This window comes from Lineus longissimus, chromosome 12 (assembly GCF_910592395.1).
Source record: "Lineus longissimus chromosome 12, tnLinLong1.2, whole genome shotgun sequence".
NCBI lineage: Eukaryota > Metazoa > Nemertea > Pilidiophora > Heteronemertea > Lineidae > Lineus > Lineus longissimus.
In genome coordinates, this window is record NC_088319.1 from 8,959,954 (window position 1) to 9,104,132 (window position 144,179).

General features: G+C 41.4%; 2 protein-coding genes, 10 non-coding genes and 9 pseudogenes across 14 annotated transcripts; all 21 read right to left on the minus strand.

Annotated features, from left to right (window-relative positions):
• Window positions 1-15,301: 15,301 nt before the first annotated feature.
• LOC135496524 (uncharacterized) lies at window positions 15,302-17,113 on the minus strand. Its single transcript, XM_064785885.1, has one exon. It carries the CDS (start codon window positions 17,111-17,113, stop codon window positions 15,302-15,304), a length of 1,812 nt encoding a protein of 603 aa, XP_064641955.1.
• Window positions 17,114-27,496: 10,383 nt separating this feature from the next.
• LOC135497488 (U5 spliceosomal RNA) lies at window positions 27,497-27,612 on the minus strand. The gene has a single exon (XR_010448892.1). It is a non-coding gene; the product is annotated as a U5 spliceosomal RNA (small nuclear RNA).
• Window positions 27,613-29,241: 1,629 nt separating this feature from the next.
• On the minus strand, window positions 29,242-29,359 carry LOC135497486 (U5 spliceosomal RNA). The gene has a single exon (XR_010448891.1). It is a non-coding gene; the product is annotated as a U5 spliceosomal RNA (small nuclear RNA).
• A 341-nt stretch (window positions 29,360-29,700) lies between these two features.
• LOC135497526 (5S ribosomal RNA) lies at window positions 29,701-29,819 on the minus strand (annotated as a pseudogene).
• A 2,088-nt stretch (window positions 29,820-31,907) lies between these two features.
• Window positions 31,908-32,025, minus strand: LOC135497485 (U5 spliceosomal RNA). The gene has a single exon (XR_010448890.1). It is a non-coding gene; the product is annotated as a U5 spliceosomal RNA (small nuclear RNA).
• Window positions 32,026-32,368: 343 nt separating this feature from the next.
• Window positions 32,369-32,487, minus strand: LOC135497525 (5S ribosomal RNA; annotated as a pseudogene).
• A 2,061-nt stretch (window positions 32,488-34,548) lies between these two features.
• On the minus strand, window positions 34,549-34,666 carry LOC135497478 (U5 spliceosomal RNA). Its single transcript, XR_010448883.1, has one exon. It is a non-coding gene; the product is annotated as a U5 spliceosomal RNA (small nuclear RNA).
• A 341-nt stretch (window positions 34,667-35,007) lies between these two features.
• LOC135497528 (5S ribosomal RNA) lies at window positions 35,008-35,126 on the minus strand (annotated as a pseudogene).
• Window positions 35,127-37,187: 2,061 nt separating this feature from the next.
• On the minus strand, window positions 37,188-37,305 carry LOC135497479 (U5 spliceosomal RNA). The gene has a single exon (XR_010448884.1). It is a non-coding gene; the product is annotated as a U5 spliceosomal RNA (small nuclear RNA).
• A 341-nt stretch (window positions 37,306-37,646) lies between these two features.
• On the minus strand, window positions 37,647-37,765 carry LOC135497529 (5S ribosomal RNA; annotated as a pseudogene).
• A 2,090-nt stretch (window positions 37,766-39,855) lies between these two features.
• Window positions 39,856-39,973, minus strand: LOC135497480 (U5 spliceosomal RNA). Its single transcript, XR_010448885.1, has one exon. It is a non-coding gene; the product is annotated as a U5 spliceosomal RNA (small nuclear RNA).
• Window positions 39,974-40,314: 341 nt separating this feature from the next.
• Window positions 40,315-40,433, minus strand: LOC135497530 (5S ribosomal RNA; annotated as a pseudogene).
• A 2,090-nt stretch (window positions 40,434-42,523) lies between these two features.
• On the minus strand, window positions 42,524-42,641 carry LOC135497481 (U5 spliceosomal RNA). The gene has a single exon (XR_010448886.1). It is a non-coding gene; the product is annotated as a U5 spliceosomal RNA (small nuclear RNA).
• A 341-nt stretch (window positions 42,642-42,982) lies between these two features.
• On the minus strand, window positions 42,983-43,101 carry LOC135497531 (5S ribosomal RNA; annotated as a pseudogene).
• Window positions 43,102-45,190: 2,089 nt separating this feature from the next.
• LOC135497482 (U5 spliceosomal RNA) lies at window positions 45,191-45,308 on the minus strand. Its single transcript, XR_010448887.1, has one exon. It is a non-coding gene; the product is annotated as a U5 spliceosomal RNA (small nuclear RNA).
• Window positions 45,309-45,649: 341 nt separating this feature from the next.
• On the minus strand, window positions 45,650-45,768 carry LOC135497532 (5S ribosomal RNA; annotated as a pseudogene).
• A 2,089-nt stretch (window positions 45,769-47,857) lies between these two features.
• Window positions 47,858-47,975, minus strand: LOC135497483 (U5 spliceosomal RNA). The gene has a single exon (XR_010448888.1). It is a non-coding gene; the product is annotated as a U5 spliceosomal RNA (small nuclear RNA).
• A 340-nt stretch (window positions 47,976-48,315) lies between these two features.
• Window positions 48,316-48,434, minus strand: LOC135497533 (5S ribosomal RNA; annotated as a pseudogene).
• A 2,090-nt stretch (window positions 48,435-50,524) lies between these two features.
• Window positions 50,525-50,642, minus strand: LOC135497484 (U5 spliceosomal RNA). The gene has a single exon (XR_010448889.1). It is a non-coding gene; the product is annotated as a U5 spliceosomal RNA (small nuclear RNA).
• A 340-nt stretch (window positions 50,643-50,982) lies between these two features.
• LOC135497534 (5S ribosomal RNA) lies at window positions 50,983-51,101 on the minus strand (annotated as a pseudogene).
• Window positions 51,102-74,819: 23,718 nt separating this feature from the next.
• Window positions 74,820-99,671, minus strand: LOC135497071 (type-1 angiotensin II receptor-associated protein-like). Of its 3 annotated transcripts, none has more exons than XM_064786765.1 (7): window positions 99,572-99,671; window positions 92,284-92,318; window positions 90,357-90,471; window positions 83,181-83,280; window positions 79,766-79,799; window positions 78,978-79,093; window positions 74,820-75,296 (listed from the first exon to the last, which is right to left on the minus strand). In XM_064786765.1, the coding sequence occupies exons 1-7, from the start codon at window positions 99,596-99,598 to the stop codon at window positions 75,178-75,180; spliced, it is 546 nt and encodes a 181-aa protein (XP_064642835.1). In that variant the 5' UTR covers window positions 99,599-99,671; the 3' UTR covers window positions 74,820-75,177. The 3 variants fall into 3 exon arrangements, with proteins under 3 accessions (XP_064642835.1, XP_064642834.1, XP_064642833.1); XM_064786764.1 differs by lacking the exon at window positions 83,181-83,280 and adding an exon at window positions 86,131-86,236; XM_064786763.1 differs by lacking the exon at window positions 83,181-83,280 and adding an exon at window positions 89,863-89,971.
• Between the last annotated feature and the right edge of the window lie 44,508 nt (window positions 99,672-144,179).

The window sequence follows — 144,179 nt, forward strand, 5'->3', positions numbered from 1 at the left end:
TAACAGGTCTGCGCGTCCAGTCGGATCCTGCTACAGCACATCAGCTCCTAACAACACTTCATCTTCGATGTCCGCAATGAGTAGCGTTTTCTCCATTCTCAAAGGTCCCAACATTAATTCAAATACGGCTTCACCATGATGGGGAATTTTCCCCCCATCAGCATTGGTCATTATTATCTTACTACTGGTGCGTACCATTTTCGATCGTGTGTCAGAAGGTATTCGTTCAAAAACCTTGTGAGAGACGATAGTCCTGGTAGCCCCAGTGTCAACGGTAAACAATACATCAGCTTCTTGAACTGATCCCCGAACATAAACACCATCAAATTTTGGCCTTTGACGTCTGAAAACTAGAATCTCTTCAACATGATCAGATTCCACTGTTACTGGACTAACAACTGTAGTATCGCAATCCTCAGCGCTTGGTGGAGGAGATAGGCCTCTGCTCTCGTCTCCACCCTCGCCCAAGGCATCCGAACTAGAGATATCTTTATTTACAACATTTGGACGCTCAAGTGGGCTTGTCTCCACCCCTTTTGGTCTAGGGTTTTCCATACTATCTAAGTGCGAAGCAGGGGAACCCCCAGGTGCCTCCACTGCAGTCATCCAATCAATCTTGTCTCTAACCCCTATACCCTCAGGTGGGCCTTGCGCCACCACTTTTGGTATTGGGCTTTCACTTAAACTACATGTACTAATAAGATCAACATTGTTATGAAAGTTGGGCCTGATTTCGAACACTTTATCATTTGAACTAGTGTCTGCAGTAGTCCCGACTGTCCCACGACCCTCAGGCACGGTCTCACCTAGTTAATACCGACGGTGGTTGCCCCACTCTGAAACCTGGAGCAGTGGCTGACAGGCTACTTGGCATGCCTGCAATCCCTGGTCCATATTCAGAGTTTCCTGGGTACACAAGATTAGTAGTGCCATTTGACCCATTTCTTTGAGAGTTCACCTGATTAATTGCCCCTGGCCTCAAAACCTGACTTGGTAGATTTGCAATCATCTGGTGGTACTGCTCACAAAATCGCGCTGTGTGCCCCATGAGTCCACAAGTATAGCAAGGTACCAAAGTGGACCTGGTCCCCTGATGCCCGGAACCATTATTATCGTAATCTTGGTTTTTATAATTACTATTCTGCCGAATATCTTGGCTGCCATTCTGGCGATAGTTTTTTCTTCCACCTCCCCCCTTGGACTTTTCTTGATTCTGACTATGGAATCGAGAATCAGATTGACCTCCACTTGGAGTCCCCACACCCTTTTCAAATATGGTGCCACCGATCTTACTTACAACTTTATCCAATGCTAATTCTACCTGAGAGACCAGTCCAGAGCGATCAGGCTGACTTTGTGATTGAGTCTGGGGTGCTGTCTGAGGTAAAGGTTTGCTGGTTATAGATGTACTCCCCTTAACTTCATTCTGATTGCGGGTTACCCTACGAACAGGTGCATCCTCATTATTTTCCCTTGTCTGCTCATCCCCTGACTCGTCTGTACTTTCCGTGTCGGGCCTTACCATGTCAAGCCTTCTAGCGGCGCGGCGCGAGCGTTTGCCTTCAGATTCTGTAGATGTACTGGAGCGACGGGTTTCAATGAAGTTAACCACATCAGCAACAGCCACGTCAATATCTGCGGGGGACTTAACAAATTCAACTTGTACTTTTACTTCTTCATCTTGCAGACCATCAAAGAAGCGCCTGAGGAGGTCCTCACGGCGAGTCTTGAGGTCTCTACCTGAGTGGGCCTTATCGTACAACCGCTTGAGTTCCGCTGCATAACCCTCTATGCTCTCTCCTGGCTTTTGGTTTCGGTTCGCGAATTGTAACCCATACGTCTTGGAAGACTCAACTTTCCTAAACCTATGGCCCAGTTCTTTCACTAACAAACCAAAGTTCCCCCTCACGATTTCACTAAGTTGTCCAAAAACAAAGTCTCCCGCTTTGCCTTGAAGCTTTGGCAAAATCTCATCTACTTTATCTTCATCGGACCACTTCATTCTATTTGCTATGTCGTTAAATCGGTTGATCCAAACCTCCCATTGCTCAGTGCCAGTGAACGATGGAATTTTGGGTCTTTTAAGACGCAAAGATTCCCTATTACTAGAAGATTTCGCGATGGAAGTGGAGGAGACAACACCACTGAGAGTCTTAGTTGAACTATGGTCAGAGGCAGAACTTTCATCATCAGAGTCATCAACATTTACTGCATGTAATGTCTTTGAGTCAGACTTTGAAATTGTGCTGTGATCACTCTCAAGCTGAAGTCTAGTCAGATGGGCATCTAATACCGTCTTCGAAATGGAGTCCAACTTTTTCTCAACCTCAGTAAACCCAGCCTTCATTCCAAGAGATATGGCCTTGGTAACTGCCAATGTCTCATCCCCTTTAATAACACTATCTTGTGTAAGTTTGTATGTCAGTTTGGTTACATCTCGCACTTCAGTAACATTGTGACCAAGTTTATTCTGACCCTCACTCAAATCATGACTGAGTTCAGCCTGATGAGTCATAATTTCTACTTTGTCCTGCTTCCTATAGGCCCTGTGTTCTTTGTTAGCTTGCTGTATCTCCCTAAGTAATTCAGAATTGGCCTGCATTAATCCTCCCTGCACCACCATCAACTGTTCAAACCTTTGATCCTGCTTACTCTGCTGATCGATCTGGCGAGTTATTGCGCCACAAAGGTTGGTTAATAAACCTTGGAATACCTCCATTCCATTACCCACTGGTAGGCCTACAGAGTGATCATTGTCACTTACGTCAGATGAGCCTGTCCCAACTTCTGGGAGGTCTAGGCCTAGATTTGCATCGACGTCACCTGCACCAGTAGGCCTATTCGGCTCCTGATTACTTTTGACCGGTACAGAGACAGTGCCTTGATCACAAATGACAGTGTCCAATACAGCCAATTCAGGCCCCGCTAGCGTTTCATTCTCTTGCCTAGAAGTATCTGCAGTTTCTGAATTCTGTTTCTCAGTCTCACTGACCATTTCTATTGTCTCAACATCAACAAAATCTTCACAATCACTCTCAAGTATTTCCTTGTTTTCCCCTGCAATTTTATTTGTTCGCCTTCCCCTCGCCATTGTTACTCTGAGTTCACTCTCACAAGATCTCAAGATAAAAAAATCAAAAGATCCCACCGCTGTCACCAAAATGTTACGAATAACCAACTCAACTGAACCCAGAAGGCGAATAAACAATCAACTTTACTTCTTTATTAGATGTCAACAATTATTATATACTGTTCTGGGGGGGTGATTTGGGGAAGATGCCATGATCAATATGCAGATGAGGGTGAAAAGGTAATTCATAATCTTAATATGCAGTTGTTTAATATTTGAAAGGCTCTCTTACCTGGCGAGGTACGCCTTGTTCGTGATGTCACTCCCAAGTTGGGCTTTTTGTTATTTTGTTTGTTTTGGGCCTTGTTTGTTAAGTCCTCTGGGCTTTTTCAACCCTATCATTTCCCCTCTTGACAGTGCCATCAAGCCGCTCGGCATCCCCGTCAGGAGTCGTCGGCCTACTACCTGCGAACCTTTCAAAATTAAATTGACATTGGTTGGAGAATCTAAGTCTATACTCAACGGCCTGAAAAGGTCTCTCACCTCGTCATCCGTGCTCTCCTCTACACTGTCCTTTGCTTCTTTGAGGCGGTTTGCCACCTCTGTGGGCGTGTCCCAAACTGACTGTTCTCCTCTCCTCCTAGCCTTCACCACACCTCGCCATTCTCCATCTCTAGCTGCCTCCTTCCCTGTTTCGTCACTATTCTCTTTCTCACCATCATCGACACTCTCTCCCATTTCCTCAGACCTGCCAGCTGCACTACTCTCACTCTCGTCGCGTAACTCCTTCTCACCATCTTCGACCCTTCCTTCCTTGTTCTCTGACCCGTCTACCACACTTTCGCTCTTCTCTCCTTCATACTTCTCTCCCTGCTCAACTCTCTGCACTACACTTCGTACTCTTTCTTCCGTGTCGTCTTCCTTCTCATTCTCCTTTTCGTCTGCTCTATACCCAAACTGCTCTGTACATTCATAACGATTGTGACCTTTTCTCCTGCAGCGAAAGCACGTGGCATCTCCCCTAAGCTCGTCTTCTTGGCCTCTATACCAAGTCCGAAATCTGTTACCCTTTATATAAATGACCTTCGGGACCTTAGCCCCCACATTCATAACAACTGTCACTGTGCCACTCTCCACCGTGTTGTACTCCCTCAACATCTCTCTCTTTGCTGCTTTCACCAAGCCATACTTCTGTAATGTCTCTCTTACCCATCCAATATCACACTCTCCCGGGTAATTATGCACCTTCACATACCTACTCGTGTGGAACCTTTTGATCTCAAAGTCAGCTGCCTTTTCAAGCCAAAATCCTACACCATCAATGTCCAAAACCGCTGGGACCTCATCCATTTGCGGGTCCCCCTTTTGAAACCTAACACTAAAGTGTCCTTGACCAGCTTTCAACACTGTTTTGATGCTTCCTATGGAGATCCCATTCTCAATTAGCGCCTTTACAATCATATGTTGTTTTATTTCTCCATCATCATGGTTCGTTCTGTTGTCTACTGATACCAAGCTTCGTTTAATGACGTCAACTACCTCTGCCTCATAGGGCACATCGTGTTGCTGCTGGGCCACGGTGCCGGCATACGATGATGCTTCCCCAAAGTTGCGAAATTAAAGTCCCCCCTAGTATAAATTTTTCTCCCCTAAATTTCCTCAAATACTCCTTCAAGTTTTGGATAAACATAATAGCTTCACTATGATCATTACGATTTTGTGTTGGCACGTAAACAGAAAGTACATGTGTACCAGACTTCAAACCCACATGTGGCACCCTCCCCTCCAAGCCCCCTGGAACTACGAACTCCCTTTCCACCGCAGTCTTGGTTATAATAGCTGTGCCAGCGTGAGCCTGGCCACTGCTGTAAAAATGAAGTCCATAGTTCCGAATTGTCCGGCACCACATGCACTTCCTGTAAACATGCCACATCACACTTGAGTCTTACAATTTTGTTTAAAACACTTATTCTCTTTTCATACAAACCATTCACATTCATTGTTACTACATTAGATGCCATGATCAATATGCAGATGAGGGTGAAAAGGTAATTCATAATCTTAATATGCAGTTGTTTAATATTTGAAAGGCTCTCTTACCTGGCGAGGTACGCCTTGTTCGTGATGTCACTCCCAAGTTGGGCTTTTTGTTATTTTGTTTGTTTTGGGCCTTGTTTGTTAAGTCCTCTGGGCTTTTTTCAACCCTATCATTTCCCCTCTTGACAGTGCCATCAAGCCGCTCGGCATCCCCGTCAGGAGTCGTCGGCCTACTACCTGCGAACCTTTCAAAATTAAATTGACATTGGTTGGAGAATCTAAGTCTATACTCAACGGCCTGAAAAGGTCTCTCACCTCGTCATCCGTGCTCTCCTCTACACTGTCCTTTGCTTCTTTGAGGCGGTTTGCCACCTCTGTGGGCGTGTCCCAAACTGACTGTTCTCCTCTCCTCCTAGCCTTCACCACACCTCGCCATTCTCCATCTCTAGCTGCCTCCTTCCCTGTTTCGTCACTATTCTCTTTCTCACCATCATCGACACTCTCTCCCATTTCCTCAGACCTGCCAGCTGCACTACTCTCACTCTCGTCGCGTAACTCCTTCTCACCATCTTCGACCCTTCCTTCCTTGTTCTCTGACCCGTCTACCACACTTTCGCTCTTCTCTCCTTCATACTTCTCTCCCTGCTCAACTCTCTGCACTACACTTCGTACTCTTTCTTCCGCGTCGTCTTCCTTCTCATTCTCCTTTTCGTCTGCTCTATACCCAAACTGCTCTGTACATTCATAACGATAGTGACCTTTTCTCCTGCAGCGAAAGCACGTGGCATCTCCCCTAAGCTCGTCTTCTTGGCCTCTATACCAAGTCCGAAATCTGTTACCCTTTATATAAATGACCTTTGGGACCTTAGCCCCCACATTCATAACAACTGTCACCGTGCCACTCTCCACCATGTTGTACTCCCTCAACATCTCTCTCTTTGCTGCTTTCACCAAGCCATACTTCTGTAATGTCTCTCTTACCCATCCAATATCACACTCTCCCGGGTAATTATGCACCTTCACATACCTACTCGTGTGGAACCTTTTGATCTCAAAGTCAGCTGCCTTTTCAAGCCAAAATCCTACACCATCAATGTCCAAAACCGCTGAGACCTCATCCATTTGCGGGTCCCCCTTTTGAAACCTAACACTAAAGTGTCCTTGACCAGCTTTCAACACTGTTTTGATGCTTCCTATGGAGATCCCATTCTCAATTAGCGCCTTTACAATCATATGTTGTTTTATTTCTCCATCATCACGGTTCGTTCTGTTGTCTACTGATACCAAGCTTCGTTTAATGACGTCAACTACCTCTGCCTCATAGGGCACATCGTGTTGCTGCTGGGCCACGTCGTCGGCATACGACGATGCCATGGCTGAATGCTAAGGTCTATGTACAGTGTATATGTAAGGGTGCGGTCGAAGTAAAAGCAAAGTATACAAGTGCGGTCAACACAAAGGATCGAACACAAAGGATTCCCTCAACGAATAAGGACGAAATTCCAACGAGATTTCCACGAAAATCCAATGAATAAATGAATATGGCACGTACGTGCTGCTCCCCGGTCCTTCTTTACGATATTCTTGTAGCAAAGATGAGAACTGATACTAAACTTTTATGCTAGCCAATGGGCCGAGAAGCGGACTCCTGGTCAACACAGTTGAGGTAGGTGGTTCAGATCGAACAGAACCCTCTGGGGTAGTACTAGGTTCTGGGTCATGTTCAGATGAATCAGGCACATCACCACTTGGAGTCATTGGTTCAGGTGTTTGACTGTGAGGTGAATCAGGCTGGGGTACATCACCACTGGTACTTTGTTTCGGCGTCTGAGGTGGACCAGGCAGGGGCACATCACCACTGGTACTTGGTTCTGGTGAGATCAATTCACCACTGGTTGGTGCAATTGCTGGGAGAGAGATAAACTGTTTATCACATAGTGCTGACAAATTTTCTAACTCCTTTGGGTCACCTAGTTTTTTAAATTTTACGAATTTCCTTACAAGTCTTTTGATACTGGCATTCAGCGAAATCTCCTGTAGGGCTGGTAACTGGGTCTTCAAGTGTCTCTCTGTCTCTACTAAGCTGCTGTTGCCTGATGTAACATAAACATGGAGAATATGGCCATTTTTCAGATCAGTAGTGGATGGAAGTAATGGGAATTTCTCAAGCAGGAGCCTTTTTCCAATACCAGGTGCTGCCTCTGGATTCACTAATCTTCTTTTCTTCGTTGGAGGCATATTCCTGAAAATAAAAAATGTAATTCAATAAGAAACAGTCTAGTTTTATTGAAAAGGGCTGGGAAAATGCATGAATCAGCTAAGCGCGTGGCAGCTGTCAAGTTCTGTGTTTGTAAACAAACCCCTGCAGCCAATCAGATGGCACTATTAGGTCACGTGACCGAAGTTTGCCCAACAAACCGGCTGAAGACCGTTGGAGAGTGCTTCCAACATCCACAAACATCAAAATAAATATTACAATAAAAATAACTCGAATGGCGTTTAAAGACCGTTTCAGAACCATCTGAAGTAATATATTCATCTTGCAATAGACATGAAAGAGTTTAATCGAGCAAGTTTGATCGGCGATTTTTATAGATTTTCGGGCCGCCATGATGGATTCGCGGTATGACATGGTGACGTTCTGACTCTTATTAAACACTTATGAAACATAGATCATGACCAAACTTCGTCAGTTTCGAGTTTATGTATAGTATTATATGGCTACCTACCTTATAATAGTGGACGATCTTGATAAATAGTGTTTGAGTGCATTCGAACTTGAGGAATTTTTTCAAAGTGCAAGCAAATTGAGAAATTGTGATAATGAAAAAATTCGAAAACGAGGTAAAAGAGGAAGCTTTTAATGACGTCATATCAAGAAATCACCGGGAAATCCCTTGCGCAAAGCCAATCAAACGCCGACTTTTAAGGATAGCCCCAGTCCGCATGACGCAGCCGCCATGCAGCAGGTGCACCTGGATAACATGGCGGCCGCAAATCGCTGGTTTTGTCACATACCTACATAGGCATTTTCCATAACTGTCTTAGACATTTCTCCACAAATATATTGGGACATAGGCAGTTTTGCCTGTGGTAATCATCATAACCATAGAACCAACACACAACATATCAGCAGATTTGCACTGTTACAAGGACTTAATGCATTATTTGAGTGGAAGATTGTTGTAATAATTGTGGCAAACCTGTGGTAGGACATTTTTCATGGACTGCAAGTCGTTGTACTTGCGTGCCTTGATTGGTAGGGGACCATCAAATAACCTTACCCATAAAAATGGATTTTGGTGAATGGTGACTCTCTGAGGCAGGTCTCCCCACTCAGACTCTGCTGATAATTCTCTCTAATGCTCTCAAGTCGTGTAGCCTACTGTTGCATCGCCAGTTTTCTTACCAGGCCAGATACCAGGCCAGATACTATAGCATACAATAACTATAACATACTTGCCTGGACGATGGCCTCCGCGTTTGCCACCCTGCCATGATCCACGACTACCACGGCGAATGACAAAATTTACTGCAGCATCAGGTTTAGCAGATCCTCCGATGGCTCCACCTATGTTCAGGTCTTTCACAGGTGAAAATTGCTCGCTTCAGCAGCCCTACATATAATAATAATAATAATAATTTATTATTTTTTATAGCGCCACTTAAAAATTAATTGCCAGTAGCGCTTTACAAAAGTACATTCATACAGTAATAATAGGAAAGACATTTAAAACATGATTAAAACAATTACAGGACAGTTTAAAACATAGTTAAAACAATCAGTGATAAAAGGCTTCCTTAAACAAATATGTCTTGATGCATTGTTTAAAACTTTTAAAACATACAATCTGCCTAAGATGTGTGGGCAATGCATTCCAAAGCCGCGGAGCAGAGACCCCAAAAGCTCTATCACCAGCAGTGACTTTTTTGGAACGTTTCCACGCCAGGGCAGGAGCCGAGTGAGCTCTGGTTCCCTGCCTAAGACGCTGGAGTGGAAGCTGAAGATAGTTGGGGCCGGTGCCCTGCACGGCTTTGAAAGCGAAGGTTAAAATTTTGAACTTAATACGTTGTTGAACGGGGAGCCAATGAAGGTCATATAAAACAGGCGTGATGTGATCATATTTTCTAGTACCCGTCAAGAGTCTGGCTGCTTGGTTTTGAAGTTTCTGGAGGCGGTTAATTTCACAGAGAGGGAGACCATAGTACAATGAGTTACCAAAATCGAGTCTAGATGTAATAAAAGCATGTACAAGATTACCTAAAAGGTCTTCAGGTAGATATTTCTTGACTGACGCAATCTTGCGCAGGTAAAAGAACCCGGACGATACAACCTGTGATATTTGTTTGTGAAAAGTAAGGTTATTGTCAAAAAGCACCCCGAGATTGCGCGCCGACTCGCTTGAACGAATTTCTGCATCACCGATTTGGGTACATACCCTGACAGCCCCATCTAACGTAAGATCTGGTTCCCGTAGTAATGTGACGGGGCACAATTAACAGTGTCCATTATCATCCAACATTTATGTTCAAATCATATCATCTTATATATAGTTAGTTTTATACCAGTTAAATGAGACTTCATTTAACTCAATGTCATATATTATACTTAGGTTAGTTAGTTCACTTTTTACCATAACGTGTCAGGATATTGTTCTCACAAACAACCATCCCAACAGGACACAAGGTATAAGGAAGCTATCATATATTCTAAAACTTCTAAGAAACTCCGGATTGGTACCAGTTGGTGACAGGTTTGGAGTGGTGCGTGGGCGTTTTAAGCCTATGAGATGATCAGCAAGAGGGAGAGTCTGGCACAGGAAGTTAACTTTTCCTGTCTCTGCCAGTTACAGTTTCTGGGAAATTGTGGAGTCATTCTCACATGGTCCTAAGATAGTCCGGGAGCCATGGGGTTGAACGTGGAAATGCTGGATGAAGTTTTTTTCTTTGCTGTTTTCAATAGTATAGGGGGTCCTCATCAAGATTCAAGAGGGTGCCCGATAATATCCCTTGAGCAATTTTCAAAATATGCAAATTAGGTCCGCCATTACTGAAATTCCATTTATTGGCTATAACTCAAACATTATTAATGATAACATCATAAAAATTGTGTCGGCACCCATGTTTTCAGGGTATACGAACAAGATAAGTCCATCACTACTCTATTTTAACGCCTTACAGTCGACTAATGACGTTAATTATGCTAATTAGGTCCGCGCGCCATTACTGAAATTCCGTTAATTGGCTATAACTCAAACATAATTAATGATATCATCATAAAAATTGTGTCGGCACCCATGTTTTCAGGGTATACGAACAAGATAAGGCCATCACTACTCTATTTTAACGCCTTACAGTCGACTAATGACGTTAATTATGCTCATTAGGTCCGCCATTACTGATATTTTGATTTTCGGAATATCTCAGGAAATATGTAAGCAGATGTCAAAAACAAGTGTCCAATCATAGGTTATCTAGGCCTGTCTTTCAAGTAAGACTGTAACAGTATCGATTGCATGTGTTGCTGAACATTAAGGTACCGGTATGCATAAATAAGATGCCGTTGTGGCAAATGGTAAGACTACTTTACTCTAGCGCATACTATGGGGTAACATGCACAAAAGATAGTGCACTCCGAGCCATGACTGTTCACGCAACTACACCTTTTTGAACTACAAGGGTTCTTGCTCTTACAACCACAACGGATCACCTCCATTATGTAATCAGGGGCGAGTTTAACATCATCTGGAATGGCAGTTGGTGTTAATGACTTGTTGCTGGTATCCTTCTTCCATCCGAAGTCCTCTGGGTTTAGTTCGGGTAAATCATTTGTATCAAGGGTTCGCCACAGGATTGCTTGATAGTGGACTCTCTTCACATTCCCTTTAAATGCCTCTCTTGTAGGTGGAAGCGTAGACAGGTTTGGTGTGGATGTATGCCCCTTGCCATTCTTTTTCCCCCATACATATAGCCTGGTTTGTGACATGTCCTTTGTGTCCTTCACACCATAACAGGCAGACATGAAAGCGGTAGCTTGGTCCATGACGTCAGTAAAGGATGCATCTACAATCCCAATGGTGTTCAGCTTATATCCAGCCCTCAGGGATTTGACAACAGAACCCTTTCCTACTCCAAAACAACATGCCACAGTGTCACAACCGGAAATAGCATGTGCAGGAAGGAGCTGCTTCACGATGTCGCGATGCTTTTCTACTGTCCGTTGTATATCTACTACTGCCCTGCCTTTACTAGGTGATTCCATCCTCATTGGTAGCTTCAGCTTTGCTTCCTCATAGTGGTGGACCAGAAGAACAAACACATCTGTGTCGTCTGCTACCACTGCAAGTCTCCTGGCTTCACTTGCGCACTTCAACGCTTGTTGCACAATAATGATATCGGCTTCTTCGTGATATGTCTCCAGATCATATCTAATGCTGATTTCTTCCTTCTTGATTTCAGTGGGGCACGGGTCTTCTCCAGTGACAACTAACTTGTGTTTCTCAGTGCTCCGATTGTGAAACAATCTGTCTGCAGTAAGATCACTACAGATGATTTTAATCAACTGCTTTTTGTTTTCAACATTTGACAAGATAACCTTCTGGGCAGGTAGTCTTGTCAACAAATAGCGATGTGCACGGCTGACACCAGTCTCCCTGCCATCCCTTGTGACAGATTTTATACTGTAGTCATCGTATCTATCAAAATCAGATAGACATCACTGTTCACCAGGTATGAAGCAACTCGCTTTTTAACGTTGGTGACATAATCTTCCACAATACCATCTGCCAGCCAATGAATTGTCCATAAAAGCGCTGAGCCATCTATAACGGTTACATCTGCATCTCCGGCATTCCTGCTGGACACCTCCACTTGAAGGGAGTTCTTCAGTGCTGATTTGCCTTTTGCAATACGCATCCCGTCTTTCTTGAACATTGACATTGAGGTTGGCACTGGAGCAAGTTCATATGAAAGAACATCCTTTATGTGTAAGTCACGGTCACTTGCCAGCAAGGCAATAACCCTAGCATATATTGCATTGAGATCATATGCTTTTGTGTCGGCAACCTGTTTAGACTTGTCCACTACGGCCATAGTTGTAACCTTTTTTGATATGGTGTTATAGAAGCCACTGGGCAAGTCCTTCTCAAAGTTTGCAAGCATCGTTTCTCCAATGGACACTGCATCGTGCACATTCACTGCAGGTATAGCCACCCTTCCACTGGCAATGTTCACTATTCCATCGGGATGTTCTTTCGGGTCTAATGGATCGATGTACGCGTCCAACTTTTGACGGATTCCAGTCCTGTCTTTGCCATCAGATTAAATTCGAGCTTTTCCCTCTTCTTTGTGGTAGAGCTGACTGATGTGTGATGTCTCACCCTCCTCCATCTCGTCCAGGTTGGATAGACCCTGATAACCTAGGAATGGACACTTATTTGATGAGATTATACTGCATATTTCCCACAATATTGCCAAAAAACTGAAATTTGGTAATGGCCGACCACACTTGCACAATTTGCATGCGTTCAAAACGTTTGATTACTGCAATGATGGGCTTATTATGTTCGTAGACCCTGATAACCTGGGTATAGACACCAATTTCGTTATGGTATGATGCATATCAATTGAGATATAGTCAATTAACGGAATTTCAGTAATGGCGGACCTAATTTGCATATTTTGAAAATTGCTCAAGAGATATCACCGGGCACCCTCTTGAATCATGATGAGCATCCCCTAGACTAGTGAAAACAGCAAAGAAAAAAACTTCATCCGGCATTTCCAGGTTCAGGTAAATATCAGCCTTTGGCTCCCGGACTAAGATATTTAGTTGGGGAACAAGGGCCAAACATCACTTGCGTCTTGATCTCTTGCGATGCAAGACCGTTGTTTAAAGAGAACTCATCATTAGATTAGATCAGATTTATGGAATTTTGTGAGATCATTCAGGAGATTCCAGTATGCTCTTATGTAGACCAGGAGCAAGAGAAAGATTGGTTCAGGAGAATTTACATGTCATTGTAAAGGTAGGTGAATTGAGTTACTTCATCTTAATTCCGATTTGTTCTATTATATTATGTCTTTCAGTGCTTTGCCCAAGTATGGTCAAGATCTCCAGGCCCCATATCTCACTGCAACTCTCTTAAATTCACTCCATTTCTGATGCACCTGTTTTTATTTTACAATTGCTTAAAGGCGTAAATTTCATTACCGTATGAGTGTGACGGCATGGTGCTATGAAAATGATCCAAGATCACTGAATAGGATTTAAGTTGTGATTTCTTGTGACCCTTTCATTGATGATAATTACTCTCAGAGGCATGCATGTTCACACATTTTACTGTCGAGGGAGAGCTTGTTTATCAGATGTTTCGGGAAGAAATGAGATAACTTTATTGTGTATTTTATCTATGAGCTAATTCACGTTAGTAAGATAAATATGTAACATTTAGGACTTAATGACTTGAAGCCAGTTTGGTTATCAAAGTAGTGATATTCCGTTGGTTATCTTTTTGTAGGAATAGAGGACCGTGTGATTGGTCAAAGGAAATAGACTGTGGAAAGGAGTATCCCACGTCTATGGTGAGTTTATTTCAGGAATTGTTCACACAATCTGAATATGGGCTCATTATCTTACAAACTGATATTTGAGATGGCTTAGTATTAATTTCTAGGAAAGTTATGATTGTAATAATGATGCGATTATTATGATTTAAAGGTACTAAATGATTCGTGATTTGGATGCATTGATTCATGAGCCCATGAGGAAACTATGTTTAAGCATTGTTTAAGTCTTGTCTTGTGTTTAGATCAATAACTGATTGGAAGTGGAATTGACATTAATTATGACTTGATATCAATGTTCATTATGTTCTAAGGTTATTTGTGCTGTGTAACTTTGACAGTGTTGAGTCACCAAGTAATTGATTTGAGATAGTTATGTAGTAGAGTTTGCATAAGGTCTTAATTTTAATGTTTTACTCACAATCTGTGTTTTGTATTACAGGGATCGTAAGGTGACCTGTCATTGCCCTTTTCTTTCTTTTCTTTTTGTTCGGTTCTTTTGGTTGCGTGTGTAAACGTGTATATAACATGTTCCAGAATATGCTAGTTGAATAAATATACCATATCCGGAAAGAATCTAGCCTTACTTTAATACTGCTTGGCTATAGTAACCTCTCCTTCACTTCACAGCATTGTACACCTGATGCCAGCTGGTCCCGAATCAGTGACTCGCGCAAATCACCATAATTACAGTCTCCTAAGCTCAGTCACAAACTGATCTATTGTCTCATCACCACGTTGTACACGGCCTTTGAAGACATGCCATTCAAATGTCTAATTTTTCACGGGGTTACAGTGTGCGTGAAACTTCTCCATCTCTTTCTCTAGCTTCACTTCATCATCATCCACGTCCCACGTGAACGTGTTGCATACGGATAGGCCTTCTAACCCAATTTGGTTCAACAGCAGCATGACCTTTCAGTGATCCGGCTTGTCGTCAAGCCCCGCCGCGACAAGAAATATCTCAAATTCTTGCCGAAAATGCTTCCATTGCTCGCTGACATTACCTTTCAACTGCAGTTTATTTGGCTTTCTAAAAGCACTCGAATTCATGGCGAATTTGGATTATTTTCTGACACCATATAACATACAACAACACACAAGATGGATTCCATAACAAAGGCACTTAATTCTTGGAGCTGTAGGGGAGTGGGGGGCACAATGAGACACAAAAAATTATTTATGCCATAGAGCCTTGGTGGATAGAAGGCTACTGCTCTAACTTCTATCCTGGGAATCTACTGCCCTCCTTATACATACCGGGACATAAAAGAATGGGGAAATCAAATACCATGTGGCATTAGAGCACTTTGAAAAAAACATTTTTTGTCTCATTGTACCTCAGGGGTATGGGGCACTTTGAGACGATGGGTGGGGCACAATGGGACACCAGTTATATATACATGTTCAAAGAAGATTTTTCATGGGGCTCAATGCTATGAAGTGGAAAATTAATAAAGTAATGATGGAAATTGAACAAGTCTATATCAGAACAGGCTGAGAAATTGCTTTTATTGAATCAAATTATATCGTAAATCGACCAATTAGCAGGAACCTTTCAACTAGCACAATGGGCCAAATGAACTGGTGTTTGGGGCAACAGGTATTTCATGAATCTGTCAACGGAGGTCAATGTAGCCCAAACTGGACTTCAAATGAGTATTGAGAAAGTTGCCTCTTAGTACTGCCAAACCATGTTGGTCGTGGCAAAATCATCTTAATGACATCCTCATTGGCTATTTCTATTTTAGGGACAGGGGGCATTACAAACTTTCCAACCATTTTTTGGCTTCGTTTGAGAAAGCTTATCTCATAATCCCCAGATTTATCTTTTTCTCTAAGAACCTTTCCTATGTAATGGACTTTCTTCTTCTTTTCTGTTGTGTATTCGGTAAGCACATAGTCTCCTTCAGTGGCTTCACCTTCGAAATCATCAGCAGGATTGAACACCTGGATAACATCCTCATCATTGTCATCAGTGTCCTGAAGGATTGACTCTTCATCTTTGTCTGTGTCTGATGAAGATTCAGAATTAACAACATTTTGTTCATCATGCGGTCTCCGTTTTGCAGGGGGCTGCTTCTTCTGGGTCTTTTTCCTCTTCTGAGAACTGCCTGTAGCTGTCTTCTTTAAAGCTATGGCTGTCCTTTCTGGGGTGTCAGTGGCAATTATGCGTTTTCCTTTGGTTCTACCCTTGGACTTTTCCTTTCTCATCGGAGCTTTTGGAAAACCTCTGAAGGATCCTGGGGATAGACATCTTTGAACACTAGGAGTTGATGACATGGAGGTACCTTGCTCAGGTTCGATTTCTTTAGCTGGAGTCTTGGAGGTGCTTGTATGAGGTTGGGCTTCTTCGGCGGGAGTTGGAAGCTCTTCTTCATCAGATGTGGCTTCAGGTAGTGGTCTGTCAGTGACTGCACAGCCGAGGAAATCTGCCTCTGTAAAGTCAGCTTCATCAAAAGGGTAAATACCACTCTTGCGGAATCCAGCAGTTATGTTGGAAGGAGTCATGGCCTTTTCATGAGCAATGCCAACACAATAGGCAATTTCATAGATCGAGATTGGTTTTCCTGGATTTTGCATCATCCAAGAATCCATGGCTTGGCTGCAGTAGGTTTTAAAGGGTTTGAAAATCCCAACATCAAGTGGCTGCATTTTATTGCTGCTGTGAGGTGGGAGGGTGAGAATAGTAACACCATTCTCCTTAGCTTTATCAATAACCTGAAGTGACAAATGGCTTTCATGATTGTCATAAATTAGCAAAGACGGATTGTCCTTAGAGCTGTTTGTATGATGGATATAATGATCCATTACCTCAGAGAATAACTCCGAGTTCATCCGACCAGACTTATTGGCCAGTCCAAGGGTCCCTGTGGGGGCATCGTGGCGCATGTGCTCATTAAAATGCACACGGGGGAAAATCATTGCTGGTGGGATGGAGTTTCCTGAAGCACTAACTGTGCAGCATGTAGTTGTCAAGTCCCTGGTGCACTTGCTGACTTGTTTGACGCCTTTCTCTGCAAATATCTTTGATGGGTTGTGGACCGTAGTAGTTCCTGTCTCATCAAGATTGAAGATGCGTGTGCTTTCAGCAAACTTGGGTTCTCTTTGCATGATTGCCTTCAGATTGCTGAAGAAGACTGCAACATTATGAGGATTGAATGATGTTGCCCTTGAGAGACTACAGCCTTCTGGAGAGCGTAGAGAGAGGCGTGGGTGCCTTTTCATAAAGCCCTTGTACCACTCGATTCCAGCAGCCTCTTCATTTGCCCACTTTGGTGGACAAGGTATGGTATTAACCTTGGCCATTTCGAATGCAAGACGCCTACATTCAAGGCTGGTGAGCCCATAGAACATCCTCGAGGCTGTCACAAGGTACTCCGCTAGCGAATTCTCTTGCTCTTCACTGAAGATCTTTCGGCAGTCGTAATATGGCCTCATTCTGATCATTTCCTCAGGATGTTCTTTTTTGTTCTTGACATACCTAAAATGGAAAATAGGTAACCTTGGCATTGGGTTCCCTCCGCTACATAGCAGCAGCAACAAGTGATTGATATTTTAAAAGCCTGACCTAGGCCTTATTTAGCAAATCTTTTGCTTTAAAAAGTCAGCTTTAATCCATCACCCCACACACACACGATAGCCTAGCCTAGCCCTTCTGCTACATTTCGTACCTAGCCAATGTCTGAAATGAAACTTTCATTTGATCAGCTGCTTTTCTCAGGCTCAAACCATTCTCCACAAGTGCAACAGCTTCCCTCATTGTGTCCTCCTCGAAGGTTCCTCTTGTGGTTTTTCTCGGGCGGTTCCTCATACTTATTATTAGGCTACAAAACAAAAATATACCAATCAATGTAATTGCTCCATTCCTAGGCCAAATTACCTAACTAACTAACTCACTAACTAACTATATTTTTTTTAGAGATATTTGGCCATTCCGAAACAATTTTAAACATGCTAATTAATAATTAATTTACATTGGGTTACATTGAGACAGCCTGGGGCACAATGAGACAGTGTATCAATGTGCTCCAAAGCCAACTGTCTCAATGTACCCCAACCACATGTTTACATGCAACATGGCCGTGCACAAAAATACATGCCAACACTAGCAAAACTTTGTTCTGCCTTTGTGGAGATTACCTTCAGGCTTTTAGCCAATATGAAAAACTCTGCCTAGGCCTTATGATTTATTTTGGATTTTGGTCGACATGTGTGGCGAAAATTTTACTTTGGGGTGAACATAATTGACTACTTAGAAGCATGTCATGTCCAAATGCAGTGCTGAAGAGGAGAGGTCAGGTGGTTCTCCCTTTACACTGTAAATGGCAGCACTCTCTTCCCTCTAGTTGTGGTAGTTATAGCAGGTGTCTCATTGTGCCCCTTGTCTCACTGTGCCACTCCCCCACGTGTAACGAGCAGAATGACCTAATACCGGCAGTTTTCTATTCAATTTGACACACACAATAGCCAGCAAAGTTACTGCCAACTTAGGGATCACGTCCAAAGTCCGCACGCGAATATTCGCTGCGCGAATCAGGGCGAAAATTCGCCTGGTCGAATATCGCCACACTCGTTCGCCTCCAAATCGCTCCCTGCTTCGGCGATTCTATTATGATCAGGCGAAAATTCAGACTGAATAAAAATCGCAGGCGAAAATAATAATCGCGCCTAATTCGCTCTCACCAACCATCGGAACGAAGGGAATATTAGAGGCCTATATGTGTTGTAGTATGCGTTTTCCGACATCAGCTGATAGCAGACCGAACAAAAACACAAACTGGAATTCCCGGTCAACCTGACTGCAGTAATCATATACATCACATCTATCCACGAGGAGCTACACAAATTTGGCACAGAGGTTTGAGGTTCTTAGTATTATGGTATGTATTCCGAAGGATTGTGACGGAATGTACCGAATCATACAGCTAATCATAGTTAGGCTTATGTTTCCGAGTCTCAGCCAACCAATCAAGATCGTTGTAGTATCCGGTTATCCTAAACAGCGTCCACCAGCGCCCACCAGCGTTCACCAGGTTTTAAAGTCGGGTATAAAGTCATCAAAATAAAATTTTGTGGCCAAAACGTAATATGTACACCATACAAAATACATTTCCTGAAGATTTCATGCTTATTTCGTTTATGACCATCAGATTTTACTTTGATGGCTTTAATGTATGTATGTATGTGTTTAAACCTGGTGGACGCTGTCTAGTATGACCCGATTTGTTTACGTGACTGCACTTTTCCGCCAATAAAACAAGACGAAAGTCGTTGCAAAATCGTTCCGAATATCGGACAAGCATGCAAGAGCCACCAATTTCGTAAAATCGCTCCATTATCGCCTGGAGCGATTTTTGGGGCGAAATCGAAGAATTGGCGCGATTGTGGGCGAATTTCGCATCTGACATTCCGGCGATTTCATATTATCGTCTCACATTCGCCGGTCGATTTTCGGACAGATTTCGCAGGCGAAATACTGTAGGGTGAATTTCGCCGGCGAATATCGCGTGCGGACTTTGGACGTGATCCCTTATATCAGGGTCTTAACTATTTGATGAATGATATCCTTCCCGTTTTATGAGTAAAAAGGCTCAATGTTTACAAGTCAAAATGCAAGTTCACCCCGCTTGACGAAAATGGCGGGATTTCCTCTTATGACGTCACTACCTGTCAGATGAACAATAGGGGGCACTGTTTTATGAGAGTTGTGTATAGGCATGGCACTGGGGTGGCAGTTACCGCATGGCTGTCGATTTTGCCTTGAGTTGATGGCATCAATATTCGTCCTGGCAGTTGTCCCCGAGTCATGTGTGAGTGCTGAAGTTATACTCTTATGACCAGCAATTATGGCCTCATACTTGCAGCCCTCAGCAACAGCAGCAGCTAGAGTGATACTGCTGATGGTTTTGCCCTAGAGAAAGTTCTGATAGTCCAAGATCGGTGTGCTAGCAGTTATCAATTCTATAATCCTCTCCTCTAATTCACATTTCGTGTCAAAACCACACTCGTTAGCTAAGGCACATGTCCTATTAACAAAGTCATCGAGGGTTTCATCCTTCTTTTGCAGATAGTTCCGTAGCTGGAGCCTCTTCACTCGAGGATTGACTGCTATGCGTAGCTGATCTTGAAGAAGTGCCCAAAGATTGCCTGGATCTTTCTTATGACCTGATAATCCACTGGCATTCAGATGCCGCAGGCCTTCATCGTCCACGCCCCTTAAAACCTTTAGAGCTTGCTTCAGTTTGTCTGTTATCTCTTCATCTTCCAAGAATATCTCCATATTCTGTCAAAATAACTTGAAAGATTCTGACTGGTCCGATTTGGACCAGTCCATTTGTGGTATCTTCCCACTAATGTCTTGAATAATGTTGTATTTACTTATAACGTACTTAGGTCTCTAAATGATACAGGTCAGCGGTTCTGGTTCACTGTTGATCAGCCACAGTAGTTCCGCCGGAATCGTTCTGGTATTTATAGTAAGCCTTGCCAGTGCAGTATTGATGTACAGCGGCAGCGCTATGCCTTGGGATTCATCGATTCGGCAGATCACCAAGTGGCCGTGCGTGCTTTCGAAGGGCGTTTACCAGCAGGCATGTGCTCATATATCGTATAATACTTGATTATCGTGTTCTACAGTTTATATTTGATAGCTTTACCGCTGCCACCATGTTGTATTATGGATTTTCGATGAGGTAAACTAACATCTAGTGGTACTTTATTGTTGATACTAAATATTACAGAACGGCCATCTTTCCAACCCCCAGTCACATGACGGATATCACAACAGGCACTTTAATGTTATTAGTGTGACGATGTATGAGATAACTGACTTTGGCATGAACATTTTAAGATTATATTACCCAAGAGGCCCTGAAATTGCATGCATGTCGCCCGTTGTCTGTATTCTGTTTCAAACACAGTGGCACGTTTCTTAACCACTATAGCAATGAACTTTAGACTTTGTGCAAAGGACCCCCCAGGTCAGGTGACCTCTAACACTGAATTTCAGTCTGATCGGATTCTTGACTTGGAAACCTAAAAACTATGATATCTCTCTTATAAGTGACTCGTTTTTGTTAACATCTTTATGGTTGGTTCTCCAAGCAAGGATACATCACATATCATATGGGTTTTTGATTAAACCTAATTTTCAAGGTCACAGAGGTCAAATGGGGTAAATTGGCCATTTGAGTGTAACAATGGCACGTTTCTTAACCACTTATGCTATGAACTTGAAACTAAGTACACATGATCTCCTATGTCGGATAACTTCTGACGCCGAAATTAGGTTCGATCTGATTTTTGACTCGGCCGCCAGGGGCCAAAACTCAAAAGGTAGAAAGTGCAATATCGTGCTTATAAGTGACTTGTTTTCAATAATATTTTTATGGTAGGAGCAAGGATACTTCACATGTCATACTGACTTTGATTTAACTATACATGTAGCATGTTTCTTAACCAGGATGAATTCCTAACCACCAAATATCTATACGGTGAGCACAATGGCCCTTGGCCATTTCATTTAGAAGAGGTATCGGGCTCTAGCAGGACTGCCTGGAGTTTACTGTATTCATGATGATAGTTTTTTCTGTGGTTTCGGAGACACTGATGAATTGCGTTTCCGATGGGAACCCACCCATCAAGAATGAACCTTCTAGGTCAAGTGGTTAAGAAATGTGTCACTCTTTTGTCAAAAGTCAATGACTGATGACACGGTATCATATAAGCTCCCCTGGAAAGGTGGGCTAAAAATGTGGAGCTGACCGAGTTTTATGTTTTGAAAAGAAACTAACTTATGCTATGAAGCACTTTATTTGATAAAAGACAATCATTGCTGTTTAAAAATCATGTTGCATATGCTTAAGAAAAATGTTGCATATGAAAAATGAAGATTGCAGTCATTTATCTTGTAACGATGTTGCATATGCTTTAGAAAGACGAAGATTGCAATCATTTATCTTGTGACAAAGGTTTTGCGACTGATATAGTGAAAAATTGATAAGTTTTTCCAACAACCCATCATCTATGTAACAGAAATATATGGCTGGCAAGGGTTGCATTACCAAAAGTACGGTCAAAACGCATTTGAAACTATGCATCTGGACTTCTAATGCCTGCATTTCACATGGGGATGAATGGGGTAACCCATGACTAGGTGGTGGAAAATAGTAAATTTAGCAAATTTCATGGTTTTTCATGATTCTCGTATCCTACATTCATTTCTGTCTTTTTTATTAAAATAAATGAATCAAAACAATCCAGACTATTGATGTTTTTGTTTATTTTATATATCTTTATCAATATCCCACCAAGACATTGCTGTGCCTAACTTTAAAGATGTGTTCAGAAAGGACCTCACTGCTGCAAGTGGAGGCGTCTGTCTTCAACTGTCCGACAACCTCATCGGCGAACGTCTCGACCATCTAGAACAACCAGACCTTGAACTCCTCTGGGTTAAAGTAACGCACCAAACGGACCACTTAATCATCGGCGTGGGCTACAGAAACCCTGTTCTTCCGGTCGCCTACTGGGACAAACTTCTCGCAAAAGTCTCAAATGTTGTCGGTATATATGGGCAACAGAAGATTATGCTTGTTGGAGACCTTAACCAAGACTTACTCAACAACAACCCGTGTCACCTCTCCCGCTTGATCGACCCTCTCAATATGCACCAACTAGTCAACGAACCAACTCACTACACCTCCCATAGTGAGTCCCTGATTGACCCAATAATAGTAGGACAGCCGGACATTTTCTCAGATGTAAACGTCCTTCCTCAGGGATTGAGTAACCATTGTCCCGTCGTAGTTGACATACTGAAAACAATCCCAAAATTCGCTTTCAAACGACCGATCTGGCAGATCAGCAAAGCAAACTGGAACAACCTCAAACACGAAGTGTCTCACGTTGACTGGGACGACCAGCTAAACACAGCCAACCTCAACACTGCGATAGAAACTTTACAACTATTCTACTTGAAGCAAGCAAAAGACACATCCCTTACAAACGGATCAAATTCTCCTCAACCGGCAAAAAATGGATAACGGCTGAAATCAAACTGGAAATGGACAAAAGAAATGCGCTTTTTATGAATGCAAAAGAAACCGGAGCTCTACTCGACTATAACACCTTCAAAAAACAACGCAACCACGTCATATCATTAATCAAGAAGGCAAAAAGTACCCACCTATCATCGATAGCTGACAAGTTGAAGAATGGCAAGAACGACAAGGATTGAGTAACCATTGGTACAAGGATGGAAACTTGCCAAAAGTGTCTGCGGTCTAGGTAAAGAAAACAAAACCCCATCCCTGAACGTCAACGGCATATCCATTGACGACTCTACAACCAAAGCCAATATCCTAAACTCACACTTTGCCGACATATGTAATGTCGATGAATCGAATATACCAACGCAAGAAGATCTCCCTAACATTACGAATGACGAGCTAAACCACATCATCATCTCTGAACAGGACCTCGCTGATCAAATTTCCTTGATGGACACGAACAAAGCCACCGGCCCTGACGGCATCAGCCCACGCATTGTCCACTCATTGAAACTGCAGTTGACTAAACCACTCCATATTCTATTCAACCGATCTCTAGATGAAAACACTTTCCCAGATCAATGGAAAAAAGCAAACATTACTCCAATCTTCAAAAAAGGCGACAGGCACGACAAAAGCAACTATAGACCAATATCTCTTCTCAGCGTCATTGGCAAACTATTTGAAAAATTAGTCCACAAACATGTCTACAATCATACCCGCTCTCTCATCTCAAAAAATCAGGGTTCCTGGCAAATCACTCTGCAGTCACCCAGCTCCTTGAAATCAACCACCATATTCTCACGGACCTTGATGATAGAAAAGAAGTATTCTGTCTTTTTTGCGACATAGCCAAGGCATTTGACAAAACTACCCACAAGGGCATCGTATCCAAGCTTCACCAATTTGGCATTCGGGGAAAACTCCTATCCTGGTTCACAAGCTACCTACAAAACAGACAGCAAATGGTAGTGATCGATGGAAAAACCTCAGAGTGGCTACAGATCCATGCCGGTGTCCCCCAGGGATCAGTCCTCGGCCCCCTCGTGTTCCTGATTTACATAAATGACGTAACGGAAGAAACCGATGGCAGTACGAAACTCTTTGCCGACGACACATCACACATAGTATCATCAGTAGACCTCCCAGCATGCACACCAGAAATCCAACAGGACATAAACAATATATCTGCATGGGCTACCAAATGGGCCATAACATACAACCCCACGAAAACAGTTTATATGGTCACGAGCAGACGAATATTACCATCAGAAATCCGCTGTCACCTTAACAACACAGAAATTGAAAAAGTTCATAACCATAAACATCTCGGATTGATATTCAACGACAAAGCATCCTGGGACGACCACATCCAATCGATCGTATCGACTGCAAACCGCAGACTTGGCGTACTTCAAAACCTACAAATTAGATAAACAAACACTGTTAATCCTCTACAAGACCTTTGTCAGAAGTAAACTCGAGTACGCAGATGCAGTCTGGGACGGTCTACCACAGCACCTAGCCGCCAAAATCGAGAAGACACAAGCAAATGCAATGCGTCATTGCATCACAGGACTAACCGTCAGCTCTCACCACCGCGATCTTTATAGAGAAACGGGTTTACTACCACTCGAAAAGTGCAGAAAATTCAACCGACTTGTGATGTTCTACAAAATCCTGACGGGGCTTGCTCCTCCGTACCTCAAAGATTTCATCCCAGAGTTAGCAGCCAATAGACACAATCACAACACTCGCACAACAGCAAACAACGCCATAACCCCTTTTCAGTGCCGCACAAACAGTCTATACTCAAGCTATTTCCCCTCTACAATCCGCGACTGGAATGCTTTAAATATAACAGTTCGTAACAAGCCAACCCTTAGTTCTTTCTAATCCTCTTTATCAAAACTTCCGGAATTCTCTAGCAAACCCTCTCCTTCCTGGCTTCACATCGGCCCTCGCCCACTTAACATCATTCTTGCACGCATAAGAAATAAATATAGCGGACTCAACGCAGACCTTTTTCTAAACCACGTTTCTGATCACCCCACATGCCCTCTTTGTCGCATGGATGTCCCGAAAACTACTTCACACTTTCTACTTATATGTCCCAACTACGATAACCCGCGTCATTCTCTAATAGCAAATACCCTCCAAATAATACAACGCCACAATATAACTATGACTTCAAACATCCTGCTCAACGGACACCTCACCCTCTTGGACAGCGAAAATTCTATTCAGTAATAAAATCTACATTAAACTTCATTGCAGCAACTAACCGCTTTCCAAACTTAATGCCTCAATAAACAAATCTAAGATCAGCCCGAAACCCATCGCCCCCACCCGCACCGCACCGCACACATGCACTCGATATTAGTGAGCTTTCGCAGCCGCCCGGTTGGGTCCTAGGACGGCGTTTATATATTTTTCGGGTAAACTCACACAATCGATAAACGTGGTCGTGGGGCCCAGACGGGTTGAAAAGTTCTCGTTCCTTTTCCGCAACTCGATTACTTCTGCCTTCTTCCAGGCTACGTGGGGTTACCACGATTTGATTACAAGGACGTAGTCAAAGCCGAAACATTTCTAAAGCTTTCTCCAATCTAACTGTTTATTCACGCAAAGGCATCAGTATTGAATACAAATTTTCTAACTGCATGCAATTACAAAATTATAAATCTATTTCTGTACCCACGTTCCATAATAATTCTCTCTGTATAATTCTGTAAAATTCTGTTAAGTTACCACATTTTGTAGGGGTTTAAGCCTTTGGCTTTTGTCTGCAAAATAGCCTTTTTCTATGTATCATTCTATTAGCTAGTAAATAAATCACCCATTTGTGAAAAATATCCCATAAGTATTTCTTGAAGAAAAAGGTGTTTTGAAAAAAGTGAACTGGAAAAGACCAAACAATTGGCTTTCGTTCCTGTAGTCCATTCCACAATTTAGAGCTGCCCAGTGTAATGAGTAATAGGATAATGCGATCTACGAATATCTATGATTTTGCGTAGAAAAAAGGGCCAAAATCAATGAGGGAAAACACAAGTTTTTTCCCATTAAAGTTGCCTTAATTCCATTACAAAACCGAGTAATCTAGCACCCATTATCCTATTTCTACAACCTGTACTGTCTGTAAGAAGTAACATAACTGGAATGCCATAACTGGAATGAGTGAAATTTAATAAATCTTTTTAATCTAAATAATGAGTGATAGAAACCAAAAGGTTCACTGTCCTACTTGTGATAAATACGTTTCATACAGCAATATGGCAGCTCACAGGAAGACTAAGAGACATTTAGATAAACATATGAGTAAGTTAGGGGTACAAGTACAGCCTCCTCTTCCTCTTCCCTAAAGGTGTAGATAAGAAGCTTGCCTTTGAGACTGATGAGCTTGATGGCATAAAGGAAGTGGAAGGAATTGAAGTAGTAAAGGAGTTTGGTAAGCCTGTGGTTACTATTAAAGTTGATACTGGGAGAGAACCTAAACAGGTGTATGAATACAGAGATAACTTAGAGGAGGTCCTTTTTCAACTCCATGATTACCACCACAAAATAAGCATATCAGTGTTCACCCAGTTCAATCGACCTTTGGTCGCAGAGCAGAGCTTGAATCGGCCGCAGATCAGAGCTTGAATTGGCAAGGTGGCAATGTCACACACCCAATTCAGTCTCCAATGGGAAGCATAATTTCAAGTAATCAGGCAATCTATTCAGTAACCAACCAGCTTAACTACATTAACACACAGATTGAAGAGAGGTACTTTCAAGGATCTGGCTTGTCTCTTAACATAATAGAGTCCTGTGACATGACAATATGTTCTTACAAGAGGTGCAAAGGTGGTCATTACATTAGATTACCAATTACAGTCATCGCATTAGATTTAACACTCAAGCTGTAATCAATGTAATGTCACAGGAACAGGGAAATGATCAGAAGTGTTTGCTCTGGAGTCTACTGGCTGCTAGATATGTCAAGGAACATAAAATAGAACTTCAAGAAGATGCGGAGCTTACTATTGAAATGTTAGAAAAGATGTATGAAAATAATATTAAGATAAATTCCTTTCCTGTTTGTACTCAAAAGGATATCCCTAAAATCGAGAGTGACAAAAAATCTTAAGATCAATGTGTTCAAGTTACAGAATGAAGCTGCTAAAAACATACGTGATGGCTCACCTCTGCTCTTGACTTCGTTTTGTTCCCGCATCGCCGCCACAGTTGCTAGCCAAAGAAAACGAGGCTGGGCCTGTCGGTGACGTCATCACAGACGGACCAATGACGTCACTAAGAGAATATCATCCCAGTTGACCGCAAGTTGTCTCTTCGGGAAATAATCTTAGGCCTATGAACAAACATTTAATAGTCGGTCTACGAACAAACTTTTAATACTCGCCAAGGCAAATCATTCTTCAGTGTGCGACTAAATTCTCTATTGGGCGGTGATGACGGTGGTTGTTGGGAGGGGGCAGCTTATCAGTTTATACCTTTGAGGTATGAGGTTGATTGGATTGGAGTCACTTTGGCATTAACTACCCTGCGATGGCAGGGCTGCAAAAATGTCTATAGACTCTGTCGTGTTCACATGGTCACATCCTGTCTTCGTGTCTTCGGCGACCCTTAAGATGGGTCCGGCCCAGGTGGAGTTGGTGAGTTGGCGCCGCACGATTGGAAAATATTAATAATCATTGTTGTAATTCGGTCAATAAACGTCGTTTTAACGAGTAATAAACGGACAAGACAAGTTAACGCAAAGCCGAGTTCGACATTATATTCTTCCAACGTGATAACGCGACAGACTCATTAGAGTGTTCCTCTCTACGGAAATCTTTAGTAAAAGGCGAAAAATGTATGCGTGGAATCGAAGAGAAACCAAAGTGATGTTGTCCAGCCCGAGTTGGCTAGAGCTTGCCAAGTTCTTCATGTGTTTGATTTTGGAAAATGGGATGCCGAGTAGTTCTTGAGTCTGTAGACAAAAGAAATGTATTGCAAAATATCTGTAATGATCTGATGAACATATCATTCAGCTCGTCGTCAGTTATCGCCAAATCCATGTAGGACATTCCAATTGTGGATCATCGAGAAAAAGTCAAGGAAATACAAAAAATGACCACGCTTACGTTATCTAGCCTTGACTTTGGATCACCAATATGGCAATTAATAGGCCTAATTAATAGACCTCACCGAGTGATTGTGAGAAGAGTAAAAAATCCAAATCAACTCACTATATCACCATTAATTCATCGACCATCGGGTCAACTTGAAAATTACCAACCATGAAAACCACGATTGACCAGAGATTGCGAGCGGTTGAGAGAAAGTTTAAAACATCGGTGCGAATAGTCGGCGTCCTCGATAGACAGATTGACAGACTCCAAGCCCGATACAAGAGAGCCTACAACAGCAAGACCAAGGCCGTGTTCAACAGCTTTCGTCTTCAACTTTCAACTCTAGAAGGTGTGCGTCAAGTGTTTTACCTCTATGCATGCGAAAGAGCCGCCGAGAAGAGTCGACTAGAAAAAGAAATGCAAGAGGAGCTTAGGAGCAAAACAGTAGAATGAGTCTTTATAATAATTAAAACGGTTCTTTTCAGAACCAATCAAAATATAGTAAAATGAGATAATTCTGTGCAATCAGTTTGCTTCGATGTTAAAAGAAGGGGCGAAAGTCTCCCTTGAAATAGTCCCTGGTCGGCAGGACTACAGTCACACTGTGGCTTTATTAAACCAGCCGTATCCGTATTTCAATTAAAATATTACACAAAAGTGCATGGGCTGTGAATAACAGCGTCCTGCATCCACCACTTCCTTGAGACTAATCCCCGACACGGCCGTTTCGGCGTGCTGTTCAAGAGACCGCTTCATTATGTATCTCTGAAATGCGAGGTCTGAGACAATTGTGCTTGGTGCGTGGTTGGACTGATCGTCTAGGCTTTTCGCAATTCAAATTTGGTGATCACAGCCATTCAAGTTCACGAGAACTTTCCATGGAACCTGGGGTTTTTATCGGGACAAAAAGATGCGCCGGCGCCAACAAATGCCCATTACTGAAGGGGGCGAAGAAGTTTGATACTGCGGCACCGGCTGTTGGGCCTGAGGGTATGTACCAGTAATTGCATTCGCATAATGCAGGCCTAAAAGTGGAGAAGGCTCACCTCTGCTCTTGACTTCGTTTTGTTCCCGCATCGCCGCCACCGTTGCTCGCCAAAGAAAACAAGGCTGGGCCTGTTGGTGACGTCATCACAGACGGACCAATGACGTCTCTGAGTGAATATCATCGCAGTTGACCGCAAGTTGTCTCTTCGGGAAATAATCTTAGGCCTACGAACAAACCTTATTTAGTCGGTCTACGAACAAACTTTTAATACTCGCCAAGGCAAATCATTCTTCAGTGTGCGACTAAATTCTCTATTGGGCGGTGATGACGGTGGTGGTGGGGAGGGGGGCAGCTTATCAGTTTATACCTTTGAGGTATGAGGTTGGTTGGATTGGAGTCACTTTGGCATTAACTATCCTGCGATGGCAGGGCTGCAAAAATGTCTATAGACTCATTAGAGTGTTCCTCTCTACAGAAATCTTTAGTAAAAGGCGAACAATTTATGCGTGGAATCGAAGACAAACCGGACTGATGTTGTCCAACCCGAGTTGGCTAGAGCTTGCCAAGTTCTTCATTATGTGTTTGATTTTGGAAAATGGGATGCCGAGTAGTTCTTGAGTCTGTAGACAAAAGAAATGTATTGCAAAATATCTGTAATGATCTGATGAACATATCATTCAGCTCGTCGTCAGTTATCGCCTCATCCATGTAGGACATTCCAATTGCGGATCATCGAGAAAAAGTGAAGGAAATACAAAAAATGACCACGCTTACGTTATCAAGCCTTGACTTTTGACCTTTGGTCAGTTCCAGCCGTCCCAACCGTGCAGTGATATTGGAAGAATTATGAGAAAAAAATAACGAAAAAAATGAAAGTTACAACACGTGGTATACCGAGGTGGTCACCCATCCATGTACTAACCACGCTCGACGTTGCTGGGCTTCGGTGATCGGACGAGAACCGGTGTTTTCAACATGATATGGTCGTAGTCATCAGAGGCCGACTTTTTGGGCTAGTTATAACAGTAGGCCAGCGACATAATTACAAACTGCATACATTTAATTTCTGTTGACATGTTATATTGTGACAGGTTGGTCTCTTTGGAAATATTTTGTGGTTCTGAAAAGAACCGTTTGGTGTAACTAGCAATCACTGTCGTACTCATCGTCTTGAAGTAGAATCTCGTCGCCCAACAGCTCGCATCTCAACTCTGTCATCTTGTTTGCAGTGAGTTCGGCAAATTTGTAATATGCGGCCCTGACACCCTCAAGGGTTACAAGCTGGAGTCGCCTGTTGTAGCGCATCGAGCGGTGACCCTCCTCGTTAGCATGGTTGTACCGGAGTGTTATGTCTTGAAGCTTTCTGTCTATCATCACGATCTGGTCGCATGCCTCATAAAACTTTTCTTCAAGTTGGTGGAGTTGCGCTGACTTGGTTGAGTTTTCCATGTTTTCTTTGGTATCGGTTTGATATGTTCCGATGTTCACAGGTTGAATAGTGAACTGGGACGGGTTATCTCGTCCAATTTATACTTGTGCGGTCGCGTATCACCCGGCAACGTAATTGCCATGTCAACTCGAGTTGACATTACTCATTCAGCCGAACTTGATTGATACATCTCACCCGCCAAGCAATATCGCCTTGATTGTAATCAAATAATTGTGTAGGCCTGGGCTCAATGTATCTGAGGAGTGAGTTAAAATCGCCAATATGGCAATTAATAGGCCTAATTGGCACTTTTTCTCACCGAGTGATTGTGAGTAGAGTATAAAATGCAAATCAACTCACTATATCACCATTAATTCATCGACCATCGGGTCAACTTGAAAATTACCAACCATGAAAACCACGATTGACCAGAGATTGCGAGCGGTTGAGAGAAAGTTTAAAACATCGGTGCGACAAGTCGGCGTCCTCGATAAACAGATTGACAGACTCCAAGCCCGCTACAAGAGAGCCTACAACAGCAAGACCAAGGCCGTGTTCAACAGCTTTCGTCTTCAACTTTCAACTCTAGAAGGTGTGCGTCAAGTGTTTTACCTCTATGCATGCGAAAGAGCCGCCGAGAAGAGTCGACTAGAAAAAGAAATGCAAGAGGAGCTTAGGAGCAAAACAGTAGAATGAGTCTTTATAATAATTAAAACGGTTCTTTTCAGAACCAATCAAAATACATGTATAGTAAAATGAGATAATTCTGTGCAATTAGTTTGCTTCGATGTTAAAAGAAGGGGCGAAAGTCTCCCTTGAAATAGTCCCTGATCGGCAGGACTACAGTCACACTGTGGCTTTATTAAACCAGCCGTATCCGTATTTCAATTAAAATATTACACAAAAGTGCATGGGCTGTGAATAACAACGTCCTGCATCCACCACTTCCTTGAGACTAATCCCCGACACGGCCGTTTCGGCGTGCTGTTCAAGAGACCGTTTTATTATGTATCTCTGAAATGCGAGGTCTGAGACAATTGTGCTTGGTGCGTGGTTGGACTGATCGTCTAGGCTTTTCGCAATTCAAATTTGGTGATCACAGCCATTCAAGTTCACGAGAACTTTCCATGGAACCTGGGGTTTTTATCGGGACAAAAAGATGCACCGACGCCAACAAATGCCCATTACTGAAGGGGGCGAAGAAGTTTGATACTGCGGCACCGGCTGTTGGGCCTGAGGGTATGTACCAGTAATTGCACTCGCATAATGCAGGCCTAAAAGTGGAGAAGGCTCACCTCTGCTCTTGACTTCGTTTTGTTCCCACATCGCCGCCACCGTTGCTCGCCAAAGAAAACGAGGCTGGGCCTGTTGGTGACGTCATCACATACGGACCAATGACGTCACTAAGTGAATATCATCGCAGTTGACCGCAAGTTGTCTCTTCGGGAAATAATCTTAGGCCTACGAACAAACCTTATATAGTCGGTCTACGAACAAACTTTTAATACTCGCCAAGGCAAATCATTCTTCAGTGTGCGACTAAATTCTCTATTGGGCGGTGATGACGGTGGTGGTGGGGAGGGGGGCAGCTTATCAGTTTATACCTTTGAGGTATGAGGTTGGTTGGGTTGGAGTCACTTTGGCATTAACTACCCTGCGATGGCAGGACTGCAAAAATGTCTATAGACTCATTAGAGTGTTCCTCTCTACAGAAATCTTTAGTAAAAGGCGAACAATTTATGCGTGGAATCGAAGACAAACCGGACTGATGTTGTCCAACCCGAGTTGGCTAGAGCTTGCCAAGTTCTTCATTATGTGTTTGATTTTTGAAAAAAGGGATGCCGAGTAGTTCTTGAGTCTGTAGACAAAAGAAATGTATTGCAAAATATCTGTAATGATCTGATGAACATATCATTCAGCTCGTCATCAGTTATCGCCTCCTCCATGTAGGACATTCCAATTGCGGATCATCGAGAAAAAGTGAAGGAAATACAAAAAATGACCACGCTTACGTTATCAAGCCTTGACTTTTGACCTTTGGTCAGTTCCAGCCGTCCCAACCGTGCAGTGATATTGGAAGAATTATGAGAAAAAAATTAACGAAAAAAATGAAGTTTACAACACGTGGTATACCGAGGTGGTCACCCATCCATGTACTAACCACGCTCGACGTTGCTGGGCTTCGGTGATCGGACGAGAACCGGTGTTTTCAACATGATATGGTCGTAGACATCAGAGGCCGACTTTTTGAGCTAGTTATAACAGTAGGCCAGCGACATAATTACAAACTGCATACATTTAATTTCTGTTGACATGTTATATTGTGACAGGTTGGTCTCTTTGGAAATATTTTGTGGTTCTGAAAAGAACCGTTTGGTGTAACTAGCAATCACTGTCGTACTCATCGTCTTGAAGTAGAATCTCGTCGCCGAACAGCTCGAATCTCAACTTTGTCATCTTGTTTGCAGTGAGTTCGGCAAATTTGTAATAGGCGGCCCTGACACCCTCAAGGGTTACAAGCTGGAGTCGCCTGTTGTAGCGCATCGAGCGGTGACCCTCCTCGTTAGCATGGTTGTACCAGAGTGTTATGTCTTGAAGCTTTCTGTCTATCATCACGATCTGGTCGCATGCCTTATAAAACTTTTCTTCAAGTTGGTGGAGTTGCGCTGACTTGGTTGAGTTTTCCATGTTTTCTTTGGTATCACAGGTTGAATAGTGAACTGGGACGGGTTATCTCGTCCAATTTATACTTGTGCGGTCGCGTGTCACCCGACAACGTAATTGCCATGTCAACTCGAGTTGACATTACTCATTCAGCCGAACTTGATTGATACATCTCACCCGCCAAGCAATAATATCGCCTTGATTGTAATCAAATAATTGTGTAGGCCTGGGCTCAATGTATCTGAGGAGTGAGTTAAAATCGCCAATATGGCAATTAATAGGCCTAATTGGCACTTTTTCTCACGAGTGATTGTGAGTAAAGTATAAAATCCAAATCATTTCACTATATCACCATTAATTCATCGACCATCGGATCAACTTGAAAATTACCAACCATGAAAACCACGATTGACCAGAGATTGCGAGCGGTCGAGAGAAAGTTTAAAACATCGGTGCGACAAGTCGGCGTCCTCGATAAACAGATTGACAGACTCCAAGCCCGCTACAAGAGAGCTTACAACAGCAAGACCAAGGCCGTGTTCAACAGCTTTCGTCTTCAACTTTCAACTCTAGAAGGTGTGCGTCAAGTGTTTTACCTCTATGCATGCGAAAGAGCCGCCGAGAAGAGTCGACTAGAAAAAGAAATGCAAGAGGAGCTTAGGAGCAAAACAGTAGAATGAGTCTTTATAATAATTAAAACGGTTCTTTTCAGAACCAATCAAAATATAGTAAAATGAGATAATTCTGTGCAATTAGTTTGCTTCGATGTTAAAAGAAGGGGCGAAAGTCTCCCTTGAAATAGTCCCTGATCGGCAGGACTACAGTCACACTGTGGCTTTATTAAACCAGCCGTATCCGTATTTCAATTAAAATATTACACAAAAGTACATGGGCTGTGAATAACAACGTCCTGCATCCACCACTTCCTTGAGACTAATCCCCGACACGGCCGTTTCGGCGTGCTGTTCAAGAGACCGCTTTATTACGTATCTCTGAAATGCGAGGTCTGAGACAATTGTGCTTGGTGCGTGGTTGGACTGATCGTCTAGGCTTCTCGCAATTCAAATTTGGTGATCACAGCCATTCAAGTTCACGAGAACTTTCCATGCAATCTGGGGTTTTTATCGGGACAAAAAGATGCACCGACGCCAACAATACCCATTACTGAAGGGGGCGAAGAAGTTTGATACTGCGGCACCGGCTGTTGGGCCTGAGGGTATGCACCAGTAATTGCGTTCGCATAATGCAGGCCTAAAAGTGGAGAAGGCTCACCTCTGCTCTTGACTTCGTTTTGTTCCCGCATCGCCGCCACCGTTGCTCGCCAAAGAAAACGAGGCTGGGCCTGTTGGTGACGTCATCACAGACGGACCAATGACGTCACTAAGTGAATATCATCGCAGTTGACCGCAAGTTGTCTCTTCGGGAAATAATCTTAGGCCTACGAACAAACCTTATATAGTCGGTCTTCGAACAAACTTTTAATACTCGCCAAGGCAAATCATTCTTCAGTGTGCGACTAAATTCTCTATTGGGCGGTGATGACGGTGGTGGTGGGGAGGGGGGCAGCTTATCAGTTTATACCTTTGAGGTATGAGGTTGGTTGGATTGGAGTCACTTTGGCATTAACTACCCTGCGATGGCAGGGCTGCAAAAATGTCTATAGACTCATTAGAGTGTTCCTCTCTACAGAAATCTTTAGTAAAAGGCGAACAATTTATGCGTGGAATCGAAGACAAACCGGACTGATGTTGTCCAACCCGAGTTGGCTAGAGCTTGCCAAGTTCTTCATTATGTGTTTGATTTTGGAAAATGGGATGCCGAGTAGTTCTTGAGTCTGTAGACAAAAGAAATGTATTGCAAAATATCTGTAATGATCTGATGAACATATCATTCAGCTCGTCGTCAGTTATCGCCTCATCCATGTAGGACATTCCAATTGCGGATCATCGAGAAAAAGTGAAGGAAATACAAAAAATGACCACGCTTACGTTATCAAGCCTTGACTTTTGACCTTTGGTCAGTTCCAGCCGTCCCAACCGTGCAGTGATATTGGAAGAATTATGAGAAAAAAATAACGAAAAAAATGAAAGTTACAACACGTGGTATACCGAGGTGGTCACCCATCCATGTACTAACCACGCTCGACGTTGCTGGGCTTCGGTGATCGGACGAGAACCGGTGTTTTCAACATGATATGGTCGTAGTCATCAGAGGCCGACTTTTTGGGTCAGTTATAACAGTAGGCCAGCGACATAATTACAAACTGCATACATTTAATTTCTGTTGACATGTTATATTGTGACAGGTTGGTCTCTTTGGAAATATTTTGTGGTTCTGAAAAGAACCGTTTGGTGTAACTAGCAATCACTGTCGTACTCATCGTCTTGAAGTAGAATCTCGTCGCCGAACAGCTCGCATCTCAACTCTGTCATCTTGTTTGCAGTGAGTTCGGCAAATTTGTAATAGGCGGCCCTGACACCCTCAAGGGTTACAAGCTGGAGTCGCCTGTTGTAGCGCATCGAGCGGTGACCCTCCTCGTTAGCATGGTTGTACCAGAGTGTTATGTCTTGAAGCTTTCTGTCTATCATCACGATCTGGTCGCATGCCTTATAAAACTTTTCTTCAAGTTGGTGGAGTTGCGCTGACTTGGTTGAGTTTTCCATGTTTTCTTTGGTATCACAGGTTGAATAGTGAACTGGGACGGGTTATCTCGTCCAATTTATACTTGTGCGGTCGCGTGTCACCCGACAACGTAATTGCCATGTCAACTCGAGTTGACATTACTCATTCAGCCGAACTTGATTGATACATCTCACCCGCCAAGCAATAATATCGCCTTGATTGTAATCAAATAATTGTGTAGGCCTGGGCTCAATGTATCTGAGGAGTGAGTTAAAATCGCCAATATGGCAATTAATAGGCCTAATTGGCACTTTTTCTCACGAGTGATTGTGAGTAAAGTATAAAATCCAAATCATTTCACTATATCACCATTAATTCATCGACCATCGGATCAACTTGAAAATTACCAACCATGAAAACCACGATTGACCAGAGATTGCGAGCGGTCGAGAGAAAGTTTAAAACATCGGTGCGACAAGTCGGCGTCCTCGATAAACAGATTGACAGACTCCAAGCCCGCTACAAGAGAGCCTACAACAGCAAGACCAAGGCCGTGTTCAACAGCTTTCGTCTTCAACTTTCAACTCTAGAAGGTGTGCGTCAAGTGTTTTACCTCTATGCATGCGAAAGAGCCGCCGAGAAGAGTCGACTAGAAAAAGAAATGCAAGAGGAGCTTAGGAGCAAAACAGTAGAATGAGTCTTTATAATAATTAAAACGGTTCTTTTCAGAACCAATCAAAATATAGTAAAATGAGATAATTCTGTGCAATTAGTTTGCTTCGATGTTAAAAGAAGGGGCGAAAGTCTCCCTTGAAATAGTCCCTGATCGGCAGGACTACAGTCACACTGTGGCTTTATTAAACCAGCCGTATCCGTATTTCAATTAAAATATTACACAAAAGTACATGGGCTGTGAATAACAACGTCCTGCATCCACCACTTCCTTGAGACTAATCCCCGACACGGTCGTTTCGGCGTGCTGTTCAAGAGACCGCTTTATTACGTATCTCTGAAATGCGAGGTCTGAGACAATTGTGCTTGGTGCGTGGTTGGACTGATCGTCTAGGCTTCTCGCAATTCAAATTTGGTGATCACAGCCATTCAAGTTCACGAGAACTTTCCATGCAATCTGGGGTTTTTATCGGGACAAAAAGATGCACCGACGCCAACAATACCCATTACTGAAGGGGGCGAAGAAGTTTGATACTGCGGCACCGGCTGTTGGGCCTGAGGGTATGCACCAGTAATTGCGTTCGCATAATGCAGGCCTAAAAGTGGAGAAGGCTCACCTCTGCTCTTGACTTCGTTTTGTTCCCGCATCGCCGCCACCGTTGCTCGCCAAAGAAAACGAGGCTGGGCCTGTTGGTGACGTCATCACAGACGGACCAATGACGTCACTAAGTGAATATCATCGCAGTTGACCGCAAGTTGTCTCTTCGGGAAATAATCTTAGGCCTACGAACAAACCTTATATAGTCGGTCTACGAACAAACTTTTAATACTCGCCAAGGCAAATCATTCTTCAGTGTGCGACTAAATTCTCTATTGGGCGGTGATGACGGTGGTGGTGGGGAGGGGGGCAGCTTATCAGTTTATACCTTTGAGGTATGAGGTTGGTTGGATTGGAGTCACTTTGGCATTAACTACCCTGCGATGGCAGGGCTGCAAAAATGTCTATAGACTCATTAGAGTGTTCCTCTCTACAGAAATCTTTAGTAAAAGGCGAACAATTTATGCGTGGAATCGAAGACAAACCGGACTGATGTTGTCCAACCCGAGTTGGCTAGAGCTTGCCAAGTTCTTCATTATGTGTTTGATTTTGGAAAATGGGATGCCGAGTAGTTCTTGAGTCTGTAGACAAAAGAAATGTATTGCAAAATATCTGTAATGATCTGATGAACATATCATTCAGCTCGTCGTCAGTTATCGCCTCATCCATGTAGGACATTCCAATTGCGGATCATCGAGAAAAAGTGAAGGAAATACAAAAAATGACCACGCTTACGTTATCAAGCCTTGACTTTTGACCTTTGGTCAGTTCCAGCCGTCCCAACCGTGCAGTGATATTGGAAGAATTATGAGAAAAAAATAACGAAAAAAATGAAAGTTACAACACGTGGTATACCGAGGTGGTCACCCATCCATGTACTAACCACGCTCGACGTTGCTGGGCTTCGGTGATCGGACGAGAACCGGTGTTTTCAACATGATATGGTCGTAGTCATCAGAGGCCGACTTTTTGGGTCAGTTATAACAGTAGGCCAGCGACATAATTACAAACTGCATACATTTAATTTCTGTTGACATGTTATATTGTGACAGGTTGGTCTCTTTGGAAATATTTTGTGGTTCTGAAAAGAACCGTTTGGTGTAACTAGCAATCACTGTCGTACTCATCGTCTTGAAGTAGAATCTCGTCGCCGAACAGCTCGCATCTCAACTCTGTCATCTTGTTTGCAGTGAGTTCGGCAAATTTGTAATAGGCGGCCCTGACACCCTCAAGGGTTACAAGCTGGAGTCGCCTGTTGTAGCGCATCGAGCGGTGACCCTCCTCGTTAGCATGGTTGTACCGGAGTGTTATGTCTTGAAGCTTTCTGTCTATCATCACGATCTGGTCGCATGCCTTATAAAACTTTTCTTCAAGTTGGTGGAGTTGCGCTGACTTGGTTGAGTTTTCCATGTTTTCTTTGGTGTCGGTTTGATATGTTCCGATGTTCACAGGTTGAATAGTGAATTGGGACGGGTTATCTCGTCCAATTTATACTTGTGCGGTCGCGTGTCACCCGGCAACGTAATTGCCATGTCAACTCGAGTTGACATTTAATACTCATTCAGCTGAACTTGATTGATACATCTCACCCGCCAAGCAATAATATCGCCTTGATTGTAATCAAATAATTGTGTAGGCCTGGGCTCAATGTATCTGAGGAGTGAGTTAAAATCACCAATATGGCAATTAATAGGCCTAATTGGCACTTTTTCTCACCGAGTGATTGTGAGTAGAGTATAAAATCCAAATCAACTCACTATATCACCATTAATTCATCGACCATCGGATCAACTTGAAAATTACCAACCATGAAAACCACGATTGACCAGAGATTGCGAGCGGTCGAGAGAAAGTTTAAAACATCGGTGCGACAAGTCGGCGTCCTCGATAAACAGATTGACAGACTCCAAGCCCGCTACAAGAGAGCCTACAACAGCAAGACCAAGGCCGTGTTCAACAGCTTTTGTCTTCAACTTTCAACTCTAGAAGGTGTGCGTCAAGTGTTTTACCTCTATGCATGCGAAAGAGCCGCCGAGAAGAGTCGACTAGAAAAAGAAATGCAAGAGGAGCTTAGGAGCAAAACAGTAGAATGAGTCTTTATAATAATTAAAACGGTTCTTTTCAGAACCAATCAAAAATATAGTAAAATGAGATAATTCTGTGCAATTAGTTTGCTTCGATGTTAAAAGAAGGGGCGAAAGTCTCCCTTGAAATAGTCCCTGATCGGCAGGACTACAGTCACACTGTGGCTTTATTAAACCAGCCGTATCCGTATTTCAATTAAAATATTACACAAAAGTGCATGGGCTGTGAATAACAACGTCCTGCATCCACCACTTCCTTGAGACTAATCCCCGACACGGCCGTTTCGGCGTGCTGTTCAAGAGACCGTTTTATTATGTATCTCTGAAATGCGAGGTCTGAGACAATTGTGCTTGGTGCGTGGTTGGACTGATCGTCTAGGCTTCTCGCAATTCAAATTTGGTGATCACAGCCATTCAAGTTCACGAGAACTTTCCATGCAATCTGGGGTTTTTATCGGGACAAAAAGATGCACCGACGCCAACAAATGCCCATTACTGAGGGGGGCGAAGAAGTTTGATACTGCGGCACCGGCTGTTGGGCCTGAGGGTATGCACCAGTAATTGCGTTCGCATAATGCAGGCCTAAAAGTGGAGAAGGCTCACCTCTGCTCTTGACTTCGTTTTGTTCCCGCATCGCCGCCACCGTTGCTCGCCAAAGAAAACGAGGCTGGGCCTGTTGGTGACGTCATCACAGACGGACCAATGACGTCACTAAGTGAATATCATCGCAGTTGACCGCAAGTTGTCTCTTCGGGAAATAATCTTAGGCCTACGAACAAACCTTATATAGTCGGTCTACGAACAAACTTTTAATACTCGCCAAGGCAAATCATTCTTCAGTGTGCGACTAAATTCTCTATTGGGCGGTGATGACGGTGGTGGTGGGGAGGGGGGCAGCTTATCAGTTTATACCTTTGAGGTATGAGGTTGGTTGGATTGGAGTCACTTTGGCATTAACTACCCTGCGATGGCAGGGCTGCAAAAATGTCTATAGACTCATTAGAGTGTTCCTCTCTACAGAAATCTTTAGTAAAAGGCGAACAATTTATGCGTGGAATCGAAGACAAACCGGACTGATGTTGTCCAACCCGAGTTGGCTAGAGCTTGCCAAGTTCTTCATTATGTGTTTGATTTTGGAAAATGGGATGCCGAGTAGTTCTTGAGTCTGTAGACAAAAGAAATGTATTGCAAAATATCTGTAATGATCTGATGAACATATCATTCAGCTCGTCGTCAGTTATCGCCTCATCCATGTAGGACATTCCAATTGCGGATCATCGAGAAAAAGTGAAGGAAATACAAAAAATGACCACGCTTACGTTATCAAGCCTTGACTTTTGACCTTTGGTCAGTTCCAGCCGTCCCAACCGTGCAGTGATATTGGAAGAATTATGAGAAAAAAATAACGAAAAAAATGAAAGTTACAACACGTGGTATACCGAGGTGGTCACCCATCCATGTACTAACCACGCTCGACGTTGCTGGGCTTCGGTGATCGGACGAGAACCGGTGTTTTCAACATGATATGGTCGTAGTCATCAGAGGCCGACTTTTTGGGCTAGTTATAACAGTAGGCCAGCGACATAATTACAAACTGCATACATTTAATTTCTGTTGACATGTTATATTGTGACAGGTTGGTCTCTTTGGAAATATTTTGTGGTTCTGAAAAGAACCGTTTGGTGTAACTAGCAATCACTGTCGTACTCATCGTCTTGAAGTAGAATCTCGTCGCCGAACAGCTCGCATCTCAACTCTGTCATCTTGTTTGCAGTGAGTTCGGCAAATTTGTAATAGGCGGCCCTGACACCCTCAAGGGTTACAAGCTGGAGTCGCCTGTTGTAGCGCATCGAGCGGTGACCCTCCTCGTTAGCATGGTTGTACCGGAGTGTTATGTCTTGAAGCTTTCTGTCTATCATCACGATCTGGTCGCATGCCTTATAAAACTTTTCTTCAAGTTGGTGGAGTTGCGCTGACTTGGTTGAGTTTTCCATGTTTTCTTTGGTGTCGGTTTGATATGTTCCGATGTTCACAGGTTGAATAGTGAATTGGGACGGGTTATCTCGTCCAATTTATACTTGTGCGGTCGCGTGTCACCCGGCAACGTAATTGCCATGTCAACTCGAGTTGACATTTAATACTCATTCAGCTGAACTTGATTGATACATCTCACCCGCCAAGCAATAATATCGCCTTGATTGTAATCAAATAATTGTGTAGGCCTGGGCTCAATGTATCTGAGGAGTGAGTTAAAATCACCAATATGGCAATTAATAGGCCTAATTGGCACTTTTTCTCACCGAGTGATTGTGAGTAGAGTATAAAATCCAAATCAACTCACTATATCACCATTAATTCATCGACCATCGGATCAACTTGAAAATTACCAACCATGAAAACCACGATTGACCAGAGATTGCGAGCGGTCGAGAGAAAGTTTAAAACATCGGTGCGACAAGTCGGCGTCCTCGATAAACAGATTGACAGACTCCAAGCCCGCTACAAGAGAGCCTACAACAGCAAGACCAAGGCCGTGTTCAACAGCTTTCGTCTTCAACTTTCAACTCTAGAAGGTGTGCGTCAAGTGTTTTACCTCTATGCATGCGAAAGAGCCGCCGAGAAGAGTCGACTAGAAAAAGAAATGCAAGAGGAGCTTAGGAGCAAAACAGTAGAATGAGTCTTTATAATAATTAAAACGGTTCTTTTCAGAACCAATCAAAAATATAGTAAAATGAGATAATTCTGTGCAATTAGTTTGCTTCGATGTTAAAAGAAGGGGCGAAAGTCTCCCTTGAAATAGTCCCTGATCGGCAGGACTACAGTCACACTGTGGCTTTATTAAACCAGCCGTATCCGTATTTCAATTAAAATATTACACAAAAGTGCATGGGCTGTGAATAACAACGTCCTGCATCCACCACTTCCTTGAGACTAATCCCCGACACGGCCGTTTCGGCGTGCTGTTCAAGAGACCGTTTTATTATGTATCTCTGAAATGCGAGGTCTGAGACAATTGTGCTTGGTGCGTGGTTGGACTGATCGTCTAGGCTTCTCGCAATTCAAATTTGGTGATCACAGCCATTCAAGTTCACGAGAACTTTCCATGCAATCTGGGGTTTTTATCGGGACAAAAAGATGCACCGACGCCAACAAATGCCCATTACTGAGGGGGGCGAAGAAGTTTGATACTGCGGCACCGGCTGTTGGGCCTGAGGGTATGTACCAGTAATTGCATTCGCATAATGCAGGCCTAAAAGTGAAGAAGGCTCACCTCTGCTCTTGACTTCGTTTTGTTCCCGCATCGCCGCCACCGTTGCTCGCCAAAGAAAACGAGGCTGGGCCTGTTGGTGACGTCATCACAGACGGACCAATGACGTCACTAAGTGAATATCATCGCAGTTGACCGCAAGTTGTCTCTTCGGGAAATAATCTTAGGCCTACGAACAAACCTTATATAGTCGGTCTACGAACAAACTTTTAATACTCGCCAAGGCAAATCATTCTTCAGTGTGCGACTAAATTCTCTATTGGGCGGTGATGACGGTGGTGGTGGGGAGGGGGGCAGCTTATCAGTTTATACCTTTGAGGTATGAGGTTGGTTGGATTGGAGTCACTTTGGCATTAACTACCCTGCGATGGCAGGGCTGCAAAAATGTCTATAGACTCATTAGAGTGTTCCTCTCTACAGAAATCTTTAGTAAAAGGCGAACAATTTATGCGTGGAATCGAAGACAAACCGGACTGATGTTGTCCAACCCGAGTTGGCTAGAGCTTGCCAAGTTCTTCATTATGTGTTTGATTTTGGAAAATGGGATGCCGAGTAGTTCTTGAGTCTGTAGACAAAAGAAATGTATTGCAAAATATCTGTAATGATCTGATGAACATATCATTCAGCTCGTCGTCAGTTATCGCCTCATCCATGTAGGACATTCCAATTGCGGATCATCGAGAAAAAGTGAAGGAAATACAAAAAATGACCACGCTTACGTTATCAAGCCTTGACTTTTGACCTTTGGTCAGTTCCAGCCGTCCCAACCGTGCAGTGATATTGGAAGAATTATGAGAAAAAAATAACGAAAAAAATGAAAGTTACAACACGTGGTATACCGAGGTGGTCACCCATCCATGTACTAACCACGCTCGACGTTGCTGGGCTTCGGTGATCGGACGAGAACCGGTGTTTTCAACATGATATGGTCGTAGTCATCAGAGGCCGACTTTTTGGGCTAGTTATAACAGTAGGCCAGCGACATAATTACAAACTGCATACATTTAATTTCTGTTGACATGTTATATTGTGACAGGTTGGTCTCTTTGGAAATATTTTGTGGTTCTGAAAAGAACCGTTTGGTGTAACTAGCAATCACTGTCGTACTCATCGTCTTGAAGTAGAATCTCGTCGCCGAACAGCTCGCATCTCAACTCTGTCATCTTGTTTGCAGTGAGTTCGGCAAATTTGTAATAGGCGGCCCTGACACCCTCAAGGGTTACAAGCTGGAGTCGCCTGTTGTAGCGCATCGAGCGGTGACCCTCCTCGTTAGCATGGTTGTACCGGAGTGTTATGTCTTGAAGCTTTCTGTCTATCATCACGATCTGGTCGCATGCCTTATAAAACTTTTCTTCAAGTTGGTGGAGTTGCGCTGACTTGGTTGAGTTTTCCATGTTTTCTTTGGTGTCGGTTTGATATGTTCCGATGTTCACAGGTTGAATAGTGAATTGGGACGGGTTATCTCGTCCAATTTATACTTGTGCGGTCGCGTGTCACCCGGCAACGTAATTGCCATGTCAACTCGAGTTGACATTTAATACTCATTCAGCTGAACTTGATTGATACATCTCACCCGCCAAGCAATAATATCGCCTTGATTGTAATCAAATAATTGTGTAGGCCTGGGCTCAATGTATCTGAGGAGTGAGTTAAAATCACCAATATGGCAATTAATAGGCCTAATTGGCACTTTTTCTCACCGAGTGATTGTGAGTAGAGTATAAAATCCAAATCAACTCACTATATCACCATTAATTCATCGACCATCGGATCAACTTGAAAATTACCAACCATGAAAACCACGATTGACCAGAGATTGCGAGCGGTCGAGAGAAAGTTTAAAACATCGGTGCGACAAGTCGGCGTCCTCGATAAACAGATTGACAGACTCCAAGCCCGCTACAAGAGAGCCTACAACAGCAAGACCAAGGCCGTGTTCAACAGCTTTCGTCTTCAACTTTCAACTCTAGAAGGTGTGCGTCAAGTGTTTTACCTCTATGCATGCGAAAGAGCCGCCGAGAAGAGTCGACTAGAAAAAGAAATGCAAGAGGAGCTTAGGAGCAAAACAGTAGAATGAGTCTTTATAATAATTAAAACGGTTCTTTTCAGAACCAATCAAAATATAGTAAAATGAGATAATTCTGTGCAATTAGTTTGCTTCGATGTTAAAAGAAGGGGCGAAAGTCTCCCTTGAAATAGTCCCTGATCGGCAGGACTACAGTCACACTGTGGCTTTATTAAACCAGCCGTATCCGTATTTCAATTAAAATATTACACAAAAGTGCATGGGCTGTGAATAACAACGTCCTGCATCCACCACTTCCTTGAGACTAATCCCCGACACGGCCGTTTCGGCGTGCTGTTCAAGAGACCGTTTTATTATGTATCTCTGAAATGCGAGGTCTGAGACAATTGTGCTTGGTGCGTGGTTGGACTGATCGTCTAGGCTTCTCGCAATTCAAATTTGGTGATCACAGCCATTCAAGTTCACGAGAACTTTCCATGCAATCTGGGGTTTTTATCGGGACAAAAAGATGCACCGACGCCAACAAATGCCCATTACTGAAGGGGGCGAAGAAGTTTGATACTGCGGCACCGGCTGTTGGGCCTGAGGGTATGTACCAGTAATTGCGTTCGCATAATGCAGGCCTAAAAGTGGAGAAGGCTCACCTCTGCTCTTGACTTCGTTTTGTTCCCGCATCGCCGCCACCGTTGCTCGCCAAAGAAAACGAGGCTGGGCCTGTTGGTGACGTCATCACAGACGGACCAATGACGTCACTAAGTGAATATCATCGCAGTTGACCGCAAGTTGTCTCTTCGGGAAATAATCTTAGGCCTACGAACAAACCTTATATAGTCGGTCTACGAACAAACTTTTAATACTCGCCAAGGCAAATCATTCTTCAGTGTGCGACTAAATTCTCTATTGGGCGGTGATGACGGTGGTGGTGGGGAGGGGGGCAGCTTATCAGTTTATACCTTTGAGGTATGAGGTTGGTTGGATTGGAGTCACTTTGGCATTAACTACCCTGCGATGGCAGGGCTGCAAAAATGTCTATAGACTCATTAGAGTGTTCCTCTCTACAGAAATCTTTAGTAAAAGGCGAACAATTTATGCGTGGAATCGAAGACAAACCGGACTGATGTTGTCCAACCCGAGTTGGCTAGAGCTTGCCAAGTTCTTCATTATGTGTTTGATTTTGGAAAATGGGATGCCGAGTAGTTCTTGAGTCTGTAGACAAAAGAAATGTATTGCAAAATATCTGTAATGATCTGATGAACATATCATTCAGCTCGTCGTCAGTTATCGCCTCATCCATGTAGGACATTCCAATTGCGGATCATCGAGAAAAAGTGAAGGAAATACAAAAAATGACCACGCTTACGTTATCAAGCCTTGACTTTTGACCTTTGGTCAGTTCCAGCCGTCCCAACCGTGCAGTGATATTGGAAGAATTATGAGAAAAAAATAACGAAAAAAATGAAAGTTACAACACGTGGTATACCGAGGTGGTCACCCATCCATGTACTAACCACGCTCGACGTTGCTGGGCTTCGGTGATCGGACGAGAACCGGTGTTTTCAACATGATATGGTCGTAGTCATCAGAGGCCGACTTTTTGGGCTAGTTATAACAGTAGGCCAGCGACATAATTACAAACTGCATACATTTAATTTCTGTTGACATGTTATATTGTGACAGGTTGGTCTCTTTGGAAATATTTTGTGGTTCTGAAAAGAACCGTTTGGTGTAACTAGCAATCACTGTCGTACTCATCGTCTTGAAGTAGAATCTCGTCGCCGAACAGCTCGCATCTCAACTCTGTCATCTTGTTTGCAGTGAGTTCGGCAAATTTGTAATAGGCGGCCCTGACACCCTCAAGGGTTACAAGCTGGAGTCGCCTGTTGTAGCGCATCGAGCGGTGACCCTCCTCGTTAGCATGGTTGTACCGGAGTGTTATGTCTTGAAGCTTTCTGTCTATCATCACGATCTGGTCGCATGCCTTATAAAACTTTTCTTCAAGTTGGTGGAGTTGCGCTGACTTGGTTGAGTTTTCCATGTTTTCTTTGGTGTCGGTTTGATATGTTCCGATGTTCACAGGTTGAATAGTGAATTGGGACGGGTTATCTCGTCCAATTTATACTTGTGCGGTCGCGTGTCACCCGGCAACGTAATTGCCATGTCAACTCGAGTTGACATTTAATACTCATTCAGCTGAACTTGATTGATACATCTCACCCGCCAAGCAATAATATCGCCTTGATTGTAATCAAATAATTGTGTAGGCCTGGGCTCAATGTATCTGAGGAGTGAGTTAAAATCACCAATATGGCAATTAATAGGCCTAATTGGCACTTTTTCTCACCGAGTGATTGTGAGTAGAGTATAAAATCCAAATCAACTCACTATATCACCATTAATTCATCGACCATCGGATCAACTTGAAAATTACCAACCATGAAAACCACGATTGACCAGAGATTGCGAGCGGTCGAGAGAAAGTTTAAAACATCGGTGCGACAAGTCGGCGTCCTCGATAAACAGATTGACAGACTCCAAGCCCGCTACAAGAGAGCCTACAACAGCAAGACCAAGGCCGTGTTCAACAGCTTTCGTCTTCAACTTTCAACTCTAGAAGGTGTGCGTCAAGTGTTTTACCTCTATGCATGCGAAAGAGCCGCCGAGAAGAGTCGACTAGAAAAAGAAATGCAAGAGGAGCTTAGGAGCAAAACAGTAGAATGAGTCTTTATAATAATTAAAACGGTTCTTTTCAGAACCAATCAAAATATAGTAAAATGAGATAATTCTGTGCAATTAGTTTGCTTCGATGTTAAAAGAAGGGGCGAAAGTCTCCCTTGAAATAGTCCCTGATCGGCAGGACTACAGTCACACTGTGGCTTTATTAAACCAGCCGTATCCGTATTTCAATTAAAATATTACACAAAAGTGCATGGGCTGTGAATAACAACGTCCTGCATCCACCACTTCCTTGAGACTAATCCCCGACACGGCCGTTTCGGCGTGCTGTTCAAGAGACCGTTTTATTATGTATCTCTGAAATGCGAGGTCTGAGACAATTGTGCTTGGTGCGTGGTTGGACTGATCGTCTAGGCTTCTCGCAATTCAAATTTGGTGATCACAGCCATTCAAGTTCACGAGAACTTTCCATGCAATCTGGGGTTTTTATCGGGACAAAAAGATGCACCGACGCCAACAAATACCCATTACTGAAGGGGGCGAAGAAGTTTGATACTGCGGCACCGGCTGTTGGGCCTGAGGGTATGTACCAGTAATTGCGTTCGCATAATGCAGGCCTAAAAGTGGAGAAGGCTCACCTCTGCTCTTGACTTCGTTTTGTTCCCGCATCGCCGCCACCGTTGCTCGCCAAAGAAAACGAGGCTGGGCCTGTTGGTGACGTCATCACAGACGGACCAATGACGTCACTAAGTGAATATCATCGCAGTTGACCGCAAGTTGTCTCTTCGGGAAATAATCTTAGGCCTACGAACAAACCTTATATAGTCGGTCTACGAACAAACTTTTAATACTCGCCAAGGCAAATCATTCTTCAGTGTGCGACTAAATTCTCTATTGGGCGGTGATGACGGTGGTGGTGGGGAGGGGGGCAGCTTATCAGTTTATACCTTTGAGGTATGAGGTTGGTTGGATTGGAGTCACTTTGGCATTAACTACCCTGCGATGGCAGGGCTGCAAAAATGTCTATAGACTCATTAGAGTGTTCCTCTCTACAGAAATCTTTAGTAAAAGGCGAACAATTTATGCGTGGAATCGAAGACAAACCGGACTGATGTTGTCCAACCCGAGTTGGCTAGAGCTTGCCAAGTTCTTCATTATGTGTTTGATTTTGGAAAATGGGATGCCGAGTAGTTCTTGAGTCTGTAGACAAAAGAAATGTATTGCAAAATATCTGTAATGATCTGATGAACATATCATTCAGCTCGTCGTCAGTTATCGCCTCATCCATGTAGGACATTCCAATGCGGATCATCGAGAAAAAGTGAAGGAAATACAAAAAATGACCACGCTTACGTTATCAAGCCTTGACTTTTGACCTTTGGTCAGTTCCAGCCGTCCCAACCGTGCAGTGATATTGGAAGAATTATGAGAAAAAAATAACGAAAAAAATGAAAGTTACAACACGTGGTATACCGAGGTGGTCACCCATCCATGTACTAACCACGCTCGACGTTGCTGGGCTTCGGTGATCGGACGAGAACCGGTGTTTTCAACATGATATGGTCGTAGTCATCAGAGGCCGACTTTTTGGGCTAGTTATAACAGTAGGCCAGCGACATAATTACAAACTGCATACATTTAATTTCTGTTGACATGTTATATTGTGACAGGTTGGTCTCTTTGGAAATATTTTGTGGTTCTGAAAAGAACCGTTTGGTGTAACTAGCAATCACTGTCGTACTCATCGTCTTGAAGTAGAATCTCGTCGCCGAACAGCTCGCATCTCAACTCTGTCATCTTGTTTGCAGTGAGTTTGGCAAATTTGTAATAGGCGGCCCTGACACCCTCAAGGGTTACAAGCTGGAGTCGCCTGTTGTAGCGCATCGAGCGGTGACCCTCCTCGTTAGCATGGTTGTACCGGAGTGTTATGTCTTGAAGCTTTCTGTCTATCATCACGATCTGGTCGCATGCCTTATAAAACTTTTCTTCAAGTTGGTGGAGTTGCGCTGACTTGGTTGAGTTTTCCATGTTTTCTTTGGTGTCGGTTTGATATGTTCCGATGTTCACAGGTTGAATAGTGAATTGGGACGGGTTATCTCGTCCAATTTATACTTGTGCGGTCGCGTGTCACCCGGCAACGTAATTGCCATGTCAACTCGAGTTGACATTTAATACTCATTCAGCTGAACTTGATTGATACATCTCACCCGCCAAGCAATAATATCGCCTTGATTGTAATCAAATAATTGTGTAGGCCTGGGCTCAATGTATCTGAGGAGTGAGTTAAAATCACCAATATGGCAATTAATAGGCCTAATTGGCACTTTTTCTCACCGAGTGATTGTGAGTAGAGTATAAAATCCAAATCAACTCACTATATCACCATTAATTCATCGACCATCGGATCAACTTGAAAATTACCAACCATGAAAACCACGATTGACCAGAGATTGCGAGCGGTCGAGAGAAAGTTTAAAACATCGGTGCGACAAGTCGGCGTCCTCGATAAACGGATTGACAGACTCCAAGCCCGCTACAAGAGAGCCTACAACAGCAAGACCAAGGCCGTGTTCAACAGCTTTCGTCTTCAACTTTCAACTCTAGAAGGTGTGCGTCAAGTGTTTTACCTCTATGCATGCGAAAGAGCCGCCGAGAAGAGTCGACTAGAAAAAGAAATGCAAGAGGAGCTTAGGAGCAAAACAGTAGAATGAGTCTTTATAATAATTAAAACGGTTCTTTTCAGAACCAATCAAAAATATAGTAAAATGAGATAATTCTGTGCAATTAGTTTGCTTCGATGTTAAAAGAAGGGGCGAAAGTCTCCCTTGAAATAGTCCCTGATCGGCAGGACTACAGTCACACTGTGGCTTTATTAAACCAGCCGTATCCGTATTTCAATTAAAATATTACACAAAAGTGCATGGGCTGTGAATAACAACGTCCTGCATCCACCACTTCCTTGAGACTAATCCCCGACACGGCCGTTTCGGCGTGCTGTTCAAGAGACCGTTTTATTATGTATCTCTGAAATGCGAGGTCTGAGACAATTGTGCTTGGTGCGTGGTTGGACTGATCGTCTAGGCTTCTCGCAATTCAAATTTGGTGATCACAGCCATTCAAGTTCACGAGAACTTTCCATGCAATCTGGGGTTTTTATCGGGACAAAAAGATGCACCGACGCCAACAAATGCCCTTTACTGAAGGGGGCGAAGAAGTTTGATACTGCGGCACCGGCTGTTGGGCCTGAGGGTATGTACCAGTAATTGCATTCGCATAATGCAGGCCTAAAAGTGGAGAAGGCTCACCTCTGCTCTTGACTTCGTTTTGTTCCCGCATCGCCGCCACCGTTGCTCGCCAAAGAAAACGAGGCTGGGCCTGTTGGTGACGTCATCACAGACGGACCAATGACGTCACTAAGTGAATATCATCGCAGTTGACCGCAAGTTGTCTCTTCGGGAAATAATCTTAGGCCTACGAACAAACCTTATATAGTCGGTCTACGAACAAACTTTTAATACTCGCCAAGGCAAATCATTCTTCAGTGTGCGACTAAATTCTCTATTGGGCGGTGATGACGGTGGTGGTGGGGAGGGGGGCAGCTTATCAGTTTATACCTTTGAGGTATGAGGTTGGTTGGATTGGAGTCACTTTGGCATTAACTACCCTGCGATGGCAGGGCTGCAAAAATGTCTATAGACTCATTAGAGTGTTCCTCTCTACAGAAATCTTTAGTAAAAGGCGAACAATTTATGCGTGGAATCGAAGACAAACCGGACTGATGTTGTCCAACCCGAGTTGGCTAGAGCTTGCCAAGTTCTTCATTATGTGTTTGATTTTGGAAAATGGGATGCCGAGTAGTTCTTGAGTCTGTAGACAAAAGAAATGTATTGCAAAATATCTGTAATGATCTGATGAACATATCATTCAGCTCGTCGTCAGTTATCGCCTCATCCATGTAGGACATTCCAATGCGGATCATCGAGAAAAAGTGAAGGAAATACAAAAAATGACCACGCTTACGTTTTCAAGCCTTGACTTTTGACCTTTGGTCAGTTCCAGCCGTCCCAACCGTGCAGTGATATTGGAAGAATTATGAGAAAAAAATAACGAAAAAAATGAAAGTTACAACACGTGGTATACCGAGGTGGTCACCCATCCATGTACTAACCACGCTCGACGTTGCTGGGCTTCGGTGATCGGACGAGAACCGGTGTTTTCAACATGATATGGTCGTAGTCATCAGAGGCCGACTTTTTGGGCTAGTTATAACAGTAGGCCAGCGACATAATTACAAACTGCATACATTTAATTTCTGTTGACATGTTATATTGTGACAGGTTGGTCTCTTTGGAAATATTTTGTGGTTCTGAAAAGAACCGTTTGGTGTAACTAGCAATCACTGTCGTACTCATCGTCTTGAAGTAGAATCTCGTCGCCGAACAGCTCGCATCTCAACTCTGTCATCTTGTTTGCAGTGAGTTTGGCAAATTTGTAATAGGCGGCCCTGACACCCTCAAGGGTTACAAGCTGGAGTCGCCTGTTGTAGCGCATCGAGCGGTGACCCTCCTCGTTAGCATGGTTGTACCGGAGTGTTATGTCTTGAAGCTTTCTGTCTATCATCACGATCTGGTCGCATGCCTTATAAAACCTTTCTTCAAGTTGGTGGAGTTGCGCTGACTTGGTTGAGTTTTCCATGTTTTCTTTGGTGTCGGTTTGATATGTTCCGATGTTCACAGGTGAATAGTGAACTGGGACGGGTTATCTCGTCCAATTTATACTTGTGCGGTCGCGTGTCACCCGGCAACGTAATTGCCATGTCAACTCGAGTTGACATGGCAATCAGCCGAAATTGATTGATACATCTCACCCGCCAAGCAATAATATTGCCTTTATTGTAATCAAATAATTGTGTAGGCCTGGGCTCAATGTATCTGAGGAATGAGTTAAAATCACCAATATGGCAATTAATAGGCCTAATTGGCACTTTTTCTCACCGAGTGATTGTGAGTAGAGTATAAAATCCAAATCAACTCACTTATCACCATTAATTCATCGACCATCGGGTCAACTTGAAAATTACCAACCATGAAAACCACGATTGACCAGAGATTGCGAGCGGTTGAGAGAAAGTTGAAAACATCGGTGCGACAAGTCGGCGTCCTCGATAAACAGATTGACAGACTCCAAGCCCGATACAAGAGAGCCTACAACAGCAAGACCAATGCCGTGTTCAACAGTTTTCGTCTTCAACTTTCAACTCTAGAAGGTGTGCGTCAAGTGTTTTACCTCTATGCATGCGAAAGAGCCGCCGAGAAGAGTCGACTAGAAAAAGAAATGCAAGAGGAGCTTAGGAGCAAAACAGTAGAATGAGTCTTTATAATAATTAAAACGGTTCTTTTCAGAACCAATCAAAATAGTAAAATGAGATAATTCTGTGCAATTAGTTTGCTTCGATGTTAAAAGAAGGGGCGAAAGTATCCCTTGAAATAGCCCCTGATCGGCAGGACTACAGTCACACTGTGACTTTATTAAACCAGCCGTATCCGTATTTCAATTAAAATATTACACAAAAGTGCATGGGCTGTGAATAACAACGTCCTGCATCCACCACTTCCTTGAGACTAATCCCCGACACGGCCGTTTCGGCGTGCTGTTCAAGAGACCGTTTTATTATGTATCTCTGAAATGCGAGGTCTGAGACAATTGTGCTTGGTGCGTGGTTGGACTGATCGTCTTGGCTTCTTGCAATTCAAATTTGGTGATCACAGCCATTCAAGTTCACGAGAACTTTCCATGGAACCTGGGGTTTTTATCGGGACAAAAAGATGCACCAACGCCAACAAATGCCCATTACTGAAGAGGGCGAAGAAGTTTGATACTGCGGCACCGGCTGTTGGGCCTGAGGGTATGTACCAGTAATTGCATTCGCATGATGCAGGCCTAAAAGTTGAGAAGGCTCACCTCTGCTCTTGACTTCGTTTTGTTCCCGCATCGCCGCCACCGTTGCTCGCCAAAGAAAACGAGACTGGGCCTGTTGGTGACGTCATCACAGACGGACCAATGACGTCACTAAGTGAATATCATCGCAGTTGACCGCAAGTTGTCTCTTCGGGAAATAATCTTAGGCCTACGAACAAACCTTATATAGTCGGTCTACGAACAAACTTTTAATACTCGCCAAGGCAAATCATTCTTCAGTGTGCGACTAAATTCTCTATTGGACGGTGATGGCGGTGGTGGTGGGGAGGGGGGCAGCTTATCAGTTTATACCTTTATCTTCAGTAAAAGGCGAAAGATTTATGCGTTGAATCGATGAGAAACCAGAGTGATGTTGTCTTGGCCGCGTCGGCTAGAGCTTGCAGTAATTGGATAATGCAATATACGAATATCTACTATTTGTCTTCGAAAAAAGGGCCAAAATCAATATGGGAAAACACTTGTGTTTTTCCATTAATTCCAATACAAAACCGAATAATCTAGCATCCTTATTCTATCACTTACACTTAGTGTGATGATGTAACATAACTAAAAAGATTAACTAGAAAGTGCAGAGTTAGATTTAATAAATCTTTTTAATCTAAATAATGAGTGATAAATATGTTTCATACAGCAATATGGCAGCCCACAGGGAGACTAAGAGACATTTAGATAAACAGATGAGTAAGTTAGGGGTACAAGTACAACCTCCTCTTCCACCACTAATCCCTAAAGGTGTGGATAAGAAGCTTGCCTTTGAGACTGATGAGCTTGATGGTATAGAGAAAGTGGAAGGAATTGAAGTAGTAAAGGAGTTTGGTAAGCCTGTGGTTATCACCACAAAATAAGCATATCAGTGTTCGCCCAGTTCAATCGACCTTTTGTCGCAGAGCAGAGCTTGAATCGGCAAGGTGATACAGTTACCCACCCAATTCAATCTCCAATGGAAAGCATAATTTCAAGGAATCAGGCAATCTATGCAGTTACCAACCAGCTTAACTACATTGATACACAGACTGAAGATAGGTACTTTCAAGGGTCTGGCTTGTCTCTCAACATAATAGAGTCCTGTGACATGACAATATGTTCTTACTCTACATTGATGCTAATAACCTTTACAGGTGGGCTATGATGGAACCTCAACCTTATGGTAGTTTTAATATGACAGATATTGATTCAACAGATGATAACCTCTATCTAAGATGGATTATGTCGATACCTAAGCAGAGTGATGTAGGTTATTTCTTTGAGGTAGACTTGGGTTATCCACAAAACATCAAATTCAGGTCAAGGAATTTTCCATTCTGTCCTGAATCTCTCTTCATTGAAGATGTTGAACTCAGCCCTTACCAGAGGGAGTTACTGGGTGATGAGAAAAGATGAAATGTAGAGAAACTGATACTGACACAAAAGGATAAGAACAATTACATAAGCTGCGCTTAGATCTACACCACGAAATATTGGTGGACCAATTGCACGTACACCACCACATTGCCGCGACAAATTGGTTTGGCAATCCATTGCCGATACAAATTGATGGTCCAAATTCGCCCGGCTTGTTAAAAGCTCGGCTTTGTCGTGGTGTACGCGCTAATGGATCGGCAATTAGCTAGTTAGATGGTTCGGCGACAGGCGGCGCTTTCGAAATGGCGCTTTCTGCTTATTGTTTGCGCGCCGTCTGTTGCCGGATTTTATAATTAGCTGCAGCGCTGGTGTACGCGCTTGGTGGATTTTCGATGGTGCGGCATTGGTTCGCGAACCAAGATTGGTGGTCCATTTTCAGGTGGTGTACGTGCGGCTATAGTGCATTACAGGATGCTACAGTTTTACCTCGAGCACGGAATGGTACTTGAGGAGGTTCATTCAATGATAAGGTTCAGGCAGTCTAAGTGGTTGGCGTCCTACATTGACTTCAACACTAAAAGAAGGATGGATTCTAAGACTGATTTCGAGAAAGATTATTTCAAGTTAATGAATACTGCTTTCTATGGCAAGACATGTGAGAACATAAGGAACAGGATGGAGATTGAGTTGGTAACAGATGGTAAAAGAGCCAGGAGTGTAATGGTTATCCCAGGTTTTCATCAATATGCATATTTGACGAACAGAATGCTGCTATTAGCATGAAAAAAACATCAATGAAATTTAACAAATCAATTTACGTAGGTGCTACAGTCTTGGAATTAGCCAAATTATTGATGTATGAATTCTACTATGAGGTGCTTCAACCATATTTTGGTGAGAAGAACCTGGAACTACTGTATCTTGATAGAGATTCCTTTGTACTTAAAATGAATACTGTTAATTTAATTAAGGACCTCAAAGAGTTAAAGGGTCACTTTGACTTCAGTAATTACCCAAAAGATCATCCTCTCTACGACACTAACAAGAAGAAGGTGCCAGGTCATTTTAAGGATGAGCTAGGAGGAGAAGAGATGACTGAATTTATTGCACTTAGACGTAAGATGTATGCTTACAGAATCAAGACTATGACTTCGTCAAGAGAACATGACAATGTCTCAGGAGCGAAGCTCGAAGGCTCAACCAAAGAAATTAAAGGGTATTGGAAAGAATGTAGCGACGAGAGATATTGCATTCGATGATTCTTTTGATTGTCTGGAGAATAGTAAGTCATTTGACTTAAGTTAGTCATTAAGTAAGTCATTTGACATAAGCCGCATGACTGTTCAACAGTCAACGTCCAACGACAATCCCACTTTACAAATACAGTAGAACCTCCCTCTGCGGACACCTCTGCCAGGCGGACACCTCTACATAACGGACACGTCCGGCCAGTCCCGATTTTTTCTAAGTCATTTCCAATAACAAAAACCTCTGTACGGCGGACACCTCTCTATTCCGAATTGCGGACAGGGCGATAGCCAATTTTTGGTCCAATTCCCTCCCAATTACGGACAGTAGGCAAAAACAATGGCTTCCCGCTTGCGCTTGGAGAGTCAAGTAGGCCCGACAGGTGTGATATTCGCGCAATTAATCAACGTAATTACCCCATGGCATTGTGTTTTTGTATCCTAATTAAGCCGCGGCATTGGCATTGTGTTTTTGTATCCTAATTAAGCCGTGGCATTTGTTTACTCATCTTTTCAACTAATCACATAGGCCTTTTGTGTCTACGGACACTCATAAATCCACGCGGTTTTGTCAGTGTTGCGGCGAATATGCGTTAGTAGAGAAATTAGAAAAAAATAATTATTTATCAAAGGTGGCTGATGGACAGAAATTATGGTGTTTTTTGACACATTATCACATGTCGAGGAGATTTTGCAATAAAAGGGGCACCTTTTACTAGAGAGATTATTCACGCTCTGAGTTCCAAAGTAGCTCACGTCATTCAACGCAACATCACAAGCAAATACCGATCAGCCAACAGGTTTAAAGTTTCTACGCTAGATGTCGACACAGAGAAAACCAAGACCTGCAAGGCGGGAACTTCAAATCCACCTATCGGACGATTTGGCATAACCTCTCTATTGCGGACACCTCTCTATTGCGGACACCTGGGCCCAGTCCCATGGGTGTCCGCAATAGAGAGGTTGTACTGTAGTAATATTAATTCATATCAAATACCTTAAAAACCTTTTATTTGATTTTAAAAGCAGTTATTGAGTAAACGGACACCACCCAAAATATCCACGAAATAAACGGACAAATGACCACAATAACAACTTTTCTCAAAAATACAAATTTAACTAGGCTATGCAAAATAATAAGACTTGTAGTGACAGATTTCAAGTAGTAAATCGACGAAGAAAAAAACCCACCTTTTCTCAAAAACCGTCTAGTGATTTATACCAAATAAATCTGACGGGAGACAAAACTAGATACAAATTCAACTAAGCTATGCAAAATAATAAGACATGTAGTGACAGATTTCAAGGAGTAAATCGACGAAGAAAAAAAAGAGAGGCAAAAATAGAAAGAGAGGACTTGAATTGCTCTTCTAACCATGGCCGGGTCCTAACGATAATGTCCACCTCCTGCTGAATTCTTCATAAGGACCCGTTGGGAACACTGTTTTCAAAGAGGTGGGGGTCCTGTTGAAGGTGTTGGCGCTTAATAAACTGATAATCTGGTAGGATTTCACATTTAATTCATTTATGAAATGAATAATACAGGTGACTTAAAAAAATTCGATTTCTGCATGTCATTTTTAAGAAAATGGTGTGCAGTCATCCGTGGGCGTATGGGTGATATTAAGACATCAATGGAAATGGTCAAGCTCCTACTTTATCATATATGAAATGAAATATCCATGGTGTTTATACTTATCACATAAAAGCTGTTTGGTTCAGGATTACCTTTTTATTGATCCACCCTGTAGATGGCACTTGCAGTACGGGCGCTAATTTAAGTGAGGGTTTTATTGAGTACGCATTTTAGCGACATTTATTAATTTGCTAGTACCGGGTAGACGGAATGAAAAGGTAACCGTTTAAGGGTTTAGGTTGTGCCCTTAGGCACCTTCTCCATAGAGCTATACCCTATACTACACTATACGCGAACAATGGCTTCACAAAGGGTGCATGACCATGAAACTATTGTTCGCGTATAGTATAGTATAGGGTATAGCTCTATGGAATAGGTGCCTTAGGCACCTATTCCATAGAGCTATACCCTATACCCTATTCCATAGAGCTATACCCTATACTATACTATACGCGAACAATAGTTTCATGGTCATGCACCCTTTGTGAAGCCATTGTTCGCGTATAGTGTAGTATACCGTATACCTCTATGGAATAGGTGCCTTATGCAAAATAAGAAACCTGTTGCTTATGCTTGCCGAGCATTGATTGGAACCGAGACCAGATATGCGCCGGATCGAGAAAGTTCAATCAGTGCACATATGGCCGTCATACAATCGTGCATAGTGACCACAAGCCTTTGGAATCAATAGTTAAGAAGCCCTTAACTAGAGCCCCCAAGCGTCTTCAAGGGATGATTCTGAGGACCCAGAAGTGTGACTATGAAATCGTCTATTTGAAGGGCAAAGATATGCTCTCCAGGTCATATTTGCCCAATTGAGAGAAAAGTCATGTTGGTAAAAAGTTCAAGCATATCAATATGACCAAGTTTCTGCCTATCCGTTCTGAGAGACTTTCAGAGATCCGTTGTGAGACCGCGGATCCAGCCCCCCCAAGGCCTGAAGGAGATAGTGCTACACTGATGGCCAGAGCGTAGGGAAGACCTACTGCAAAGGTTGTGCCGTTCTTACACATTCGCGATGAGATAACAGTACAAAGTGGAATCTTGTTCAGAGGAGAAGGTGTGGTTATTCCTAAGCTGAGTAGTGCGTTTAAAAAGCTAGTTCACTCCTTGCATCTTTGAGTGGAGTATTGTCTTAGAACGGCCAGAGAGTGTCTTTACTGGCCAGGCATGACTGGAGAACTGAAGGAGATCATAATGCTTTGTGACACTTGTCGTGAGTTAAAAGGGTCTTGCCAGACCAAAGAAACTGAACAGTAATAAAAACATGGTTACAGTCGATTACTACAATAACTTTTGGAGATTAATAGGCTTAGAAGTTCAACTAGCCTCACTTCACTCGATTTGGTTTTCCAGGGACAATAAGTGATAATGGTGGACAGTCGATTCTCAGGAGTTTGAAAACTTTGCTGTAAAGTGGAACATCAGAAGATAAGCCCAAGACACAGCAGAGCAATGAAGTTGAGGCGGCAGTGAAAGCTGCTAAGAAAACCTTGCGCAAAGCAAAACACTCTGGTACTGACCAGTATCTTGCTGTTCTTGAAAATCGTAACACTCCAACTCAAGGACTTGACACTAGCCCAGTGCAGAGGCTTCTCAGTCGTCTTACCAGAATCCTGTTGCCTGTGACTGCAAAATTGTTGCAACCTGTGAATCCCGAGTTACAGTCCAAGATGAAGGTGGGTCAGAAGCATCAGGCTTATTACTACGACAAGACAGCCAATGACTTACCATCGTTGACAGAAGGACACACTATCAGGATGAAACCCGTCCGTAAAGGACTGGAAAAAGAGAACCGTTGTTTCAAAACGAGGAATAAATTCATATGTGGTTGAAACGGAGACAGGAACATTTCGTAGGAATCGTGTGAATCTAAGGAAAACACCCGAAGGACCAATTTCACATCAGTTCGAGGAAACTCTTGAAAACACTGGTTTGGAAATAGTGCCAGAAGCAGAACTACCATCACGATCTGACCAAGTCGAATCCGAAAATGTTGTGCCATTTGTCCCCAGACGCTCTAGTAGACAAATAAGACCACCGCCGTGATTCAATGATTATGTTGAGAAGTGAAGTGCTGGTAACCAGTGAGAACGTCTGTGAATGTTTACTTTATAGTGTTGTGAAAATCTGGTTTTGCGGTTGTGACTAAAGACAGTATTTGAATTGTGCAAAATCACATATATCCGCACGTCATATTGTTCGTGTTCCAATTATGACAATTTTCACATTTGAATATTCACTAGTATGTTTTACTCAGACATTTGTGTGAGACGGCAGTTCTGAGTTTGGTACTTCCCACGTCATTTTGCATCACTATGCCTGTTAATCAACATCATCTCCGTCTGATTAAGAAACCCAAACTTAAAGGTCATATATCAAGGTTTTTTGCCATTTTCTGCTGTAAGACGATTTCAAAAGTGTACCTAACACTTTATACAATACAGAAAACCAAATGCAATTAGCTCCATCCATTTTGAAGATATAGCCAATTATGTGTTTGACAACTTGATTACCTGATCAGGCTAGCAACTGGCTTGTTAGAGCCAGGCGGCGGGTTCAGCAAAAGTTGTGATGTAGATCAGGTCATCTGTACATGTCATGCAATCATAAAAGCAGGAGGGCCTTAATTAATTATGCACACCTGGAAGTAATGTGTTTCATTCACTATGGTGTATTGTGTGGCTCCGAATTGTGTCAAGGCTAGCACAAAGAACAATCGAATGACGGATGGGACCCATTTTCATGAATTTCCAAAGCCAGTTGAACGAGAGAGGAGGAAGCTGTGGATTCGGAAGTGCAAACGTTTGGAGTGTTGGAAGCCTGGGCCTTCGGCCAAACTTTGCAGTGATCACTTTATCGATACGGATTATCACATGAAGCCGGATATCTGCATCTAACTGAATATTAAATGCCACTTGTTAAAAACAGCTGTTCCATCTGTATTCGTTTTGACCAACCCCACTTACATGCGACAGCCTCCAAAGGAACGTTCGTTAGCCAAAAAACGTAAACATCAAGAAGTGAGTTGAACACTATTTCATGATTTATACACTGCTGATGCACACAACACTCATACTACCCAAATGGCACATGTCATCCACTGTACAGTGGCTACACAACCATGTCAATTGCATTTAATGCCCGAGGCTGCTGAGGTCGGTTGTTACACATAATGTGTAGGCCCTGTTGGGGCCTGTGATACCGCATAGTGTCTTCTTGTGTTCCAGCCATAGCAAGGTGACAGCGAGGTGACAGCGACACAGGTCAGTGTCAGTGACAGCCACTGTCAATGACAGATTATTGTCATCTGACATCTAGGCCTATCTAACGTTGCACGGCATTATATCGTCACGTCAAGATGATTGTGCATAATACCGTCACTTTTCAATAGTAGTTCAGCGTCATGACATAACTGGCGATACAACACTGACGAGGCGAAACAATATTGTGCAACATTAGTCTGTTCAAAAATCATACATGTTATGCATCTGCAACCGTCTATCAATGTCTTCTTTGCTATATCGGCAGGTCTGCCATGCAAATTGATTAACCACAAATTCTAATCACTTTCGTCCGAATGATCACTCTCATTATGATCTAGTGATATCAATGGCTCGAACATGTACGGCTCAACGTTTAAATATCCTTCTGTATCGACCAAAACATCCTCAAATTCACTGCTCTCACTCTCTGAACTGTATGCGGAAGCCATCTTGCTTTGTTCTGACTGACCTGACCTACGTCATCAAAAAATCCCTAGCGGCCACATGTGGAACTAATCTAAAGTTGTGTGTGGTGGGAAATTCAAATAGTTTCAAATTGAAAATTGAAATAACTAAATAATGACTTTATTATTAGAATTTTTTTAATGTCTGGGATCTTGTTTTTTTAACCCTCAACATATTTCATGAGTATCAAGCATATTTTCAAACCTTGATATATGACCTTTAATAACCTCACGTACGGTAAATATTTCTTATCTCAAAAGCACACACCGTATTTGGTTAGTCCGTTTTTAGCTCACCTCTTAGCAGAGGTGAGCTTATCCCATACCGTGGCGTCCGTCGTCGTCGTCGTCGTCGTCGTCCGTCGTCGTCCGTCGTCCGTTAGCAGGGCACGTTTCGTAACTGTTAGAGCTATTGAGTTGAAACTTGGTACACATGTACCCTTATGTAATGACACCTTGGAGACCAAGTTTCGGTCCGATTCGTTTCATGGTTTGGCCACCAGGGGGCCAAACGTTAAAAGTGAAAATATGCAATATCTCCCTTGATAGTAGTCGGGAAATTTTGAAAAAAATATGGTAGGTACTTCTAGCAAAGGTGCATCATATATCCTCCGGGTTTTTGATTTGACCTCCTTTTCAAGGTCACAGAGGTCAAAGTTTGCTGATTCACTGAACAGTAGCATGTTTCCTATCTATTTTAGCTAGAAGGTTTTAAACCAGTGTGGACATGTATCTGGGGATTCTCTATTCCACCCCTAAAATTTCGGCCGTTCGGCCATCAAATATGGCCGCCAGGCAGCCATCTTGAAAAATAAACACAGTACTATTACTCCGAAACTAATGATCGGATTGCAACCAAATTTGATCTGGATGTATATCTATGTACTCTCTACTAAATCCTTGATTTTTTATCAAATGTGAAAGCCAATATGGGTGCCAGGCGGGCATCTTGAAAAATTCTTAGTTTTGCCACCCGGGGGCCAAATTTAATGTCCAAAGTTAAAATGTTTGATTGCTCGTTTAATAGTGGTCTGATTTTCATAACATTTTTATGGTAGGTACTCCTAGCAAACATACATTTCATAAATGTGGGTTTTTGATTTGACCTACTTCTCAAGGTCACAGAGGTCAAATAATCTACTAAAAATTGTTTTCCACAATGCAAGATCAGTCCATGGAAATTTCAAAGATCTGAAACTTGACCCAAACATCAAAGCCGCCTCTATTATTGCATTTGCAGAATCCAGATTAAAAGCATCTGATCCAGACATAAGCTACTCATTACCAAACCACCAACTGCTGCGTAATGACCAAACAACTACAAAAGACCTAAGACCTCCACATGGACTGATGATGTACATTAGTACAAATTACGAAATAATAGAAGTAAAAAATCATAACCATGGAAATTCCTTTGAAGCCCTTTCAGTTTGCATTCATCCCCCAAATCATCACTCAGTCATCCATATCATTGCAATATATGCAGCGCCTTCATCTACGTTCCAAAATCTTGTGTATGGTCTACAAGACTGCCTTTCATCTTATGAACCGAATGAACAATACATTGTTATGGGTGATTTTAACATGAAATCAATAGGTGAAGGTGAAAACTATAATGCAAAGTTAGAAACCTTTATGTTTCAAGCATATAACTTCAGACAAAACGTGTCCAAAAACACCACCAGCTATCAGTCCAAATTGGCCCTTGTATTCACCAATCCTACTCCATCTGCCACTATTGACTTGGTCGATATAATAGACAATTACTGGTCAGATCACAAAATTGTCTACTCTGCTTTGTCATACCTGTAGTCACCTCAATTAAATTCAACTTACGCATTATTTTATCTCTCATGTAATTTCATTGTAAAACATTACTTCATTTCTTTCTTACATTTAAAACCATGCTAATGCTTCATCCATCTTCCCTTCACAAGAGGTGAGCACAATGGCCCTGGCCATTTCATTCCTAGTTTATCTTACCCTGGTTGCCACAATAAAATCTATCTTCAGTGTTTCATTTTGTCTTTGAAAATAAATTATTATATTATTCAATTTGTATTTGAACTGTGTAATTTATAGATGTATATAGACAGTGTAGTAATCGTGTGCTTATATATACATTTACATGTACATGCATGTGCAGAAACATCCAAAATAAATTTCTCATCTCGAGAGGAACTATTGGTCAACATTTACATCTACATGTATATGATACGAAGCAACTTAAAGGTCCAGTGATATATCTAAGATTACAGAAATTAATTGTTATAAATCATATATTGAACTATACCATATTGAAAATTGAAGAAGTCGCGCATAATAGGTTTAAAATATCAGTCGTAAGCCTGGCTTCTCCTGGGTTATCTTCCCACATGAAATCACGGATTACCGAAGCCAGACGAGCTGTTTCAATGTCCACGTGAGGAGTCTTAATGTTGTTTGCTGTTATGTGCTGTACCGAGGGTTGGGGAATTTGAAGACAGTCTGCAATGTTACTGATGTTGTTTGATGTTGACGACATCCTTCCACCCAGGGAGAGCCGGCTTGCAAAGAAAATTAATACATTGTTATGATTTAAAGACCGATTTAAGAAATTTAGGAAACGTCTTTTTAATATTACATCTATGGAGGGACGCATCATGATAGTGGCTTAGGCTATGTGTCATAGGATGTAAACCTAACACTCTACGAACTGCCTTCCGCCAGGCAGTATAAAAAAATTTCAATCGTCCTGTCATTCAAGTCCCAAATGACACAACCATACAAAGACAAGCAGTAAGTGTTAAACAATATCTTGCAATTTAGTTTCGAATTTGCAAAAATGAAATTTTGACAGCAAGACATTGACTCAGCGATTCAATTTGGACACAGTCCTGGTTACCTCGAAATTCCTTGCATCAGGGTCAATAAGGTGGCCTAAATGGACGGCCGACCCCTTCGCAACCATGCGTGCACCTTTTAAAGCTCTTGTAGGCGGACCATCAGCAAAGTTAATACAATTAGGCCTGAAGTACAAGAGATGACACTTAGTGGCATTAAAAAGGACTAGATATTCTTCGGAATAAATGGAAGCGACGTTTAGCTGGGTTCCAAGTGAGAATTTGATTGGACACAATATTATGATATCATCAGCATACCCAAAGGCACCGGCAACAATTGTCCCAACAAAGCACTCCTGACCAGAGTCTTTGAGGTGCTCTAGTTGAAAACAAAGCGGGAGACAGTAAACCCCCTCGCTTCACTCCGTTTGCCACTGTGAAGAAATCCGACTTATAGTCGAGGCACCTTATTCGCATTTTCTGTTTGATGTCTAGCAAGGCTGTAACCCTGGCTAATGTTGGACAAACCTTCCTTTTTATCAGAAGACAGAAGAGACGTGTATCTTCCAATCAATCGAATGCTTGAGAAGCGTCAAGCAGCATCGCATACACCCGAGACCCACCATTGAGATAATATTTGATTGATTTATTAACAACATAATGTGCAACTGGTGGTGGAAACGCCCTTCTTATGATCAAACTGCATATCGAAGGACTGAAGTCGTTCCTTAGCTTTAGAAAGAATGACGGTTTCCAAAAGCTTGGAAATAATGCTGTTGAGTTCAATGGTCATGTAATTTGAGGAATCGTTTAGAGATAACTTGGCATTTTTAGGAATAGGAATACTTGTACTAATTGTAATAATGTCGGGTGGAACTTGTCCGTGCCGTAGCATAGCAGTGAACAGAACGGATAGCAAAGTATGGAGCCTGTGGCGCCATGCTTTGTACGACTGGTTGATAGCCCGAGCAAACCGTCATTCTAGTTAAAATTTAGTAACCTACACAGGAAGCAATCGCGTCCACTGTTGTAAAATGTTGCTGATTACATGTCATTGAACTATTAGCACATGAGCATTTGGATGAAACAAGGCAGTCTATGTCATGAAGAGTAGTAATCATTAACTGTCCATCAAAGGAAACTGAGTCATACAAAGTTGTATATTTCTGGCAAAAAGGTCACCAATAGCAGCTTTACTGGTAATTCCGTCGACCATGTTTGGAAGTTTCTGAGATGATTCATTAATTTTTCGGACCTCTGACCAGAAATCGGCTTTGTTTTTGTTTAGAAGAGAATCGGCTATTTTGTTAGCTTTGCGCTTTTCTGAATTATTTTTTGCTTGCTTGACTGCTAAATGATATTGCGCCTGCGTCCGACGCCTGATTTCGGCAACGAGCCCTTTCCGCGGAGTTCGGTTGGTTTTCCATGGGTTGTGCCAGAAAATAGCTTTACGTTTGTACTCTGCCATATCCTCATCTACCCAGGAATACAACAGTCTTTGGTGTGGGCTGAAGATTTCGGTAGATGGCGCTGACCTGCCTGAATGCAAGCAAGTACGATATTGTCATAGCTCATTGATGGAATGATCATGGTTCGTGTGCAGCGCAGGTTTGTGCACGCCCCTGAATTGCAGTAAGCAGATTGTGGAGACTGTTCTTGCATTGTAACAAGTCATTTTAGTTAGCTCTATACCAATTACTTTTGGTTTCCTCAGGTTGCCGTAATTCTGCCGGTCTCGCACCATCAATCTCGTCTTGCCGATCTGTGTCTGTGTGTGACCGACACTGGATAGTGATCAGATAGATCATTTCCATCATTTCCATCATACAGCGACACATAGCGATCAGTATGAGACAGAACGTTCTCACTGACAATAAATTGATCCAAAACGGACCTCTGACCATCAATTTGCTTTCAAATGTGAATGGCACATCAGCAACAGGGAGCGATAGGCTGTTAACTAGATTTTCTGTCTCAAGGAAGGCTCTAAGGCATCCTGTGTTTTGGAAATTTATCCGAGTGTCGGTGTTAAGGTCACTACCACCCAGGATGATTTGATCGACTCCGAACAAAAGTGCAGTACTCGCTACCTCATCTTAATTTGCCCTATGTTACGGAAGGTTTGCCGGGATAAAGTCGCATGGCGTGTAAACATTAACCACAAGTATACTAAAAACAGTAGTGAACTGAAATCTAACGGCACATATGCGTGTGCTTTCAGTCACAGGTGTGGCTTCTCATAATAAGGACTTTCTCCAAAGGATTGAACAACCACCATGCGGTCGACCTATTAACAAGGTCGAGTCATCAATGCTAGAGACACCATGCGAGTTATTGCCAGGAATGCTCTCCTGGAGGCGGCTAAGATTGTCATTTAGGAGTCACGTTTCTTGAATGAGACAGATATCATGTACTTTATGTAGGTCAGCAATATAGTCTAGTCTATCCCAATCCTTGCGAGTTGTATGTAAAGACGGATAACACCATTTAGAGGCCACAAACTGAGTACCTGCGAAAAGGGTCTTAACTTAAACAATGTTGAAGGTGAACTCGATTCCATACTTTGAAAATAAGTATACCCAACATTCTCACAACGTAATTTGCATGAAATCTATCGTTTTATGGCGTTTTTTGGAAAATTTTGACAAAGAAATCGTTTTGGACAACTCCTCCATAACTTCAGCATCACCACCACACGACCATTAGTACAACTGATAAGGAGTTCCAAAGAACGGCACACGTTACAGGGTGGTCCAGAAAAAACGCAACCAGATACTTTCACAACCGCGGGGGGGGGGGGGGGTTAAGACCTTTTAGCGGATGGGGAATCCCTCTAGGAGAGGAGTAAATTGAACTAAGTAAGGTGGATTAAATGTTAGGTAATAAAACTGACATGAGATAATCTCATACCTCAAGTGTGAGATTCCGTAAATATGATTGGCTGATACACGTCACGTGACCGTGTGTCTCCCTCGCAAAGCCTCGAAAGACATTGCATCCCGGCGGGGCGACATTCGTCATGTTACCCTCCGTGGCGGGCAGTATTTATATAATGGCGACATTTGAAACTGAGTAAAGGTCGTGTTAGCATGGCCAGGCCTCAGCACACCACCGAGATGTTTGTAACCTACAACAGAAGTGCCTTTCGTTTTTCTGCATTAAACCTGGCCAAAGGGACTCCAACCTTGCTTCAAAAAAACGTCTCTACAACAAAAACTACTGAACAGAATCGGTCGATCTTGATATCAATTGAATATCCTTCAGGAAAGATTCCCCATCCACTGGTATCAATGGTTTTGACCCACTGGTAGTGGAAGTAACCGGTTACGTTTTTCTGGACCACTCTGTATAATGCGAACAGGGTAATCATGTCTCCCTCTGCGGCGCGACTTGTGTGAGCGATGCAACTGTTTACGGCTCGTTGGGAGGCCATGCCCTTACGAAAAAGAACTCAGATTCAGCATTCACAATGGTGAAATCAGAGTTTACCTTGCTCGCTATGGTGAATGTAGATTTTACCATGCTCATTATGGTGAAATATTTCACCGTCCCAATTCACCACGTTGAAGTGCTGTCAGTTTAATACCACGGTGAATTGCGGATTTACCATGGTGAAAATGAGACACATTTCTCTCAAGGGAAAAAATGCCTTCGGCACAACAAAAGGAACTAGAGGCACCGCGTTTGCTGGCAAACGCTAGTATATCCGCACTTTGGTGAAATCAGGTTGCTGGTAGTGTTATGGAATGAAATAGAATAGAATAGTAAAGAAGGAAGCTGATGATTGGAGTGGCTTTTATTGTTGTTTTGGGTAGTCTATTTCTATAGCGAGAATGTCTAGGTGAACTCGTTCAGAATGTAGAGAGGTCACAAGATATTTCCAAGATATACAACGAAAAGGCCGCAAGTCGGCCATCTTGAATGCAAAATCAGTTATTATCGAACTTGACCTTGATATTCATCCCATACACGTGCACACCAAATATGAACTGTCTAAGTGAACTCGTTCAGAATATAGAGAGGTCACAAGGCATTATCAAGTTTTACAACAAAATGGCCGCCAGTCGGCCATCTTCAATGCGAACTCAGCCATTATTGAACTTAACCTTGATATTCACCCCATACACCTGCACACCAAATATGAACTGTCTAAGTGAACTCGTTCAGAATATAGAGAGGTCACAAGACATTATCAAGTTTTACATAAAATGGCCGCCAGTCGGCAAACTTGAATGCGAAATCAGCCATTATTAAACTTGACCTTGATATTCACCCCATACACCTGCCCACCAAATATGAACTGTCTAAGTGAACTCGTTCAGAATATAGAGAGGTCACAAGGCATTATCAAGTTTTACATAAAATGGCCGCCAGTCGGCAAACTTGAATGCGAAATCAGCCATTATCGAAGTTTGCCTTATTATTCACCCCATACATGAGCACACCAAATATGAAATGTCTAGGTGAACTCGTTCAGAATGTAGAGAGGTCACAAGGCAATTCTAAGTTTTACAACAAAAAGGCCGCTAGTCGGCCACCTTGAGTGCGAAATCAGCCATTATCAAACTTGGCCTTGATATTCACCAAATACACATGCACACCAAATATGAAATGTCTAGATGAACTCGTTCAGAATGTAAAGAGGTCACAAGGCATTTCCAAGTTTTGCAACAAAATGGCCACTAGTCGGCCATCTTGAATGCAAAATCAGCCATTATCGAACTTGACCTTGATATTTACACCATACACGTGTACACTAAATATGAAATGTCTAGGTGAACTCGTTCAGAATGTAGAGAGGTCACAAGGCATTTCCAAGTTTTACAACAAAATGGCCGACAGTCGGCCATCTTGAGTGCGAAATCAGCCTTTATGAAACTTGGCCTTGATATTCATCTGATACACGTGCACACCAAATATGAAATGTCAAGGCGAACTCGTTCAGAATGTAGAGGTCACAAGGCATTTGCAAGTTTTACAACAAAATGGCGGACAGTCGGCCATCTTGAGTGCGAAATCAGCCCTTATCGAACTTGGCCATGATATTCACCCGATACACGTGCACACCAAATATGAAATGTCTAGGCGAACTCGTTCAGAATGTAGAGAGGTCACAAGAGTGTGACATACAGACGGACGGACGGCCCGACGTTCAGCCCGACAATCCTGATAAAAACATTATATCCTAACTTTATCCGAACTTTCTCCGAAAGTGCGGATATAACAACGATGGGAGTGGAATCAAATATCGGCTCTTCACCTAAACTAATAAGCCCATGACTTAAGACTATGTGTCGCGGACTCTTGCCTGAACTACTGTATATGAACATTTTGATAACTCTATGCCCAAAATGCGACTTGATACCCATTTCGATCACAAATTTGTCAGTCTAGATGGACAAAAAACAACAATCAAATTTCAAAGCAAGTATTATTTTTTTCAACTGAAAGATTGATTTATAAATTATTTTCACCTATTCAAGTAATTTACAGATTGTGCTCCCTCACAATGAATAAAAGACATGATACAAATAACTTGGGACAATTCCCAGTAATATACACGAATAAGTCAAAAGTCACATACTGTTCACGAAAATATAAGGTCCATAAAGTATGTTTTCGTGGGGAACAATGTTAGAGGCTAAATACGATCATGGTAATTTTTTTCTCCTGAAGAGAAAGCCTTTGAAAAAGCCATCGACCAGACAAATTCTTGATGGAAATCGGTATTTTTTTCATTTCCGTCATGTATTTCTTCCGTTATTGTCCATACATTTTATGAACCCATTCCTCTTCTGCCACAACAATAGGGCCGTTTAGACGGCAGGCGAAAAAAAACACATTCGAACCGGATCCGGATGTGATCCGATCGAACCACATTCAGGTCTAAAAAATTGCGCGCATTTAGATGATCAGCGCAATCCAGTTTCATCTAGACGCATTTCTGTAGATGTGGAACTCTTCAATATATACCTGTTGCTTGTGGAGGTGTTAAAAATATGTTAGTGCGCATGCGCCCAGGTAAAATGAATCCGAATTCGGTATCCATTTGGAACGACGCTTTTGATCCGGATGCATCTAGATTAAAACTACCTCGATCGATGTTTTTTTAAAATCCAAATAGGACCACATTGATCCGGATCATTTTGCATTTAGACGAGAAAAATTTAGACCACATTCACATTCAATCGGATCGCATGTGGCTTTTTTCCTGTCGTCTAAACGGCCCTGATACCCACATTGATTTTTGTTCGGCAGAGCTTTATTTTTGCACTCTATAAAGGTGTTTCACTGCAATTTATATTCGCAAACATATTTACGTGAACAGTAAGTAATACATTAGAATGTTATATATTTGGACCTAAATACCAGCCACCCTTTAACAATATCAATAATATACACCTACCTCACTGTATCTATTTCAAAACCAGCAAGTTTTAAATGATTAAGCATAGAACTGACAAGTCTTTCTTGAATTTGACACCGTATGGTCAAGCACACATGGTCATGAATTTGTACAGTCTAGCTCATAATGATATCGGCACCTATTTAATACAATATCTCCTTAAACAGTGCACCGTTTCCAATGTGATTCTAAGCATATTGTCAGAACCTCATTGGCTGTGAATGTGTGAGATGTAATCAGCCATTTGAAAAAGCTGGACTAAATTCTTATTTATTCCAAACTTTCGAGAGAGAAACATTTCTTAAATTAATGAAATGGCCAGGGCCATTGTACTCACCTCCCTCCCCGACATGTTATTGTTTTTGGCCACCTGATGAATCGAACCAGACCAAAATTAAGTCAGCAAGGTTACCAAATTCATGTCAATAGCTGTAGTTGTTATGAAACGTGCCATCATCAGCCAATTTTTACTATTTGACCTCCGAGACCTTGGGGACAAATCAAAATCTTGCGTGATATGTCATGTATCATCATTACAAGTTGGGCAATTTTGCGCCACGCATAGGTATAGATCGACCTTAACAGCGATTGGAATGAAATTAAAATTTACAAAATGAATTGCAAATACAAATGGAATCTTTTAAAATAGAATAGTATTCCTGTCTCAAATAGATTTTCGCAAAAAAATTCACGACACCTGTTATTCTGCTAACAACCTAATTAGACATACTGGATACCAAAACAAGTGCATAATAGCCAAAGCTAATGTTGCTAATATATGCTATATTTTGACGAACGAGCACGTTTGCGAAAATGCCCACACTGATTAAGCATGTATTGAGGCATGGACCTTTGAACCAAATATCGAAGTTGAACAAAGTGCAATAGATAGGCAATATCTATAGGACACCTCTTCCACTTAACACCTCTCGATCACCGAAAGGAAGTTGATGAAGAACCAGTTGTCCACTTACAGTCAGGAATAGGAAATTAAAGATGTGTGCCTTGCCGCAATGCTGAATATTAGATTGCACCGAAGATCAATTGGGCCGCTGCCTCATCCCACCCATCTATCGCACAGTAGTATGAAATGAATTAAGGAACCTGCTTTTGAGTTATGCCCAATTCTTACTCCGATGCAGGACCATTTGCAGCCAACACTAGACTATTTCTTGTCATCAGTGTGAAAATGGACGCCGATGGTCATGCGTTTGATTATAAATTTGACTTCATGGTGTGTAATACCGATTTATGTCCACAATAGTGGCCTTGTAGTGACAAAATCACAAGGCGGCAATGTTGAAAAGAAACGTTTTCCAAATCACGAAAAGGCAAGTGGCCATTGTGCTCATCAGATCAAACTTTGGTTGAGAAATGTGCAATAGTTAACCAAAATGTAAAATTTACGTCTTTTGACCTCCGTGAGCATGAAAAGTAGGTCAAATCAAAAACCCACGTTTGTTATGCATCCCAATTGGAAGTAAACTTATAGTCAAAAGTTTATGGACAATGATTTTCCTCAATTTTCTCGAAAACCACTGGGTCAAAAATTGCCAGGGTACTACCGATGTGTAGAGAAATTCTTAGGCTATAAGATGAGGCTAAATATAGCGACAGGTGTAATGATGTAATGATTCTGCGAGGTCATTTGTATGGACTACCCCTAAACAACTTTTTTATTAATCAATTTTTTTCTGGTATTCTTTCACCAGAAGAAACACGTTGTTGTAAAATACAGTTTAAAACACTAAATCCTTAGATTGGCGAAAAACATTGATGAAAGCTAGAGTATTCCTGAGGTCACGTGATTGTACAAGAAACTTTAGACTCGGCTGAGCAACAACAATACTGACTTCAGCTCGAGAGAGAGCTGGAGTCATAAAAACCCAGAGAAAAATGGTTCATAAAAAAGTTTATTTGGGGGTGTCGATACAAATTACATCACAGCATCATTACATCATAATACCCGTCGGCAAAGTTAACCTCATCTTATAGCCTATGAATTTCTCTACACATCAGTAGTACCCAGGCAATTTTTGACCATGTGGTTTTTGGGAAAATTGAGGAAAACTGGTGTCCATAAACTTTTGACCATGAGAGTACATGTGATAAAATTATGAGGTGATACAGTCATTAACAGTCATTAAGACAAGAATCACATTGGACAGAAATTTGCTTTCAGAGGTCATCTGACCTAGGGGGTCATACATTTAAAGTATCAAGCCCATAGTCCTCGGAGTTGCTTGTTGTCCTGTACAAAGCTCCATTTTTGGTCCAATGATGAAGTCATCAGCAAAAGTTCTAACCCTTCCATCTCCTACACCCACCATTTGTGGTCCAATGATGAAGACATTAACACACATTCTAACCCATCTATCTCCTACACCCACCATTTGTGGTCCAATGAAGAAGACATTAACAAACATTCTAACCCATCTATCTCCTACACCCACCATTTGTGGTCCAATGAAGAAGACATCAACACACATTCTAACCCATCTATCTCCTACACCCACCATTTGTGGTCCAATGATGAAGACATTAACACACATTCTAACCCATCTATCTCCTACACCCACCATTTGTGGTCCAATGATGAAGACATTAACACACATTCTAACCCATCTATCTCCTACACCCACCATTTGTGGTCCAATGATGAAGACATCAACACACATCCTAACCCCTCTATCTCCTACACCCACCATTCCTGGTCCAATGATGAAGACATTAACAAAATTCTAACCCATCCATCTCCTACACCCACCACTGGAAAAACTTAGGAATTGGGTTTCTCTGGTCAGGCAGGCATACGCTATCCCACACCACAATAAAATAATTAATTTGTACCCTGCATGTTGAATAAAAATCACTCAGCTCCTGGACTGATCTGGTTGAGGGGATATTCTGAGGGACCTGATAGGGGCATTGTTTATGGCTGTTGTGTTAGCCAGAGCTATCACTTGAAAATGAAAGAAATGAGCCGTATTTGGTCAAGGACCTTGAGTTACACACCTTTTTACAAATCTGTCATGTGCTGGATCTAAGGACACCTAAACACATCAACGCACTCTGCTGACAGTTGAATAAACAGTGTAAAGAAAAGGCCAGGGGCCATTGTGCTCACCGTATAGAATTCATGCTGGTTAAGAAACATGCTATACTATATAGCCAATATAGTATAAAGCCAAATGGAAATTTTATGATATTTAACCTAGTCTGTGACCTTGAAAAGTAGGTCAAGTCAAAAACCCATATGACATATAATACCGCATGGTGGTTAGATGTACCCATGATATCCGATTGGTGGCACTCAGGCAAGTAGTTAAGCAATAATCCTATTTCTAAGGTTTGCAGATTTGGCCCCCTGGACTTGCCAAGCTGTTAATAAGACCAAACCGAACTTTTGTCCTTGGATCACCCGACTATAGGGTACTGTACATGTTTACCAAATGTGAGATCAATGGTCACTACAGTTAAGAAACGTGCCCTAGTTAAGGCCTTACAACCAATTTAAGCCATTTGACCTCTGCGACCTTGAAAAGTAGATCAAATCAAAAATCCATACGATATGTGATGTATCCTTGCTTAGAGTACCTCCCATAAAAATATTATCGAAAAACAAGTCCCTAATAAACAAGATATTGCACTTTTTACCTTTTTAGTTTTAGCCCCCTGGTGGCCAAAGCAAGACTCAGATTGAACTGAAATTTAGCTGATGTATCAAGCCATAACTATGACCTTTACTTCTGAACTATCATCCAACCACATTTCATGATGAAACTTCCTTAGAAAGTGTACCTAAAGGCAGTAAATTGTTTCAGCTTATCACACAGTGAGACTTCAGGGACAAAATTACAACTTAAAAAATATAAGCACATTTAAATCATTGTTTTAACAAGAATTTACAACTTGGATTGACAGATCGAATACACACTTAAATGATATCTAGGGAACAACAGATAGCGAGGACATCCCCAGCCCACACCAGAGAGTGCAGTTCTAAACCTTTTGCCAATATTACCAATGGTCTCATTCAACACAAGGGTTCACCTTTGACAAGCACGACTGTTTATACATGACTGTACCAGCTAGCACGAGTCCAATCCATGTGTCAAGTTCCGACTTGTGCCATCAGGGTATTGAGTTCTCAGAAGACCCACAGTGAAGTTTATCATATAGTCTCATACAGCACAGAATGACCTCGCTTTCAGTTGTGCACTGCTCAGAAGATGCAACACACTACTGACATTACTGATGCTCAGCTTCAGACTAACCTGACTTCTCACAACAGCGAGCATAAAACATTTATATGACTAAGAGTATATATTTGACCTGTCAGCTATTATATTAAAGTGTCCAATTCATTAATACATGTACCTGTACCATACCTCTTTGGCTGGGACACTTGGCAGTAAATACTCTGACATGCACCAGGAGGACGCCGCCACTCATCAAAGGGAAAGTAAGTAAAAGCCATTGGGCTGCTACTCTATCACTCCCGGTATGGTTCACTTCTGACAATCTACGATTCAAGTCACTGTACTTTATACTTGTCAAACGATTATCTGATTTTGTTTGATAACATAAAAATGGGGAATATATTTTGATCCTTGATGATGAAAATACATGTGGTAATGATATAGTTAAATTCTACAATATATCAGGCATAATTTAGCTAAATTTTAAATGGAATTGATTTTTTCATAATTATGGTCATCAACTATTACAATTTGCACTATTTTGTCTTCAAAGAAATACTTCTGATATTCGCACATGGTGTTGGAATGTTAAAAACATTCTTAGACTAACTCCACACAGCAGGAGGACTACTTAAAAACAAGTAGTAAGATGGAAGCAAATAGCAATGCCACCTTGCAAGTGAGAAACAACATGCAGAAGAACAGGTTCATGCTACCTACTTATGAAACAGAGACACACTATCATATTAAAAGGGCACCATGCCTGCAGAAGTTGCTACAAAAATTTGGAAATTATCTAATTTGCAGAGATTAGAATGAGAAAAGCTGGTTATTTGGCAGCGGTACCCTTGACAGAGAAGTCCTATATGTAGATTCGGCAGGATCACATAATACAAATGGACACGAAACCATGAAACTCATGATAAAATGGATCAACACCAGCTCTTGCTTTTATGGCTGCTCGTATGGTTTCTCAAAGCTCTGGTGGGGTTCTGCTGTCTCAACACTGTTATTTCCTGAAGACTGACGATCAATATTCTCGTAGCCTGGACCTCCACTGCTGCTGCCGCCTGTAAAGGAAAAGAATATAAAGACAACACTGAAAATTCAAATATTGTTCATATCATAGAACTGGAGCAGAAAGGCATAATGAAATGGCCAGGGCCATTGTGCTCACCTCATGTGGAGGAAAGATGGATAAAGAGCATGGTGTTGTGTCATGTAGTGTTAGGTTTGATGTAGGTCCAAGCAATTACAATTTCCCCAAAATGGCCAATTTACAGTACATTCGACCTCTGTGACCTTGAAAAGTAGGTCAAATCAAAGAAGACCCGGGTGACACATTGAATGGTTGTTAGAATTAGATGTACCTATGATATAAAATTGGTGCCAATCGGGCAAGTAATACTAGGAATAATGGCATTTTGAAGAATTTAGGATTTGGCCCCCTCCCTGGAGGCCAAACGGCAAATCAGATCGCACCAAACTTCGGTACCTGAGACCACCTGACCAAGGGGTACATGTGTACTTAATTTGTGATCAATAGTCATTGCAGTTAAGAAACGTGCCATAGTTACGGCCTGACGGCCAATTTACGCCATTTGACCTCTGTGACCTTGACAAGAAGGTCGTATTAAAAACCTGTGTGACATATACTGTATGGTGGTTAGATGTACCCATGATATCAAATTGGTGGCAATCGGGCAAGAAGTTAAGGAATAATCACATTTTTAAGGTTTTTGGATTTTGCCCCCTGGTGGTCAAGTGGTGAATCATATTGGACCAAACTTCGGTCCCTGAGATTACCTGACTAAGGGGTAAATGTGCACCAAATTTGGGATCAATAGTCATTGCAGTTTAGAAACGTGCCATCGTTACATCCTAACGGCCAATTTACACTATTTGACCTCTGTGACCTTGAAAAGGAGGGCAAATCAAAAACCCGGAGGATATATGATGCACCTTTGCTAGAAGTAACTACCATATTTTTTTCAAAATTTCCCGACTACTATTAGGGGAGATATTGCATATTTTCACTTTTAACGTTTGGCCCCCTGGTGGCCAAACCATGAAACGAATCGGACCGAAACTTGGTCTCCAAGGTGTCATTACATAAGGGTACATGTGTACCAAGTTTCAACTCAATAGCTCTAACAGTTACGAAACGTGCCCTGCTAACGGACGACGGACGACGACGACGACGACGACGGACGACGGACGCCACGGTATGGGATAAGCTCACCTCTGCTAAGAGGTGAGCTAAAAAGGAGGATAAGCATTATTCATTTTATCCTTTTCTTCATTAAGAAACATACCATATTTACATCATTTGACCTCTGTGACTTTGAAATTTGGTCAAATCAAAAACATTTAAGATATATGATGTATCCTTGCTAGGAGTACCTACCATAAAAATATCATCGAAAACAAGTCGCTAATAAGCGAGATATTGCACTTTTACCTTTTTTAGTTTTGGCCCCCTGGTAGCCAAGTCAATAATCGGATCAGACCAAAATTAGGTGTCAGCGGTTATATGACGTAGGGAGTTATATGTATGAAATTGCAAGTTCAAAGCTGAAGCGGTTAAGAAACATGCCATAGTTACACTCAAACGGCTAATTTACGCCATTTGACCTCTGTGACCTTGAAAATTAGGTCAAATCAAAAACCCGTATGATATTAGATGTATCCTTGCTAGGAGAACCTACAATACACATTTTATCGAAAACAAGTCATTCATAAGAGAGATCTCACACTTTTTAGGTTTCCACTTCTTGCCCCCTAGGGGCCAAGTAAAGAATCGGATCTGACTGAAATTCATTGTTAGAGGTCACCTGACCTGGAGGGTCCAGTGTACAAAGTTTCAAGTTCATAGCTCCAGTGGTTAAGAATTGTTCCACTGTTTTTGAAACAGGATACAGACGACGATGACGACAGACGACGGTCACAGCGGTGTTATATAGAACCCTCTACAGTGAGCCAAAAAGACCGTGTCGGAACTGGGGTTTGAACCGCTTATCAATGAATAACATGGCAATCACTCCATCGAGATGTCTACATATAAGATTTGAACAGTCTGTGACAAATAGTAGCGAAACATGCAAGTGAAATTAAACCTTTGTCCTTGGAAACTAGGTCAAGGTTGAAATGTTTTAGCCCTATGTTAACCTTGCTCATATCAATCATTAACATTTGAAGACCACAGAGTGAAGGTTTCTTGATATATGACTCATGTAGCCTCTCTCATGAAATCACATGCGCCAAGACACATAAGATCAATCAGAATAATATAAATTTTTAAGTAAATCAAGAACAGCACTCAGACAATTAGTTTAAGCTTGCATCAAATTTTTACTATTCCTGTGAGCAAGCAAATGTTGAAGTCTATCACTATCAGCAGTCGCCAAAGAGAACACTCCTAACATGTGGAAAAACATTGGGCCACTAATGACATGTAGGTCTTGTTTATTGTTACAGAAGCATTAATAACGTTTTAAGGGAACCTACATTTTAGAGTCTTGGCCAAATGAAAAAGCCATGGGCCATTGTGCTCACCGTAAAGATATTTGGTGGTTAGGAACTGATGCTGGTTTAACGAACATGCTACATGTATAATATATAGGTCAAATCGAAATTGGAATGACATGTGATTTATCCTGGCTTTGAGTACCTACAATAAAAGTATTATCTAAAAACAAGTCACTAATAAGCAAGATATTGCACTTTCTACCTTTTCAGTTTTGGCCCTCTGGTGGCAAAGTTGAGAATCAGGTCAAACCGAATTTCAGCGTCAGAAGTTATCTGACATAGGGGATTATGTGTACCAAATTTCAAATTCATAGATATAGTGGTTTAGCAATGTGCCATTGTTACACTCAAATGGCCAATTTGCGCCATTTGACCTATGTGACCTTGAAAATGAGGTAAAATAAAAAACACGTATGATATGTGATGTATCCTTGCTAGGAGAACTTTCCATAAATTTTTTTGCGAAAACGAGTTGCTTATAAGCGAGATATCGCACTTTTTAGATTTTAACTTTTGGTCCCCTGGTGGCCAAGTCGAGAATCAGGTTAGACTGAAAGTCAGGGTCACCTGACCTGGGTTGGTCATGCGCACAAAGTTTCAAGTTCATAGCCCTAGCGGCTAAGAAATGTGCCACTGTTTTTGAAACAGGATACAGACGATGACAACGACAGACAGGTATTGTATGGACTCCCCTATGGTGAGCCAAAAAGAATAGATTCTGCCACAAAGAACTATCTACCCTCAAAAGGACTTGCATATGAACCTTAGAATAAGTGTATATGAATTTTTTGGCACAAACTGTTCACTTGTTCAGCAGATTTAGCTTGAGCTCCACCTTTTTGACGTGCTTGTTTCTGTTCATTTTTTTCCAATCAATTCCGAACCGACTACAGAGAAAAAAAATTGGGGGGATGGGAATGCAGTCTTTACATTCCCCGAGATCCTCTGAATGTAGAGTGGTTTTTGACATCCTTACAAACAACGAAGTACAAAGGTCCGAGGTGTCATTGACTCCTCTATGATTTTATTCATGGGATTGATAAATTGGCCTGCATACTGAGTGGAAAAAGGAATCAGAAAATCTTCAAAACCTTTGATTAAATGCATTTACATGTACTTCGTACTTCATCATTTATATAGAGGGTTACGAAAACCTGCCTAATGATCAACTTGCATATGTTTAGTTTTGGATGAAACCAGGATACTCCAACAATTATACACACCTAATCCAGGAATGCCAGGTATTCCAAAGTCTCCATAGCTGCCTCCTCGCTCCTGGTATATCCGGTAGACAATGAAACTCGTGAAAGGCTTTAGAAGCAAATTCACTATACTCATACTGAACAATATGTTAAGAAAACATAATATAAGCTACCGATAGATTTTTGTCAATACTCTATCAGCCATTTCTCTCCAGCCTTTGCTTCAATGCCAAAACAGTGCTTGTAATCCCAAGATCTCGAAAATAGTCAGAAATACCCCAAAACCCCCACTCAACACCTTAAAACACAGATCAAGACAAATCTAGCAATAAAGAAAACAGAGCAGAAATACTCTTATATCATTTCTAAGGCAAATCCAGTGCATTAGGTGTCATATTCAATTAATCAGCAATCATAAATGTGATTTTGGCTTTGGTCATATGACATTTTAAGAAAAATTCTGACCAAAACATCCAGAAAGTAACCAACGCAAGTGCCTTGTCTTTGTTGGCCCTTTGGTATATAATATGTGACCCACCACGACAAAATGAGTCGCATGTCGCACAGAAGATGAGCCTAAAATGACACCAGGACATAATAGAAGAAATTGATATGCTCCGATTTTACAAAAGGCAGACAATGGTGAAATGAACAACCAGTCTGTCTCAACCTGTCAAGCTCAGAGCGACATGCGACCTGTTTTGTCATGGCGGGTCACATATTAATAAGTTGTATTTAAAACACAGAACCACTTTAATAGGCTGAGTGAATCAGAGATAGGCTCAATCAAGAACATGAAAATAGGATACCCAAGAGAGAATCTGTACTCATTCCTCATGTCAGCTGAAAGAGAAAAATGATAGATTATAAAATTGGCAGTGTACAATAGAATCATAAATATTTCCATAACTATTAACCCCAGACAAAAATCTTTAAGCTCAGCGTGATAAGTTTTCTAGTTTAGATCTCGCACATAACTTGCTATTGGTACATCTTACTTTACCAAAGATAATGCCCAAATTTGGAAAGTACAGAAGAGACAAAAACACATTTTAAAGAATGACCATGCTAAATGTGTGTTCATTATTACTATGCTCACACCCAGAGTGGGTTTTAAACATGAGTAAGCTCTCAGTTCAAGATGGTGGGTACAGTGACGTAAAAACAAAAGAAATGGCCAGGGCCATTGTGCTCACCTCCCTCACGGACAGTTTATTATGTACAATAAAAATTTACCAATGATCATGCCCTTTGTTTTTCGATAATTTTTGCCCCTTGGTGGCCAAACCAGGATTCGAACCAGACCGAAGGCTGCAAGGTTTCATAACAGTTGGCTACATATGTACCAAGTTTCAAGTCGATAGCTTCAATAGTTACAAACTGGCCTTGCTAATGGACGGGGATGGGAGATGGACGCTGACGCTGTGCCATAAGATAAGCTCATCTCTCCTCTCAGAGAGGTAAGCTTAAAATATGTTGGGAAAATTTCATTTCATTTGAGTTTTTGTGTTTAATGCTAATCTAGGGCTCTTTGAAGTTTGGTTTTTGGTAATAAATCAAGGATATGACCCAACTGCCACCTAGACCCAACAATGGGTCTTCTTCTAATTGTTTTCTAAATGTTTCTGCCAAGTAATATATGTTTTCAATGATAATTAACCAAAGGTACATTCCTTAGAATCATTTCAAGATAATTTACAATTTTTGAAAATTAGTAAGAAAAATTTGTCCCTTGCACGGAGTGACCAGAAGATTTTGACCCCCAATGGGTTAATTTATTTTACCAGGGACATTTCCAGCTATTAGCTTATATTGTTATCATTGTTTACTGAAAGTTTCACACCTGTATTCAATGAAATACATTTTCGACAATTTTTGAAGTGAAAAAAGGTTTAAAGTTCCACCGAATGACCCCAAGTTTTAGACCCGGGGATGAAAAGTGAAGTTATTTTCAGTGTTTTTCCTAAAAAGTATGAGGCCAGAGTGTACGGTACATGCACAATAAAAAAATATATGGGTGCGAAAGGGTTGAAGCCCAGGAATAAGCGTAATTGCGTCTATAAACATCAGTTGGCGCAAAAGGGTTCAAGGTGTTATTATGCGTTAACTTGGGACTTATCAGAAACAATAAAATTTGGCAAACTTAAGGGAATCCTATAGAGTAACGAAATAATGCCCCTTAATGTTGTCAGGGGCATAAAAATAGATGTTAATATTATGTCTTTTAGGTCATTGGCCTTTAGGTTATTCGCAAATGAAACTGGAAACAGATTTGCGGGGCACCACTCTACCCAAGCAATGCAATCTGAGATACTTTTAAGAAGACATTGCAATCAGCCAGTCCAACCGGAGGTGGGATGATAAGGGGTTAGGTGAGAAAGTTTGTTCATGGTTCCAGGGATGCCTGAAGAAGGGAGAGGGTGGATGTTCTGAAGGAATTCCTTTGAATTTCAAAATGTCTGGCAAAAGTTTTGGACAACCTAAAATATGCTAAATCATCAATAGTGAAATGACCAGAGGCAATGTGCTCACCTGTTCTCAATAAAACAAATGCGGATACAATTATAGATACGCAGAGTTTGACCTCTGTGACCATGGAAATTTGGCCAAGGTCAATATGATTCTAGCACAATATTAAGCTTGTATAGATCAATGACAGTCATTTGAATATCACATATTGAAAGTTTCTTGACATATGACCCACATTGGGTTTTATGACCTTGACCTACTTACACCTGAAAAGTAGGTCACACTGACCCAAATCTACATCAATATGAAGAGATGTCTAATACTAGGTGTCTACATGTCAAATTTGAATACTCTTTGTCAGAAAGTGAGGAAAAATAGCACCATTGGTGAAATTTTAGAGTTTGTCCTCTGTGACCTTGAAAAAATTGTCAAGTGATATGTGATGTAGCCTTATCTGATACACTGACCATAAAATGTCCTCACTCTCTACTACCACTGGCTACAAAATGGCAAAAAGAGATTTGGAAGATGGTTGCCTGGAGACCAGAAATTACACCACTATTAGCCAGATGCCACAGTATTATAAAAGCTCCCTAACATGGGACTGAAACTGTTAAGGCCAAATCTTTGGTTATTTGAGAAAAGGACTGTGAAAAGGAAAGACTGTAAGGAATTTTAAAAAGTGCTGGTTATTTGGGGAAGATGAGGCTCAGTGAGCACATTGAAACAGGAACAGGAAACTGGAATGATGTTGTTCTGCATTACAAAGACAAGAGTTTTAGTTGTGAGCAGATGCAGTGGCCAAAAGGGGATGCCAGGATCATGTTTTGGGGAAATTCTGCATACGGCTGGGTGATAAGGCAGAAGCTGGTCCAAGGAGATTGGCACACGCAACATTATTTATACTACATACAGCATCCAAAGTTTGTTCATGATACTATTCCTTTCACATCACCTTTCATAAAATTCCATACACGGTAGAGCAAAATAATATTGCCACAACAAACTAACTTCACCCTACCCTCTTTTAATATTTTCGCCTCACTTTATCACAAAGCAACAATTCAGCAGAAGGGGCAGTTGGCAATCAAATACTATTTGCTCCATAGCTGACAGATCTGCTTGTTTTTAACTCTTTCACTGCCAGCCCTATTTTAAAGTTTTCCCCCCATCTTGTCAGCATTTTTGCCATTTTTACCACTTTTTTGTAGCAGGAGCTGGGGGCCCTCTTTGGCGCCCTCGACCATGCCCTCGGCCACGTGCAGCTTGATTCCCACCTGCAGCAGACGGTGCCCCCTGCCCACCATCACCTGAGTCATTGTCACAACTACTTATATCATTACCCCCAACTGCCTGGTCATTATCATCAGCAGAATCAGGCTGATCACGCAAATTGATCTCAAATTGGTCTATCTTCACCAATTCACCTGACTCGAAATACCCACTTCCTGGGGACAAGATTGAACCGAATGCTTCCAAGAACACTTCCAAAGACATAGCGGGAGGTTTAAATCAACGTAGAATCAATAGTTTGGTTTACTTTTTGATGGGTAGATGGAAACACCGAGATAACGTTTTGAAACGTTATTGGCAATTTAGCGACCTATTTTCAATAACGTTTTAAAACGTTATTGGCAGTGAAAGAGTTAAAAGGCAGATGTATGTTAGAAGGAGAACTCTGTCAAGCCGGAAATCGACTTTGATCCCTTTGCAATTTTCATGGAATAGACACATGAAGAGACTCTGTGGCCTTACTATTTTGGAGTATATTTTCAAATCTCTGATTGGCAAAAGGCTGGTGAACGCCAATCATTACTATGTCAAGTATTATACCCAAAACTTGCAGAAGAAGAAACTGAAATGGCATAAAAAAACAAAGTGATAACATAAGACACAGGTACAATAAACTGCGGTAAATGTTCTAATCTAGATATATACTACAAGCAATGAAATAAAATGCACAGTTGAATAAAGTCATGAATGTCATTTCCCTCTCTTAAAGGCTGAAGCCATTGGTTTACTTCCGTGGTCGTTCCCATAACAAGAGGCACTCAGCTGAAAAACAGGGGAGCAATGTACAAGACATTGTAAGTACCTGGTCAGTCTCTTTCAACCTCAATTTTGTTTTACATGTACATACTGATATGCCTATATCACAATCTCAAGTTTCACGTGATGGTGGGCAGTGGGTGACGGCACCCTTCTTTCTTTCAACTGACTTAGAGCGGCATGTTTTTGCGGTGGTCTGTGTTAAGCTTCATATTTTTCCGTTTTTGATGCAGTTGACCTTTTGAATATATACACACACGGTCTCGGGGGTTTCCAAGCCAAACAGCATCACTCGTGTGTAGTCTGATACCTCAGAAATCCGGCACTCGAGTGGTTTTGTATGCCACAATATGCCATTTAAACGAAGATATTTCCCCGATTCAACATCATCGCCACCATTTGGATGTATCCTGGAGCAGTCCACAACAGAGCAAGGACGGAGCGCACTCGAGGAGACATCATTGCATCCCTTTGGGTGAAAAAAATGAGGTAACGTCTAACGTCATTATAACAATGCGTCAAAAACGTCTGGCATAACGTAAAGGAAGAAAAAGCTTACGTCACCTAAAACCGTTGCTTCGGATATAGGTTTTGTGCATGTAAATACACTTCAATCCATTGTAAGTGCAATTCAAGGGAAGTAGTCGAGTTTCGGCTCCAACTCTGTCTCAACAATGCGAGTCCATACTCGCACGTGTGCTTTTTGGTATTTTTATCTCATGGCTGGACTGACCGCCGCTTGAGTCATATTCCCCCCGTCGTTTTTTTGTCTTTGAACATGCAATCAATGGCATTGTGGCTATCATAGATTATCAGTTGTGCCTGGTTGTAGGCTACACCTGCAACAAACTTGGCCGATTTTGTGGGATATTTTTGTTTGAATCTGCATAAAACATGAGTTTGTTCCCTGGGTTTCATTGACCTCGGGCATGAGATAAAAAGCTTACCCGTGCCTTCATTATGTCCAGCACTCGGACTAAGTTTGGACATGGTAAGGGCTGCGTTAGGCAAGGAGTTATTAAGGGCACAGCAAAATAGTTGCTGACAATCGCTGGCCCAGTGTACGGGGAGACACTGGAAGGGAATATAAAGCTAACCTGTGCCTTGGTTGTGTCTGGCCCTTGGACTAACTTTGGACACGGTAAAATTTGTACCGAAACCCTCGTCAACGAAGAATAGTGAAGCAATGGAGTTGGCAAGGTCAAGAGACGGTTATCGCAATGCACGGTGATAACTGATGACGTTATGGGGATTCCCCATTGTAGCGGGTTATTCAAAAAACATACGGAATTAGCCGCAGGTGCCCGTTTTCAGCTTTTTAAAAGGCTACGGCGTACTCCGTAGGTGCCCCCATATGGGGTAACAGTACAGTGGGGATCATACACAAGCAGCCTTCTCCACAGGCCGTTTTCACAGGGGCGGCCCGCCCCGTTGAAATTAAATATGGACATATATCGCCCCGTTGAAAATCGCACCGCCCCGATCAAAAATCAGCCACCCTGTTAGAAAAACACATTTATTTACTTCCTTGACATCTGCCTACGATCCCGTTTCCATCCAGCCACTTAACTTGCAATTATTTTTTTTTTTTAATTTTCATTTATCGAAGCACCTATTCCGCTGACCGGGAGTTCAAGACATGTAAGAGCGCTAATGGTGCACATTGTTCGGTGGTAAGTCAATCATGTTTTTTAGGCAGGTTTTCTTCACACACTACTCACTCTTGGGTTTCAGAACGGGTCACGTTCGCGGACTAACTACTACGGCGGCAACAAACAAACTTCTTGCGAATTACACACTTCAATATCTGCGGACGAATCGGCATTATAGCAGTGCTCGTATACAAAAAAACCCTGAGAAAAATCAGTACAATACGCTGGGAAGGGTGGCTGTTTCAATTATTTTACACACCTTGTATAGTTTATGTTCAGATTAGCGGTATAATACAATAAACACATTCCTAACATTTGGATTCTTCAATCTACATCGATTTTATGCTGTTACACATTCTGCTGAAGTGTTTTTGTGTATTTATTATGAAATGAAACGAACCTGCAGCAGGGGATTCGCAACTCAACAAAGAGCCTTCTGTAACTCAAGCTTAAAAGCAGATTTCACACAGCTAGCAATTCAGCCTACTGTTTACCTACTTAAACTTGCGCATCTGAGAGCATCAAAGTTTCAAAACTTTCCCTCAAAGGGCCCCCCCCCCCCATCCAGCTGCGCTGGATCCGCCCCTGATTGGATTGGGTCGAAATCCCAGGATTGTAATTCTTGATTAACCGGAATCAAAATTTCTTCACAGTCCTTCAAATGAAAATTTAGGTCCCTTGCATCTGGTGTCTATGCCAGGGCAGGTTAAAGACCCCACCAAGTGAGAAACATGAGTAGCTTGAGTGGTCTCCACCTTTTGCCGAAGTTGGAGTCACCAGGCCAATAAACCCAACTGGTTCCAAAGTGGCATGCAAAAATGCTCATCCCGCCTTGGAGGAGGAAAACTCCTTAGAGAAAATCACCTCCAAGTGCAGAGCGAACACTGAAGAAGAAGAAGAAAAACAAGTAAGCATAAAAAGAAAGAAAAGAGACAGCAAAACAAACGTGCGACACCAAAAAAGCCCATATAACAACACCAGATGGAAGCTGTTTTAACTTTTACCAGTGACATCTGTTGAACCATTCTCAAAGCGCCGCTGCCCCATAGGCTGATAAATGCCCATAAACACGACATCCAAACCAATGGATAGAGTTTGCATTAAAAAGAACTGAAACAGACCAGACATGGGAATGATAAGTTAGAACAGATGACAACAAATGCTGACCCTCTACCAAGTCCGAAGTGAAAGAGAGGTGCTTGATATCAGCAGCATTCTTCGCATGTTAAAGCTGGTTTTTTAACTGCCAGTCCATTTATTGAACAATCGAATCTGAATTGCAATTCAAAGATGTTTAACAAGCATTATATCATGAGGCCAAAGGGCCTGACGCTCAGCTGAAATACACGGTACAATGCACAAAAAAACGGCCAGGGGCCATTGTGCTCATCGTCGAGATATTTGATGGTAAGGAATTCATCCTGGCTAAGAAACATTCTACATGTATAGTATATACAGGTCAAACCAAAGTCGGTATGACATGTGATGCATCGTTGCTTGGAGTACCTACCATAAAAATATCAACGAATACAAGTCACTGATAAGCGAGATATTGCACTTTTTAGGTTTTTTAGTTTTGGCCTCCTGGTGGCCAAGTTGAGAATCAGATCAAAATTCGCTGTCCAGGATTATATGACGTAGGGAGTCATGTGTACCAAATTTCAAGTTCATAGCTTGAGCGGTTAAGAAACGTGCCATAGTTACATTCAAACAGCCAATTTCCGCCATTTGACCTCTGTGACCATGAAAAGAAGGTCAAATCAAAAACCCATATGATATGTGATGTAACCTTGCTAGGAGAACCAACAATGAAAATTTTATCAAAAACGAGTCACTCATAAGAGATATCATACTTTTTAGGTTTCCACTTCTAATCCCGTGGTGGTCAAGTCAAGAATCAGATCGGACTGAAATTCATTGTCAGTGGTCACCTGAGCTGGGGGGTGGAAAAATGGAAAGTACCTGGTAGGTCTCTTTCAACCTCAATTCTGGTAACATATTGATATGCCTATATCACTCATATACACCAAATAAAAAGGCTCTCGTTCAAGTAATGACAAAACGTGCCACATATTAGTGGAATTTAAGAGCTTGAGCCCTATGACCTTGAAGAGTAGGTCAAATCGAAAACGAGTGTCATATGTAATGGAGACTTATTAGATTCACCAACCATTTAGTAACTCTGGCTATAAGGTTTTAAAATGGCAAAATATGATTTCCAATATGGCCGCCTGCCAAAATAAAGAAACTAATATACATGTACAAGTGAAGGTGGAAAAAAAATTGAAATAAATATTTTTGCCCTGAACATGCTGAAGTGGGATCAAACCCACAACCTTCGGCGTTACAAGAGCGGGAAATTCAAATCAAGTTAAAACTAGGTCAACACCACCTGGTAGTATCAATCAAAACTATTCCAAATTTATATCAAAACCTACTTGCATGCAGACTTCCTCAACTTTTTTTCAAGCCTCTATCTATTGGAATACAACGACAAAAGAATTCTATGTAATACATGTATATGCCTTTAGCCCCCTTGGTGATAAAAATTTAAATCAAAACAAGCTTAATTTTTTGTCAGGGGCATTTCCTTGGCTGTTCTTCCTCATGGCCTGATTTGAAGTGCCTAAGTCTAATGGTTACAAAACGTGCGCCATGTTGACGGATGAAAGGACAGACACCATTCTGAACAATTATTTTACCAGCTCTGCTGACTTTCGTCAGCTGAGCCAAAAACCTACACTTTCCACTTTTCCACCAGAACTTCGTCTACCTCTGGATTCATTCTGCAGAGTTGTGACCAAAGCAGGTGGTGAACACTCAGTCCGTGTCTGAAGTGTGAACATTCTACACTGGCGACCAACAATAGATTTTCATCGCTTGGCCACTGGTAAAATTGCATAAAATGACAAAGATCCTGTGAAGAACACTAGCTGATATGGTGGTGTTATTTATTGACAGATTTACTTCAGATGCAAATGACCACTGCAAAAGAAAGTAAAGCCACCATGAGGAGGTGCAATCACCTGCATAGGGTCAGTAGGATGTGGGCCTTGCTGTGTTATATATAAAACCATGAGAAAAAGCATCAAAATCCACTGTGAACACTTAAGCTAGGTGCACACAGAGCTTGTGACTGCGTGATCGCAGCTGCAAGCCGTATCCCCAAAGTCATGCGACGACGCAATCCTCTAGACTGTTGCGATCATGTGTGACATCGACGACGCCAAATCATCACCAATGTTTCATCTCGCTCCTCGTTCCATTCTTCAACCATGTCTGTGGGCGCTGCCACTTGAAATCATGTGGTGTAACAGCAACGATTTGATTGGTCGAGAGGTAATAGATTGTCGGCAAATTCTATCAACGCGCAGGCGAGCGGTGCAAACTACTCGCGCAGCCTTGCGTCCTATGGCTGCGGCGAATACGGCTCCGACAAATATCAAATCATTTTGATCCTTGCGATTCCGACTGTGCCCCGGGACGCAAGAATAAAATGGCTGCGGTCTCCAGTGCACACAGACATTTGCGTCCTCGCAAAGAGCCTTGCGGCTGCAATCACGCGGGCACTAAGCTCTGTGTGCACCTAGCTTTAGAATGGAAGGTGAAAACAGGTACATGTACATTAGAAACTGTTTTTGTCCCTCAAGTCCTTGCTTTGAAATTAAACTTACCACAGCTTGTTCTATCAGTGCATGCTATTTGCTGGTGTACATATTTCGGGGATAAGGTTACAAGAAATTTCTTAGAATTACTAAGAATGTACATTTCATTTTTTTTCATTTTCATTGGTTTCCGAAGGACCACCCAACCCAACTCCTGCTGACCTCATCTCAGGCAAAACCTTCAAAGAAAAGCAACAAACCAGACCAGAACTATTCATGATTTTGATTCAAATATTTACACAATTTGATAGTATAATTGTTAAAATTTTCATTTTTAAATGAAAAGACCAGGGGCCATTGTGCTCACCGGATCAAACTCAGGTTGGGAAATGTGCTCCAGTTACAACCAAATGTAAAATTTACGTCATTTACCTTCACGACCTCGAAAATTAGGTCAAATCAAAAATTCTGGTATGTCATGCATCCCAATTAGAAGTACATGTGATAAACTTTGGAGATGATACAGTCATTAGCTCAGGGCTGATTGCACTTTTTGTGTTTTCAGTTTCAGCCTCCTAGTGGCAAAGTGGCCGATAATCAGATTGGAGGGAAATTTGTTGTCAGAGGTCATCTGACCTAGGGAGTCCTGCACACAAAGTTTCAACCCCACAGGCTTGGCAGTTAAAAAACATGCCAAACACGGCCAATTTACCCCATTTGACCTCTATGACCTTGAAAAGAAGGTCAAATCAAATATCCAGGTATCATATGATGTATCCTAATTAGAAGCACCCGAGATAAACATTTTGAGATAATCCAGTCAATTGGACTTTTGTGTTTTAAGTTTCGGCCCCTTATTCGCCATGTTCATAGCCCTAACGCTAAAGAAACGTGCCACTATTTTTGAAATAGGATACAACGACGGACACTGCGCTGTTGTATGGACTCACCGTACCAGTTAATAGAAGTTTAGGAGCATCATTTTACTCATCATACCCATCAAGGGTAACGTTGTGTATATTGAAACATTTTCAATGCATCAAAGTCATGAATGGTCTGTAACATAAGTGCATGCTATACCAAGCATCTGTCAGATGGATGCTCCACTTATCTCCGATCTCTTGGTCTTACCAGTAACTGACAGGTCGGCAACATTTTCAAAATGTTTGTGGCCTCGAGGCTGGTAAATTCCCATAAATATAATATCTTGCAAAATAGTGAATATTTGAAGGACAAACAACTGAAATAAAGAATAACAGGTGACCCTTGGTTTGTGTCATTTCGTTCCTTTTAGTACAATTGGCACCACAGCATCAACAAGTCCAAATCAAGCAAACTATCATAGGTCAGGTCAGTAGACCAACTTCTCAACCAATTCTTACATCACTTTCAACATCAAAGAGTATCATGGCAGCAGTGTACACTGTAAGCACATCGAAAAAAGCAACAAGTGCTACTGAATGAGTACTCACAAGTGCTCGTAACACTTTCCATGACAAGTGCACATGACGCCCTTTCCCCAGACTACACAATGTAGAATTCCACTTTCAATAAGGCAGAATACTGATCTTGAAAATAAATCAAATTACTGATTTTTACTAGTAAGTTTATTTATCTATACTTACCATGAATATTGCTTCTGAATTCTCTTGGTTGATTATACCATAGGCACCAAACGCCAGAGTGAAAAGATTCATGTAAATATATGCAGTCGGAAGATAGCCCTCGGTCATTGATGCCCTTAAACAACAAATGAAAGTAAGCACTGAAGATCAAATACTAATGTCACCATTGTATCATTCCCCAGATTTATGATGTCGGGCCGCCAAAATCACGACGTTGTCCGCAGCATGCAATGGAAATGGCTTCTCACGAGGACCCATGAAAATTTTGGGACACTTTTTTAGAGAGCGCGAACAAGTATCTATCTTGGAGAAATCTCATCCAAAATCAGGGTGCTACATTAAGGTTTCCTTAATTTATTAATGACGTGAATGAATACCATAAAGGTTGCTGTTGTTTTCGTTTGGTTAAGCCTTTTATCAATGTGACGAAAGAACAGACACTCCTTAAACGGTTGCTGGTAATTTCAAACTATGATATCTGCAGTGCGGTACCACTAATCAGGCTGTGCTTGCATACAGTGATGCTCAATTGATAAGTCTTTGTATATCTAAATTAAACAATGCATTGGTGGCTTATATGGTAGAGAGGAGCCTTCGACTAAGGCAACACCAATGGTCCAAAAATCATGGAAATTGCGACGTCCTGATGCTGTCTGACGTCATAAATGTGGCGAATGGCGCAATGATGATATTAGATAAACAAGTTTAATTCAAGAAAAATAGCCTAAGCCATTTTTACTCAAGCAAGTGCATAACGAACTGTTCCATTCGATTGAAGAAAAAAAATATGCAACTGCAATTTTTTCCCAATTTTGCTGCACCAGAACAATGGAACTTACTAAATCAAATATTAAATCCTTTTTGTATTGTCTGGGACACAAGCCAAGCCAAGCAAGCAAGGAGTGTCGTCCAAGCCTTCCTAAAACTTGGTCTATACAAGGATGATTAAATTTTGGGATATTCGATATTTTAACATTTAGATATTTGATATTTAGTTGGAACCATTTTTCGACATTCCAAAGGAATATTGATTTCATATATGTATTGGCGGTTGGCCTGTCCAATCATATATACCAAGTTCCAACGGCACTTTACTTAGACGATACCCATAATGTATTTTAATACTCATTCTCCAAAGCAGACATAATATCAAAGCATATTTTCTCAGCTAATATTAGCCTCCATTGCATGTGTGTTGCATATATGATACACAAATGAACCCATCAACAATGCTCGAACAAATACCGTAAATGTGCGATTAACTAAACATATTGGAGGCTGTTGTAATTTAACTCTGTTTAAATTTACTATGGTGAATATAAATATCTGTTTTGAGCCGATTAAAAGTGTTCATGTGTCAAAAATTCGATGTCAGAGGTTATCAATATCATACATAGAGGGTCATGTGCAACAATTTCAAAGTTGTGAGCTTTAGCGGTTAAGAAACGTGCCATTGTTACACTCAAATGGCCAATTTTAGCCATTTGACCTCTTTGACCTTGAAAAGTATGTCAAGTCAACACTCATACAACTTGGAATGTATCCTTGCTTGGAGTACCTACCATAAATATATTATTGAAAACAAGTCACTGATAAAGGAAATATTGCACTTTTGACTTTTTCAGTTTTGGCCCCCTTGTGGCCAAGTCGAGAATCATATTGGACCGAAATTTGGTGTCAGAAGTTATCTGACATAGAGGGTCATGTGTACCAAGTATTAAGTTGTTAGCGTTAGCGGTTAAGAAATGTGTCATTGATTTTGAAATGGGATACGGACGACAGACACTTCGATATTGTATAGACTCCCCTACGGTGAGCCAATAGGTTTACCACTTGGACAAATGGAATTTGACACTGCCGATGGTGCCATTTTCATGTGCAGTAGCTCTCCAAGATGTACAAGCTGATAAACCGAGGCTGAACTTACCATACTGTCAGTACAAAATGGACCACCAGAATGACCTGAAAATGGAAGGGAATACAAATCAGTAAAAGTTGACATGGAAATGGCGATCATGGTAAGGAAACAACAAGGCCAACAGGGAGGCAAGGAGTTCAGCTTCACCGGTGTGACATGACTGCTTCGAGCCACCTGGTTCATTCCCCAGGAAGGGCGGACATTACATCACTTTATTTCACAATGACGCCATAGATATACATCAAGTCAACCACTTTCTTAAGCTGGATCAATTAATGATACACATTTGAAGATGACACAATGTTTCTTGAGATAGGTATTAGAATTATATAACCTCGACTTCTTTACCCCTGAAAAGTAGGTCACATTGACCTGAATCTTTGTGAACATGAAGAGATGACCAATAGGTGTCTACATATCAAATTTGAAGAGTCTGGGACAAATAATGACAAATGAAACGGCCAGGGGCCATTGTGCTCACCGTATACATCTTTTAGTAGGCAGGATCATGCTTAGTTTAGAGGTGAATCAGGTGAACACAATCAGGCATGAAGACTTTTTTTAGATGTGTATTGATGTCAAGTAATAAGACAGGGCAGTATATATAAGTTTATGATCCAACCAATAATTGTCTATGACATCAACAAGATCAATATCGTGTGATTGCTAAGAGTCCCTGCAATAAAAAATTCATCGAAAAAAAGTCATTAATAAGCAAGATATTGCACGTCCTACATTTTCAGTTTTGACCCCCTGGTGGCCAAATCAAGAATCAGATGAGGCCAAAATTCGATGTCAGAGATTATCTGATGTAGGGGGTTACATGTACCAACTTTCAAGTCCATAGCTTCAGCAGTTAAGAAACGTGCCATAGTTACACTCTAATGGCCAATTTACGCCATTTGACCTCTGTGACCTAGAAAAGGAGGTCAAATCCAAAAATCGTAGGACATGTGGTGTATCCTTGCTAGAAGTCCCTGCCATAAAAATTTTATCGAAAACAATTCACTCAAATAAGCAAGATATTGCACTTCTTCCTTTTTCCATTATGGCCCCCTGGTGGCCGAATAAAGAATCAGATCAGGCCAAAATTCGGCATCAAAGGTTATCTGATGTAGGGGGTTATATGCACCAAGTTTCAAGTTCATAGCTTTACTGGTTAAGAAACGTGCCATAGTTTACACTCCAACGGCCAATTTACGCCATATGACCTCTGCGACCTTGAAAAGTAGGTCAAATTGAAAACCCGTAAGACATGTGATGTATTCTTCCTAAGAGTACCTACCATAAAAATTTTATCGAAAACAAGTCACTTAATATAAGCGAGATATCACACTTTTTAGATATCCACTTTTGGCCCCCTGGTGGCAAAGTTGAGAATCAGATCAAACTGAAATTCAGCACCAGAGGCTATGTGATATAGGGGGTTATATGTACCAAGTTTCAAGTTCATAGCTTTAGTGGTTAAGAAACGTGCCATAGTTTACACTCTAACGGCCAATTTAAGCCATATGACCTCTGTGAACTTGAAAAGTAGGTCAAATTAAAAACCCGTATAATATAAGATGAATATTTGCTATGAGTACCTACAACACAAGTTTCATCGAAAACAAGTCACTAATAAGCGAGATATCACACTTTTTAGATATCAACATTTGGCCCCCTGGTGGCCAAGTTGAGAATCAGATTGGACCGAAATTCAGTGTCAGAGGTCACCTGACCTAGGGGGTGCTGTGTACAAAGTTTTAAGTTCATAGCCCTAGCGGTTAAGAAACGTGCCACTGTTTTTTAAATAGGATACGACGACGGACGACGACGACGGACGATGGACACTGCGGTATTACATAAGACTCCCCTACGGTGAGCCAAAAATCAAGAAAATGTAAGATACAAGTCAGAAAAGACAAAAGGGAAAAGATAAAAAATAATAAAATAAAAAAATATTTTTGGCCGTCCCTGACCGGGGTTTGAACTCACAACCTTTGGATTGCCACAACACGAAAAACACAAAACATGCAATTTCGGCCATATCTGTGTCTGCGTTGTGACCTCTGTGACCTCGACAAGTAGGTCAAATTAAAAACCCATATGATATATGATGTATCCTTGCTATGAGTACCTACCACAAAAGTTTTATCGAAAACAAGTCATCAATCAGCGAATAATCACACTTTTAGATATCCACATTCAGCCCCCTGGTGGCCAAGTTGAGAATCAGATCAGACCGAAATTCAGCACCAGAGGTTATCTGGTATAGGGGGTTATATGTACTAAGTTTCAAGTTCATAGCTGTGGAGGTTGAAAAACGTGCCATAGTTACACTGAAACAGCCAATTTACGCCATTTGACCTCTGTGACCTTGAAAAGTAGATCAAATTAAAAACCCGTATGATATATGATGTATCCTTGCTATGAGTACCTACCACAAAAATTTCATTCCAAACAAGTCATTAATAAGCGAGATATCACACTTTTTAGATATCTACATTCAGCCCCCTGGTGGCCAAATTAAGAATCAGATCGGACCGAAATTTAGTGTCACAGGTCATCTGACCAAGGGAGTCCTGTGTACAAAGTTACAAGTTCATAGGCTTAGCGGTTAAGAAACGTGCCACTGTTTTTGAAACAGGATACGACGACGACGACGGACGACGACGACGACAGACGACGACGGACGACGGACACTGCGGTATTGTAAAGACTCCCCTACGGTGAGCCAAAAAGTGTCAGTATCAGTGAAATCTTTGAGTTTGACCTCTGTGACCATGGAATTTAGGTCAAGGTCAAAATATTTCCTGCACAACATTAAGCTTGTTAAGATTAATCAATGGCATTCATTTGAAGATCACACAAAGAAGGTTTGTTATATGTGACCCATTAAGAATTTTATGACATCATTGACCTACTTATACCTGAAAAGTAGGTCACACTGACCTAAATCTTTGTCAACATGTACAAATGCTTGATAAGTGTCTAAATATCAATGCGACTGTAATTGAAACACCTCTCACAAGGTGCGATTTGAAAAAAACGGCTTTTGCAAACTCTATTTTGAATATACGACCACCCACTGCCGTGCGATCAAAATCACAAAACGTGATGACGGTACGTTTTAGACAATGGGAGACAGCTAAAATGTGGAATCGGGAATGATTGCATCCTTGCGTTGCCAGTTGGCAGATTCCACATTTTAGCAATCTCCTATTGTCTAAAATGTACCGTTGCCACTTCCGGGCCAACTTCTCAAGTGTCGTATTGGGAAGCCCTATCATTTCCTACAAGTCAAATCCAACATGGCCGCCGACAGGGTGGTGGACGCTGATTCATTTTAGACAACAACTCGCTAATCTACTATCTAGCACACAAATGTCATGAAACGTTCAGGAAATGTGGAAAATGTTCTGTTTATTTCGTTTATAACCATTAGATTTTATTTAAATGACTTTATCACTCACACAACGTAGTGAGTGTAATGGTTATGTATGTATACACTGTATATAAAAGTGTAAACAAAATTCATATATATATCCATCATGTCCATCGAATCTGAAAAAAATTGTGCAGACCCATGACAATTCTGGTTCCGGTACAGTTTTGTCGCATTCCATATGGGCCGTGCGTTGGCCGATCCTGCATTCATGACGCACCGCACCCACAGTTACCACGTCGGACGTGAATCCCATTGTTTCCTTCATCGTGACGCAATTATTTCATGACGTCATGAGCCATTGACCATTATTCACACCAGCGCCACTGAAGTGCGGGTGTGGGACATCATGTATTTAAAAATCGTCTGCTAGGACATACAGTTGTGTGAGTTAACTAGAGCTTGCCCCTTACATATTAACTCACACAACGTAGTGAGTCACTCAGTGAGTGTAATGGTTACGTATACACTGTATGTAAAGTGTAAACAAAGTGCATATCCATCAAGTCCATGGAATCTGAAAAAATTTGTGCAGACCCATGACAATTCTGCCATTCTGGTTCCGGTACGGTTTGTCGCATTCCATATGGGCCGTGTGTTGGCCGATCCTGCATTCATGACGCACCGCACCCACAGTTACCATGTCGGACGTGAATCCCATTGTTTCCTTCCTCGTGTAGCAATTATTTCTTGACGTCTTGAGCAATTGACCATTCACACAAGTAGATTTATTCACACCGCCGCCACTGAAGTGCGGGTGTGGGACATCATGTATTTAATGAAATGGCCAGGGCCATTGTGCTCACCTCATGTTGAGGAAAGATGGATAAAGAGCATGGTATTGTGTCATGTAGTGTTAGGTTTGATGTAGGGCCAAGCAATTACAGTTTCCCCAAAATGGCCAATTTACAGTACATTCGACCTCTGTGACCTTGAAAAGTAGGTCAAATCAAAGAAGACCCGAGTGACACATTGAATGGTTGTTAGAATTAGATGTACCTATGATATAAAATTGGTGCCAATCGGGCAAGTCATTACTAGGAATAATGGCATTTTGAAGAATTTAGGATTTGGCCCCCTCCCTGGAGGCCAAACGGCAAATCAGATCGCACCAAACTTCGGTACCTGAGATCACCTGACCAAGCGGTACATGTGTACTTAATTTGTGATCAATAGTCATTGCAGTTAAGAAACGTGCCATAGTTACGACCCGACGGCGAATTTACGCCATTTGACCTCTGTGACCTTGACAAGAAGGTCAAATTAAAAACCTGTGTGACATATACTGTATGGTGGTTAGATGTACCTATGATATAAAATTGGTGGCAATCGGGCAAGAAGTTAAGGAATAATCACATTTTTAAGGTTTTTGGATTTTGCCCCCTGGTGGTCAAGTGGTGAATCATATTGGACCAAACTTCGGTCCCTGAGATCACCTGACTAAGGGGTAAATGTGTACCAAATTTGGTATCAATAGTCGTTGCAGTTTAGAAACGTGCCATCGTTACATCCTAACGGCCAATTTACACCATTTGACCTCTGTGACCTTGAAAATGAGGTCAAATCAAAAACCCGGAGGATATATGATGCACCTTTGCTAGAAGTACCTACCATATTTTTTTCAAAATTTCCCCACTACTATTAAGGGAGATATTGCATATTTTCACTTTTAACGTTTGGCCCCAAACCATGAAACGAATCGGACCGAAACTTGGTCTCCAAGGTGTCATTACATAAGGGTACATGTGTACCAAGTTTCAACTCAATAGCTCTAACAGTTACGAAACGTGCCCTGCTAGTGCTAACGGACGACGGACGACGACGACGACGACGGACCACGGACGCCACGGTATGGGATAAGCTCACCTCTGCTAAGAGGTGAGCTAAAAATCGTCTGCTAGGACATACAGTTGTGTGAGTTCACTAGAGCTTGCTCTTTACATATCAACTCACACAGCAGGAGTGAGTCTAATGGCTACGTGAATGTATGTAAACAAAATTCATTTCTAATCCAGATGTCCATGAATCTGGAGCGTCTGGAGCAACGGAGAGGGAAAATGGAAGGGGAGGGGCTTCCCACAATGCACTGGCTAAAACACATCGGAAGGATGGGGGTTTCGGGGGCTCTCCCATAACAACAGTTGTGCGAGTTCACCAGAGCTTGCACTTAATAGGGAGCTCTTAAGCGAGCTTTATGGTTAAGGGTCGAATGTGTGTGTGTATACCGTCAACGAAAAAAACTTGACCCGGTTGACCGGAACCAGAAAACCTCTGCACCCAGGTGACATTTTTGCACGCGAATCGTATACGCTAATGCACAGCAATTTACCTGGGGAGAGATTTTCTTTTTCCAAACAATTCAGCGGGACGCTACGATGTTTACGCAGAGAAGCCACTGTTCGGTTGAAGATTTCGTCAAAACAGGGCCGAATCAAAGTGTAACGATACCCTGGGGCGAATCGAAATGCATTAAACAACAAGCTGCATCGCTGCCAGAGATTATTTTTCTCTTTCCGCGACGAAATCGTGCTTTGAACTGGCAAAATTCCGCAAAAGATTTTCCGTAATCCGTCTGCTAACTTTTCCGTAGTTTCAAGCGCACCAACATGATCGGTCCGGGGCTGCCCGTTTCGAAGACGATTTCGTCAATATCATGGGGTGTGACAATATGTCAACGGTCTGGTTCCATTAATAATGCAATAATCTTGAAAGTACATTGGTCTCAATGTCTATTTCCCCGTTTCCATGTCAAAATCCTACCGTGAAACCTGAAACCACTCGTCCACAACACTGGCCATTTTAATTTTCCGTAGAAAGCGCATGCGCACTTAACTCAAACGCACGCGCTACCCTCAGGTCTCACAAGCCGGTGCGGAGGCCAGGCCTACCTGCCTCCAAAAATGACGCGACGTCATTTCATGCATACCCCTGTTCCAGCGGCTGTAGACTTGGCAGTACGTTACTCTCACACAAACCAATACATTTCTGAATAGCATGTCTCTTGTATTGTAGAATACATCTGACCAAGTTTGACCAAGTGATCAGGTGTTAATCTTGAAGTTATAAGGCATAGAGGTGAATTTTTTTCAAATTTGCGTTATACAGGGTGTCTCATGCATTGTGCTACATCAGTCTATGCATGACTGTATGTCTAGGCGACGTTGGTCTTTTTGAATTAGAATATAAATCTTAATTACACTTGGGTTTTGGGATCATTACGCTTATCTCTGGGCAAAAATACCTATCCTTCTCCTGTTGTGTTTAGTTTCCCACATTCTCCCCACTTATTTTCTATACTGCGACAGCGTCTATTGGGTCAACTGCCATGATGGCATCATCCTAACTATATCCCCCCTCTCCCACCCACCAACTACTCGCCATCAATCATTGACATTGTGTGCTAGCCAACTGCTTCTTCGGTAAACTGCCATGATGGCATCATCCTAACTATATAACCCCCCCCCCCCCACCGAGTCTTCTCGCTCACCAGCCCTATTAACGAAGAGCTCCCTATCAAGGCCTGAGCCTTCCTCATATTACATATCATATCATTCATAGGCCTATCAAACTTGCTTTAACCTGGTGAACATTATTAAGGATGACCCCGAAGTCGGCTTAGGCCATCAGACGTGTTTTGAGTGTGCACATTTGATTTCTTTTAACGCGGATTCGTCTTCATCAAAAAGGTCGATTATTAGTTCCATGGACGGATGGATCAGCTGACCATCTGGTCCATGATGACGTCCATCCTCCATGTATCATCAATCATGATATGCCTTCAAACATCAATTCTGTGTTAAACAACGGAGAAAAGAGTAGCTGAATACGGGATAGACAGATTCCTTAGCCTGAAAAGAGAAGGACCGTTACCTTTAAAGATGTCTGTGGCGCTAACATGATGGAAATATCTGATCACAACACTCGTATGTGAAACACAAAATTTTGAGAGCTGGCAAAATTACAACTTCCGGGTTTGTTGTGGTCGTCGGTTTATCTTTTCCATACACGCCGCTCTAACTTTCAATATGTCTGCGCCCATGAAATAATTTCTTTCTTTTCTTTTTGTCGGAAAACCGCTTAAATCACAGTAGATCATTGTATTTTAACTAAATTGGTTTACTCTCCTAATATGAGGAAGGCTCAGGCCTTGATAGGGAGCTCTTCGTTAATAGGGCTGGTGAGCGAGAAGACTCGGGTGGTGGTGGTGGGGGTGGTGGTGGTGGTGGTGGGGGGGGGGGTATATAGTTAGGATGATGCCATCATGACAGTTGACCGAAGAAGCAGTTGGCTAGTACACAATGTCAATGATTGATGGTGAGTAGTTGGTGGGTGGGAGAGGGGGGATATAGTTAGGATGATGCCATCATGGCAGTTGACCCAATAGACGCTGTCGCAGTATAGAAAATAAGTGGGGAGAATGTGGGAAACTAAACACAACAGGAGAAGGATAGGTATTTTTGCCCGGAGATAAGCATAATGATCCCAAGACCCAAGTGTAATTAAGATTTATATTCTAATTCAAAAACACCTTAGCCGACCCCCCCCGTCCTGAATAGTTTGAGGTCTCACTAGCCAGTGGTGATCAGGTGTTAATCTTGAAGTTATAAGGCATAGAGGTGAAATTTTTCAAATTTGCGTTATACATATGTATATACAGGGTGTCTCATGCATTGTGCTACATCAGTCTATGCATGACTGTAAGTCTAGACGACGTTGAAACTTGGTCAGATGTATTCTTCAAGAGACAAGCTATTCAGAAATGTATAGGTTTGTGTGAGAGTAAGGTACTGTCAAGTCTACAGCCGCTGGAACAGGGGTATGCATGAAATGACGTCGCGTCATTTTTGGAGGCAAGTAGGCCTGGCCTCCGCACCGGCTAGTGAGACCTGAGGTCAGCGCGTGCGTTTGAGTTAGTGCGCATGCGCTTTCTGAAAATAGAAATGGCTTGTGTTGTGGACGAGTGGTTTCAGGTTTCAAGGTAGGATTTTGTCATAGAAACGGAGAAATAGACATTGAGACCAATGTACTTTCAAGATTATTGCATTATTAATGGAACCAGACCGTCGACATATTGTCACACCCCATGATATTGACGAAATCGTCGTCGAAACGGGCAGCCCCGGACCGATCATGTTGGTGCGCTTGAAACTACGGAAAAGTTAGCAGACGGAAAATCTTTTGCGGAATTTTGCCAGTTCAAAGCACGATTTCGTCGCGGAAAGAGAAAAGTAATCTCTGGCAGCGATGCAGCTTGTTGTTTAATGCATTTCGATTCGCCCCAGGGTATCGTTACACTTTGATTCGGCCCTGTTTTGACGAAATCTTCAACCGAACAGCGGCTTCTCTGCGTAAACATCGTAGCGTCCCGCTGAATTGTTTGGAAAAAGAAAATCTCTCCCCAGGTAAATTGCTGTGCATTAGCGTATACGATTCGCGTGCAAAAATGTCACCTGGGTGCAGAGGTTTTCTGGTTCCGGTCAACCGGGTCAAGTTTTTTTCGTTGACGGTATACACACACACATTCGACCCTTAACCATAAAGCTCGCTTTAGAGCTCCCTACAATGTAAGGTTACAATGCTAGTATTCATAACAGTTAAAAGAGTCTCGGTGTTTTATTGTTATTGCATATTGTGATTTTATCTGTGACCTCGTATTAATTTTGTCGTGAGCATTTCAATTTGAGCATATCGATTGTTGGACGTCACAATTTGTATTATTGTCGGACTTAATGTACAACTTTAGGCCATGCCCTTGTTGATAGACAAATGATTGTCTCCAAATAATATGGATTCGAGGTCTTACATGGCCAGGACAGGTCCACTTCAGAACGTGTTTACAATTCCCATTCATCATGCATGCCTGAATCACGGCCCAAAAAAGGTCTTCGGTTGACTAAAGAAGTGCTAGTTCTACATTGCTGCTTGGATATAACCATCACCTCAAACCGTGGCAATCCGAAGCCATCAGCTGTGATCCGCCGTCAATTACCCTCAAATTTAGGAATCACCCTCAGATTTTCGGAGTCCGCAATCCTCACCTGTTCCACGGAAAGCAAACAATAGCCCCAGCAGGCGAAACAAAACACCAATTTGTCAAATTGAACATCAGAGGGACCAACCTTTTTGAGGCCTAGCAGGGAATGCGCTACCTGCTCACCATATCGCCAATGACAATTTAAGCACTTGGATCTGACGATCATAGTTCGTTGCCTGGCGAAAAATAGTTAGGAACATTCATTCATTCACACCATGTACCTCATATGTTTCTCCATGTGAGCACAGTGTCCCTGGGACATTTCATTCAGAGATTTAGGACTTTGCAAGTCCAAAGAGTACTCAGCTACAAACTGAATGTATAGTTCATTTGTAAATGACATGTTCGCATCGTTTGGGGTCCTAGAGGGCAAACTCCTTTTCAGATTTTGGTGTCACATCAAGGTCAAAACCAAACTTTTTTTCATTTTAGTCCATACAATTACTTGCTGTTTTGGTATGCATTTGTTTGTATCATCTGCTCTGTAAAGTTTATTTCTCGGCCAAACTTGATGAAATGTTTAGGTTATTTTATTTGTTTGCGTCCATCTACTCATGTGCAAAGCCAAAGAGAGATATCCAGAAACAAAATTTGGCCTATCCGCGGGACCCTCCAAATGACCGTTAGACTTTGCTGAAGAATTTTGGCTCACCGTTGGGGAGTCTAAACAATGTCTATCATCGTCGGTATCCTGTTTCAAAATCATTGGCACGTTTCTTTACCTCTAGAGCTATAAACTTGAAACTTTGTACACAGGACGAAGGTGACCTCAGGTGACCTCCGACACTGAATTTCTGTCTGATCTGATTCTTGACTTGGCCATCAGGGGGCCAAAACGGAAATCCTAAAAAGGGTGATATCTCTCTTATTAGTCACTTACTTTTGATCAAAACTTTATTGTGGGTACTTCCTGCAAGGATACATCACATATCATAGAGGATTTTGATTTGACCTGTTTTTCAAGGTCACAGAGGTCCAATGGCATAAATTGGCCATTTGAGTGTAAAATTGAGTGAACTTTAAAGAAACAGGCATGTGAGTTTTCCGGAAATCTGGCCTTTTTTCCTGCAATAAAAACTGGGGGGGGGGGTGTGGTCCCATCCAGAGCGCACCTTTCTACATCCTTTCATCAGCCCCAAAGTCATTTTCCTAATTGCCCACTAACTGACGAAATGGGAAACCTGCTCTCTTTTTCCAACGGCCATGCCGTAGTCTACACTTCAAAACAAAAATCAATAATTTATTTGCTATCCACATAATGTATTCATGTCTCTACCACCCATCTTCCTGATTGGTCAAACAACTCGAGCCATGTCCAGTGATGAATGAAATAGTAACGTCACAGTGACCATATTTGGCACAGCCTCTGAAATCACGCGCTTGGCAGGTCCAACTCGCCAATTTCTGTCAGTAATCATCACACGTGACTTCATTGTCATGCAAAACCATTGCCATGCTCCGATTTATGCTGGTTAACGCATCCTTAAAAGATGTGGAATCGTCTGTGAAGAACAAGTTTCGAGAGGAGATCGAATGTTCTTCTCGGGGGGGAAAACTCTAAAATGTGTTGTGGGAGAATTCTTGGCAAAGCTCAACCAAGCCGGACGTTTTTACTTTACATTGCACTGTGCAATGAAACGGTCTCATACCGAAGTATTGGCAAGAAGGTGTGCTTCGAACTCTGCCTAAAATAGCATCTAGAGGTTGGGGTATTTAAAAAAAATTCTGTGCGAGGGATGTTCTCCTCGCACTGCTGGTACAGGCTTTGCCCAAACCATGTGGACAAAACAATTACAAATGGACTATAAATATCTTCCATTTTTCATTTCAGTGTAAAGAATGCTTAGTCTAGGAAGTATCAGGTGTCTGATGAGAAAACCATCGAAGATTTCATCTCCTCTGAAACAAATATGGCTGCCATCCAGCTCCATTGAATGTCACCAGGGTTAGTAGCCAGACAACAATTCATTCCAGAGTGAAAATTCAATAGATAGGCAGATATCAACTACAATCCACAAAAAGAAGTTGTAGTTTGATCTTATTTATTTGTACATCCAAGTTCAATTAAACTACATGTAGAACTCTGTTACAAAGGAGTTTTGGGACATGGACCTTGCATGTTAGGAATTAATACAATCGATGTTATTCGTACATTTATTGAGAGATAACTTGAGTTATCATGTTTTCATTTCTTTGAAAGTCGATGCATAGACCTATGGCATCTGAACATTAGGTCACATTTTTGGCTCACCGTAGGGAAGTCTATACAATACCGCAGTGTCCGTCGTCCGTCGTCGTCGTCGTCGTCGTCGTCCGTCGTATCCTAGTTCAAAAACAGTGGCACGTTTTTAACTGCTAGGCCTATGAACTTCAAACTTTGTACACATGACCCCCTAGGTCAGATGACCCGTGACACTAAATTTCTGTCTGATCTGATTCTCTACTTGGCCACCAGGGGGCCAAATGTGGATATCTAAAAAGTGTGATATCTCGCTTATTAGTGACTTGTTTTCGATAAAACTTTTGTGGTAGGTACTCATAGCAAGGATACATCATATATCTTACAGGTTTTTAATTTGATCTACTTTTCAAGGTCGCAGAGGTCAAATGGCGTGAATTGGCCGTTTGAGTGTAACTATGGCACGTTTCTCAACTACCAAAGCTATGAGCTTGAAACTTGGTACATATAACCCCCTATATCAGATAACCTCTGGTGCTGAATTTCAGCCTGATCTGATTCTTGACTTTGCCACCAGGGGGCCAAAACAGAAAAAGTAAGAAGTGCAATAGCCTGCTTATTAGCAAATTGTTTTTGATGAAATTTTTATGGCAGGGACCCCTAGCAAGGTTACCTCAGATGTTGCACGATTTTTCGGATTTGACCTACTTTTTAAGGTCGCAGAGGTCAAATGGCGTAAATTTGCCGTTTGAGTGTAACTATGGCACGTTTCTCAACCGCAACAGTTATGAACTTGAAACTTTGAACAAATGACCCCCTAGGTCAGTTGACCTTTTACACTGAATTTTGGTTCGGTCTGATTATTGACTTGGCCACCAGGGGGCCCAAACTCAAAACTCAAAAAGTGTGATTTCTCGCTTATTACTGATTTGTTTTTGATAAAAGTTTCATGGTAGGTACTTCTAGCAAGGATACATCACATATCTTACGGGTTTTTGATTTGACCCACCTTTCAAGTTCACAGAGGTCAAAGTTGAAAACTTTACCGTTCTTGGTACGTTTTGTCGTTGTTCAATGTAAAGAGTTTTAATTTTGTGTAATGATGCATCTAAGAAGCCACGATTTGTATGCCAAGTTTCAGCCAGATCGGAATTCAAATATGGCCGAAATTGCATGTTTTGTGGGTTTTTCCTCGTATTGTGGCAATCCAAAGGTTGTAAGTTCAAACCCCGGTCAAGGACAGCCAAAAATGTTTTTATTTTTCATCTTTTCCTTTTTTCTTTTCTGAGTTCTATCTTACATTTTCTTCATTTTTTGATTTATTTGGTGCCATAGATTTAATTAGGCGGCCATCTTGGAAATCGTTTTTTGCCGATTGCTGTAGTGTAATGAGTGATGAAATTGTTATGGTCAGGTGGATGTGTCTACATCACATATCACCCTGGTTTGTTATTTGACCTACCTGTCAGGGTCACTGAGGTCAAAGTTAAAAATGAAGACAACAATTTTTGGCTACATACTGTAGCACTTTCTGTAACTGTCTACTAAAAATACTTACGGTGAGCAGAATGGCCCTTGGCCGTTTCATTTCATTTGTTGGATTACGAATCCGCCTGGGGTCATTTCCGGAAAGTGGAAAAAAATGAAAGTCCCAACGACCGTTTTTGACACACAGAGAGAAATGAAAAAATAATTTTCCCGGCGACCAATTTCTACCAATTTGTATTTTTTAGATCCCCTTGTATGATCTTAGACTAAAATTTATAAAAAAAACAAGCATGTTTTTTGGCTCACCATAGGGGAGTCTATCAACAGCGCAGTGTCCGTCGTCCATCGTCATCTGTATCCTGTTTCTAAAACAGTGGCACTTTTCTTAACCGCTAAAGCTATGAACTTGAAACTTTGTACACAGGACCCCCAGGTCAGGTGACCGTTGACAATGAATTTGGAATTTGGTACACATGACTCCCTACATCATATAACATCGGACACTGAATTTCACTTCAATCTGACTCTCGACTTGGCCACCTGGGGCAAAAGCTAAAAAAGGTAAAAAGTGCAATATCTCGCTTATTAGTGAGTCATCTTCAAATTCAATAAAATCTTAATGGTAGGTTCTCCTAGCAAAGATACATCACATATCATCCGGGTTTTTAATTTGACCTAATTTTCAAGGTCACAGAGGTCAAATTGCATAAATTGGCTGTTTGAGTTCAACTAGGGCACATTTCTTAACCGCTTAAGTGATGAACTTGAAATTTCGTACACATGACTCCCTACGCCATATAAATTATAACCTCCAACACCAAATTTCGGTCCAATATGATTCTTGACTTGGTCACCAGGGAGCCAAAACTGAAAAGGTCAAAAGTGCAATAACTCGTTTATTAATGACTTGTTTTCAATGGTATTTTAAAATATTTTTATGGTAGGTACTTAAGCAACGATACATCACATGTCATATCGATTTTGATTTGACCTATATACATGTAGCATGTTTCTTAACCAGGATGAATTCAGAACAACCAAATATCTATACGGTGAGCACAATGGCCCTAAGACTTTTCATTTGAATCAAGGTAAAAAAGAGATTTTGCACCAATGATGTCATCAATGGCAGATCTGCTCTAAAATTCGGGTCATTTCCCTTGAAATCAATCCGAAGTTACAGATAAGACCAATGGCTCTACCCGGCCCATTGCTAATGATTTTGATTCCATTTCAGCAAAATATCACAACCTCCAGACTCCAGTTGGGCCAGTCGGCCCAGTGACATTATCACAGATACCAAAACTACAATCCTTAGGATCCTGTCCATCGAAACCGTGGCATTCTCCATCCCTCGGATACATGAATCATCTACAAGCCTCAATAACTGACAAGGAGTACACCTTACCGACTGTTAACAAATCAAACTTGTCCGTTTCAATTCTTGATCCGTGCACTAAAAGGAGTATCGAATTGCCAGCAATTTTCCAGCACAAGCTTGAAATATTTGTTCCATCGATTGATTCTGTTCAAAAGGTTATTGAAGATCCTCCTACGAAGCAGAATTCTGTGGGAGGTATTATTATTGAAAAGCATGCTAAAAATGTACTGAAATATAGGCGGCGCCACATGAATAGGCATAAGTTAAAGAAATTACGCAAACGCATGAAATTTACTTATATGAGGTTGGCACAGAGGAAAGCAAAACGTCGGGAGAAATTGCTCCAAAAGATGCAAGATGACATCATCCTGGCGGCTGAAGAGTGGGACCCCAAGGAAAGGGCAATGAGTGTCCTTGAGAGGGCACGCAAAGGTGGCTTTAAGATTGACATATTTGCAAGGCATGGTGATGCTGAATCAAAACCACACTCATAATGTTATTGGAAAAAGCTGCACAGACACTATTACACACCATATTGAGTTTTTCCTAAAGAAGTATCATAAAGGTGGGAGTTTTGCTTGGAACTTATTGTATCCAAAACCCAACATCTTCTGATGGGGTACATGTCATAAGGTGAACTTTGAAATAATTTTTAGAAGGATTTTTCATTTTACATGTTTGGGAGTGAAGCAGTAAATGTCACTTTTACCCATTTGTTACTCGAGGGATGTGAGTGTATGGTATGCTGGTGAAGAGCCATTGCCACAAAGCTTATGTCAGCACCTGTGTAAAGTAATCATGGTGTTACATCAGAACAAGACAGCCAAACTTTGAGTTGATCTAGCCAAACTAGCCACCCCAAGTTCCCTTTGTTTTTGTATGCTAATACCTGCTAAAAGATGTACCTCAGACAACTGATACCCTCTCGGTCGTGGTCAGTTATAACACTCATTATCAGGCAAACCATGATGCTCAGAGCTCTTTGACTGTGGAAGTGATATCTTGGAACGAAACAAATCAGAAATATGTAAGCTCATCGAGACCGGAACTGTCAAATTCGTCCTTATCACTGTGGACTGGAGCCATGGCTTATTGAAAGTAATGTTAGCTAGTCTGCATTATAAATGTGCCTGCAACTTCAATGCTTCTTAGAAGCATTCTCTGAATAAGATGATAAAGGTGTGATAATATCTGTGCTTTACGTTCCAAGTTCAAATCTCTTGAGTCCAAATTTAGAATTGTTTGTATGTGAAATTAACCCTTAGGTGGTGTCGACTATATTCACCAATGTACTTTTGCCATCGACTGGAGGTAGAGCATGGTGGCATCCTGGTGAGAGTGCCAGACTTCTGACTCTTAACGGTACAGAACTGATGTGTAAGTTTTGTACAGATGTTTTGTAATGCAGTGATGTAAGGATTAAAGGGATTTTCTTGATAAAGAATTTCAGCCTAAATAACTAAGTATATTGTGTTTAGCCCTTTCACAGATCTGTTATTTTATACTAGGTTCTGACTTCTTTGACTTGTATCCAGCTGATTCATTTTAAAATATTATAAAAAGTTTTTGTCCATTAATTGATGATAATCTGATTTCATCAGTTCATCACTTGATTTAAGGGATTGATACTAAACAGGAGGTGGTGGTTGGCTCAAAAAAACCGCAAGGGTGGAGTAGTGAAATGTAGACCAAATCCGAGGTTTAGCTGAGGTTTTGGCCAACAGTTTAGGTCCACTCGAGCGGTTTTGGTAGGACAATCAATACGGACAGTGAGTTTTTTTTCCTCTATACCAATTTCTATTCTAAAACATCTCAAATTAAATAGCGAAAAATGTCATTTTAAATGCTTTTTGACTGCTTCCATATTTTTCACCAAACCAAGCGGTTATAGTTGCCAAACCATAACCGCTGAATTCATGAGGCTTCGTTGGCGCATAGTGAATTAACATCGTAAAGTGCAGTTCATTCTTAATCCAGGTGTTTTAGAATTCATCACTTGATCAATTGTGATTTTATCATAAACTACTGGGTGATCCAAAAAATGCAACCCATAAAAATCATCCTTGATACTGAGGTTTCAGGTCCAGGTCTGGTGCATATTATCTCCAGTGGATGCATGAACCCTACACTAAGTTTCAATATTACCACAAAGTCTGAGCACCAGGCTTGAAACTATGTGTGAAGTTCAGGTATCTACCAGATACAGTATGCACCAGATCTGAATCTGAAACCTCAAAAAACTTTTTTGAAATGTCATGGGTTGTCTTTTTTTCGATCACCCTGTATATGAAAACACCTTGAAGGCCATTTTGTGCACCTTTGCATGCCTTAAAGGGACAATATAGGCAGCAGCTTGGTAGGCAAGATAAAGTAACATCAAGTCGCCAATAGGGGTCTCTCACATCTCACAGTATGTCGAAATGATTAGCGTTTGTACGAGGAATATATTTAGTGCTGAATCTGACATGACCCAGGACCATTACTGTGTATATTGGTCACCTGTGCTCCTGCCTATAGTCCCCCTTTAAGCTCATGCAAATAGCTTAGTGTAGGTGTTAGACCACAATTTCCTACACTTGTGTCAAAGCAGATCACATACAAGACTTTGACACAGCCTTTGACAGTATTTGGCAGATTGGGGACACTCGATCTCCCAAATAGAAGTGAGAATCTTTCTACAATGGTTTCAGAATATGGCGACCACCCGCCATTGAGGGTGACTGATTGAGGTCCCACCCCCCAAGTCACGCACTCCAGTCACACACTAGCAAGCACTAGCACAGTCACGCGATGAAATGTACAGAGACAGATGAAACTGGCACATGAACATGTGAATGAACGTTTTGATTCAGAGATTCTCACTTGAGGTGTCACATGACCATGATAGTGGGACAATCTGTATTACCAGGTGCAGATCATGAGACAATGTCTCCTTTGGTACAGTAGAGAACAAAGGTAACATCGTTCTCCTCTATACCAATTGGCGATTGTCTTCAAATTCACAAATGGGTTGCAACAGACTGTCTGGCTGGTACGTACCATCCTGAACTTTGGGTCAACACTCGGAACATGTTTGCAACTGACTGGTATTTCCAGGATGAGCTGGTGCAGAAGAGAATGTTGTCTATACAATGTTGCCATAATTACAAATGAACATCAGTTTCTAACGCTGTATTCTGATATCTTGTTATAATACAGAGCTTGATATTGCCATAATGTCTCTCATAAGGAGACAAAAGGTATGAACATTATCTTAGAATTAGCTTTTGGCTGCTGTTCAGTTTCCCATAGCTCTGTTTTTGGTGATGCGAGCTCCTGCCAAAAGCTTTGTCTTCTGTTCATCAAAGGACAGTCGTGCGGAAGAAGATCCATCTCACTTGTGTCCTGGTGCTGGAACAAATGAGGACAATATTGCCACATGCAATCTCTCCATAACAAGACAGCAGGTTATGACATTCTCTGCTAGTACAGCAGAGGCCAATTTCAGGAATGTCTTAGAAAATCAGGAAGTAAGTAAGGTTCTGACAGTGAATGAATTGTCTCTGTTACATAATAGCAGATTGTAGCACTGCCTCTTGCTTTACAGTATAAAACTGATACCCCCCATGGAGAGATGGAAATGTTACCCAGAGAAAACACTGTCAACTGGGTTCCAGTCGTCACCAAGAAATAGTTTTGAGTGCCAAAAATGAGCTACAAAAACGGCTTAAAACTTTCATGGAGGTTCTTTTGAGCATTTGGTTTTGATACTCACGTTATAAGCTTATGACTGGGCAAGCTTTTGATGCGACAGTGCTAAATCTCCTACCTCCCAGCCATATGTCCTTTGGTTGAGTGAGAAGACAGATAAATTGTCACCATGTATTCTCACTTGAGGTGTGACATCAAGTAGTGATGTAGAGAGCATTAGTAGATTGTGACACATTGCCGAAATAGTTGTAACGGTGTCTTGTTATTCAAACATGGCAGGTTTTGACACCATGTGTGCCTATCTCCATCCATGATTAGACCACATGTTGTGTAGCTGCTGCAGGGAGAACATGTTGCATCGTTCTCTCCTTACTTCAACAGCAAGTTGTGACAATGTCTCCAGTTGGCACAGTCACCTTGTCACCATGCTTTGACAGCAAGTTGTGACAATGTCTTCTGTTGGCAAAGTGTAGAACATGTCGCCACGTTGTCTCCATACTTTGACAGCAAGTTGTGACAAAGTCTTCTGTTGGCACAGTATAAAACATGTCGCCACGTTGTCTCCATACTTTGACAGCAAGTTGTGACAAAGTCTTCTGTTGGCAAAGTGTAGAACATGTCGCCACGTTGTCTCCATACTTTGACAGCAAGTTGTGACAATGTCTCCAGTTGGCACAGTGTAGAACATGTCGCCACGTTGTTTCCATACTTTGACAGCAAGTTGTGACAAAGTCTTCTGTTGGCACAGTATAAAACATGTCGCCACGTTGTCTCCATACTTTGACAGCAAGTTGTGACAAAGTCTTCTGTTGGCAAAGTGTAGAACATGTCGCCACGTTGTTTCCATACTTTGACAGCAGATGTGACATTGTCTTCTGTTGGCAAAGTGTAGAACATGTCGCCACGTTGTCTCCATACTATGACAGCAAGTTGTGACAAAGTCTTCTGTTGGCACAGTATAAAACATGTCGCCACGTTGTCTCCATACTTTGACAGCAAGTTGTGACAAAGTCTTCTGTTGGCAAAGTGTAGAACATGTCGCCACGTTGTCTCCATACTTTGACAGCAAGTTGTGACAATGTCTCCAGTTGGCACAGTGTAGAACATGTCGCCACATTGTCTCCATACTTTGACAGCAAGTTGTGACAAAGTCTTCTGTTGGCACAGTATAAAACATGTCGCCACGTTGTCTCCATACTTTGACAGCAAGTTGTGACAAAGTCTTCTGTTGGCACAGTATAAAACATGTCGCCACGCTGTCTCCATACTTTGACAGCAAGTTGTGACAAAGTCTTCTGTTGGCACAGTATAAAACATGTCGCCACGTTGTCTCCATACTTTGACAGCAAGTTGTGACAATGTCTCCAGTTGGCACAGTGTAGAACATGTCGCCACATTGTCTCCATACTTTGACAGCAAGTTGTGACAAAGTCTTCTGTTGGCACAGTATAAAACATGTCGCCACGTTGTCTCCATACTTTGACAGCAAGTTGTGACAAAGTCTTCTGTTGGCACAGTATAAAACATGTCGCCACGTTGTCTCCATACTTTGACAGCAAGTTGTGACAGAGTCTTCTGTTGGCAAAGTGAAGAACATGTCGCCACGTTGTCTCCATACTTTGACAGCAAGTTGTGACAGAGTCTTCTGTTGGCACGGTATAGAACATGTCGCCACGTTGTCTCCATACTTTGACAGCAAGTTGTGACAGAGTCTTCTGTTGGCAAAGTGTAGAACATGTCACCACGTTGTCTCCATACTTTGACAGCAAGTTGTGACAGAGTCTTCTGTTGGCACAGTATAAAACATGTCGCCACGTTGTCTCCATACTTTGACAGCAAGTTGTGACAAAGTCTTCTGTTGGCAAAGTGTAGAACATGTCGCCACGTTGTCTCCATACTTTGACAGCAAGTTGTGACAAAGTCTTCTGTTGGCACAGTATAAAACATGTCGCCACGTTGTCTCCATACTTTGACAGCAAGTTGTGACAGAGTCTTCTGTTGGCAAAGTGAAGAACATGTCGCCACGTTGTCTCCATACTTTGACAGCAAGTTGTGACAGAGTCTTCTGTTGGCACGGTATAGAACATGTCGCCACGTTGTCTCCATACTTTGACAGCAAGTTGTGACAAAGTCTTCTGTTGGCACAGTATAAAACATGTCGCCACGTTGTCTCCATACTTTGACAGCAAGTTGTGACAGAGTCTTCTGTTGGCAAATTGAAGAACATGTCGCCACGTTGTCTCCATACTTTGTCAGCAAGTTGTGACAGAGTCTTCTGTTGGCACGGTATAGAACATGTCGCCACATTGTCTCCATACTTTGACAGCAAGTTGTGACAAAGTCTTCTGTTGGCACAGTATAAAACATGTCGCCACGTTGTCTCCATACTTTGACAGCAAGTTGTGACAAAGTCTTCTGTTGGCACAGTATAAAACATGTCGCCACGTTGTCTCCATACTTTGACAGCAAGTTGTGACAGAGTCTTCTGTTGGCAAATTGAAGAACATGTCGCCACGTTGTCTCCATACTTTGACAGCAAGTTGTGACAGAGTCTTCTGTTGGCACGGTATAGAACATGTCGCCACATTGTCTCCATACTTTGACAGCAAGTTGTGACAAAGTCTTCTGTTGGCACAGTATAAAACATGTCGCCACGTTGTCTCCATACTTTGACAGCAAGTTGTGACAGAGTCTTCTGTTGGCAAAGTGTAGAACATGTCACCACGTTGTCTCCATACTTTGACAGCAAGTTGTGACAGAGTCTTCTGTTGGCACAGTATAAAACATGTCCCCAGGTTGTCTCCATACTTTGACAGCAAGTTGTGACAAAGTCTTCTGTTGGCACAGTATAAAACATGTCGCCACGTTGTCTCCATACTTTGACAGCAAGTTGTGACAAAGTCTTCTGTTGGCAAAGTGTAGAACATGTCGCCACGTTGTCTCCATACTTTGACAGCAAGTTGTGACAATGTCTCCAGTTGGCACAGTGTAGAACATGTCGCCACATTGTCTCCATACTTTGACAGCAAGTTGTGACAAAGTCTTCTGTTGGCACAGTATAAAACATGTCGCCACGTTGTCTCCATACTTTGACAGCAAGTTGTGACAAAGTCTTCTGTTGGCACAGTATAAAACATGTCGCCACGCTGTCTCCATACTTTGACAGCAAGTTGTGACAAAGTCTTCTGTTGGCACAGTATAAAACATGTCGCCACGTTGTCTCCATACTTTGACAGCAAGTTGTGACAATGTCTCCAGTTGGCACAGTGTAGAACATGTCGCCACATTGTCTCCATACTTTGACAGCAAGTTGTGACAAAGTCTTCTGTTGGCACAGTATAAAACATGTCGCCACGTTGTCTCCATACTTTGACAGCAAGTTGTGACAAAGTCTTCTGTTGGCACAGTATAAAACATGTCGCCACGTTGTCTCCATACTTTGACAGCAAGTTGTGACAGAGTCTTCTGTTGGCAAAGTGAAGAACATGTCGCCACGTTGTCTCCATACTTTGACAGCAAGTTGTGACAGAGTCTTCTGTTGGCACGGTATAGAACATGTCGCCACGTTGTCTCCATACTTTGACAGCAAGTTGTGACAGAGTCTTCTGTTGGCAAAGTGTAGAACATGTCACCACGTTGTCTCCATACTTTGACAGCAAGTTGTGACAGAGTCTTCTGTTGGCACAGTATAAAACATGTCACCAGGTTGTCTCCATACTTTGACAGCAAGTTGTGACAAAGTCTTCTGTTGGCACAGTATAAAACATGTCGCCACGTTGTCTCCATACTTTGACAGCAAGTTGTGACAAAGTCTTCTGTTGGCACAGTATAAAACATGTCGCCACGTTGTCTCCATACTTTGACAGCAAGTTGTGACAGAGTCTTCTGTTGGCAAATTGAAGAACATGTCGCCACGTTGTCTCCATACTTTGTCAGCAAGTTGTGACAGAGTCTTCTGTTGGCACGGTATAGAACATGTCGCCACATTGTCTCCATACTTTGACAGCAAGTTGTGACAAAGTCTTCTGTTGGCACAGTATAAAACATGTCGCCACGTTGTCTCCATACTTTGACAGCAAGTTGTGACAAAGTCTTCTGTTGGCACAGTATAAAACATGTCGCCACGTTGTCTCCATACTTTGACAGCAAGTTGTGACAGAGTCTTCTGTTGGCAAATTGAAGAACATGTCGCCACGTTGTCTCCATACTTTGACAGCAAGTTGTGACAGAGTCTTCTGTTGGCAAGGTATAGAACATGTCGCCACATTGTCTCCATACTTTGACAGCAAGTTGTGACAAAGTCTTCTGTTGGCACAGTATAAAACATGTCGCCACGTTGTCTCCATACTTTGACAGCAAGTTGTGACAGAGTCTTCTGTTGGCAAAGTGTAGAACATGTCACCACGTTGTCTCCATACTTTGACAGCAAGTTGTGACAGAGTCTTCTGTTGGCACAGTATAAAACATGTCCCCAGGTTGTCTCCATACTTTGACAGCAAGTTGTGACAAAGTCTTCTGTTGGCACAGTATAAAACATGTCGCCACGTTGTCTCCATACTTTGACAGCAAGTTGTGACAAAGTCTTCTGTTGGCACAGTATAAAACATGTCGCCACGTTGTCTCCATACTTTGACAGCAAGTTGTGACAGAGTCTTCTGTTGGCAAATTGAAGAACATGTCGCCACGTTGTCTCCATACTTTGACAGCAAGTTGTGACAGAGTCTTCTGTTGGCACGGTATAGAACATGTCGCCACATTGTCTCCATACTTTGACAGCAAGTTGTGACAAAGTCTTCTGTTGGCACAGTATAAAACATGTCGCCACGTTGTCTCCATACTTTGACAGCAAGTTGTGACAAAGTCTTCTGTTGGCACAGTATAAAACATGTCGCCACGTTGTCTCCATACTTTGACAGCAAGTTGTGACAAAGTCTTCTGTTGGCAAAGTGTACACCCCACGTGACTTCATCGACGAGTGTGCGAAATCCTTTTGTTCGGCCTCATTCAGCCTTTTGTCACCTCCTTGGTCGGTCGACTGGCTTCCCCTCCTGTCCATTTTGTTTTTCTCCGATTTTCGTCCACAGTATTCTGTGTCTTTCCTCTCAGGCTTGCCTGAATCTCACACGGCTTTTTATCTATCTTTCTTCGGGTCACCCTAGGGAGCTTCTTCGCTCGGCTAGGGGGGACGGCATCGTATCAGACCATTGGGGGGCGTGCTCGAGCCAGAGATATGAGATATATATAACTGTCGCCTTGGGAGTCTTGCGTAGGCTCGCCAGTGAGCACAGTAGAGATGAATCGGGCGTTGCAGTTCCTCTCTGAACGCGCCGATAGGCGACTATATAGGGGAAGTCACGCTCGACTATTTTTTAGTCTGATTCGAACTCTAAAATTTTCTACAATTTTACATCGCCAAAGTCAGACAGTGCACACATATACAGTGACTACTTAGTTAACTGGTGCTTGGTCTAAAATTTTCTAAGTCACTAATAGAGGCCCAGAATGGGATATTGTCGATTTACGACCATGTAGGGCCTATACTAATCACATTTCAATGAAGAAAATGACAGAGTTTTGATTACATGTTCATTTCTTGATCTGGTCTTCTGTGGCCAATTTTATCAATCAATGGTTGGTATGAAAGGCAATTGCAGTTGTGTAATTTCCTAGGCCCTTTACCCTGACAATCATATTGGTCATTCCTGTAGAAAGTTCAAATCATGAGGAACACAACGTTGTTGTTACTGCTGATGCTTTCGCTCTTTGTCATGTGTCAGTCAATGATGGATGCTGGCAATGATGACGATGATGATGATGATGATGCCGATCAGCAGAATGGTGCTGCAGCAGTTGGTCTCCCTCGACGATGTAACAGTTACACTGTTGAAGCCAGGCTGCGACATGCCTTGGATTGCCAAACAGCAATTGAACATGGCCGCATTCTAAATGTCAGTGAGTATGCTAGGCGCTATCGACTATCCCCAACAACGCTCAGGAGATGGATACAGAACGTCGATGAAATGACGGATCAAGTGGAGGAAAATGCAGAACGCCGGCGAGTCAGAACCGACCATGATGGTTGTTGGCCGGAAGTTGAGAATATCGTGCACCAGCATTTTCAAGAACGGAGGAATATTGCCCTGCCCGTTTCTCGGTCGGACATTGTTAATGATGCAACGATTGAATTTCAGAACTGGTGGGGCCAACTCCCACACAATGAACTTGAGGACATTGCAGCACGTCGCCCCGAAAGGTCCCAGTTTTCTGCATCAGTGGGTTGGGTTACAAATTTTATGAAACGGAAAAAGATTGTTTTCCGCCGTAAAACGAAAGATTCCACCACTGTACCGGCTGATGCACCACAGAGAGTGAGAGAATTTCAGACTGGCGTTAGGCAAACTGTAGCTGACAACCATGTCCACACGCTCTTGAACTTTAACGAAACGTTTGCTCAGTTGGACATCCCTCCGATGTATACAGCTGAGACCAGAGGTACAGTAGATGTAAATGTGAAAACATCGCGAGGAAATGCCAAACTCGGGTCCACCGTTGGATTGACAGTTGGCTCCAACGGAGAAAAACCGCCTGCTCATGTTGTTTCCAGGCAGCCGGGCTTCGTGCGTCAGATTAGAGATTTGAACAACATTCCAGATAACGTACGGGTCACATCCTCGAGGTCTGGTTGGGAGAATGGAGAGACACTGCAACATTGGTTGGACAATGTTCTTTTCCCTTACATTGGCGATTTTGACTTTAATGACATCCTTCTGCTTTTGGACAGATTCCGACCGCATCAAGCAGAGGATTTCTGTTACCCAATGGTTGAAGCAGGCATACTGTTAGACAATATTCCTGCTAGGTGTACATCGCTGGCTCAGCCGTTAGATCTCACTATTATGAGGAGATTTAAAGCTATAATGCGAAAGTATTGGAAGTTATGGAAATGTGATGCAACTGAGGCTGACGGAAATTGCCGCAAAATTACATTACAGGATGTACTCGGCATTATAAGTAGAGCATGGAATGATGTAGCTCCTGAGTCTGCGGTTAAGTCATTTCAAGTGGCTGGCTTAACACCTCAACCTAACTTTTTTAGGGTTTACCCTGTAAAAAGCTTGTAACGACATTCATTTTCCATGAAAAGCACTGGCCAGTGATCGTAGTCTTGGATGGACTTTCTGCATGTCGGATTTCAAGCTATTAAAACTTTCTGAGTACTTGATGAAAGTGATCATAGTCAATAGGTATCAATGCCGACATGTGCAGTAGGCTCAAGTTGTCATTATTAGCCCATTCATGCTTCTCAAAAGGAATGTAGGCCCTGCACAACCCATCTGGGCCTAAAATGCATATTATAATGACCTATTATGGACTTAGAAAATTTTAGACCAGCACCAGTTAACTAAGTACTCACCGTATATTGGGCAAGCTTATGTCAGAGTCACCCTACGAGCTGTCAGTTCGCCCTTGCGTAATTTTATAATTTTCGGGCGATTCCTAGCCATGCGGGCAAGAGCAAAATTTCTGAGCCGGCATTTGTGTCCCTTGTTTCGTAAGTACAAAGCCTAGAGTTCCTAAACCCATGTCAGATAACAAGGAATACCGCCCTTGTTTAGCTCTTTACTTCCACCCGGGGTAACTTCCCTAGTGATCTTTTTCACGTGGGTGGGGGGTTGAGAGCTTTCTGTCCTTCCTAAATGTAATCTCTATTTGTTTTGAAGAATCAACGCTTTAGAGCGTATGACGTGCCAACATGGGAACTAAAACGCCATTTGATCCGGTGTCAGCTTCGCGCTCTGCAAGGTTGTCGCCAAGCTGGGTAAATCTCATGGGACAGAAAGCCCAACTCCCCGCCCAATTTTACCCAAAATTTGAGGACGTTTTTTCCCGGCGGCTAAGCTTTGATGTAAATAGTATTGCGCTAAGAGACCCAGATAATTTCGTTGCCGGTCAGTTGCACGAGCATGCCAGTTCTTTGGATGAAATTCTTCCCCCTGTCGACCCTATGTCGCAACAGTACAGCCAACTGGCTACATAATGGAGTGGACATATAGAGCCATTTTTTAAGCATTTCAAGGAAAATTTTAAAGGGCAAGCATTTGACTCTCAGCGCCCGCCTTCCGAGTCGTTCCAAAATTCGCCCTCCTGTGCTAAATTTGCAAGCTTTATTGCATCAGAGTTGGAACAAAGAATAAAGCCATCTTTAGAGAATGCGGTAGAGGTACTTCCTATTGTGACATCCTAGGCGCGGGAAACCCGGCGGCATCTCCGCTCGTTAAATCGTACATAAAACATATAGCAGGGGAGCAAGCAAGAGCTCAGGTTGTTCCCACTCAGGCCGAGCCCATGTTTTCTCTCAAAAATTATCAAAATTGCCGCCTATATTGATGATCAAATAACTCGTAGTAACCTGTCGCCAAGGCAACGTTTCGCTCTACATAGAGATCAAGCTTTTTTCAAACTTCAATTCTTTGCGGGAGATCGTGCCAGTGATTTAGGCAGAGTCGCAAGCCAACTTAGACAACTCGGGTGTGGCGATATCGCACTCCTTCACAAAAGCGATTAGGGGGGCTACCGGCGTTTGCAACACTTTCACGGTTACACGCTGTGCCAATGTTGCTACCTGCCCGATTGCGGGTCTTGACCGTTATGTAAGCTGGGCTCGTTCATGGGCGGTGGATCTCTCGTTAGGTTATCTCTTTAGAGTGGTATCGGAAAATGGTACCGTCTTAAATAAACCCGTATCATACACTACTATGTATCATCGCCTGGTCCATTACCTACGTACCCTCGGCATATACCAGGGTGAGACCCCTCACAGCATAAGAGCGGGTTGCTCTATCACCCTAGCATGCGCAGCAACCTCTACACCCTCGTGAAAGTAACGCCACCGACAAGATCGCCACCGACACGATGAGGCACGTGGGTTGGTCGACAAGAAAATCTTATGCTTATTACACTAGGGAAGGCTCGTTGAAGCGAGCTATCGCCGTTGCCCGTAGTTTGGCTAGCTCCTCAAGTGCACCACTCAGGCTGGAAAGAGAGTTCGAGCAGTATGCATCCTTTAATGCCTTTCCGCCAGCGCTATATAATTTTCACGCAAATCTGATTCAGCATAAAATACGATTGTAAGCGCTCATTCAATTACATTAGTTCATTAATTCAATGATATGCATGCATACATGTTCACAACGAGGACTTCTATATCACGGTAATCGCAGGCCCCTGAACCAAAACTCTTCATCAAGTTCTAGCTTCTATCATCATTCTCACTAAAGTGATTTCGGTAATAATACGTTTTGCGTTTGCATCATGTTAACTCCCGTTTCTGTAGCCGTATGTCACGTATATCCATGTACTCTTGGTTCAAAGGAATAAAAGTATCTCTGTATAAGATATATCCGCCTTGTATAATTTTCTTTCACGCGTTGGAGAAGTTATAGGAGTTTTGGGAGTGGTGGGAGTGTTGGAATAGGAATGAGCGAGATTTTGCCTGGCGCATTCGAAATTGAAGGAATGTCGTGCTCAGTTCCTCCCAATACTCTTCCTCATGAGCACACGATTGGATGGAGTCACGTGGGGTGCTATCACACCCCACGTGACTTCATCGACCAGTGTGCGAAATCCTTTTGTTCGGCCTCATTCAGCCTTTTGCCCCGAGAGGGGAGTAGAATGGCTGCTCCCCAGCTGTCCCGTTCGAGGAGACAAGACCACAATTGATTTTTAAGCCTTTAAGCAGTTAAATTGTCAATGTTTGACCGCGACGCATCAAATACTGCGTGGGGTTGTGAATCTGAAATTTAGATTATGTTATTCCGGAGAGTCGGGCAAGTAAATGGTGAAAAATAAACTGGTAGTTGACCACGGAAATTTTTTGATAATCGACAAATTAGACAGACTTTGATATTTCCACTCTTTTCAGCCAACTGGCAGAAAAACTCAAAACACGCCCCCTATTACCCAATTAGCAAAATTCGAAATTAATTTTTTCATCAAATAATTTCTTTATATCGGTAGACTTGCCACAGCAAATATTTTTTCAAAACCTCTCCAAATATGTACTTGAGAGTTAAAAACATGCACTCGTCTAATTGATAGGCCTAGTTCATACATTAGAAATAGCGTCGTTAGCTTTCTTGAGACGTTTGCTTTGCCCACCCACCCACCCTATTTCTCCGTCCTTTCGCTTTTCTGCTTTTGCAGATGTCGTGCTCAGTTCCTCCCAATACTCTTCCTCATGAGCACACGATTGGATGGAGTCACGTGGGGTGCTATCAGAACATGTCGCCACGTTGTCTCCATACTTTGACAGCAAGTTGTGACAATGTCTCCAGTTGGCACAGTGTAGAACATGTCGCCACATTGTCTCCATACTTTGACAGCAAGTTGTGACAAAGTCTTTTGTTGGGACAGTATAAAACATGTCGCCACGTTGTCTCCATACTTTGACAGCAAGTTGTGACAAAGTCTTCTGTTGGCACAGTATAAAACATGTCGCCACGTTGTCTCCATACTTTGACAGCAAGTTGTGACAGAGTCTTCTGTTGGCAAAGTGAAGAACATGTCGCCACGTTGTCTCCATACTTTGACAGCAAGTTGTGACAGAGTCTTCTGTTGGCACGGTATAGAACATGTCGCCACGTTGTCTCCATACTTTGACAGCAAGTTGTGACAAAGTCGTCTGTTGGCACAGTATAAAACATGTCGCCACGTTGTCTCCATACTTTGACAGCAAGTTGTGACAGAGTCTTCTGTTGGCAAAGTGAAGAACATGTCGCCACGTTGTCTCCATACTTTGACAGCAAGTTGTGACAGAGTCTTCTGTTGGCACGGTATAGAACATGTCGCCACGTTGTCTCCATACTTTGACAGCAAGTTGTGACAGAGTCTTCTGTTGGCAAAGTGTAGAACATGTCACCACGTTGTCTCCATACTTTGACAGCAAATTGTGACAGAGTCTTCTGTTGGCACGGTATAGAACATTCCATACTTTGACAGCAGGTTGCGACAATGTCTTCAGTCGGCCTAGTGTAGTAGAATATATTGCTACGTTGTTGTTGTCTCCATAGCAAGTTGTGACAATGTCTCCAGTTGGCAGAACATGTTGCCAAGTTGTCGTTATACTTTGACAGCAAGCCATGACAATAGGTGATATGAATAAAGACTAGCAAATGCTTCTTACTAAAACTCCATTCTGTACCAAATTGAATTAAAGCAGTTCCTTGCCTTTATTCATATCAATCATTGTCTCCAGTTGGCACGGTGCAGATTTGAACATGTTGCCAAGTTGTGACAATGTCCCCAGTTGGCGCATGCCTCCATAGCAAGTTGTGACAATGTTTCCAGTAATAGGATAATGGGATCTACGAATATCTACGATTTTGCGTAGAAAAAAGTGCCAAAATCAACCATTAAAGTTGCATTAATTCCAATACAAAACCGAGTAATCTAGCACCCATTTTCCTATTACTTACACTTAGTGTGATGATGTAACATAAGTTAAAAAGATTAACTGGAAAGTGTACAGTAATAGTACCTAAGGTTTGTAACAAAAGCAACTAAGCACCTCTGAGAACAATTTGCTAGAAATATTTAAATATTTGGGTTAAACCATGGGATGAGTTTTGGTTGGTTTTGAACAACATAAGGGAGATGAGCTGTTATGTAGATTGTAAAATAACTTGAGACACGAAGGGGGTTTGTAGAAAAGAGAAAAAACAGGGGCGATTTTTATCCTCGGAGGATAACTTTTTTTATTTTGTTTGGATAACTTTTTCTATTAAGAAGTTCCCTATTTGGGTAATTTACTGGTTTTCAAATTCAATAAATACAATGATGAAGAAGTATAAGACTTTTAGTTAAGTTTCTAGTCCTAGAGAATGGCTTAGAACCGAAGGTGGTGAAAATAAAAGGACACAAGAACCGACACCTTCAGTGGTAAAACAAGATATTAAGTACTATCCTATTCCTAAGAAGCAAGATACTAATTTCACATATGATTTCTTTAACTTACAAGTAAGTGTTAATACTTATAACGTCTTTAATCTTAAGGAAACCGACATAGTTCCAGGACTTTTTAGCTTGAAAAACAGGGGCGACTGTTTGAGGATGCAGAAGCAACCGCTATTGAACTACCAGAACCAGTTTGACATAGCTGTATGGTTTGCTACAATTGGTTGTGGGATTTCAATAGACAACCATTTGAACCACAGTGATCATTTGATTAGGTCAATGTACAGGTTTCATGCTTATTATCAAATGTTAAAGATACTTAAAAATCTAAACACATACAAGACTAGATTGTGTAATAGGACCTGGTCTGAACATCATAGGGTCAGATATGGTTCTAGATGTGTAGGTAAGATAGATAAGTTCTACAATAATAACATCTTGATAGTGCCAAGTAATGCTAAACCTGGTATTAACGATATCAATAAAAAGAAAATAGTAGCACCACCAATAATGGAAGGAGATAGTGTTAAGAAAATAAAGGTTAAGACTAATGTTGAGAAAGTTAAGGATCCTCCTTTTAAGACCCCTGTAGGAGAAAATAGACAAAATAATACTAGTACTAGTACTAATGTTCCTATTAAGAAGGATACTGTTACTCATGTTACTATTAAACAGGATTATGACACGCATAATGTACTTAAGTACACACTGCTTGGTAGTCTTGGAGCATTGTTTACTTTTCTGATTAAATAATTTCTGATTTGATAATTTCAGAAATAATAAATATGGCTGAGGGAGGAGAAGAGTTTAAAATGAATGAACCGTACATGTTTCCAGAACCTAATATTCGTGATGAAAGTATGGATATCAGTAATTTAAATAGAATTCGTGATGATGATCATGTAAGCTACAATACTATACTAGGTGTTGAAAGTAACTATTGAAAGTTCATTTATTGACACACCAGAAAGAGTAAGAAGTACTGATACAGTACTGATGGAAAAAGAATCACATTACATAGATATTGAGGATAAACTGCATACAGCATTGAGTAAAGCAAAATGGAAATATGTCAAAAACAAACTGATTAATCTAGCACCAGATACACGTATTATAGATGGTGCTCTAGTATACTATCCATCAAATGATGAAGTTAAAAATTTGACACTAACCCAAAATGGAAATGTTATCGATTATTCTGACAAAGGTGAAATCGCATTTCCTTTAACTAAAAAGAATGGTGATTTCTTTGCTGAAAGTACATTAAAAGATAAGTTTGGTACAACATTTGTTGACAAGATTAAAGATCTTATTGGAACTGATACACCAGAAGCTACGGTAGGAGGTAAACCAGAATCTAGTACATCAACAACAACAGTGCCTATGGAAGGACCAGCATCTGTAAGTCAACCTCAGTTAGTACAAGAACCTGAGGTTAGAGCTCAATTAGAACTAGTTAATTAAATTACTCAAACAGATAAACCCATAGAAAGTTGTCAGATGCAAAGGAAGAAGAACTTAGGGCATTCGGTTTTAGTGATCATGATATTAGAGGTCAAAATATTGCTGGAATAAAATCAGAAAAAGATGCACAGATAATGGAACTACAAATACAGAAAAATGAACAACAAAGACAAATAAAAGAACTAGAAAGTGAACTAGAAGAATATGATGCAGAAAAAGAAGAAGAAAAAGAAGAGTTAAGAAATACAATAAAAGAAGTAGAAGAAAAAATTAAAAGAAGAAAAGGAAAATGTAATTAGGATAGAAAATGAATGAGAGGGACAAATTGAAAGAATGAAACGTTTATTGATTAATGTTTTGAAGAAACCAGATTCAAGGATTCCTTTAATAGATATAATTAGGTTACTTTTTAAGATGGAAGGTTTAACTATTGTTGCCATAGTAACAGCTGTAGTTATGATCTTCACAACTCTAGATCTAGCTATCAGTAATTCTCTGAGTAAAGTAGTTAACCCAAGCCCTGATAGTAAAACAACAGAAGCTAAACCTGAAGATGAACCTAAACCTGAAGATAAACCTAAACCTGAAGATAAACCTAAACCTGAAGATAAACCTAAACCAGATCCTAAACCAGAACTAAAACCTAAACAAGAACCTAAACTAGAACAAACAATATCAGACAGAGTAAAAGAAGGTCTCAAGAAGTTTGCTGATTGGCTTATGGAACTGGCTAAGAAATCAGCAGCTGCTTTACCTAGAATAATCGGGTATTTTGTCTCATTCCTATTGAAATCAGTGGCTGGTGTTGTCAGCTTTCCGGCTGAACACATGATCATAGTATTTTTTATTATCACTACCTCAATAATCCATGGATTGATAGATGGAGTTAAAGTAGTAAAGGAACATAGAAGTAGAAGTAGAAGAAGAAGTAAGTCCTAGTCACGTAAAGGGTAATAGTAAGAAGTAATATTGCATTTTACCAATAAATAATGAATTTACCAATAAATGTTGAATTTTACATTAATAATAAACAGATTGGCAACAGGATATTTACTAAACACGGATAGAGCACATAAGATTCCACTTGGATTGAAGGCTGATAGACAACATCACATTATCACTTATAACCACTTTTCTGCTATTCCAAAAGAAACATTGTATGTTAGAATACCGGCATTGAGAGAGAATACATTCTTTTTACCGAAATCTCTTTATCTGTCTGCTGATGTCACCATTTCCGGTGATTCAAAGAATAGTGTGGTTAATAACCTCGGTAGAAACTTGATATCAAAGATGATAATTAAGTGGGGAACAGAACAGATACTTGACCTCAATGAATACAGTCATTATTTTATTCTGCTGATGTCACCATTTCCGGTGATTCAAAGAATAGTGTGGTCAATAACCTCGGTAGAAACTTGATATCAAAGATGATAATTAAGTGGGGAACAGAACAGATATTTGACCTCAATGAATACAGTCATTATTTGACATTTAAAGATTTGTGGTTAAAAGAAGAGGAAAGAAACGATAGGGTGTTTCAAGGTAGCCTGTCAGACAATCTAAGGAAGTTAAGATCTGGTGTATCTGAAGCTAATGTCACTGGTGAAACTAGTGATGAAAAGACACTTAAGAAAGTGTTCGGTACCAAATACAAGATACCATTAGATTTTGAACTACTCTTCACCCATGCTCCATTTTACAAGTTTCCAATTTCCGAGGATGTGATTATTGAGATTACAATAGCACCCAGGGAGGAAATTATAGTAACAGACACAACTGCAAACATGAACTACAAACTTGAAAATATATGTTTTGAGTACGACACAGTAACTAACAAGATGATAGCCAGTCAACTGAGTATCAGGTACAACTCTGGCTTCTCAATCTTTTACCATTGGATAGACCATTTCAAGACAGTCAATGTTACTTCAAATGAAACCTCAATAAACGAGAACATTAATTTTCCAAGGATGTCAATTAAAGGCATATTGCTTCTATTCGTGTCTGATTATGGCGATGGATCTTGAATTTCTGAGATGTTTGAAAACCCTAACATCAGTAAAGTACATATTACAATAGAGGGTGTTTCTAATCAGGTGTTCCAGAAGGAATGAGAATGATGGATCAATGGGATGAGATCAAGAAACACTTCATGTCTGAGGATTTGAAGAAAACTCATGACTGTTACCTGACAATGGAAAAGTATTACGGTTACTCGAATCACTACGGGTGGTGGTTGGACTTGAGAACCACAGAAGACAATCGTCTACACGGTTCTGGTAAGAGACTTCAGAGCACAAAGGATGGAATCCAGTTGTCTCTTACGAAGAAAGCTGGTAAGGGGTCATACAAAATGCATATTTTTGTGGTTTCTGATGCCCAGGTAAACATCAGTAAGTATCAAATAGCATCTTTACAGCATTAGGACATAGTCCTTAGCAACAAAGTTGCTATTTGATAATTTTATTTATAAAATGGATATTGAAGAAATATTGAAACCATTAGTTAATGCTTTTCAACTTGGTTTAGATTTATCAATATTAACAGAGATTTACTCTTACTTATTAAAATATTTTTAAAAAGTCAAGATAGACTCACCAAGTGATGGTACATTAAAGGCTGTATTTAAACTAGCGTTAATTTTTACTCCTACTATTTTATCCATTTATTACATTAGACATATGTAATCAAAAAATAAAAAATAAAAGTTTTCTAGTCATAGTTTTCCAGTCATAGTTTTCTAGTAATAGTAAATGGAATACGGAAAAAAAGATGTCGTCAATACACTGTATCAAGGTTTACTATTGTCTGTATTAACAATTGCTCACTCTATGTTACTAAAAAGGTTCTTAAGAATTAACGAATCTTTACCAAGTAATGCCAGTCTAGAGGAGATACTTAAACTGACTGGAACTGTAGCTGTTAGTGATGGAACATTAGAATACCTTTACGGTCAAGGAGTATTACCTAGAGACGTAATGAGAAATGGTAATTAACACTAAACATAATTAAGTTAATTAAATGAAAACTGTGTTTAAGATTGATTCTAGAGACTACCCAGAACAGAGTTCAAGTGATTTAGTTATCAATCTTAACAAAGAAATTCAGAATGCATCTGGTATTAGTTTAACTTATGCAGGAATACCTTGTTTGTTTCACAACATAAGTCAAGCTAGGAAGAATAACAAAATCAAGTTAAGGGATAAATACATGACACTTATTACGATACCTAATGGTCTTTATGATCTAGAAAGCTTTTCAAAAGCATTTTCATATCAATTGAAAGAAAACGTCTTAAGTAGAAATGCTGTTAGATTTGATTTAGAAGAACCCACTGGTAAGACTATCATACACTTACTTAAGAGAAGAAATGAGAATCGATATCAAATTATGTTTATGGATAAAAGCAATGAACTGTTTGGTTTTAAACAGTCTGAATGGCCTTATTCTTCTGAAGATGGTTTGATCATAAGCGATTTTCCAATGAATTTCAGATCAATAAACTATTTTGTTTTACACTGTGACATAATTAACACTAATAAAGTACTTGATAACGGGGAGCCGTCAGATGTTCTGGCCATTAGACCGATAAAGAAAGCTGATATTGGAGATACTATTACATACACATTTGTTAAACCAATACAAATACCATGAAAATCAAGATTCAATAAAATAGAGATCAAATTAACAGACGAACACGGTGACATTATCGATCTTAATGGTTTTGATGTAAGATATCAATTGTTGATAAAGGGAAATCAACCTAATTAAATGGCAGGTATTGCTATGATGATTGGAGGCGCCTTAGTAAATGCAATAGCATTCACAGGATCCAGTGCACTTTTTAATACATTGGACAAGAACGGTTATGAAGCTGAAACTAAAAGACATAACAGATCTATGGAAGCATTACAGAAAGCAACAGAAGAATATGAAGAACATCGAAAGAACATAATTGGCCTCCCTAACCTTGAAATGAAGAGAGAGAACCAGTCTGCTATTGATTTTGAAAATACTGACACTGCTTTTACTGTTTACAACCACTTTCACCCTGATAAACCAGTATCACTTGCTAAACGACCTAAATTAAGTGACTATTACAAACCTAGTGATGAAATTAAGAAATACGAGTACCAATGGATTGCCCTAGGTATGAGTGCTGTAGGATTAGGGGTCTACTACTCTTTTGTTAGAAAGAGGAAGAGAGAGTAAACCCGAATGGATGTTGCAGCCTGATGATTAATTTTGATCCCTTTTCACTTTAAGTTCTTCTATGTAATACTGTCTTTTGGCCTTAGGAATAACAATGTTTTCTTCTAAGGCATCTTTCATGGCTGATTTATCTTTGTTAAAAGACATGACTAAGAGTCTGATGTTCTCTCTGAAGTCCTTAACAACTGAATTGTACTTCTGAACTAGTAACCAGACAGTCAGATTGTAGTGCCTACTGGAAAAGGCAAGATTACATAACTCAGACACCTTCTTCTTTGTGTCTCTCAAATTAGCACAATCATCAATTAAAAATAACGTATCTGACCCTACAAAGGTTAGAGTATCAAATCTAAGGACAAGGTCCAAATTACTGGCCACTGCTTCAGGATTAATTATGTAGACGTGGTTGTCTTGGTAAATCCATTTCCTTTCATATGTCTTATTATTGAAGTATGTTGGACAGAAAATGACTATGCTATGGAACTTGTTATGATACTCCTTTGCTAAGAGGTCAAGGGCAAAATGTGTTTTACCACAATTGGTGACTCCAGAGATGAGCATGTTATGTGGCTCGTAAAAAAAATACTTCACCCATTTAAATGAATATAAATCAAAGCAATGAAACTCAAAGCATTGAAAATCAAAGCATTGAAAATTAAAGCAATGAAACTCAAAGCATTGAAAAAGATGATAATAAAGAACAGTATCTAAGGGATTTATACTACAACCCCGAGAGTCCTGTGGCTAACAGTTCTTTGAGTAAAATGTGGAAACAGGTCAAGGAAGATAGTGCTGCTGGTAAAACTAGTAGGACTTCGTCCAGATAGCAAGGCTCGAGTAACAAAATCAACTACAAAGAGGTGAAAACATTTCTAGACACACTACCAACTCAACAACTAAATAAAACAGCCATTAAGAAATTCACCTTCAGAAAGACAATGGTATCATCATACATCGATCAACAGTGGCATGCTGGCTTGGTTGACATGCAGAAATTTGAGAGTAAGAATGAAGGATTCAGATTCATTTTAACAGTCATAGATCTATTCAGTAGTTACTCTTAGGCTCTACCAGTGAAGGGTAAGAGGCCTGAAGAAATCAGAGATGCATTTAAAGTGATCTTCAGAGAAGCGATACCGGTTGTGGCAAAACCGGAAAAGTTCCAGTTTGATGATTGTACAGAATTCTACAATAAACACTTCAGCAACTTTTAACAGAAAATGACATAGAATGGTTCTCCTCAAAATCTGACAAGAAGGCAGCAGTCGTAAAGAGATTCAACAGGACTTTGAAGAATAAAATGTGGTGCTATTTTACCGCTAAGGAGACTGACAAGTGGTTTGATGTTCTGGATGACTTGGTCAGTGGCTACAACAACTCTTTTCACTCATCAAAAGGTATGAAACCTGTAGACGCCAGAAAGATGGAAAACAAAGGAGCAGTTGGTACAACATTTACAGTCTTCACCTCAAAGAAACCTCTGGTGATCCAAAGTACAAAGTAGGTGACAGTGTAAGAATTTCAAAGTACAAGTCCATTTTGATATAGGCTACCTTCCCAACTTCACTGAGGAAGTATTCCAAATCAAACAGATCATCTTCACTCATCCTATCGTCTACAAGCTTGAAGATTACCACAAGGAGGAAATTCAAGGATATTTCTATGAAGAGGAATTGAGCTACCTTCCTAATCCTGACCAACTAGAGTACAAGATCGAGAAGATATTAAGGTACAAGACCAGTCAAGGCAAGAAATATGGATTAGTGAAGTGGAAGGGTTACAGTGACAAATTCAATGAATGGTTACCAGTTTCTGATATCAAATCATTGAAATGAGATTAAATCTCTAAAGTAGGACTAACGTAATAATTTAATAAAACTTTGTTCTATTAAATTAAGCTAGAAATGGAAGGACAAATATTTAACAATGATTATGGTAAAATAAGGGTAGGTTTAAACTGTATTTCTCAAGATCAAACTCTGTTCTCAGACTTGAAATCATCAGGACGATGTCTGGAAGAGTGTACTGGTAATTCAAACGTGAAATCATCATCATTTAATCTAGGTTGCTCAGACAGTTTTTTCTCACGGTGGTTAGAGTCTATCTCCAATAGTAGATGAGTAGTTAGATCATGTCTTACCAATCAAGGAATTCAAAGATTACCCTGAACTGTGTTTTGTTTGGTTTAACATGAGACCTATGGATAAGACAGAAAACAGACAGAAGAGTGCTACAGTAGACTGGTCCCTCTTTAAGGAACAATTGGACAGGTCAATCTATTTCATGAACAAGATGAGTAATAAAAACTGATTTCTACTGTAGAGACCAAAATGTGATACAAGACTGGAGAAGAGTGATATCACAGTATTTCGGGGATTACCCTGATTTTTATCTTAGCCGTGATTAATGATTTCAAACTTAGAAATGATTACTGTATTAAGAATGTTTAATCAATGAACTTTCAAAGTTATGTTATGAAACAATTGAACGATTTACTAGTTTTTATACTACATATCAGTTAACTACACCAGAGGACTTGAAAATAAGGTTCAGTATTCCTAGTCTAATTAAATGAACAGAACTTGGGGTTACACTAAGAGACCAAAGAATTGGAGAGAAAGGTTAGAACAGTTTTACAATGAGCTAGAAAGAAGGATGAAGAAAAACCATCACAAGATGAACCAGTAATAGCACCTATTGTTGATATCAAACCCCTTGTGATTAAACCACCTGTTGTGATTAAACCGACTGGTTCTAGATCAGTTAGATCTACTAATACTACAGACAGACATATTAATGCTAGTAATGTTAGTAATAAATGTATTTTAATGAATGTATTTCTGATGTTGATTCTATCTTTTCGCATTACTTAAATGGAAAACAGAAGTAGGCTTTATCCAGTTTTAAATTATCAAAAATGAGTAATCAAAATATGAGTCATCAAGATTTGAGTCATCAAGATATGAGTAATCAAAATATGATCGATGAACAGAATAACCAGCCTATTGGGATGAAGTCCGACTTAAACCCTCAGGGTTTCAGACTTAATCAAATCAGTGAAGTTATGTTCTTTGTAGCTGAGATTGAATGCAGGCGGAAAACATTTATGAAATACAAGAAAGATTTTGATGTGATTACTGGGTTTAGCCATGCCCTAAATTTCACAAGTGTGGCTGCTGGCTCTGCTGGTATTTCAGCAGTAGCAGGAGTCATCACTGCTCCAATATGTTTTGCTTTGGGTGGTGTGACAATAGCAAGTGCCATTACTTCATCACTACTTAGTTTTCAGAAAAAGGTCATACTTTAGGAAAATTGAAAAGGATGAGAAGATATCACAATTGGCCATTTTCAAACTTAACACAATCAATGATTTGGTCAGTAAAGCCTTAACTGACTCCTACATCTCTTCAGAGGAATTCAGTTTAATCCTCAAGGAGAAGGAGAAGTATATTTCCTTGAAGAATGCCATTAGAAAGAAACAAAGGGAGGCTAGTTCCGATGTCAGTTTTGTTGTAGAGACCCTTAAGAAGCCTTTTTTAGAGGAAGGGAAAAAACTAGCACAGACAGAGATGTTAGAGAAACTGAAAAGCAAGTAATACATCATCATTATAATCATTATTTTAATGTACAACAAACATTGCCTTCAGCGCTAGGTTATTCATTTTAATATTAAAATATTAACTAAATGAATACTATTGAAAGGATGTACAAATTCATTCCTTTAATAGAGTACTTTAGTTTAGAAAGATATGATTTTTACCTTGAAGACTAGGAGTTAATTGGGTGTAACCCATGTGTTGTAATCCATTACAACACATGTACGTCTTAGGGTCATGTACGTCTTAGGGACCTAAAAAATATCTCTCATGATACTCATGATACTCATACTCCTGTTACTCCTGATACAGCAGTACAGCCACATGAAACAGTGTGACATCAGTACAGAATCTAAGGTTGAATTATGTCGTAATTGTAAGAGATGGACATTGTATGATTACGCTTAAAACTTGAACCCAACAAGGTATACAACTAAAACTATTAAGTACGGGTTTTGTACCTCATGTAATGCTGTTGCTTATGATGATGACTTCAAAAGTCTAGAGATTAGTATTGAGAATAAAACACGTTACTTTGACACCATAATTAGAAGGCTAGGACAGAGACATCTATCAGAAAAAGCAGTAAATTATCTAAAAGAAGACATTGAGTACGATTTACAGGGATACTTCTCTAGTCCTAGAAAATGGCTTAGTAAGGAAAGGTATGAAAAGAGAGTTCAGTCATCACTAAAAAAGGTATTACTACTCTACCTTCTAAGTTAGTTTCAGATATTGAGTCAATGGTATTTCAATTTCACTGCAGAGTTTATGATTGGTATTTAGAGACAGAATTCATTAACCATGCAATTGGTAACACTCACTCAACTGATGAGAACTTTACTGATCTAATATTGGTTTTCTTTGCTTTCCTAAGATATCTGCATTACTGTGGTGTTAAGGTCTCAATTAACTACAAGCTGTTCTTGCATCAAGCCTTTAAAAAGATGGATATTGATTACGTTGTACTTAACCCTTATTTATCATCCAAGGATAGAATGAATGCTTTAATTATTATGGTATGATTTCATTAAAAGTGTTTTCTTCCAGAATTACAGGTCAGATAAGGAAGATGATGATAACTTAACTGTAGGTTGTGAACCCATACTTGCTGCTATGGCAGAAAAAGACAAAGAGATACTATTCATGGGTAGAAAAAAAAGTTAAAAGAATAGGAAACATTAATTTTCTTTACAAATAAATGGAATCGAGTGTTATTGAGCAACAAATGAAACAGATCGGTGCTCTTAGTCAACCTCCTTGTTACCAACTAGGTCAAACCAATGCTCAACTAGGTCAAACCAGTGCTCAACAAAAAACGGCTTGAGCTACACTCTCAGGACAAAGTCCTACTTACTTTCAACTAGGTTCTAACAAGAATTTTACTACTCAAGGGCTAGTTAACACTGGTAGTCATTTAGTTAACACTGGTAGTCAAGGTCTAGTTAATTCTAGTCAAGGTCTAGTTAATTTTAGTTGCCAACTAGGTTCAACTAACCCTCAACTAGCCTCAACTAGCCCTCAACTAGCCTCAACTAAATTCAACATCTTGACTGACAATGGCCTTAAAGCCAAACACGACCTAGAGGTTTTAGTTGCAACAGGGAAAAGTAAGGATTTTCTTAACAAACAGCTAACATTTAATGACTTAGATGTTATGCCAGAGAAGGAAATCATTAAATATCATAGACTCTACCAGACAAAGATAGCTGCTAGACTTAACGATTCTTTAGGTAAGACAGTACTTAAAGCTTACACTAAATTAACAAAGTTCTTCTTACCTGTTGATGATGAGGAAGAACTTTGCCATGACCTTAGAAACGATTACTTAGTAATGAATGCGTGGGACAAATGGTTAGGATGGGTAAGTCTGAGGATGGGGGCACTAACTGCCCTTGCCTCAACTACCCTCATTACATTAGGTCACTGTCATGGGGAATCATTAGGACATGAAAGTCCAAAGATTGATGATGACATTGACTCAAATAGTGACTTTAATAGTGACCTAATTAATTCCAGTAACATAAATGGAGAGTGATAAAGTAACTCAAGTTACAAGTAATGCAAATACTACAGATGATACTAAACCAGTAGTGTCTAAGAAGGTTAGATCTGAGAAACAATTAGCATGGTCTAGAGAGTTGGGTAAAAGGTCTCAGGAATTTAAGAGAATTAAAAAAGAAAAGACAACATTCAAAGAACCTAAACCAGAACCTGAAGAAGAGGTAAGTACTGTTACTAGTATTAGTAGTTATAGTAGTAATAATAGTAATAGTAATGAAGAAATATCTACTAGAAGTTCAATATCTAGTGCAACCTACCTCTATGTAGGTGCAGGTGTAGTTATTTTAGTTAGTTTAATTGACTTCGGGCCTTTAGTTAAGAAAACTAATAAGAAACCTGTAGTTAAGGAACCTACTATTAATGAAACATACAGTAAATATACTACTACTTCTAATAAACAAGCTAAAATTTCTTGTTATAGTATTTTTGTTAAACCTTCTGTCTTAAAATGTAACACTTATATTCCTCTAATGGAATGATTTCCTCATCAGTTATGACCTCATCCTCACTTACGTTGATACAAGGGTTTAACTCTATTAAGAATTCAAGAACAATTGGTGTTCCTCTGAAATTAACGATTTTACCATCATCAGTAGTTATTTCAATTTTGATATGATTAGTACATTTGTTAACTTCTTTAGTACAGATAAGTTCGTACCTTTGAAGCTTAATCTGATCACTATCATCTACAGGTATGATACAGAAAACATCTGAAGGTCTTTTATTGAAGAGAGTATTACTAGTATCAACCAGATTTGATCTTAAAATAAGTTTTGTTGGATAAAATTTAAGTGGTTTGCTAGAGTAGTACTTCCCTTTCTTCGTAAATTTTGTTTGTTTAAATCCAAACCAGTCATTTAATTCAATGTTTCGTAAAAGCGTACTGTATTTAAGTAATAAACTTTTAGTGTAGCTTTGATAACTGGGTGAAATAATTTCATAATCTTCATCTTCTGTAAGTTCAATTATTATGTAATTATTGTTATCACAATGTACTTTAACATGATCATGTTTTGGGCCTAATATAAACTATCTTTACTTATCCTTTTTTGCCATACTTTGCAAAACTCACTTTAATTGAAATGGACTTTATTGAAACATTGTAATCCCTATCCCAATCAAATTGACAATATTTTAATAAAGCTCTTGCAATAATTGGTAGTAAATCATATGTCCACCACGAGTTGTAAAAGGTTATCAACTTTAAAGCAACAGATTTTATGTTTATTTCTTTTGGTAAGTAGTACTCAACAGATGCTTCTTCACATTCCTACTCACTAATAATGTAATCGAGCTTTGCTCTCTTGACGAAGTAATAATCCATGACTGTATTTAAGGTATTTAAAAATACTTAACTCTAACCTGCATACCAAAAGGTAACGTAGTTATCAAATCCTCTAGTATGAATCTCTTGTCATCAAAAGGACTAAGACTTTTCTTATTTACTTCTTCGAAATAAATCTGGTGTTTATCTGATTAAGTATCTCATCTTATGATTAAATGACTTATTATTCTCTAGAAAGTCAACATAATCATCGAATGCAATATCTCTCTTCACTACATTCTTTCCAATATCCTCTAATTTCTTGGATTCTGTTTCTTTTGTCGAGTCTTCCAGCTTCGCTCCTGAAACTTTGTCATGTTCTCTTGACGAAGTCATGGTCTTGGTTCTGTAAGCATACATCTTACTTCTAAGTGCAATAAATTCAGTCATCTCTTCTCCTCCCAGCTCATCCTTAAAGTAACCGGAGACCTTCTTCTTGTTAGTGTCGTAGAGAGGATGATCTTTTGGGTAATTACTGAAGTCAAAGTGGTCCTTTAACCCTTTGAGGTTTTCAGTTAAATCGACAGTATTTATTTTAAGTAAAAAGGAATCTGTATCTAAATACAGTAGTTCAAGGTTTTTCTCACCAATGGTTGAAGCACCTCATGGTAGAATTCATACATCAGTAACTTAGACAATTCGAGTACTGTAGCCCATATGTAAATTGGCTTGTTAAATTTCATTGATGTTTTCCTCATGCTAAAGCAGCATTCTGTTCGTCAAATATGCATATTGATGATAACCTGGGTTTGGCCATTACACTCCTGGCTCTTTCACCTTCTGTTACCAATTCAATTTACATCCTGTTCCTTATGTTCTCACAGGTCTTGCCATAGAAAGCATTATTTATTAACTTGAAATAGTCTTTCTCGAAATCAGTTTTAGAATCCATCCTGTGTTAAAGTGAATGTAGGACGCCAACGACTTAGACTGCCTGAAACTTATCATTGAATGAACATTCTTAAGTTCCATTCCGTGCTTAGGTAAAACTCTAACATCCTGTAATGCACTATGAGGTTGGTCTTATCCTTTTGTGTCAGTATCAGTTTCTCTACATTTGATCTTTTCTCATCACTCAGTAACTCTCTCTGGTAAGAGCTGAGTTCATTATCTTCAATAAAGAGAGATTCAGGACAGAACGGAAAATTCCTTGACTTGAACTTTATGTTATTAGGATAACCCAAGTCTACCTCAAAGAAATAACCCACATCACTCTCCTTAGGTATCGACTTAATCCATCTTAGCTAGAGGTTATCATCATCTGTTGAATCAATATCTTCTATACGTGGTGTACACTGCTGTGTATTCGCTAAGCCAGGGAGGATTACCATGCAGGACTATTCAAGTGCTGATCTTCATGCCCTACGAAATTGGCATGGGTCAGTATCAAAGCCTGTGGAAGGTGTGCTCAGATCCATGGGCATTTACAAACGAAGCAGGACAAGGCGTCGCGGTCGGGGTGCTGGCAGAGGTAAACACAGACACTTAATCCATAGAGCTGATGTCCGTTTGCAACGTCTCCACACTCCATTTCACAGGAAGGGAACGTTCTCTGGATCTGGTGTTAACCCTTCCAACCTAGTTCAAATCAAGTTCCAGTCTGACATTGTGTCACCCCGTGGTGAGAAACTGTTGATTTGCTGCATCAACCCACGGTCTCTGAAAAACAAAACACTATCACTGCATGACTACATTGTTTCGAATGACTATGATGTAATAGCCATTACCGTGACATGGCTTGGAAGTGCAATAGACAAGAAGTGTATTGGCGAAGTTGTGCCCGAAGGCTACCACTTTAAGCACATTGCCCGTTCAGATGGTAGTGAAGGCGGTGGTGTTGCCGTTATGTACAAGTCGTCAATTACGTTTAAACGCGTGAAGGACTGCGATACTTTCACCCACTTCGAATCGCTCCAGTGTGATTTGTCTATAGGCGACTGTTCCTTTAGACTTGCAGTGATATACAGACCAAGGCCAACTAAGGCAAACCGTCTCAGGAACTCTGTATTCTTTGACGAATGGTCAACATTTCTCCCACATTACGCTACTTTATCAAGGGAATTCCTGATAGTTGGTGACCTTAACTTTCATGTCGACGACCTTGAAAATGATCGAGACGCGCGTCGTTTCATGGATTTGCTAGAGGAGCATGGCATGGTTCAGCATGTAACGGAACCTACACATGTGCAGGGTCACACACTCGATGTTGCCGTTACCAATGATAACCAGCGAAGTCTTGTCTCCGACATCCAGGTCCGTGATCCTTTTCTCTTCAACGATAAAGGGGACCAGATCGAGGACCATCTTGCGGTTAGCTTGACGACAACACTTGCGAAACCGGCTCCTGTTAGAGTTACAGTCCCCTACAGAAAGCTAAGGCAGATAAATGTTGATGCTTTCCGGAACGATATCGGAGAGTCGTTAGTCTTTCATGAGGCAAGCCCAGTGGACGATTTGGTTCTGTCATATACCGATGGCTTGTCCACACTTCTAGACAAACATGCTCCTCTTCAACACAAGACACTTGTTCTCCATCCCAAATGTCCGTGGTATACACAAGAGATCCACGATGCCAAACATGTTAGGCGGGGCTTGGAGCGCAAGTGGAGGAAAACGAAGCTTACTGTCCATCATCAGATGTATCGTAACCAGTGCGCAGTAGTTAACAAGCTCATAAAGCAGGCGCGGACTTCACATTATTCAACAAAGATCATCGAATGTGGCCGCGATCAAAAACAGATATATAAAATAAGCCGGCATCTACTCGGAGATACTGGGTCTTCCCCACTACCACAATCCGAGTCGCCCAAGGAACTCGCTGAGTCCTTCAGTGAGTTCTTTACCGATAAGATTGCTAAGATCCGGGAAACCCTCAACACTGCCCAGGATGACGGTTCCCAAGCGACCGACGAGTTACCAGAGGGAGTGACCCCTCTCTCCGCATTTCCACCAGCCACAGAGGAGGAGGTCAGAAGGATTGTGATGAAATCCCCCTCGAAATCCTGTGAACTGGATCCGGTTCCCACATGGCTTCTTAAGCTCTGCATCGATGAGCTGCTTCCAATACTAACTGCCATAATAAATGCATTGCTAAAAGCTAGCTGTGTCCCCCGCACTTTTAAATCTGCGCTCATTAGGCCTCTACTAAAGAAGCCAGGTCTCGACTCTGACATTCTCAGAAACTACCGCCCTGTGTCAAACCTACCCTTTGTGTCGAAGGTTGTGGAGAAGGTCGTTGATGCCCGCCTAGAACATCACCTCCTGTCCAACTCGCTGCATGAAGAAATGCAATCCGCCTACCGAAGAGGTCACTCAACAGAGACCGCTCTACTAAGGGTTCAGAGCGACATCCTTGGTAGTTTGGACAGGGGTGATGTGACAGTGCTTGTCATGATCGACCTCTCTGCAGCCTTCGATACCATTGACCATAAGATCCTTCTAAAAAGGTTTGAACAGTTATTTGGCATCACTGGCTCTGCTCTTGCCTGGATTGCATCATATCTTGATGACAGGTATCAGACCGTCGTTATTGAACGTCAAAGATCTACGGCTGTTCTCTTAAAATATGGTGTTCCACAGGGGTCAGTGTTTGGCCCAAAAATGTACTGCATGTACACAAAGCCACTTGGCAACATAACAAGAAACCATGGCCAAGGTCATCATTTTTATGCTGATGATGCCCAGCTTTATGACTCTTTTAATCCGGTGATCCAACATGCACAGGAAGATACAATTGACTGTCTTGACTTATGCATAACTGACAATGGTTCCTGGTTGAAGGAGAACATGCTGAAGAAGAACGACGACAAGACGGAGGTGGCACTCTTTGCATCCATTCATCGTTCCAAGACCCTGGATCACGTTTCGGTGAATGTTGGTGACTCTATCATTGACTCTGTGGCATGCGTACGAAATTTGGGGGTGATGTTTGACAAGAAAATGAACATGGAAGCACAGGTGAATGCTGTCTGCAGATCGGCCTACGCCCAACTGAGGAATGTTGGACTTATCCGGCAGTATCTCAGCGCTTCTGCGGCCCGCTCGCTAGTGTGCGGCCTAGTCACATCACGGCTGGACTACTGTAATTCACTGCTCTATGGCATTTCAAAAGACCTTATGAACAAGTTGCAGAGGGTGCAGAACGTGGCGGCCCGCATCATCACGCGCACCAAGCGTCGAGACCACATCTCCCCTGTACTACGCGAGCTCCACTGGTTGCCAGTTGAGCAGAGGGTGAACTATAAAATCCTCATGCACGTTTTCAAGTGTGTGCATGGAACAGCCCCGGGTTACCTGTCAAGCCTAGTTAATATCTATAGGCCAGGCAGAGACCTTCGGTCAGCTGATGACAACAGACTGGAAGTTCCAAGGGCCCGGAGCAAATATGGAGAGCGTTGCTTCTCTTCTCCGCTGCTGTTCTGTGGAATGCGCTCCCTTTTGAGGTCAGGCAAGCAAGGAGCCTTGCATCATTTCAGACGATGCTAAAGACTCATCTTTTTCGACAATGTTATTAATATTGTAAAAGCGCCTTTGAACGGATAATAATCTGAAAAGGGCGCTTAAATTTAAATATGGTATATACAGTTGAACCTCTCTATTAAGGACACCCTCGGGACAGACAAGTGCTGTCCTTAATAGAGAGGTGTCCTGATTAGAGAGGTCGAATTGAATGGAAACAACCAATTTGGGACCAAAACTAGTGTCCTTAATAGAGAGGTTGTCCTTAATAGAGAGGTGTCCTCTAACAGAGGTTCCACTGTACATACATACATACATACATATATACATTAAAACTACCATAAGGTTGAGGTTCCATCATAGCCCAACTGTAAAGGCTATTAGCATCAATGTAGACTAGTTTGTGGTGGTGATCATCGGCCTTAACATGTCTTGTTCCCATAACACCTGAAATACCATCTCTTATTGCATTTTCAAATATAAGTAAGATGTTAGTATCGGTTAGTAGTTCTTGGTTTATTCCTGTGTATTTCAAACCAGCTTGCCAGGTAAGACCTGGTGCCGAGTAACAGTGACATGGATCTATCTGAAAGTACATTGTAGTTCAAATTTACTTCCCTGAACATTTCAAATAAATCTGCCAGAAGCAGAACAACAGTTTCAGTTTTGAGGTAAAGGTCAATGAACCCACCGCGATTTCTTAGGTTAAAATGATCCCATATGGCTTTAGCTTTATCATAGGCAGAATCAAGTGCCATTTCATTCTTAAATTCATCAAAGAACATAGACTTGGCAAGCTCTAGCCAACTCGGGCTGGACAACATCAGTCCGGTTTGTCTTCGATTCCACGCATAAAGTTTTCGCCTTTTACTAAAGATTTATGTAGAAAGGAACACTCTAATGAGTCTATAGACATTTTTGCAGCCCTACCATCCAGGGCAGTTAATGCCAAAGTGATTCCAATTCAACCAACCTCATACCTCAAAGTTATAAACTGATAAGCTGCCCCCCCCCTCGCTCACTATTCAACCTGTGAGCATCGGAACATATCAAACCGACACTAAAGAAAACATGGAAAACTCAATCAAGTCAGCGCAACTCCACCAACTTGAAGAAAAGCTTTATAAGGCATGCGACCAGATCGTGATGATAGACAGAAAGCTTCAAGACATAACACTCCGGTACAACCACGCTAACGAGGAGGGTCACCGCTCGATGCGCTACAACAGGCGACTCCAGCTTGTAACCCTTGAGGGTGTTAGGGCCGCCTATTACCAATTTGCCAAACTCACTGCAAATAAGATGACAGAGTTGAGATGCGAGCTGTTCGGCGACGACATTCTACTTCAAGACGATGAGTACGACAGTGATTGCTAGTTACGCCAAACGGTTCTTTTCAGAACCACAAAATATTTCCAAAGTGACCAAGCTGTCCGAATATAACTTGTCAACAGAAATTAAATGTATTAATTTGCAATTTCGTCGCTGGCCTACTGTTATAACTAGCCCAAAAAGTCGAACTCTAATGTCTACGACCATATCATGTTGAAAACACCGGTTCTCGTCCGATCACCGAAGCCAAGCATCGCCTTTCACTAAAGATTTCCGTATAGAGGAACACTCTAATGAGTCTAGAGACATTTTTGCAGCCCTGCCATCGCAGGGTAGTTAATGCCAAGTGACTTCAATCCAACCAACCTCATACCTCAAAGTTATAAACTGATAAGCTGCCCCCTTCCCCACCACCACCGTCATCACCGCCCAATAGAGAATTTAGTCACACACTGAAGAATGATTTGCCAAGGCGAGTATTAAAAGTTTGTTCTTAGACTGACTATTAAAGGTTTGTTCGTAGGCCCAAGATTGTTTCCCAAAGAGACAACTTGTGGTCAACTGGGATGATATTCACTTAATGACGTCATTGGTCCGTCTGTGATGACGTCACCAACAGGCCCAGCCTCGTTTTCTTTGACTAACAACGGTGTCGGCGATACGGGAACAAAACGAAGTCAAGAGGACAGGTGGTGAGCCTTCTCTACTTTTAGGCCTGCATTATGCGAATGCAGTTACTGGTACATACCCTCAGGCCCAACAGCCGGTGCCGCAGTATCAAACTTTTTCGCCCCCTTCAGTAATGGGCATTTGTTGGCGTTAGTGCATCTTTTTGTACAGATAAAAAAACCCAGGTTCCATGGAAAGTTCTCGTGAACTTGAATGGCTGTGATCACCAAATTTAAATTGCAAGAAGCCAAGAATATCAGTCCAACCACGCACCAAGCACAATTGTCTCAGACCTCGCATTTCAGAGATACATATACGGTCTCATGAACAGCACACCGAAACGGCCGTGTCGGGGATTAGTCTCAAGGAAGGGGTGGATGCAGGACGTTGTTATTCACAGCCCATGACTAACAACGGTGTCGGCGATACGGGAACAAAACGAAGTCAAGAGGACAGGTGGTGAGCCTTCTCTACTTTTAGGCCTGCATTATGCGAATGCAGTTACTGGTACATACCCTCAGGCCCAACAGCCGGTGCCGCAGTATCAAACTTTTTCGCCCCCTTCAGTAATGGGCATTTGTTGGCGTTAGTGCAACTTTTTGTACAGATAAAAAAACCCAGGTTCCATGGAAAGTTCTCGTGAACTTGAATGGCTGTGATCACCAAATTTAAATTGCAAGAAGCCAAGAATATCAGTCCAACCACGCACCAAGCACAATTGTCTCAGACCTCGCATTTCAGAGATACATATACGGTTTCATGAACAGCACACCGAAACGGCCGTGTCGGGGATTAGTCTCAAGGAAGGGGTGGATGCAGGACGTTGTTATTCACAGCCCATGAAAATGCACTTTTGTGTAATATTTTAATTGAAGTACGGATACGGCCGGTTTAATAAAGTCACAGTGTGACTGTATTGCTGAAGATTTTTTTTTCAGGGCCTGTTTCAAGGGAGACTTTCGCCCCTTCTTTTAACATAGAAGCAAACTAATTGCACAGAATCATCTCATTTTACTATTTTGATTGGTTCCGAAAAGAACCGTTTTAGTTGCGTCGCGGTCAAACATTGACAATTTAACTGCTAAAAGGCTTAAAAAATCAATTGTGGTCTTGTCTCCATTTACACTACATTTTGGGTCAATTTAGTGAAAAATGTGAATGTGCTCAAATCACTCTAATTCATTTAGAATATTGTATTGCTGATGATTTAAGGTCAAAACAAGCGAAAATAATGAGAAAAAAACTTAATTTGACCCAAATATGAGTCAACCTACCCCCGGTCTGAGTTCGGTTTCATTTTTACAAGTCTTGTTGTGTTGCCATTCATTTTGTAATTTCTTTGAAACTACTTAGGCCTTGATTCTGAAAGTTGTGCCCTAAGGAGCAAAGATATTCCTAAATCACATCCTAAAGTTTCAGCTCCATAGCTTGCTTATTCTGGCCAATGCTGGTCTTTGAATTTGGTGCTGTTGGCTGCAAAATCATGACTTTTTGTCCTCTTTCGTCGCTTTTGGCACAGTGTACCACTCTTTGAAATGTCTCTCATTTCTCCAAAAATGTCCAGATATGACTTTCCTTTGTTGGAGAGTTGTGGGATGTCATGTACATTAGTTTGAAAAAATTCTCAAAATGTTAACCCCTGAAATGTACCTTCATTGAGACAAGACCACTAATGAATATTCATAGGTTGGAGGGTCGAGGCCTATCAATTAGACGAGTGCATGTTGTTTACTCTCAAGTACATATTTGGAGAGGTATTGAAAAAATATTTGCTGTAGCAAGTCTGCAGATATAAATAAATCGTTTGGTAAAAAAATAATTTTGAATTTCGACAACCTGGCCATAGGGGGTGGTTCAAATTTGGAGTGAAAATGGCCGATATGGGTAAAAATGTCCACTTGTGTCAAACTTGTCAATTTAAAAAAAAATTTCCGTGGTCAATCACCAATTTAAATCGCACCAGTTACTCGCAAGACTAACCCGTATATCATATCCGAATTTCAGTTTCACTACTTGACGCATTCTTTGATGCGTCGCGGTCAAACATTGACAATTTAACTGCTAAAAGGCTTAAAAAATCAATTGTGGTCTTGTCTCGAGTACGACAGTGATTGCTAGACGCAAGGGCCCAACGCGCCGCGTAGCGGCAAAAAAGCGAAGCTGGCGAAACATTTATAACGGGTCACCGTCACTTATTATTGGACTTATAGCGCATTTACGGGGTTGTAACTATTTTGCTTTATAGTGTCACCAGGAAAGAAAAACATGCGATCTAACGCCGATCTATTTGTATAAAGTGATAATTGGAAGGTATATAGTAGGAAATATCAATAAAATAATCATTCCATGTCGTCTTTTGAGGGCATTTTTGATTGTAAAAAATATATGTGTACGTAACCGGAGTCTCTGCAATGATAATTTTATCACAGCAGTCTCGCGCAAGTAGAAGTTCTTTACCTATTAGTTCTTCACTTATTAGTCTGGCGCAAAGCCAGACGTTTTCCATTACGATTTCACTACGATGTTTGACCAGAAGGAGCATTGCGCGAGATATGCTAATGCGCAGACTTCCCGCGCTTGAGTTTCGGAAGAATGTTCCATATCGCGCTAAGCTAACCACTGCTGACCATGA

What these genes read in the sequence shown, in the direction of transcription:
- LOC135496524 (XM_064785885.1), bottom strand. Translation starts at nt 17,113, where the DNA reads ATGAGGCCATATTACGACTGCCGAAAGATCTTCAGTGAAGAGCAAGAG.
- LOC135497071 (XM_064786763.1), bottom strand. Translation starts at nt 99,598, where the DNA reads ATGTTAGCGCCACAGACATCTTTAAAG. An exon ending in TGCCGACCTGTCAGTTACTG is followed by an intron (nt 79,800 to 89,862) that starts GTAAGACCAAGA and finishes TTTCTCTTTCAG; the next exon opens with CTGACATGAGGAATGAGTAC. An exon ending in ACCTGGCATTCCTGGATTAG is followed by an intron (nt 75,297 to 78,977) that starts GTGTGTATAATT and finishes TTTCCTTTACAG; the next exon opens with GCGGCAGCAGCAGTGGAGGT.